At 36.1% G+C, this 144,179-nt stretch overlaps 1 long non-coding RNA gene across 1 annotated transcript; it reads right to left on the bottom strand.

The window, feature by feature from the left end:
* Positions 1-38,970: 38,970 nt before the first annotated feature.
* On the bottom strand, positions 38,971-113,908 carry LOC132342161 (uncharacterized). The gene is made up of 3 exons (XR_009490410.1): positions 113,770-113,908; positions 104,008-104,106; positions 38,971-40,597 (listed from the first exon to the last, which is right to left on the bottom strand). It is a non-coding gene; the product is annotated as an uncharacterized lncRNA (long non-coding RNA).
* Between the last annotated feature and the right edge of the window lie 30,271 nt (positions 113,909-144,179).

Genomic DNA, 144,179 nt, shown 5'->3' with positions numbered 1-144,179 from the left:
ATTTTGCTTTGTTCCTTCCATTAAGAAAAATCATCCTGAATGATAAAAAAATTTTGTTTGCAAATTCAGTTTCCTCCTATATCAAACCAAATTGATTACCATGTACCTCTATGTGGTAGCATTTTTGAGGGACACTCTTAAAGAGTGTCAAAGCATACAAACTTTGCTTTTCCAAATGAAAACTTTTTCTACTGTTATGCTAGTTAGAAATCTATAGACTTGCTATTCTGATATAATGAAGTACCTAAAAGTTTCCCAGCGATAAACTCCAGGGGTAAGATAAGATCTTTACCCTTCAGGTCGTAAAGAAGTTGGATTAGTTATACCTCTTACCATTCCCTTATCACCTAGTACTAATCATATATTACTATTTCCTGCTAGTAGATATTTACTCTTAAATGTCAATTTTCTCCATCTATTAAAGTCTTTAAAGGAAAAGATTAGATTTTGTTTGCCATAGGATACTCAAAACCAAGCACATGTGAGTCACCAGTAGCTGTTCAATGGATGAGTGAATGAATGAACGAGTTAAATATAAATCAGTGTATAGATATCTAAAAGAAGAGTATACTTTTTCTCTTTTGATCATGAATGTAAAAATACAGTTTTTTTCCTTACATTTCTTTCACTTGAGATTGTAAGCATAAAGCAAAAATCATAACTTGAGGGAAAACTGGTTTCAAAATTATAAGTAAGAAGCAAACCTGCTCATTCAGATACTACCTGGAATAAAACAGTCACAGCTCAGTGGAAGCCATGCATAAAATCACAATGGGAGAACTAAAGCAATAACAGTAATGAAACAAATAATAACAGCTGCTAATTGAATATGATGAGCTAAAACAAAAGCAAAATAAGAATTTTCATTTGAACCCAATAATTGATATTGGGTGCAGATTAAAATCAAATGCATTTTTGTGTACTGTCATGCTTCCCAACTAGGGTTTATTTGCTTCTCTATTCATTGAAGGAAGTATTGGCAATATCAGGAGACCTCTTTGATTATTACAAGTTGTTTGGTTGCTCGTGGGTCTGTTGAGTAGGGCCAAGCATGCCAGTGAAGATCTTACAATGCACAGGATAATTTCCTCTATGCCTCTGATCCCTATCAACAGAGAATTATCTAGTCCAAAATATCAATAGTGCTGAGGTTGATAAATCCTGATGTAATATGTAACAATCAATTACTCATTCAAAGCCTCCATTTGAATATTATTCTTCAAGTAAACAAATTAGATTCTAGACTTTCCACAGTTTTTAATATTTATTCAAATTTGGCTCTTCAAAAGTAATAACTGTCTTGGGTGAAATTTTACAAACTTTATTTCCTCCAGAGTATTTCTTCTGCAATTCTGGTTTTTATCATTAGAAGACTGAATTGGAAATTTGATCTTAAAGACTTGCTTATGATAAAATTCTATTCACTTGTATTTTGACTGGAAAACATATAATAAGATAAACAAATGGTGTTTGTCTAATATATTTGTGTTTAACATATATATTAGTTTTTTTTAGGAATGACAAATGGACACAAGTATTTGGAGATTTAATATATGTGTGTGCATGTGTGTTCAGTTGCTCAGTCAAGTCCAACTCTTTGTGACCCCAGAGACTGTAGCTGACCAGGCCCCTCTGTCCTCAGGATTTTCCCAGCAAGAATACTGAAGTGGGTTGCCATTTCCTCCTTCAGGGAAATTTCCCTACCCAGGGGTCTAACCCACATCTCCTGCATCAGCAGGTAGATTCTTTATCACTGAGTCACCTGGAAATCCCTTAGCATATGTAAGTAATATTTTATTTATTTCAGAAGACTTCTGTATTCGTTTTTTTTTTATTTCTGTTATAACAAATTATGACAAATTTAGCATTAACATGCGTTTATTATCTCATTATTTCTACAGGTTAGAAATGAAGGTGGACTCCACTGAGTCCTCTCCCTAGGGTCTCACAGGCAGAATTCAAGGTATAGGCAAGAACAAGACCCTCACACAATGCTCTGGGCAAGAATTCATTTCCACATTTGTTCACATTAGGCATACCTATATTAATTAGAAATCTCTCTGTTTTATATGTTAAATAAATTTAATTCTACCTCCAAGTTATTTTGTCACACAAAGGAACATATTCACAAGTTCCAGCCATGAGGGTGTAGATTTTTTTTGGCAGGATGAGGAGGGGGGCGGGGTGGTATTCTGCCTGCCACAAATCCTATTTTATATTTTTTAAATGTTTTAGAAATAATGACAACAATCTTTGATATTTAATTAATATTCATATGTCCTAGATATTTTAGTTGCTTTCATACATAATGTATTTCACTCATCACTGAAGTGAATTATTTTAATGTTTCTAATACAAGCATCATTTGGGTGGATCTTATTAATAAAACAGTAGTTAAAATAGCAATTGCATTGACACATTAAAAATATCCAATGGAATATTTGATTATTTTTACTGAAACTACCTTGTTTTCCCCCAAGTAATTCACTGCTACCTGGGAATTCAATGAGAGACCAAAAACAATTTGGATCCCATTCTTAAAGGACTTTAGTGAAGAGTTTTCTTCTCAACCAAGAATAGACATCTGAGGTTCAAATTAAGGGCACCTTCCAAAGTCATGAAGCAAAACTGAGGTTCAGAATATCAGGATTGAAGCAAGAAAGACCAAAAAACCTAGGAAAGAGATAACAGACGTGTGTAACCAAGACATAATGTCATATATACAGTTAGAAAGTAATAAAATACAACACAAAGGAATATATTAAAAAAATATCATTGTTGATTTCTTCATGACTGCTAATTAAATTTCCTTGCTCTTTTAAGCCAATTGGCTCATAGAAAATCTACTTTTAATTTATATCCTGGAAAATTTCATAAATAGGTAATTATTTCAAAAGCAAGCATTCACAGAAGTTAAAAAGAAAAACCATAAAAATAGACTAAATAAATAACTTTTAGTGGCGCAGACAGTAAAGAATCTACCTGTAATGTGGGAGACCTGGGTTTAATCCCTGGGTTGGGAAGATCCCCTGGAGGAGGTCATGGCAAACAACTCTAGTATTCTTGCATTGAGAATCCCCATGGACAGAGGAGCCTGGAGGGCTATAGTTCATGGGGTTGAAAAGAGTTGGACATGACTGAGTGACTAAGCACACAAAGTAGCTTTAAGTTTTAAAATAGATCACTAAAAATCTATAAAATTTTACCTTTAATTTTTAAAAAGAACAAAGTAAATGTCATTACCATAGAACTGTGTTTTTAAAATGCCTATCTATTCAGTTTTAGTCTATATCATTACATTGCTAAGAGGAAAGATTGTTAGAAATGCTTGTCAATCAGACCAAATAAAAATCAAAATGAAAATCTGACAAACTGCAGGAAATATTTAGAGTAACGTTCCATTCAGTTCAGTTCAGTCACTCAGTCATGTCCGACTCTTTGCGACCCCATGTCGCAGCACGCCAGGCCTCCCTGTCCATCACCAACACCCGGAGTTCACTCAGACTCACATCCGAGTCAGAGATGCCATCCAGCCATCTCATCCTCTGTCATCCCCTTCTCCTCCTGCCCCCAATCCCTCCCAGCATCAGAGTCTTTTCCAATGAGTCAAATCTTCGCATGAGGTGGCCAAAGTACTAGAGTTTCAGCTTCAGCATCATTCCTTCCAAAGAAATCCCAGGGCTGATCTCCTTCAGAATGGACTGGCTGGATCTCCTTGCAGTCCAAGGGACTCTTAAGAGTCTTCTCCAACACCACAGTTCAAAAGCATCAGCTCTTCGGCGCTCAGCCTTCTTCACAGTCCAACTTTCACATCCATACATGACCACTGGAAATACCATAGCCTTGACTAGACAAACTTTTGTTGGCAAAGTAATGTCTCTGCTTTTCAATATGCTATCTAGGTTGGTCGTAACTTTTCTTCCAAGGAGTAAGCATCTTTTAATTTCATGGCTGCAGTCACCATCTGCAGTGATTTTGGAGCCCAAAAAAAATAGTCTGACACTGTTTCCACTGTTTCCCCATCTATTTCCCATGAAGTGATGGGACCGGATGCCATGATCTTCATTTTCTGAATGTTGAGCTTTAAGCCAACTTTTTCACTGTCCACTTTCACTTTCATCAAGAGGCTTTTGAGTTCCTCTTCCCTTTCTGCCATAAGGGTGGTGTCATCTGCATATCTGAGGTTATTGATATTTCTCCCGGCAATCTTGATTCCAGCTTGTGTTTCTTCCAGTCCAGCGTTTCTCATGATGTACTCTGCATATAAGTTAAATAAACAGAGTGACAATATACAGCCTTGACGAACTCCTGTTCCTATTTGGAACCAGTCTGTTTTTCCATGTCCAGTTCTAACTGTTGCTTCCTGACCTGCATACAAATTTCTCAAGAGGCAGATCAGGTGGTCTGGTATTCCCATCTCTTGGAGAATTTTCCACAGTTTGTTGTGATCCACACAGTCAAAGGCTTTGGCATAGTCAATAAAGCAGAAATAGTTGTTTTTCTGGAACTCTCTTGCTTTTTCCATGATCCAGCGGATGTTGGCAATTTGATCTCTGGTTCCTCTGCCTTTTGTAAAACCAGCTTGAACATCAGGAAGTTCATGGTTCATGTATTGCTGAAGCCTGGCTTGGAGAATTTTGAGCATTACTTTACTAGCATGTGAGATGAGTGCAATTGTGCAGTAGTTTGAGCATTCTTTGGCATTGCCTTTCTTTGGGATTGGAATGAAAACTGACCTTTTCCAGTGGGTTCAAAATGATAACCCTCCTCACTGAAGTCCTTTGAGAACAGAGTGTCTATATGCCAGAGATAACATAAGCACTGGAATTAAAGAAGTGAGAAAAGCATCTGTAAGGAGTGCAAGTCTATCTTTATTATGGCTTTACAAAGTATAGAAGAAGTAATTATTGTTGTTCAATCACTAAGTCATGTCTGACTCTTTGTGACTCCATGAACTGCAGCACTCCATGCTTCCCTGTCCTTCACTATCTCCTGGAGTTTGCTCAAACTCATGTCCATTGAGTCAATGATATCATCCAACCATCTCATCCTCTGTTGGCCCCTTCTACTCCTGCCCTCAATCTTTCCCAGTATCAGGGTTTTTTTCCAATGAGTCAGCTCTTCACATCAGGTGACCAAAATATTAGAGCTTCAGCATCAGTCCTCCCAATGAATATTCATGGTTGATTTCCTTTAGCATTGATATAGGTTACTTTTTTTTTTTTTTTTTTTGCATTTTGTTAGATCAAAGAAAAGGATATCTGGAACAGTATAGACAATATTTGAAGGAACTTCCTTTCAGAAATTAAATTAAAAGATATTTTTAACTGAATATCAAAATAGCATTAGAAAACAAAACTGTAATCAAAGAAAAACTAAAAAAGGAAGAAAATAAAAAGATTATGCTTAGCATTTTATCAAATGTTCATTTGATTAAAAGACAACATGCAAAAAACTCAAGGAGAAACAGTAAATTGCAAAACCACATCAGAGGAGGTAAAAACAGGTGAGTTGCAACTGTTAACTTTACTAGCTAAAAAGACATTACACATCCAATGCCCAGGAGATAGAGTTTTGCAACTTCTTTAGTTGATAATATTGTTTTTATGATACCGTGATACCCTCTTGTATTGAATCCATATATATAAAATTCTTAAATCTATCAATCAAATTTAAAAGTCTGGCCAAAAATCCCATGGGCTCAACGTTAAATTTCCCCACATTTGTCAAACTGGCTTATATTGAATTTCCACTTACATCAACCTATTAGTTCCCTAGCAATGCTGTGTTTTTATAGGGCTTTATACCACTTCCTGGAGCTGCAGAGAAGAGGCAGAACAAGAGATTGACACTACCAATGTGCCTTTCTACAAATATTGAATTGCTTTGTTTTATCGAAATTTCTGTCTGATCTCTGAAAATTAGATATACAGTAAAGTCGCTTTACTTTCTACAGAGTTAGAACACAGTTGACTGAAATTGTTAAGATACCAAACGTTGATGAAATATTTACCTGCTTCTTTCTGTCTTGTCCTAATATTGAAGATTATTATCTTAAAAAATCTCTACAAACATTTCAGGACACTTTTCCTATTGTACGAAAAGACAGTGGATGAATGTATTTCCCTTTTAGATTATAAAATGTGTTTTAATTTATGGAGCATAAACTGCATAACATCTGTCTTGGGGCTATGTTTGGCACTTAAGACTTTAGAGTAGCTGTAAAAGACAGGATCTTTTAAAACATGAATATTTATTTCACAATATTATTTTTGTTGTTTAATCATTTTAGGTTAGGCACACACATTTTACTTTATTACACTTAAGAAAAATTCTTGTTGTTGCATTTTGCCTGAAATTAGAAAATCTTTTTTTAAAAGTTTCTTAACAGACATGTTGTAACTTTCATATTCAGGGGAAACATTTGAAACTAGATTGATTTCTTTGATCAGAGACCAAATTGCCAATATCCGCTGGATCATTGAAAAAGCAAGAGAGTTCCAGAAAAACATCTGTTTCTGCTTTATTGACTATGCCAAAGCCTTTGACTGTGTGGATCACAACAAACTGTGGGAAATTCTGAAAGAGATGGGAATACCAGACCACCTGACCTGCCTCTTGAGAAATCTGTATGCAGTTCAGGAAGCAACAGTCAGAACTGGACAAGGAACAGACTGGTTCCAAATAGGAACAGGAGTTCGTCAAGGCTGTATATTGTCACTCTGTTTATTTAACTTATATGCAGAGTACATCATGAGAAACGCTGGACTGGAAGAAACACAAGCTGGAATCAAGATTGCCGGGAGAAATATCAATAACCTCAGATATGCAGATGACACCACCCTTATGGCAGAAAGGGAAGAGGAACTCAAAAGCCTCTTGATGAAAGTGAAAGTGGACAGTGAAAAAGTTGGCTTAAAGCTCAACATTCAGAAAATGAAGATCATGATGGGATCATCCGGTCCCATCACTTCATGGGAAATAGATGAGGAAACAGTGTCAGACTTTATTTTTTTGGGCTCCAAAATCACTGCAGATGGTGACTGCAGCCATGAAATTAAAAGACGCTTACTCCTTGGAAGGAAAGTTATGACCAACCTAGATAGCATATTCAAAAGCAGAGACATTACTTTGCCAACAAAGGTTCGTCTAGTCAAGGCTATGGTTTTTCCAGTGGTCATGTATGGATGTGAGAGTTGGACTGTGAAGAAGGCTGAGCACCAAGGAATTGATGCTTTTGAACTGTGGTGTTGTAGAAGACTCTTAAGGGTCCCTTGGACTGCAAGGAGATCCAACCAGTCCATTCTGAAGGAGATCAACCCTGGGTATTCTTTGGAAGGAATGATGCTAAAGTTGAAACTCCAGCACTTTGGCCACCTCATGTAAAGAGTTGACTCATTGGAAAAGACTCTGATGCTGGGAGGGATTGGGGGCAGGAGGAGAAGGGGATGACAGAGGATGAGATGGCTGGATGGCATCACTGACTCGATGGACGTGAGTCTGAGTGAATTCTGGGAGTTGGTGATGGACAGGGAGGCCTGGCGTGCTGCAATTCATGAAGTCGCAAAGAGTCGGACAGGACTGAGCAACTGAACTGAACTGAATGTGCATTTTAATTTAATTTGCATAAACCCTGCCATTGAAAATATGTTTTAGGGGTAAATAACCCACTCCAGTGTTCTTGCCTGGAGAATCCCAGGGACGGGAGGGCCTGATAGGCTGCCGTCTATGGGGTCACACAGAGTCGGACATGACTGAAGCGACTTAGCAGCAGCAGCAGCAGCAAGCTGAAAAATAATGTATTATATAAAGAGTTATCTACTTCTTTTAAATAAATAAGTTTAGGAAATGAAGATCCAAATTTATTCCAAATGGTAAGTATCTGACAAAAGATGAAGAATAAAATAATTTAAGGACAAAAAAAGTGCCTGCTTATATAAAACATTTTGTAAACTGTGTTTTATGAGATATTAGTGCTTCACGGGAGGAGGGCATGGTGACCCACTCCAGTAGTCTTGCCTGGAGAATTCCCATGGACAAAGGAGCCTTGCTGGCTATTCCATGAGGTCACAAAGGGCGACTGAGTGACTAAGCATAGCACAGTGTTTCCTTGGGAGAAGACTTCTGAATTGTTTACATACTAAAATGGATATGTGCATCATAAAAATAAAAAATTGAGCAATATCCTTAACTATTAACTTTAATGACCCCACTGAACATAATTCATTACTAATGAAATTATTTTCATAATTATAATTTTGTTTATCAAGATATGTTCATGGTAAATTCTTTATATTTCATCATTTAGTGGGAAATGTTTGTTACCATGATTGACTTCTCAAATTTTCTGATACAAATTGTACTCCTAGTAAAGATCTTCCAAATTTTTTAACTCAGCTTTGAAAATGTTAATTAATAGTATGACAAATCTCATGAATGGATAAATATGATGATTTTCATGTTCATTGTTTAAGTACTGCTCCTAAGTTTATTGATTCATAATGATGTACAAGACATCTGTGAAGTGCCAACTATGTCTGCAATGGAACATAGTGCGGTAATGGGAAAATAAGAATAAATAAAGTACAATGCTGTACATGTGGCATTTTATAGCATACAAGAGTGATTAACATATAAATTATATTTTGATTCAAGATATCAGAAGAAATGTATGAATTACCATGTAAGCAATAAAAAAAGATAGCCTTTTTATGATTAAAGGAACAATGTTCTCTTACAGAAATCAGAGCCAACCTCACTCCTATCACATGGTTAACCTTTTTTCTTTTTAATTTATTTTTTATTGAAGGATAATTGCTTTACAAAATTTTGTTTTTTGTCAAATGTCAACATGAATCAACCATAGGTATACATACATCTGCTCCCTTTTGAACCTCCCTCCCATCTCCCTCCCCATCCCACCCCTCTAGGTTGATATAGAGCCCCTGTTTGAGGTTCCTGAGTCACACAACAAATTCCCATTGGCTATCTACTTTATATATGGTAATGTAAATTTCCATGTTACTCTTTCCATACATCCACCCTCTCCTCCCCTCTCCCCATGTCCATATGTCTGTTTCTCCATTGCTGCCCTGTAAATAAATTCTTCTGTACCATTTTACTAGATTCTGTATATATGCATTAGAATATGATATTTATCTTTCTCTTTCTGACTTACTTCACTCGGTATAATAGGTTCTAGATTCATCCACCTCATTAGAACTGACTCAAATGCAGTCTTTTTTATGGCTGAGTAATAGTCCATTTTGCATATGTACCACAATTTTATCCGTTCATCTGTCAATGGACATCTAGGTTGCTTCCATGTTCTAGATATTGTAAAAAGTGCCGCAATGAACAATGGGATACAGGTATTTTTTTTTTCAATTTTGGTTTCCTCAGGGAGAAGGCAATGGCAACCCACTCCAGTACTCTTGCCTGGAAAATCCCATGGACGGAGGAGCCTGGTAGGCTGCAATCCATGGGGTCGCCAAGAGTCGGACACAAGTGAGCGACTTCACTTTCACTTTCATGCATTGGAGAAAGAAATGGCAAACCACTCCAGTGTTCTTGCCTGGAGAATCCCAGGGATGGTGGATCCTAGTGGGCTGCCATCTATGGGGTCGCACAGAGTCGGACACGACTGAAGCGATTTAGCAGCAGCAGCAGGGTATATGCCTAGGAGTGGGATTGCTGGGTCATATAGTGGTTTTATCCCTACATTTTTAAAGAATATCCATACTGTCTTCCATAGTGGCTGTATCAATTTACATTCCCACCAACAGTGCAAGAGTGTTCTCTTTTCTCCACACCCTCTCTAGCGATTATTGTTTGTAGACTTTTTGATGATGACGGTTCTGACTGGTGAGAGGTGATATCTCATTGTAGTTTTGATTTCCAGTTCTCTAATAATGAGCAATGTTGAGCATCTTTTCCATGTTAGCCATCTGAATATCTTCTTTGGAGAAATGTCTGTTTAGGTTTTTTTTCTCACTTTTTGATTGGGTTGTTTGTTTTTCTGGCATTGAGCTGTATAAGCTGCTTGTATATTTTGGAAATTAATCCTTTGTCAGTTGTTTCATTTGCTCTTATTTTCTCCTATTCTGAGGGTTGTCTTTTCACTTTGCTTGAGAGTCCCTTGGACTGCAAGGAGATCCAACCAGTCCATTCTAAAGGAGATCAGCCCTGGGTGTTCATTGGAAGGACTGATGCTAAAGCTGAAACTCCAGTACTTTGGCCACCTCATGAGAAGAGTTAACTCACTGGAAAAGACTCTGATGCTGGGAGGGATTGGGGGCAGGAGGAAGAGGGGACAACAGAGGATGAGATGGCTGGATGGCATCACCGACTCAATGGATATGAGTTTGGGTGAACTCCGGGAGTTGGTGATGGACAGGGAGGCCTGGCATGCTTCGATTCATGGGATGGCAAAGAGTCGGACATGACTGAGCAACTGAACTGAACTGAACTGATAGTTTCCTTTGCAAAAGCTCTTAAGTTTAACCATGTCCTACTTGTTTATTCTTGTTTTTATTTCTGTTACTCTGGAGGTGGGTCATAGAGGATCTTGCTTTGATTTATGTCATCTAGTGTTCTGCTTATGTTTTCCTCTAAGAGTTTTATAGTCTCTGGTCTTACATTTACGTCTTAAATCCATTTTGAGTTTATCTTTTTGTATGGTGTTAGGAAGTGTTCTAATTTCATTCTTGTACATGTAGATACCTCGTTTTCCCAGCACCATTTATTGGGGAGGCTGTCTTTGTCCCATTGTATATTCTTGCCTCCTTGTCAAAAATAAGGTACCTATAGAAGCATGGGTTTATTTCTGGGCTTTCTATCTTTTTCCACTGGTCTATATTTCTGTTTTTGTGCCAGTACCATGCATACTGTCTTGATGACTGTAGCTTTATAGTATAGTCTGAAGTCAGGAAGGTTGACTCCTACAGCTCCATTTTTCTTTCTCAAGACTGCTTTGGCTATTCGGGGTCTTTTGCGTTTCCATATGAATTGTGAATTTTTTTGTTCTAGTTCTGTCAAGAATGCCATTGGTAATGTGACAGGGATCACATTGAATCTGTAGATTGCATTTGGTATTATATCATTTTCACAATAATGATTCTTCAGGAATATGGAATATTTCCCCATCTGTATATGTCATCTTTGATTTCTTTCATCAGTGTCTTATAATTTTCTGTGTACAGTTCTTTTTTCTCCTTAGGTAAGTTTATTCCAAAATATTTAATTCTTTTGGTTGCAGTGGTGAATGGGATTGATTCCTTAATTTCTCTTTCTGATTTTTAATTGCTAATATATAGACATGCAAATGATTTCTGTGTATTGATTTTGTATCCTGCAACTTTTCTAAATTCACTGATCAGCTCTAGTAATTTTCTGATACTATCTTTAGAGTATTCTATATACAGTATCATGTTATCTGCAAACAGTGAGTGCTTTACTTCTTTTCCAATCTGAATTCCTTTTTTTTTTTTTCCTTTTTCTTCTCTGATTGCTGTAGCTGGGACTTTCAGAACTACATTGAAAAATAATGGTGAAAGTGGACACTCTTGTCTTGTTCCTGATCTTAGGGGGGAATGCTTTCAGTTTTTCAACATTGAAATAATGTTTGCGGTAGGCTTATCATATATGGCTTTTACTATGTTGAGGTAGGTTCCTTCTATGCCCATTTTTTGAAGAGTTTTAATCATAAATAGGTGCTGAATTTCGTCAAAGCCTTTTTCTGCATCTACTAAGATGATCATATGGTCTTTATCTTTCAATTTATTAGGTGTATCACATTGACTTGCATATATTGAAGAATCCTTGCATTCCTGGAATAAATACAAATTGATCATGGTATGTGAGCTTTTCAGTGTGTTGCTGAATTCTGTTTGCTAAAATTTTGTTGAGGATTTTGTTATCTATGTTAATCTGTGATATTGGCCTGTAGTTTTCTTTTTTTGTGTTGTCTTTGTCTGGTTTTGGTATCACGGTGATAGTGGCCTCATAGAATTCGTTTGGAAGTGGTCTTTCCTCTGTAATTCTTTGGAAGAGTTTTAGAAGGATAAGCATTAGCTCTTCTCTAAATGTTTGATAGAATTCTCCCAGGTTGCCATCTGGTCCTGGGCTTTATTTTTTGGGAGGTTTTTTTTTTTTTTTTTTTTTAATCACAGCTTCAATTTCAGTGTTTGTAATTGGGTTGTTCATAATTTCTATTTCTTCCTGGTTCAGTCTTGGAAGATTGAACTTTTCTAAGAATCTGTCCATTTCTTCCAGGTTATCCATTTTGTTACCATATTGTTGTTCATAATAGTCTCTTATAATCCTTTGTATTTCTGCATTGTCTGTTGTAACCTCTCCTTTTTCATTTCTAAATTTGTTGATTTGATTCTTCTCTCTTTTTTCTTGATGAGTCTGGCTAACGGTTTGTCAAGTTTGTTTATCTTCTCAAAGAACCAGCTTTGCATTTAATTTATCTTTACTATTGTTTCTTTCATTTATTTCTGCTTGGATCTTTATGATTTTTTTCCTTCTACCAATTTTAGGTTTTATATTCTTCTTTTTCCGGTTGTTTTATTTGAAAAGTTAGGTTTTCTATTTGATGTTTTTCTTGTTTCTTGAGGTAGAATTGTATTGCTGTAAACGTCCCTCTTAGAACTGCTTTCACTGCATCCTATAGGTTTTGAGTTGTCATGTTTTCATTGTCATTTGTTTCTAGAATTTTTTGATTTCCCATTGATTTCTTCAGCAACCTGTTGGTTATTTAGAAACATGTTATTTAATCTTCATATGTTTCTATTTCTTACAGGTTTTTTTCTTGTAATTGATATCTAGTCTAATAGCATTGTGGTTGGAGAAGATGCTTGATACGATTTAAATTTTCTTAAATTTACTGAGATTTGATTTGTGACCCAAGTTATGGTCCATCCAGGAAAATGTTCTAGTGCACTTGAGAAGAAGGTGTATTCTTCTGCATCTGGGTGGAATGTCCTGAAGATATCAATGATCCATCTCATCTAATGTATCATTTAAGATTTGTGTTTCCTTTTAAATTTTTTGTTTTGATGATCTGTCCATTGGTGTGAGTGGGGTGTTAAAGTCTGCCACTCTTATTGTATTACCGTCAATTTCTCTTTTTATGTATGTGTTTGTCTTATGTATTGGGGTGTTCCTATGTTGGGTGCATAGATATTTACAATTGTCATGTCTTCCTATTGGCTTGATCTCTTGATCATTATGTAGTGTCCTTCCTTATCTCTTGTAATCTTTATTTTAAGGTCTATTTTGTCTGATATGAGGATTGCTACTCCAGCTTTGTTTTGCTTGCCATTTGTATGGAACATGTTTTTCCATTCTCTCATTTTCAGTCTATATGTGTCTTGAAGTCTGAGTGGGTTTCTTGTAGACAGCATATATATGGGTCTTGTTTTTGTATCCATTCAGCCAGTCTGTGTCTTTTGGTTGGAGCATTTAATCCATTTACATTGAAAGTAATTATTGATATATATATATATGTTCTTATTGCCATTTTCTTAATTGTTTGGGATTGATTTCATAGATATTTTTTCTTCTTTTATATTTCTTGACTATATAAGTCTCTTTAACATTTGTTGTAAAGAGGTTTGGTGGTACTAAATTCTCTTAACTTTTGCTTGTATGGAAAGTTTTTTATTTCTCCATCAATTTTGAGTGAGATTCTTGCTGGGTAGAGTAATTTTGGTTGTAGATTTTTCCCTTCCAGTAATTTAATTATATTCTGCCATTCCCTTCTGGCCTTCAGAGTTTCTGCTTAAGATCAGCTGTTAAGTGTATGGGGTTTCCCTTGTATATTGTTGCTTCTCCCTTCCTGCTTTTAATATTCTTTCATTGTGTTTAGTCTTTGTTAGTTTGAGTAATATGTGTCTGGGCATGTTTCTCCTTGGGTTTATCCTGTATGGGACTCTGTGCCTCTTGGGCTTGATTGACTGTTTCCTTTTCCATGTTGGGGAAATTTTCAGCTATAAAGTCTTTAAAATTTTTCTCATACCCCTTTTTTTTCTCTTCTTCTTCTGTTAGTTAGTTAGTTCAGTCACTCAGTCATGTCCGACTCTTTGTGACCCCATGAATTGCAGCACACCAGGCCTCCCTGTCCATAACCAACTCCCGGAGTTCACCCAAACTCATGTCCATTGAGTCAGTGATGCCATCCAACCATCTCGTCCTCTGTTGTCCCCTTCTTCTCCTGCCCCCAATCCCTCCCAGCATCAGAGTCTTTTCCAGTGAGTCAACTCTTCGCATGAGGTGGCCAAAGTACTGGAGTTTCAGCTTTAGCATCAGTCCTTCCAATGAACACCCAGGGCTGATCTCCTTCAGAATGGACTGGTTGGATCTCCTTGCAGTCCAAGGGACTCTCAAGAGTCTTCTCCAACACCACAATTCAAAAGCATCAATTCTTCGGCGCTCAGCTTTCTTTATAGTCCAACTCTCACATGCATACATGACCACTGGAAAAACCATAGCCTTGACTAGATGGACCTTTGTTGGCAAAGTAATGGGACCTCTATAATTCCAATGTTTGATATTGTCCCAGATGTGTCTTAGACTATCCTTGGCTCTTTTCATTCTTTTTACTTCATTCTGCTCTTCAGAATTTATTTCTACCATTTTATCTTCCAGCTAACTGATGCATTCTTCTGCTTCAGATATTCTGCTATTGCTTTTAATAGCAGAATTACAAGCAATTGCTTGTAATTGCTTTGTCTCTGTATGTTTATTATTTAATTCTTCTAGGTCTTTGTTATTGATTCTTGCATTTTCTCCATTTTGTTTTCAAGATTTTTGATCATCTTTACTACCATTTTTCTGAATTCTTTTTCATGTAGTTTGCCGATTTCCTCTTCATTTATTTGGATTTCTGTATTTCTAGTTTGTTCCTTCATTTGTGTATTTCTCTGCCTTTTCATTATTTCTTTTTCTAACTTATTGTGTTTGAGGTCTCCCTTTCCCAGGCTTCAAGGTTGAATTCTTTCTTCCTTTTGGTTTCTGCCCTCCTAAGGTTGGTCCAGTGGTTTGTGTAAGCTTCTTATAGGGTGATATTTGTGCTGAGATTTGTTTGTTTGTTTGTTTGTTTTTCCTCTAATGGGCAAGGCTGAGTGAGGTGGTAATCCTTTCTGCTGATGATTGGGTTTGTATTTTTGTTTTGTTTGTTGTTTAGAATGAGGCATCCTGTAGGGGTACTACTGGTGGTTGGGTGATGCTGGGTCTTGTATTCAAGTGGTTTCCTTTGTGTGAGTTTTCACTATTTGGTATTCCCTAGGGCTATTTCTCTGGTAGTTTAGGGTCTTGCAGTCAGTGCTCCCATTCCAAAGGCTCAGGGCTTGATCTTGAGTTCAGCTGGAAGATGGGAGATCTGTTTTTTGGTAGATCCAGACTCCTCACGGCTTGAAAATAGTTCAATATACTTAGAAATGATTTGAATCAGAGTACTAATGATGTGCCATTCTTTCAGATGTGTCTGCTCCTTCAAAGAATCTGGGAAGCTTCTTCCAGTGATCACTGGAAAGTTCTAACACAAACTCACTCCTCCATTTGTCTCTCTCCTTGGAAAGCACACTGCCTAGAGAGAGAGCTGCTTAGCAGCCTCATGCTGGTGTATATGAAGCCATTCTTGCAGTACTTGGCCTGGGGAATGCCTTTCCTCCTGCACTCGATCATGAAGTCCACTCCTCCTTTACCCTAAAACGGGACAGAAGAGGTTGCAGTCACCTTCCTGGGGAAGCCAGGCAGGCCACCTGGGCACATCCCATGGTTAACTCTTATGTAATTTATTTCATTAATTTATTCATTTAAGAAACAATTTGTGTAACTTTTATGTGCAGGAAACACATATACTGCAATGTGGTATGATAAGTTCAAGAATATAGACAACTAATGAATTTTGCCTGATACACTAGAAAGGGAACTCAGAGAGGAAGCAAAGGTGCCCTTTGGACAGTCTCTGGAAGAAAAAAGTAATTTTCATATTAGAGGAGAGGATGAGAAAGTGTCCTGGGCAAACAGGGAACACAATGTGTAAAGAAACAATGTGAAAGATCAAGTGTTTAAGAAAAATTTTGTAATTTTAAAAATGACATTATTTTTGAGGAAGACTTGCCTAAGCAAAGTATGTAATCTCCTGGTTCCTGTCCAAGGTATAAATCCAAAATACAATATATACCAGTAATTCATTATAAGCATAGTGACTTATTTGTCATGAAATATGCATTTAAAAATAACATAAAATGGATGGTATTTTTTAACTTTTTAATTGAAGTATAACATATAAACCATGCTAATATTGTGTTCAGTTTCATGATTCATTTTACCTATATAATCACTCATATTGCCACCAACTAGATTATGGATGCAAATTTTCAGCATTTCTTTCCCTCTTACTCCTTTTCGTGTTCACTACCTACCTACCAAGAGTAATCATTAGTCTGACTTCTATCATCCTAAATTAACTTATGCTGTTTATGAAGTCCATTTAAATACAATCATACACCATATATATTGTGTCTGGCTTCTTTCATCAAAATTATATTTTGAGATTCTTCTTCATTGTCATATGTATCAGCATTTGTTTTGTTTTCATTATTTGAGTTACATTTCACCATAATATGTTTATTCTGTTTCATGCTGTTGCACATTTAGGTTGCTTCTAGTTTGAGGCCGAATAGAATTAAATTGCTATGAATATCTTTATAATGAATGCTGGCATACATTTCTGTTGGGCATACATTTCTAATGGGTGTGTGTACATGCTGCTTCAGTCATGTCTGACTTTTTGTGACCCAGTGAACTGTAGCCTGCCAGGCTCCTCTGTCCATGGGAATTTTCAGGCAAGAACACTGGAGTGGGTTGTCATGCCCTCCTCCAGGGGATCTTCCAGACCCAAGGATCAAACTGGTATCTCTCATGTCTCCTGCATTGGCAGGCGAGTTCTTTACCAATAGGTCTTGGGAAGACCTTCTAATGGGCATATATCCTAAGTGAAATCTTGGAACATGTTTAGCGCCAGGAGGTGTTAGATAGTATTATTTTTGAATTTAAAATTTGCTTTTATATTTTCACACTGTAGAGTGTTACAGAAAAACTAATGCTGATGATGTTGTATTAGTTTCCTAGGGCTCCTATAACAAAATACCTGATTGAGCTGGCTTAAGTGAAAGAAATTTTCTCACTGTTTTAGAAGCTAGAGGTCCAAGATCAAAGCGTTGGTAGGTTGGGTTTCTTTCCAAGCCTCTCTTCATGGCTTGCAGATGGCACCCTTCTTGCTGTCTTCACATGGCCTTTTCCTTATCTGCATATAGGTGATGTCTCTCTAATCTCTTCCTATTATGTGGAGATCAGTCATATTGAAATGGGACCCACCCTAATGGCCTCACTGTAACCTAATTACTTCTTTAAAGGCTCTGTTTACAAATATACATTCTAAAGTATTAGGGGATAAGGCTTCAGCATATGAATTTTGAGAAGGAGACACAACTTGGTTATAACAGTAATTTAGTCAAACGCTCTGATTGCCACACATATTTTAACCTCTAAAAAAATCCCTTAAAAAATCCCTTGACTTGGGAAAGAATAACTCCATGAATATTAACATTTAGAACTAAACAGATGTGATATTTTTAAAAGTATTTTCAGAGAATAACTTAAAACAGTTGGTATTTGCTGTAATATTTAACTCACATTCTATGCACCAATGGGCTTACCAGGTGGCTGGCTCAGTGTCAGAAAATTCACCTCCAATGCAAAAACACACAGAAGATGTGGATTTGATCTCTGGGTCAGGAATATTGCCTGACTACTTAGGAAATGGCAATCCACTCTACTGTTCTTGCCTACAAAATTCTATGGACAAAGGAGCCTGGCAGGCTACAGTTCATGGGGTTATGGAAGAGTCAGATGCTACTGAGCACACACACTATGTACCGATAAAACAACTAGAATTTCTTAAGGTATATTCATCTATTAAAAGAAACTGCTTTCAATTATAAAGAACTTTTACTTATAGTCACATGATTATATACATGTCACTAGGCCAAAGTATCAGATCAGATAAGTCACTCAGTCATGTCCAACTCTTTGTGACCCCATGAATTGCAGCACGCCAGGCCTCCCTGTCCATCACCAACTCCTGGAATTCACTCAGACTCACGTCCATCGAGTCAGTGATGCCATCCATCCAGCCATCTCATCCCTTCTCCTCCTGCCCCCAATCCCTCCCAGCATCAGAGTCTTTTCCAATGAGTCAACTCTTCACATGAGGTGGCCAAAGTACTGGACTTTCAGCTTTAGCATCATTCCTTCCAAAGAAATCCCAGGGCTGATCTCCTTCAGAATGGACTGGTTGGATCTCCTTGCAGTCCAAGGGACTCTCAAGAGTCTTCTCCAACACCACAGTTCAAAAGCATCAATTCTTAGGCGCTCAGCCTTCTTCACAGTCCAACTCTCACATCCATACATGACCACTGGAAAAACCATAGCCTTGACTAGACGAAGCTTTGTTGGCAAAGTAATGTCTCTGCTTTTGAATATGCTATCTAGGTTGGTCATAACTTTCCTTCCAAGGAGTAAGTGCCTTTTAATTTCATGGCTAGGAATTGTTTTATTTCTTAAGAATAGAGTCAAAAAGTAATGTTTTATGGTGTCATACTTGCTTAGAAAAAATTACTCAGAAGAAAAGTAATGGAGAGCTTAAAAAACCTTATATGCAGTTTACATACATTTTATTTTTAATCCTTCTCTACACTGAGATATTATATCATCTCAAATTTACATATGTCAGAACTGGAGACTAGATATGCCAAGTGTTCCAAGTTAGGTGGCAACATCTTTGCCTTTAAGTTAAGGAATCTTTTTATAATATTTAAATTTTAATTCAAATACATGTTTTCATAGCCTCCAGTTCATAGCCAGTAGACCATATACTTATCATTCATTCATCACCACTCTCTATCCAAGCACAAAATGGGTATTCACTTACTTGTGCCTGAGACTGTGCTTGTGAAGACAGAAAAGTGAATAAGGTAGAAAAAATCCCTGTCTTTATAGAACTTACAATCTAGCATCAAGTTACATAATTTTAGAGGATGAAGTAACATATTTAGTAAGCATATACTGCAACAAATTCACTGTATTATCTTCCTATAATTAAATCAAGTTTCCAATTTGGTGGAATCATTTTCTCTGAGGATTTGTTCAGATTCTGGAGAATGCTTGGGCACCAGCTTAGACATGACAGTCAATGTCATCAACGCGGTGGTCACGGTGATGAGAAGAGAGGGTTTTCATAAAGCATCCATTCATGCTGCCACATCCTCAGTAATTTTCCTCCCAGCTCTATTTGTGTATTTCCACTAAATTTTATTCTTACCTGTTTCAAGTTATAATAGCTCTCAAAGGAACATCTATCCTGTGGTTACCTATCTGCAGAATTCTAGGACCGCAATGGAGATCTGGAGCTGTTTTAGGGTCAAATGCCTAGAAACAGCATTAAGATTTTTTTTCCTGCTTTCTCAGCATCATGTAAGGGTAAGGGAATTTAGGATTTGGCCAATTTCTTTTTTAAAAAATTTATTTTTATTAGAGTATAGCTGATTTACAATGTTGTGTTAGTTTTAGGTATACAACAAAGTGAACCAGTTATACCTATACATATATCCACTATTTTTTATGATTCTTTTCCCTTACAGGGCATTACAGAGTATTGAGTAGGGTTCCTTGTGTTAAATGGTAGGTTCTTATTAGTTATCTATTTTATATGTAGTGGAATGTATATATCAATCTCAAGTTCCCATTTTATCCCTTCTTTCCACCCTGATGCCCTGGTAACCATATGTTTCTTTTCTACATCTGTGACTCTACTTCTGTTTTGTAAATAAGTATATCTGTACCTTTATTTTTAGATGTCCCATATTAATGATATTTGTCTTTCTATGTCTGACTTACTTCACTTAGCATGACAATCCCTAGGTCCATCCATATTGCTGCAATGGTATTACTTGGTCTTTGTGTGGTTGAATAACACTCCATTGTGTGTGTGTATATATATATATATATATATATGAATGTTATTCAACAATATATATATTCAACAATATATATATATTGAATGTGTGTATATATATATATATATATATATATATAGTTGAATAACATTCCATTGTGTGTATGTGTGTGTGTGTGTGTGTGTACCTCTTCATGTACTACTTCATGGCAAATACAAGAGGAAAAGGTGGAAGTCGTGACAGATTTCTTCTTCTTGGGCTCTAAAATTATTGCAGATGGTGACTGCAGCCATGACATCAGAAGACGGTTGCTTCTCAGCAGGAAAGCTATGACAAACCTAGACAGTATGTTGAAAAGCAGAGACATCACTCTGCCGACAAGGATTAGTATAGTCATGGCTATGGTCCCCTCAGTGGTCACGTACAGTTGTGAGAACTGGACTGTAAAGAATCTGGCAGAGTGTCAAAGAATTGATGCTTTCAAACTGTGGTGCTTGAGAAGACTTCTGAGTGTCCCTTGGACTGCAAGGAGATCAAAACAGTCAATCTTAAAGGAAATCAACCCTAAATATTCATTGGAAGGACTGATGGTGAAGCTGAAGCTCCAGTAGTTTGGTCATGTGATAAGAAGCTGATTCATCAGAAAAGACTCTGATGCTGGGAAAGATTGAGGGTAGAAGGAGAAGAGGGTGTCAGAGGATGATATAGCTGGATGGCATCATTGATGTGATGGACATGAACTTGGGCAAGCCTTCAGGAGATGGTGAGGGACGGGAGACCTGGCATGCTGCAGTCCATGGGGTTGCAAAGAGTTGGTGACGGCTGGGTGACTGAACAATAACAACAGTATATGTACCACATCTTCTTTGCCCATTCCTCTGTTGATGTACATTTAAGTTGCTTGCATGTCATGGATATTGTACATAGTGTTGCAGTGAACATTTGTGTGCATGTATCTTTTCAAATTATAGGTTTCTCCAGGTATGTGCTTAAGAGTGAGAGTGCTAGGTCATATGGTAGTTCTAGTTTTAGTTTTATAAGGAACCTCCAAACTGTTGTCTTTAGTGGCTGTACCAATTTACATTTCCACAAACTGTGTAAGAATGTTCCCTTTCTCTCCACACTCTCTTCAGCATTTATTATTTGTAATTTTTTTTTAACTGATGGCCATTCTGATAGGTGTGAGGTGATATTTCACAGTAGTTTTGATTTATGTTTCTCTAATAGTTTGTGGTGTTGAGCATCTTTTCATGTGCTTTTTAGCCATCTGTATGTCTTCTTTGGATAAATGTCTATTTAGATATTCTGCCCATTTTTGATTCAATTATTTATTTATTTTATTGAGTCTACATGAGATGTTTGTGCATTTTGGAAATTAATCCCTTGTATATTGTTTCATTTGTGAATATTTTCTCCCATTCTGAGGGTTGTCTTTTTCTTTTGTTGATGGTTTCCTTTGCTGTGCAAAAACTTTTAAATTTAATTAGATCCCATTTGTTTGTTCTTGTTTTTATTTTCATTACTCTACCTACCCTGACTCTGGGACCCAAAAAGGTATAAGCTCTTTTATTCCCTCTCTGATTCCTCTTCTCCCTTTCTCTGGTTGGGAAGAGTTTTATATAGCCATGGGCAATTGAAGGGGATCCAGTGACTATTCTTTTAACTTAACATATATTTTCTGGGTGGAAAAACTCTCTTTTCCAATATATTAAAATACCACACCACCATAAAACTAATCACAAAACTTTAAGAAACATGTGTTGTAGAACAGATTGACCAGGGCTGGAGGGTTCAGAGACTGTCCAGGAAGACTCAGAGAAGCTGAACTTAGGACAGAGATCTAAAGGGCAAGCAGGGATTGACTGGCTAGAAGGACTGCATGTGTATAGGTTTGTCCATAGGAGGAAGGAAGTTGGTAACTTTGAGAGAACAAAGTGTTTCTGGGGGGCAAAAGCAGTGGGAAAAGTTGTTAACGATGAAGCTGTTGAGGAAGGCAAAGGTGACATTGTGTAGGACCCTAATAGACATGTTATGACCAAACAGACATATTTGGTCTTTGGCCTAAAAGTAAATGAAAATTGTTAATGATTTTAACTGGGAAAAGAACCTAACCACATGTGATTTTCTAAATGATCCTTAAAAGAGAATGAGTTAAGGGAGTGTAAAGAAGATGCTGTAATACCAGAGACTATTTTTAAAATTAGTTCCTTTCCAACAACAAAATCAGTACTAATTATACTGTAGATAGATGAGAGGTGGATGCTTCTCAGGTGCCAAACACTAGGTACCTTTATGTATTATCCCACTGAATCTTCACAAAATGATAAGCCTCACTTTAAAGGTGAAAAAGATGACTGAGATTAAAAAATTCAAATCTAGGCAATCTGCATCCAGATGGAAAAGGTCAGTTTTCATTCCAATCCCAAAGAAAGGCAATGCCAAAGAATGCTCAAACTACAGCACAATTGCACTCATCTCACATGCTAGTAAAGTAATGCTCAAAATTCTCCAAGCCAGGCTTCAGCAGTATGCAAACCGAGAACTTCCTTATGTTCAGCTGGTTTTAGAAAAGGCAGAGGAACCAGAGATCAAATTGCCAACATCTGCTGGATCATGGAAAAAGCAAGAGAGTTCCAGAAAAAACATCTATTTCTGCTTTATTGACTATGCCAAAGCCTTTGACTGTGTGGATCACAATCAACTGTGGGAAATTCTGAAAGAGATGGGAATACCAGACCACCTGACCTGTCTCTTGAGAAATCTGTATTCAGGTCAGGAAGCAACAGTTAGAACTGGACATGGAACAACAGACTGGTTGCAAATAGGAAAAGGAGTACATCAAGGCTGTATATTGTCACCCTGCTTATTTAACTTCTATGCAGAGTACATCATGAGAAACACTGGACTGGAAGAAGCACAAGCTGGAATCAAGATTGCCAGGAGAAATATCAATAACCTCAGATATGCAGATGACACCACCCTTATAGCAGAAAGTGAAAAGGAACTCAAAAGCCTCTTGATGAAAGTGAAAGTGGAGAATGAGAAAGTTGGCTTAAAGCTCAACACTCAGAAAACGAAGATCATGGCATCCGGTCTCATCACTTCATGAAAAATAGATGGGGAAACAGTGGAAACAGTGTCAGACTTTATTTTTCTGGGCTCCAAAATCACTGCAGATGGTGACTGCAGCCATGAAATTAAAAGACGCTTGCTCCTTGGAAGGAAAGTTATGACCAACCTAGATAGCATATTCAAAAGCAGAGACATTACTTTGCCAGCAAAGGTTCGTCTAGTCAAGGCTATGGTTTTTCCAGTGGTCATGTATGGATGTGAGAGTTGGACTGTGAAGAAGGCTGAGCGCCTAAGAATTGATGCTTTTGAACTGTGGTGTTGGAGAAGATTCTTGAGAGTCCCTTGGACTGCAAGGAGATCCAACCAGTCCATTCTGAAGGAGATCAGCCCCGGGATTTCTTTGGAAGGAATGATGCTAAAGCTGAAAGTCCAGTACTTTGGCCACCTCATGTGAAGAGTTGACTCATTGGAAAAGACTCTGATGCTGGGAGGGATTGGGGGCAGGAGGAGAAGGGGACACCAGAGGATGAGATGGCTGGATGGCATCACTGACTCGATGGACGTGAGTCTGAGTGAACTCCGGGAGTTGGTGATGGACAGGGAGGCCTGGCGTGCTGCGATTCATGGGGTCACAAGAGTCAAACACCACTGAGCCACTGATCTGATCTGAATATGCTTGGCAGGGTCATTGTGGTTTTTTTTTTTTTTTTTTCTTTTCAAGTCAAAGAAAACTCATTCCAAAAGATAACTTTATTTCCTCATGCCCTTGTAATTAATAGCAGGGATGTGAAAATGGTCATAAAGAATTAAAAATAGAAACTATAGAAAACAGTTTTTCTTCATGTAACCTTTAAAACGTCTAGAATGTAAACCTAATTAGATCTAATAGAAGATTAATGTGTAACTTGGCAAGCTTTACTTTCTTCTGCCTTATCAATTTAAAAAGAGAATACTTTATATCAGTATTAGTAATGATCTGTGTTTGTAATAGAGAGTATTTTCTCATATTTATTTCAAACTACTAAATTGAATGATTTTACATATTAATTTATCAATTTCATTATTCTTTACGTTTAGCTAATCCTTGTAGATACAATATTAAAAGATAATCATATTCCATGTTGTGTTGAACATTTACCTATCTGAAAATGAAAACATTTACTTTGTACAAAATCATTTTATATCACTATCTGTTCATTGTTTCCAATCCATTCAGTATAGGTTATAGGTATAGTTTCCTTCCAAGTTAAAACAGAATGTTAGAGGAAATCTAACATTTTGTGAGCAAAATGATTCTTCATCATAAATTCCTTATATCATAAAATATTTAAAAGTACCAGAATATACCACTTTACCATTTTAACTACAATCTATAAACACAGGATGTGAAATCTCAGAGGTGTTCTTGTTTAATATCAACAATTGAAAAGTGAACCACAACATCTGCTGTTTGGGAATTTTCTCTCCATGATGTCTATTTCAATTTTTAAACTGAGTTGTGTCAGGGCTGGGATTTTTCTTTTAAGATGTAGACTCTTTCCTCCCTTTTCATTTTGGGCTGTGTGATGCTATGAATTTATATTTGACTACTAGAAACTAGTGGAAGGAAAATGCAGATACATACATTGAGAGAAGTTAATAATAGAGTTTGGCAAAATTCTTTACTAAGAGCCAAGTATTTTTCAATTTATTTAATAGTTCTAGCAGCAATCCAACTCTATAGCATGATGACTCAATTTCTGGAAGTGTTCCTAATACAATTTTCACACACACACAAAACCATCAGATCTTCTGTTTAAAATGATACAAAAATATGTAGAAAAAATAGGATAACACAACTAAGAAAAACATTTTTGTTATAGTTGTATCTGATAATATTATATGTTTGATAGTACATCAACTACAGATAATATTATAATTATCCATGTTCCCCTTCTCCTACTCTATAAGCAATAATTATGATTAAATTTGAGGCTATTCGTGTTTTTATATTTAGTACAAACATTATCATAGCAGAGATCTACGTATGTACAATATTTATGATTTTTAATTGAAATACTATTATTTCATAACTATAAAGTATAAAGTGTTCTGCATTTGTTTTGTTTACTCAGTATTAGGTCTGTGAGTCCAATCAAAGTTGGACTCATGTATATAAAAATTGTTCTGGTGTATCTATTTTTGACAACTGTGTAATATTTCATTCCTCAGTCAGTCTCCCATTTCTCTTCTGATAGATGTTGATTTGAAATATTGCAATAAAATAGTTGTATGTCTTTAGGGCACATATAATAAATATTCTTTATAATATTTCCCCAGTATACACTGTAAATGTGAATTTTGTATCATAAGGCATATACATTTTCAAAACCAATACATAATAATACAACATTCTACAGGGTAGTTGTGGTGATTCTGCCAGCTCTCCTTTTTATGTGTCAATATCTAGTTGTTTTTTTCTTGATATTGCATTTTCCAGTTTTTTCTATTAAGCTTTTTTATATAGATGAGTCTGAAAAATATAAAAATAAAAAGTAATAAAGAATTATATTTAACTTTGTAATAAGAAATTGGATATTTATCTTTATCTAGACACACTGGGTATACTCATCCAGGGTAACTGTTTTAATACAATCTAATGTGCTTTGAATTTGGGCTTCCCTGGTGGCTCAGAGGTAAAAGAATCTGCTTGCCAATGAGGAGACCCAGGTTCGGTCCCTGGGTCGGGAAGACACCCTAGATGGTTGCCTACTCCAGTATTCTTGCTCAGGAAATCCCATGGACAGAGGAGTCTGGCAGGCTACAGTCCATAGGGTCTCAAAGAGACACTACGTAGCAGCTAAACAACAACAACAACATGCTAAGTAAGTGAAGTCACTCAGTTGAGTCCGACTCTTTGGGACCCTATGGACTGTAGCCCACCAGGCTCCTCTGTCCATGGGATTTTCCAGGCAAGAGTACTGGAGTGGGGTGCCATTTCCTTCTCCAGGGGATCTTCCTGACTCAGGGATCAATCCCGGGTCTCCATTGCGGGCAGACGCTTTACCCTCTGAGCCACCAGGGAAGCCAACAACATGCTGCTGCTGCCACTGCTGCTAAGTCGCTTCAGTCGTGTCCAACTCTGCGACCCCATAGACGGCAGCCCACCAGGCTTCCCCGTCCCTGGGATTCTCTAGGCAAGAACACTGGAGTGGGTTGCCATTTCCTTCAGTGCATGAAAGTGAAAAGTGAAAGTGAAGTTTCTCAGTCGTGTCCGACTCTAGCGACCCCATGGACTGCAGCCTACCAGGCTTCTCCGTCCATGGGATTTTCAAGGCAAAAGTACTGGAGTGGGGTGCCATTGCCTTCTCCGCTAATGACTCCTAAATTTATATCTCAACTCTAGGCTTCCAAATAAGCTCCAGACTTATATAAATAATAAACTATTGTACTATCAACCTGAACGTCTACTAGCATCTTGGACTTTATCATCCAAATATCAGACTTGTTCTCCCCAAACCCACTCCTTTCAACAGTCTTCTTCATCACAGTCAGTGAGAACCCCAACCTTCCAACCTCGGCCTTTGCTGTTATTAACTCTTCTTATTTTCTTGTATCCCACATGAAATTAATCAGCAAGCCCTGCTGTCTCTATTTTCAAAATACCATAGGTTTAATATTCAACCACATTTTATTATCTTCACCTTCACCACTGTCACAATCCACTGCTAAGGAAAACATCTCTCCCCTGATTGTTGCGATGGATTTCTAAATTATCTTGTTGCCTCCATCTTTGCCAGCTAATAGTCTATTCTCAAAATTGTGGTGGTCTACTAACACATAATTTACATTATGTTATTCATGTTCTTAGGATCCTCCAACTACCCTAGTTAAAATCCAGTCTTTGCATGGCATTCAAGATCCTATTTGATCATGACTCTATTACTTTTCAGACTTCTTCTGCTACATATTTCTCTGCCTTTCTACAGCCATATTGCCATCTTCTCTGTTTGTAAAATACAAGAAACTTCCCCTATGTATACCTTGAGGTAGTACACTTCGTCCAGACATATACAATATCTACTTTGAAGTTCAACTTAGGTCTTCCTTCAAAAGCTACTTCAGAGGTGATTTTCAGCCTTTCTATCAAAAATTTCAATAATCTTTCCGTGAAACACACCCAGAATATTCTATTTCCCTTTTCTGCAATATCTTTTCCTCCTTAACACTAATCAATAGATAATATGCAATATAACCAATGTGTTGCAGTTCATTGGTTTCAAAGAGTCAGACATGACTTAGTAACTGAACACAGCAACAACATATTTGGTTGATTCCTTAGCTCTTAGCACAGCGCCAACTACATGAAAGATACATTCAGTATTTCTTAATTTTATGAAAAATATATCTAGTGAATGTTAGTTTTAACATAAGTTATGCACTATGTCACATTGTTTAAATATATAAATTAAAAATTATTTGCCAATTATAAATGTTGAAATACTTTAAAAATGAGTTTCTGAAGAGATAGCTTTACAGTATCTCTAAAACATGATTTTTAACACAGTTTCCATTTAAGAAGTATCAGGTTGCTTTTTTGGTTACTTTTTTATCAATTTATATAGCTAGTAAAATAAAAAAGATGCCACCATCTTCCTTTTTGGATATAGTGAAAAACAAATTTTGTGTGTTAAAATAAATATTTAACTACAGAACCATTCATATCTTTTCAAAAGGCTGTTAGACAATATCCAACTCCATCAACTGTGTCTGTGACACATTAGGCAAAGGATATCTTTTACGATGTAAATAAGACATATATTATTACAATTCCTTTACTTTCTGAAGAATTCTTATTCAAATACGTATATACACATGATATACAAATCTGGCAATGTACCAACTTTTTGCTAGCCAGAAGTAATACAAAATGGACTATATGTACATATACATATATTTCAAATATTTAAATGCTTTACATAAATTTAGAACACATTACTGAGAAATAGATGCAAGTTGAATTTATTTGAGAATGAAATCACTTAAAATCCTGCTATGAGACAATCATTAGAGCATAGTAAGCTGTGGTCTTTGCTTCAGTTTTGCTCACAGTACCTAACTCATTATAAATTTATCCATATTTTCTCTAATTTAATAACATTCACTTGTCCCCATCATCTCCTACCTCTAAAATAAGTGAACCACAAACTTTTGATTGTGATCTTGCAGCCATAGAAAATTTGGAAAATATAATCACAATTTAAAATTAACTCTTTGTCTTTAGGTTGAAAAAAATGCTTTCAATTGCATACTTTTTTCTTAACCACAGGTGATATTTCATAAGTTTAAAGGACTGTTTCAAAAAAAGGAAGGTACTTTCAAATAATTTTCCATGCCTTCATTCAGCAGGTAACCCAAACCTTCATAATCCCCAAATGCTGCACTTCAAAGTTATGCTTAGGAAAAAAATATTGAAAAGAACAGCCTCTCTTTCTAGTTGATTTAAAACATCACTAGCTTATTTTCAGTACACATATGGAGTTACTTTTAAAAAGAAATCTTGGAATATTGCCAGACTACATACAGGAAAGGCTTTTCTCCAGAGAGAGCTAAAATTCATTATCTGAGCTTTGGGACACCCATGTTCCTTCAAAATTTGGACACATCTTTGTTCCTCCATGATTAGTGATAGGAGTTTGACTTAAAATAAGAGACTACTCAGTGTGTAACTAGAGTGTGCAGAAACCAAAGAATTGCTATGTTTTGAATTGAAACTGATTAATAATTATACACTTTAATAAAATATTAGTTCCATGGTGTGATAGCTTTGAAAAAAAAACTAGAGTATTTTTTATCTGAACTTGTTTACAAACATAAGACATTATGTATTTATAAGTAACAGGAAGTTGAAGTTTGGGCACTTTATGTTATTTCTCTTCTTAAATGGTTGGCTTCTTTTATTTAAATCTATCTGATTGGTTTTTTTAAGAAGAAAATCCCTAAATCCTACGAATCTAAAGACAGTATAATTATTTTGTTATTGTTGTTAAGTGGTCTTTTACAGCAATAAATGTTTAAGAAATTAGGTCTATTTGTGATCCATAAAATAAATCCAGCAAAGTGGACAACAGGGTTACAAATTAAAAGGGAAAAAAAAGCAAAGTTAACATAGTGATTTCAGTAATAATCTGTAACATTGCACCGTGAAATACTACATAGTGATAATTATTTTCTAGATTACTCATATAAGTATTTTTTCTAACACACGGGATACATTTAATTTCTTTCTTTGGTGAAATGGTAAAATAAAATCTGCATAATTGATGCTGAAGAACCAATAATACAAATCAAAATTAATATATATTAATGTAATAAAATTAATAAGCACAGACATGTTGTCTCTAAAGTACACAATACTAACCTATGCAGTGGATTCGTACAATAAAGAAGATGTTAAGAGACTATTGTTAAAATGTCAGTCTTACACATAAGAAAAAAATAAGCGAATTTTGTTGCATGCTGAATACAGAAGCTAAGGGACTTGCTTATTCCCATTTTTAGTCACTGGGAAACAAATATGCAGAATTTTAGAAACTACTTGAAGGAAGAAAAAGCTTTGGCATGCTGGAAGTTCATTTTATATCACAGTTGAGCATTACATATCAGAGGAGTTTTTAACCACTGTGATTTTGTCCACAAAGAAGGTCTGGACACTTTCTGTATCTGCATAATTTGATGGACTTAGGTATTCTGAGCTTAATGATGAATTATTTCAAATGGAACCAAGTGTAAGTTCTATTTAAAAGAGTAATGGTAGGGCTGGGCAGGATTACTTCTGTGAAATGAATTAGAACACTATGAACTGCCATATATCAGTGATAAGTCTAGCATATTTCAGTACTGCTGCTATTGGAGAAATGAGTCTGAATCACTTGAGCATCACAAATCCTAGGCCATATTTTTATTTCTAGTCGTACCCTTTGTGCTGCTTCCAAATACACAGCTCTAGCTGATTTCAAAGGCAGTAGATGAGAGATAAAGAAGAGTAAGGATTGTTCTACCTCAGCAATTCACGATCCCTCTAAGGCCACTGATTTTGAAAGAATATGGAGACCTTGGTGTCTCAGCAGAATAGAAGCAGCTACTCTTTTCTCTTCCACTCCCGTGAGGCAGCACAAACATTTATCCAGTTTACTGTAGCAAATGATTCTCCATGTCCAGAATATTACAACACTCTTCCTCTCTTCACTCCAAGGAGTCATAAAACCTAAATTAAACATAACTGTCCAAGTAATTATTTTTAGCTATGTTAACAAGTCAACAAGGGAAATAAATGGAGCCATTTGATTTGAATAATTTTATAATATGAAAAATCATAATTTGTAACATTTACACATTGCTTATTAACTTTTAAATTCTTATTTAAAAAATATTTTATGGGCCTAGTGTAGAGCTATATAGTATATTACTAAAATGTATGTTCCTCATTCTAAAATCCTTAAAACTTTCTAAGTAATACTTCTTTCATGTTTCTTATGGATTAATCCCATTTCTCCTTTGAAATTATTCTTCATTTCCATTTATATACATTTAAAAGGTGTTTAATTATAATATTTTAGTAATATGTTTCAGTGTTCAAATTACTTATAACTTATCTACATAGTTATGCTAATATTTGATGAAATGGATAAATATTTACAGTTTTATGAACTCCATTAATTAAAATATCATTTCATTGAAAAGCAGACACTAAAAGCTACTGAGAGGAATACACTTTTAGGTTAAGAAACTTTAGATATATGTACTAAAAATATCTAATATTTATTCAATACTTACCAGATTTCACTCACTATACTGTTATTATATGCATCATCTCATTTAATCATTGCACAGCCCTATGAGTTAGCATTATTTTGACCCATTTTAAAGATATTAAAACGAAGAATTACAGAAGGTAAGTAAATTGCTCCAGATGGCAGATGAGGAAGACTTGAAGTTTGGATGCAGATATCGGAATTGAGAATTCTTTTTTTGACAATGTTTTATTATTATTCTGGGCTTCCCTGATAGCTCATCTGGTAAAGACTCTACCTGCAATGCAGGAGACCTGGGTTTGATCCCTGGGTTGGGAAGATCCCTGGAGAAGGGAAAGACTACCAACTCTGGCCTAGAGATTTCCATAGACTGTATAGTCCATGGGGTGGCAAAGAGCTGGAAAGAGTCTCAAAGAGTGGGAAATATTATTCTGGTGACACATGTTCTGGGCTAGAAGAATTCCAAGATACAGTTTCTAGTTAGATTGAGTTTTAGGATTATGGTTGTTCAATAAGGGCTTGTAAATTGAATGCATAAAATATATACTATTTTGAAAACATAGAGTCTACTTTGTGTGTCAGCTATGTGTTGAGTGCAAACTAAAATAAGTAATACATGGCCCTAACCAAAAGGACCACTAAAAAACAGAGAAATACACTTTTTCTGCAAAGGGCCAGGTAGTAAGTATCTTAAACTTTGCGGGGGCCACATAGTTTCTCAAAGCTAATTCACTGTCAATTTTTAGCATGGAATTTGCTACAGAGAATATAAATGCATAAGCATTGTTATAGTCCAATGAATCTTTATTAAGAATACTGAAATTGACATTTCATATCATGTCAATAAATATTATTAATCTTATTATTATTTTCATCAATTTAAATGTAAAAATACAGCCTAGCTCATTGGATGAACTTGGCCAGTCATCCAATGAGTCACTAGCCATACATACCTACTAAGCACTAAAGTTTGCTTGTGTGTGAGTGCTCAGTAGCTTCAGTCATGTCCAACTCTTTGTAACCCTATGGACTATAGCCTGCCAGGCTCCTCTGTCCATGGGTTTCTCCAGGAAAGAATACAAAAGGGCTGTCATGCCCTCCTCCAGGGGATCCTCCCAACCCAGTGATCGAACCAGTGTCTCATGCATGTCCTGCATTACAGGCAGATTCTTTACTACTGAGACACTGAGGAAGGCCAAGCAGTTAAGTTTAAGTAACTCAAATGGAAATATACTGTAAGTGTAAAATATACACCAGATTTTAAAAAGACTTAGTATAACTTTTAAAAAATAATTTTATTTTGAAATAATAAGCTTTTGATATGATTGCATATATTACTAAAATTAAGTTCATCTGTTTTATTTTTCCCTTTTTCTTAACAGAAATTCTAGAAATTTTAAAATTACACATGTCGATCAAATTATAATTCTCTATATTACTAAAATGTTACTTTCAGTTCAGTTGCTCAGTCGTGTCCGATTCCTTGCAAACCCATGAAACAAAGCATGTCAGGCTTCCCTGTCCATCACCAACTCCCGGAGTTTACCCAAACCCATGTTCATTGAATCAGTGATGCCATCTAACCATCTCATTCCCTCAAGTCCCCTTCTCCACAGCCCTCAATCTTTCCATGAATCAGGGTCTTTTCAAATGAGTCAGCTCTTCGCATGAGGTGGCCAAAGTATTGGAGTTTCAGCTTCAACATCAGTCCTTCCAATGAACACCCAGGACTGATCTCCTTTAGGATGGACTGCTTGGACTTCCTTGCAGTCCAAGGGACTCTCAAGATTCTTCTTCAACACCACAGTTCAAAAGCATCAATTCTTCGGCACTCAGCTTTCTTTATAGTCCAAACCTCACATCCGTACATGACCACTGGAAAAACCATAGCCTTGACTAGAAGGACCTTTGTTGACAAAGTAATGTCTCTGCTTTTTAATATGCTGTCCAGGTTGGTCATAACTTTATTTCCAAGAAGTAAGGGTCTCTTAATTTCATGGCTGTAATCACCATCTGCAGTGGTTTTGGAGCCCAAAATAATAAAGTCTTACACTGTTTCCACTGTTTCCCCATCTATTTGCCATGAAGTGATGGGACCAGATGCCATGATCTTTGTTTTCTGAATGTTGAGCTTTAAGCCAACTTTTTCACTCTCCTCTTTCACTTTCACCAAGAGGCTCTTTAGTTATTCTTCACTTTCTGCCATAAGGGTGGTGTCATCTGCATATCTGAGGTTATTGATATTTCTCCTGGTAATCCTGATTCCAGCTTGTGCTTCCTCCAGCCCAGCGTTTCTCATGATGTACTCTGCATATAAGTTAAATAAACAGGGTGACAATATACAGCCTTGATGTACTCCTTTTCCTATTTGGAACCAATCTGTTGTTCCATGTCCATTTCTAACTGTTGCTTCCTAACCTGCATACAGGTTTCTCAAGAGGCAGGTCAGGTGGTCTGGTATTCCCATCACTTTCAGATTTTTCCACAGTTTATTGTGATCCACACAGTCAAAGGTTTTGGCATAGTCAATAAAGCAGAAATATATATTTTTCTGGAACTCTTTTGATTTTTTTTGATGATCCAGCAGATGTTGGCAATTTGATCTTTGTTTCCTTTGCCTTTTCTAAAACCGGCTTAGTATGTGGACGTTCGTGGTTCACGTATTGCTGACAGAATGTGGTCCACTGGAGAAGGGAATGGCAAACCACTTCAGTATTCTTGCCTTGAGAACAGTATTAAAAGGCAAAAACATAGGACACTGAAAGAGGAACTCCCCAGGTCAGTAGGTGCCCAATATGCTACTGGAGATCAGTGGAGAAATAACTCCAGAAAGAATGAAGGGATGGAGCCAAAGCAAAAACAACACCCAGTTGTGGGTGTGACTGGTGATAGAAGCAAGGTCCGATGCTGTAAAGAGCAATATTGCATAGGAACCTGGAATGTTAGGTACACGAATTAAGGCAAATTAGACATGGTCAAACAGGAGGTGACAAGAGTGAACATCGATATTTTAGGAATCAGTGAACTAAGATGGAGTGGAATGGGTGACTTTAACTCAGATGACTATTATATCTACTACTGTGGGCCAGGATCCCTTAGAAGAAATGGAGTAGCCATCATAGTCAACAAGAGAGTCCAAAATGCAGTTCAGTTCAGTTGAGTTGCTCAGTCGTGTCTGACTCTTTGAGACCCCATGAATCGCAGCACGCCAGGCCTCCTTGTCCATCACCAACTCCCAGAGTTCACTCAGACTCACGTCCATCGAGTCAGTGATGTCATCCAGCCATCTCATCCTCTGTCATCCCCTTCTTCGCCTGCCCCAAATCCCTCCCAGCATCAGAGTCTTTTCCAGTGAGTCAGCTCTTCACATGAGGTGTCCAAAGTACTGGAGTTTCAGCTTCAGCATCATTCCTTCCAAAGAAATCCCAGGGCTGATCTCTTTCAAAATGGACTGGTTGGATCTCCTTGCAGTCCAAGGTACTCTCAAGAGTCTTCTCCAACACCACAGTTCAAAAGCATCAATTCTTTGGTGCTCAGCTTTCTTCACAGTCCGACTCTCACATCCACACATGACCACAGGAAAAACCATAGCCTTGACTAGACGGACCTTTGTTGGCAAGGTAGGAGTAAGAGTCTTTAAATTTCATAGCTGCAATCACCATCTGCAGTGATTTTGGAGCCCCCCAAAATAAAGTCTGACACTGTGTCCACTGTTTCCCCATCTATTTGCCATGAAGTGATGGGACCAGATGCCACAATCTTAGTTTTCTGAATGTTGAGCTTTAAGCTAACTTTTTCAGTCTCCTCTTCCACTTTCATCAAGAGGTTTTTTAGTCCCTCTTCACTTTCTGCCATAAGGGTGGTGTCATCTGCATATCTGAGATTATTGATAGGGGCAGGGGCAGAGGGGAGCTAACCCACACCAGAGGTCAGGGGGCAGCCAATAGGAGCAACCCCATGTCCAAGGAGCAGCAGCTGCATGGGTGCAGGAGGGCCGAGAGGAGCTACTCCACATTCAAGGTCAGGAGGAGCACCATGAGGAGATACCCCTCATTCAAGGTAAGGAGCAGCAGCTTGCTTTGCTGGAATAGCCCTGAAGAGATACCTCATGTCCAACGTAAGAGAAACCCAAGCAAGATGGTAAGTGTTGCTAAAGGGCATCAGAGGGCAGACACACTGAAACCATACTCACAGAAAACTAGTCAATCTGATCACATGACCACAGCCTTGTCTAACTCAATTAAACTAAGCCATGCCATGTGGGGCAACTCAAGACAGGTGGGTCATGATGGAGAGGTCTGACAGAATGTGGTCCACCAGAGAAGGGAATTGCAAACACTTCAGTATTCTTGCCTTGAGAACCCCATGAACATTAGGAAAAGGCAAAATGATAGGATACTGAAAGAAGAGCTCCCCAGGTCGGTAGATGCCCCATATGCTTCTGGAGATCAGTGGAGAAATAACTCCAGAAAGAATGAAGGGATGGAGCCAAAGCAAAAACAATACTCAGTTGTGGGTGTGACTGGTGATAGAAGCAAGGTCCGATGCTGTAAAGAGCAATATTGCATAGGAACCTGAAATGTTAGGTCCATGAATCAAGGCAGATTGGAAGTGGTCAAACAGGAGATGGCAAGAGTGAACGTCAACATTCTAGGAATCAGAGAACTAAAATGGACTGGAATGGGTGAATTGAACTCAGATGACCATTATATCTACTACTGTGGGCAGGAATCCCTTAGAAGAAATGGAGTAGCCATCATGGTCAACAAAAGAGTCCGAAATGCAGTACTTGGATACAATCTCAAAGATGACAGAATGGTCTCTGTTCGTTTCCAAGGCAAACCATTCAATATCACAGTAATCCAATTCTATGCCCCAACCAGTAATGCTGAAGAAGCTGAAGTTGAATGGTTCTATGAAGAACTACAAGACCTTTTAGAACTAACACCCAAAATGCAGTACTTGGATGCAATCTCAAAAATGACAGAATGATCTCTGTTCGTTTCCAAGGCAAACCATTCAATATCAGGGTAATCAAGCCTATGCCCCAACCAGTAATGCTGAAGAAGCTGAAGTTGAACAGTTCTGTGAAGACCTACAAGACCTTCTAGAACTAACATTCAAAAAAGATATCCTTTTCATTATAGGGGACTGGAATGCAAAAGTAGGAAGTCAAGAAATACCTGGAGTAACAGGCAATTTTGGACTTAGACTACAGAATGAAGCAGGGCAAAGGCTAACAGAGTTCTGCCAAGAGAACGCACTGGTCATAGCAAATACCCTCTTCCAACAACACAAGAGAAGACTCTACACATGGACATCACCAGATGGTCAACACCGATATCAGATTGATTATATTATTTGCAGCCAAAGATGGAGAAGCTCTATATAGTCAGCAAAAACAAGATCAGAAGCTGACTGGCTCAGATCATGAACTCCTTATTGCCAAATTCAGACTTAAATTGAAGAAAGTAGGGAAAACAACTAGACCATTCAGGTATGACCTACATCAAATCCCTTACGATTATACAGTGAAAGTGAGAAATAGTTAAGGGACTAGATCTGATAGACAGAGTGCCTGATGAACTATGGACGAAGGTTCATGATATTGTACAGGAGACAGGGATCAAGGCCATCCCCAAGAAAAAGAAATGCAAAAAAGCAAAATGGCTGTCTGAGGAGGCCTTACAAATAGCTGTGAAAAAAAAAGGAAGCAAAAAGCAAAGGAGAAAAGGAAAGATATACCCATTTGAATGCAGAGTTCCAAAGAATAGCAAGGAGAGATAAGAAAGCCTTCCTCAGGGAGCAATGCAAAGAAAAATGGAAAACAATAGAATGGGAAAATGTTACTTGAGATGTAATAATATCTGTAGGTAAACCTCTACCTACCTCTACCTACATTTGTAGCAATTTTAGGGATTTGTTAGCTATTGAACTAGGATAAAGCGTCATTAAAGAAAATTTTTAAAAGCTCGATCATGCTTTAAAAGTAAAATCAATAGTTTCTAGACAGATAAGGAACCAAGACACTCAAGACACAGATTCCGGTACTATTAGCATAAGTCTGGGGAATTAACAGTTTGTTCATTACTACTAGAAAATAAATTATAATGTAGAAAAAAATGATGAAAGATGATGCTGCATGAGTTAACCAAGATTGGATCATGAAGGATCAGTTTGGCATGCTGAGGATCTTAAACTTTATCTAAAAATGAAGGCACTGACAAATGTTAGGCACTGGTAGGCACTCTGAAGTATTCAGGAAAAGTACTCATTTAATTAGAGGGAGGAGGTAGTCAGAGAGAAGTCTCATGCTACCTGCTAATAGCACTGGGTGAACTGAAGTGTCATCTGAAGACAAATGAAATACAGCACTAGAAAATGATGATTTCTTTAGTATGTTTGCAGGTTTATTTATCCCTTTACTTTTTTTGTGGAGATTGGTACTCAGGGGTGTTGAGACAATGAAAAAGCATTCAAGTTCAGACATATGGATACTTAGTATTTGAATGGTAGTTTTTCTGGTATATGGACATTTCAGCTTTGAAACCAACAGGACTAAGTCATAGACTCAGATATTGAAAACTGTAGGAATAGAGATCCAGACATAGGAAACAGACGTGTGGACAACAATTGGGGGCAGGGGGCATTATGCTAAGTGAAGTTAGTCTGACAGAGAAAGACAAATAACCATATGCACTGTCTTGTACGTGGAATCTTTTTTACAAAGAAAATTAAAAGAAAGAAGGGAAAATAAAAAATAACCTAATATACAGAAATAAAGATGGTTGCCTCAGGGAGAAGGTGGGGGATGTGGAAATGGGAGAAGTGGTCAAAAGATAAAAGGGAAAAAAGATGCAGTTGATGTGAAATACACATAAAATTTTGGAATCATATTCCAAATATTGAGTTCACATATATACCTTTGTTAAAAAAGAAAAAAATAGCTAACAAAAATGGTACATTTAGATTTATGAGATATGGAAATAAAGTCAGAGCCCAAGAGCTGTTATTATTTGAAAAATCCCTATAATCTTCCAAGCCTCATTCTTACAGAAGAAATAATGATATTCTTCAGTAATTATTTTTCATTAAAAAGCGAAAGAATGAAAATTGGCAGCATGTTTGAAGATAGAGGAGATGATGTGGTCAAATTTTAGTAACTGGATCCCATCATGAATCTATCACTTCTCAAAATCTGCATTAAATTCTCTGCTAACATGTAATGTGTTAATAGAATTACATTGAAAGTAAACATTTCCATGGAGACAAAGGGGGAAGAAGAGTAAGACATGCCTTTGGAGCTACAAAGATATAGCCATAAACCATGCTGCTACTCCTCAAGAAGAAGAAACAGAAGAAATACAAGAAAAAGCTTATGTTATTTTGCTCTTCTAACAACTACCTACCTAACAAGCTAACTAAATCACTATTAATGCCCCTTTATATACTTTCTTTCTGTCTTTTCTGGGGTCACTTTATTGTTTCCTAATTGTTTTCATACTCTTTAGTCTCTCCTCAACATTTATCTGATTTTTAGTCTTCCTTAGAATAAACCTTCTATTTGTCCTGAATCATGTATGGCCTTTAGGAGAGAGAGGTCTTTCCACATACACTCTCATATCCAGTGGTTTCTGTAGAAAGAATTGTTTCAAGGGCAGAGAATTGGAGAGAGAAGGAAGGAGATTCACCTATCAAGCTTTCCAACTTCAATGAATACAATTCTTCTTTCCTTTTTTGAACAAAAGTCAGATTTTATTTGATGAAATAGTTTCACTGTTTAGAAACATAGCCAAATATTTCATTCTCTCTTCCAAATACTTACCAACTTAATTGTCTTCCTCTCACCTCTCTTGCAACTTACTCCAGTATTCTGGTTTGGAGAATCCTGTGGGCAGAAAAGCCTGGCTGACTACAGTCCACAGAGTCACAAAAAATCAGGCATGACTGAAGGGACTTAGCATGCATGCACATCTCTTTCAATGAAGTTGTAACATAAGAAAATGGGAGACACTGTAGAGAAAACAAAAAAATGTAGACGGTTTGAAATGCACAATTTACTATAGGGACAAATGATGAGTTTTGCAACTGTGGGACCGTGGGTCATATCAGGAAAATAAGGAAGGATTATAGTTGGAAGAGGGCTTCCCTGGTGGCACTAGCGCTTAGGAACCCACCTGTCAATGCAGGAGACATAAGAGACAAGGATTCGATCCCTGGGTTGGAAAGATCCCCTGGAGAAGGAAATGGCAACTCCCGCCAGTATTCTCGCCTGAGAAATCTCATGGGCAGAGGAGCCTGGCAGGCTACAGTCATGGGGATGCAAAGAGTCGGACATGACTTAGTGACTAAACCACCACACCACAGTACTTGAGAGAGAGTTGTAAAGCCACATCTTTGGAGAGAAACTGACAAATGAAGCCATCACCTTCTCCAAAGTAGAGAGGGTTGAAGGCTCCACATCCTTTACCTTAAGTTCTGTGAAAGGGCATTCACAGGCCCCTGGAAAGAATCTGCTCTGGGCCCACTAAACCTAGGTGGGGCCAGGGAGAAAGGATGGTGCCTGACTCACCCTTGGGAAAGCAGTAGGCCAGAAATGGCAGCATTAATAGACCTGCACACCATCATTGTGCCCCACCTAAGAAGAGAGCCTGGGCCACACAGGGACTGCAAAGTCGTTCAGGAGTGACACTGGATTAGAGTCAAGAGGGCTTCAAATGTATCCTCTGGTGATGGACTCTGAATTTTCCACAAATGCCCTCAAAAAGGACAAAGGTCACCTTAATCAACTTCAAGGTCTGGAAGTGTGAAGTCATCTAGAAAATAAAAACTTCAGTTCTATCCCCGACCTCTCCAGCCTTCTCCTACCTCATTGCTGCCATGGGAAAGGGAGGAAATGAATAGGGAGAGTTGACATCATTGAACACACTCCTTCTAGAAAGACACCCCCAGTTACAACCTTATCATGGTTTAAAGAGGTAATAAGCTTTTAACTTGACTAAAAATAAAATGTTGATGAATATATTGGACTGGATATATTCTAATTGCTAAGTAGAGACTCTAATTTGGCACTTGAAAACACTTTAGGATTTTTATTGTTGAGGTAACAGCAATTTCAGAGAAACTTTTTATTTTAATCATAGCCCACAAGCAATGTATTTAACATATCATTTATTCAGTGGTTGCTTCAATCACACACACACACACACACACACACAGGCATTCATTCATACATCATTCACCTTTTGAAGAAAACATTATGTATTTCTATTCTTTCCACAGTTGCACTTTTTACATCTGTTTATTTTCTTCAGAGAAGACATCAAAGTTTTGCAAAGACCAGCTGTATCCTCATTTCTTATATGAAGGAAACTTAGTTCCCAGACTTAATGTCTGTGTCAATGGCATTCACCTAGAACTTGGGATGGGGCTGTATCAACACCAAGGTTACATTTAGAATTCTTAAAGGAACAGAACATGACCCTCATCCTCCAGAAGCTCACAAGCAAATGAGAGACGTTTGTGAAATACAAAAAAGAGGCCCAGGAAAGGACTGGATCTATCATTTATTTATTTATTTATTTTCATTTTCTTATTTCCCAAAAGGAAGTAGCAAAAGCTGCTTACCAAAATAAAATATACTGTATTTAACTTCAGTTCACTGTGCTCATTCTGACTGGAGTGATATTTTTCCTTCTCTCTTTCCTGGATGGATCAAAAAGAAAAAAATTTGAGCTTAATTTCTGACAAAAAATGAGGAAGGAAACAATAAACTAGGGCATTTCAAATATATCTTATAGGTCCCTATTAATATCCCAACATGAAAAATTAGATATTCCTTTGCCCCAAACAATATAGAGTTTAACTACAATAGCAATCAAAACAAGAATAATTGAAACTTTTATGGAAAATTTTCTTCAAAGGTTTGAACAATTTTAATACCCAGTGATAAGTAAAATTTAAATCTAAAAGCATTGTTACATGCTCCTTAATTTTGATTGCCTATACTTTGCAAATCTGGGTTTCCTTTTCTAATTTTGTATATATGCAAGCTATTTCCTTGTATTTTCATGTACACATCTCATTTGAATGCAGATTATTTTAGAACTCATGAGAGTGTGCTTTCCAGATTGAGAATAATAGCTCTCTGTCCAATATGATTACACATATTTATTATGACATTTTTTCTAAGCCAATTTTAATAAAAACAAACATTTGCTCACACAGAAGCAGGAGTTGAAGAAGAGATTCCTTTGGGGGTTTATCATAGATTTTTGTTTTGGTTTAAAATATGTCAGAGTCCCTTTTGCCTTTACTGAGGCTATTTGGATATCCTTTTGTTTGGGGTTTTTTGTTGTTGTTCTTGTTGTTGTTTTGGTTTTTCTTTATTTATTTTGTGTCATGCATTTTTTTTTTTTGTTTTTTAACTGACAGCAGATTAGTCCAGTCCTGCTTCTATTGCAAGGAGGAATCAGTTCAGGCGCTGAGCTACTCTGGGAAATTTTCCAACAACAAAATAATCTGAGACATCTAATTTTTCAAACCAAAAATTGTTGTTGTTTTTATGAGCTAAGTCATATCTGACTCTTTTGCAACCCCAGGGACTATAACCTGCCAGGCTCCCCTGTCCATGGGATTTCCCCAGCAGGAATACTGGAGTGGATTGCCATTCCCTTGTTTAGGGGATCTTTGCAACCCAGGGATCAAACCCATGTCTCCTACATTAGCAGGCAGATTCTTTACCACTGAGTCACCAGGGAAGTGAAAGTGTGAATCGCTCAGTCATGGCTGATTCTTTGTGACCCCATGGACTATAGACAGGCAGGCTTCTCTGTACAGGAAATCCTCTAGGCAGGAATACCAGCATGCATTGCCATTCCCTTCTCTATGGGATCTTCCTGACCCAGTTCTCCTACACTGTAGGCAGATTCTTTACTGTCCGAGCCACCAAGAAAACCAATAGCAAAGTCAATATTAGGAATTTGACCTAGAAGTATTTTAATGCTTTGTGTATTAACTGTCCCCTGAGGCTGACTCTGTGTAGTAAACTTAGAAGTGGATTCTGGTAGAGGATACGTTATTTCCAGTCTTCCTCAGAACATCAGCTTTGTAATATAATAAACATTAAACAAAAATCTTAATAGTAGTGTAATTAAAATTATAAGGAAAATAATGTTGAGTTTTGATTCCAAGGAATTTTGATAATTATCTTTATTTAAAATATTATTAGGAATGAAATTGTTTAAGATACTCTCTGGAAATGTCCTCAAGGATATTTTACAGTTTCACTCTTTTTGAGTATGGCTAATGTAAAATTATTAGAACTACCACAAAATGTGCTTTTACCCAAAAATTAGATTTTCCTTTTTAATTAATTTGAGCAGTTTTCATTTTAAAGTTTATTCTGAAAAATCATTTGTCTTTTTTCATATCACACAAACACAAAACCCCACCTACGGAAGATGTTATATCACATTTCTTGTCAGGGACTTCAAAAACATATTGAATATTACAGTAGTGTAGAGAAGATCTTTCAAAATATCAAAATAGTATTTTTTTTGAAATAGTATTATTATATTCCTTACTCTTTTAGTTCATTCACCAAATTTAAGGACCCAGTAGATGTCATCCAAATTCTAGTTATAAAGGATTTAAAGACAATATCACCTGCCCTCATGTATCTTATATTCTAGAAAAAGATTACAGTAACACTCTTGTAAGAAAGCATTAGAATTACTACACTAGAAGCACTAATTGTGCATTTTATGATCAAATTTTCTCTCTTTTTTCAGTTTTCTCAGTGTTCTTAGTATATCAAAAGTGATCAAACTTCAGTTCAGCTCAGTTCAGTCACTCAATTATGTCCGACTCTTTGTGACCTCACGAGCTGCAGCACGCCAGGCTACCCTGTCCATCACCCACTCCCAGAGCTTGCTCAAACTCATGTCCATTGAGTCGGTGATGCCATCCAACCATCTCATCCTCTGTCATCCCCTTCTCCTACTGCCTTCAGTCTTTCCCAGCATCAGAGCCCTTTCCAATGAGTCAGTTCTTTGCATCAGGTGGCCAAAGCATCAGAGTTTCAGCTTCAGCATCAGTCCTTCCAATGAATATTCAGGATTGATTTCCTTCAGGATTGACTGATTTGATCTCTTTGCAATCCAAGGGACTCTCAAGAGTCTTCTCCAATACCACAGTTTGAAAGCGTCAATTCTTCAGTGCTCAGCTTTCTTTATGGCCCAACTCTTAACATCCATACATGACAACTGGAAAAACCATAGCTTTGACTAGACGGACCTTCGTCAGCAAAGTAATATCTTTGTTCTTTAATATGCTGTCTAGGTTGGTCATATCTTTTCTTCCAAGGGGCAAACATCTTTTAATACTTTAATGTATTAATTTTTCATCTAGAATATGAAAGAAAGAACTTGGAAACAAATACATTTTCCTTTGTATACATATCCTACCTAAACCGAAAGAAAGTTTTAATACTCATTTTAAAGTACCTGAGAAGTCAGCTTTTCACAGGCTCAAAAATATATGTTGAAATACTGCTGTGCTGGTGGGCATGCCTGTAATATAATTTCTTTGACTTCTCTTTGAGAAAAAGAAGCCTTTTTTTTTTTTCCAAAGGCACTTCATGTAGCACGTTAATTCAGCATTAATTATAGAACATGTCAAACTGTATTTCAGTCAAAGGCCCCCTGTAAGTCTCCAGAGCTTTCTTAATGACAGTAATTATAGGTCATAAAAAGAGTCGTCTAAAATTAACATTTCTCTCATGTCTTAATAGGAAAATGTAAATGGCTGCACCGTACAGATGTTTTGATTAGTAAAATTTACACTTCCTTTTTTGTTTCAATGCTTGTCAAACTTCACAGTGTTAAACATAAGGTGCTGCCTTTCTCACATTCCTGAATAGACGAAGGTGCATCAGAGCAGTTGTAGGAGTTCTTCAAATGCTATGCCTTATTATTTTGTGCTGCAATTAAACAAAAATAAATCAACAGTTTCTTCTGCCATAAATGAAAGGATCCTTTAAAAGACAGAACAAACTGACTTTTTTTTTTTTGCTTTTGAAAATTTTCACGAAAAAAGATTAAAGAACTGTATTGGACACAAGCTTATAAAATGCTTTATTCCAACATGGAAAAACATCTTGCCTACTTATATATTTAAGTCTCCTGGTAAGCCATATTTTATCATATACCATCAGAAAGAATACATGAAACCTGCTCTACTCTGAACTGTCAAAATTTACTTACTAGAAAATGAGAATGGAAACATCCTGGTTTAAACAATGTTAATATCATCAAACATCCAGGGAAATATAACAAATTAAAAGAGAATCACTTCAAAGTATAAAAGGCCTACACCTTAAATAATAATAAATCTAATACTTGACATTCATCTCCCTGGAAAGTAAAATTAGATAAACTTTTGCAAGGGCATTCAGAACAGCCAATCCAGTTTATTAATAATTTCCTGTTTTCATATTGGAAGCTCATATTATCTGGTCGCAGCCACAGTAGACCTCCACAGATATTTAATAAAGCTGCCTTCAGTAATCCTCTCTGATTACCTATAACCTCCCAGCTATAACACACACTGTGCTGCAGCTTCACAGAAGGACAGCACACTGTCACCAGCTATGATGTTTGACAGCTTATTCTGCTGCATCAAGCTGGCACAAAATTACTTTTTCCAAATCCATCCCTAGTTAATAACCAAAAGTAATAATGGTATTCAGCATGCGTAATACTCTGAGAAGGCAAAATGAGGCAACAGAAGGGGGGAAAAAAGATTAAAGAGTGACTATTATGGAAGGGAGATGAAAAACGGAATCTTGTAACATACAACGTTTCAATTATAATGCCATGTGGAGAGTTCTACATATCACCCTACAAAATCCACACTGCAGGACCAAGAAACATGGAAGAGATTTCCTATTGTACTTACACTATGTGTATGATTTTTCTCGTTCATACAGAGCAACATGGAGAATTTTCTTTCTAAATTATTCTGAGGCATTCTCTTGGGAGCAAGAAATGACTTACCTTTAGTGGAAAATGTCTAGTTAATAGAATGTATTGCTTTGATCTCATCTTAAAGTTTGCAAGAGTAATAAGCTATTTTGCTTATAGAATAGAGCAGACTAACCTTAATCCAAATTTACAAGCATACCAAACCCAATTCAACCTTTCTTTCTTTTTTGAAGATGAAACACCAAATTAAAAGTCTGAACTGTCAAATGAAAAAATGGATTTGTTTCATCATCTAGGCAGAATCCAGTACATTACATTTGTCTTCATTACAGGTGGGTGAATGACCTTGGTAGAAGGTCAAATATGACAGTGACAATTAATAGGGAAAAAAAATCCTTGTCTCCTTCCTTTCTTCTTTTCTTCTTTCCTTCCATCCCTCCCACTTTCTATTTCTTTCTTTATTCTTTTTTCCATTAATTCCTCTTTCTTTGTTTTCCCTTCTTTTCCTTTGCAAATCTCCCCACTTTTCCTTCCCTTCCTTCTTCTTCCTACAATATTTTTCAGAAAAGCTTCATATACTTTTCATTTTCTAGGTGGCTAACTATACGCAGAATATAGAAATATATTTTGAATGAGCACAGATGTAATGAAGTCATAACCAAGTTAAATATTTCATCAAAAACTAAAAATATTCCCATATGTGTTTATATTTATATGCAGAGATTAAAGGTGTTTCTCACTTATATGTGTTTTTTTATATTGGATATAATTGGAATACATAATCAATATCTTTAGCATCTGTTATGGCCTTCAAAGCAGCTTTATTCCTGTGGTTGACATTCTCCTAGATAACATGAACATGTACCCAAGTGTTCGTGACAGAAATGGGACTATGATTTTTGATACTTTCCTCTTCTCCTGTCTATAACTAATTGTCCACTCAGTGCTACTGTTAAAATGTCTTTTGAATCCAACCATTTACTTCTCTATATCCTCTGGCAACATCAGCCAAAGCCAAGATCAGAGCCAAAGATTGTACCTAGTAGTAGCAGTTTAATCACCAAGTCGTATCTGACTCTTGCGACCCCATGGACTGTAGCCAGACAGGTTCCTCTGTCCCTCTGTCCATGGATTCTTCAGGCAAGAACGCTGGAGTGGGTTGCCATTTCCTTCTCCAGGGGATCTTCCCAACCCAGGAATCAAAACCAGGTCTCCTGAATTGCAGGCAGATACTGACTAAGCTATGAGGGAAGATTGTACCTAGACGTCCCCCAAAGACGTTATGCTCTTGTTTCAGTTTAGACTAAACAAGGACCTCTAAACAAAGCAATTTTTTGATCATATCCCTTCTCTTCCTTGGCTTCCCTGGTGGCTTAGATAGTAAAGAATCCGCATGCAGTGTGGGAGACCTGGGTTCTATCCTTGGGGTGGGAAGATTCCCTGGAGGAGGGCATGGCAACCCACACCAATAATCTTGCCTGGAGAATTTCCATGGATAGAGAATCATGGCTGGCCATGGTCCTTGGAGTTGAAAACAGTCAGACACATCTGAGTGACTAAGCACATGCACTTTTCCTAAAATTCTTCAGGGTTACCCATTACCTTTAGGATAAAACAGAAATTCTTAATATGCCAGAGGAAATGTATGATTTGGCACCTGCCCACCTGCCTTGCCTTATATCACACCAATGTTCACTCTACCAGGGCCATGCTGGCCTTCTGTCCTGCTCCTAAGACTTACTCTTTGTTTTCCACTTTGGAGAAATCCCCCCATCCTACTCATGTGATTTTCTCCTAGTCATTTTTAGGTTTCAGTTTCAATATTACTTCTTTAAGGAAACTTCCTCTGATAGTCCAGGCTATTTTACCCCTCTCCTATGTTTGCTTTCATAGATCCTTCATAGAAATAATTATGTATCTTCTTAAGTATATCACTCATTTAATGCTTGTATCTGTCTGTCAGTAGAATTTAGGCAGGAAGAGCTCTTGTTCTTGCCTATGTGCAAAGTTCTTACTACAGTGCTTTACACTTAGTAGTTTCTCAACAAATATACATTTAATGAATTCATTGACTATATGCATTTTCTCTCACAAAGAGATCATTCACTGGAAAATTCTAAAATAAGAAAATTATTGTACAAGAGTATTTTTGCATAAGATTGTCCTCGGATTGGATTCCCCAGAAATAGACTTAAGAAAAGGATCTGTATGCAAGTGATAAATTAAGAAGCGTTCCCAGGATAAACTAGTAAGGAACTGAGAGGAACAGAATAAAGACAGGGAGAATGAGGAAAACAAGCAAGGAAGTGATTCAGGTTGTCTTTTTCTTAGAGGCTAGCTTCAGTCTGATCTTGCAAAGGATCTCTGAAGTGCAAATTATACCTCAGTGTTGTTTGTCTTGAGGGAAGTTAGTGTGGAGTGCTGTAAACTCACACCCTCACTTCCAGGTCTCTCTGCATCCATATAGAAAGTGACTCCAGTAGAAGGAGGGAAAGTCTCTAATAAAGCATAGTCCGTGTGGGCTGTTGGGAGCAAAGACACCCAAGGCCAGGGAAATGGGGCAGAGAAATGGCAAAAGGTTTTTGAGCCATAGCAGCATCAGTAGCTATCATTGTCTATAAACAGAGTATTTTTGGACTCATTTTTTAAAAGATGTGAAGTGAGATGTTACTGTGTTGGTGAAAAGTAAATCACATAAGCTCTGCTAAACTTCCTTTAAAATATATCCCATCATCTTATCTCTTAAAATGTCTTTTCCTCTCTTGTGGAGGAAACATTCTGATTTTCTATTCTTTTTTATAAACATTTAAGTAGTATTTTAATATGACATCCCCAAAGGCTGTTATCCACAAATTAACCTTTTTTTTTTTTTTTCTTGGTTTCAAAGTTATCATCATGGTTTACAAAAAGAAAAGGAAAGAAAAAGAAAAAGCTAGTTACACATCTGAGGGATCCTAAGAAAAAGAGAAGAGAAGGAAAGGATAACCCACTCCAGTGTTCTTGTCTGGGAAATTCCACGGACAGAAGAGCCTGGCAGTCTACTGTCCATGGTGTTGGACTACAGTCCATACAGTAACATAAAGAGTCAGACATGACTTAGCAACTAAACAAAACAATAAGAGAAAATAGAGGGGAAAAATAAGACAGGAACAAGTTTGGAGAAAATTTGGTAGCCCTAAAATCCCAGTTTTCTACCCGCATCGGTCCTCTTTAAAGTGAAGAATTATATCAATTTTGTGTAAGAGGTTTTATTTCTGTTTTTTCTTTTTTTTCTCTTTAGGTTTACTTGGTGTTTTAGTTGATATGACACTTGGATGGTTTACCACATTATTATATGCAAAATTTTTTACTTACATGACAATGTTCACTATTCTAACACAAATAGTACATAAAATAAGATTCTTTAGAACAGTTATGCAAAGATATATGATATGGGATTTATACATTGGATCCCAGGATGTGATTGATTGGAGAAAATAAGTTGGATCAGGCATGTTCGCAAAAGGAACCAGAAGTATAACTGGTATACACACATAGTAAACACACAGCTGGTTTGAAGGACAACTGGAGCGTGTGTGACACTGACAGGGGTGCCTCTTTAAGAGGTGATCTTAGAGCAATGCCAGGACCTGAAAGTAATACTAAATTGTATATGATTTCACCCATCATTCAGAGCTTTGAAGAACTCTGATGTACCATGGCCCTTATGATTCTCTTAATCTAAGCAATCCACAAAGGTTCTTTAAATTTGACTCCTTCTCCCAGGGAATGCTATGGATTTGCGTTGGTTTAATGGACTATTTCTAATGGGTAAAACAATACCTCCCTAGGCCATACCATTCTGTGCCATATAGCACAAAGGAAATTTTCTCAACACAGCTAATAGATTAAGTCAGGCAAAGGAAAATTTAAAGATTCCTCATATTCCAAATTTAATTTCTAATTAATATCAGTGGGAACGTACTATAACATCTGAGAGCAGGGAACTCTAAGGGTTTTGCAAAAGTTCCAAACTTGGTAACTTTCTACATCATATTAGAGCTGCTGTATAGAAGGAGGCTGTTTTGAGGTTCTTAACTCCATTCTGCAAAAACCAAGTACAGTATCATTCTGGAATTTTATAAAATATTACTAAAACACACTGTAACTGTTTTTTGTTCATTAGATATAGAAAGCTATCTTTGTTGATAGAGGAGAGGAACTGCCTCTTATGTGTCTTCCTATAGACATCTTTTTCCAAAATAAATGTTCACAACTGAAAACTGGAAGTATGGCAGCCAATTTTGGGTTTAGTAAACTACTCAGTCCTATCTCCAGGAGAAGAGAAAAGGAAGGATGTGCTGGATAAAATTTTTGAATGGCATCCAACTTTCTGCCTTTTATTTTTAGCAGTTTCTTGGATCTTGACTGGAAACAAAGATATTAACCCATTACTTACTTTCATAGAATTTTAATTTCATACCAAACTTCAGTTTGGGGAACACAATCGACATTGATTTTGCTCTTAATACTGAGCTTGATAAATACCATGCTCAAGTCTGAAGATACAAAAATGAATAAGACATTGCCTGTCTTCAAAAAGGTCAAAGTCTTCAAAATTAGATAATTTTATATGACCCACCTCCCAGAATATTGGAAATAAAAGCAAAAATAAACAAATGGGACCTAATTAACCTTAAAAGCTTCTGCACATCAAAGGAAACTATTAGCAAGGTGAAAAGACAGCCTTCAGAATGGGAGAAAATAATAGCAAATGAAGCAACCGACAAACAACTAATCTCAAAAATATACAAGCAACTCCTACAGCTCAACTCCAGAAAAATAAACGACCCAATCAAAAAATGGGCCAAAGAACTAAATAGACATTTCTCCAAAGAAGACATACAGATGGCTAACAAACACATGAAAAGATGCTCAACATCACCCATTATCAGAGAAATGCAAATCAAAACCACTATGAGGTACCATTTCACACCAGTCAGAATGGCTGCGATCCAAAAGTCTACAAATAATAAATGCTGGAGAGGGTGAGGAGAAAAGGGAACCCTCTTACACTGTTGGTGGGAATGCAAACTAGTACAGCCACTATGGAGAACAGTGTGGAGATTCCTATAAAACGTGCTAACTTTTGTGAGATTTGTTTCTGCACAAAGAAGAGGTACATATTTCAGGAATTTAAAAATGATTTGAAAAGTTTCTAGAACCATCCATAAATTCATTCTTACCCATAAAATCTGTAAGGAAGACCAAATATGTATCACAGGTTGAATTAGCTTTGTAGACCCAAGAGGGAGTTACTCCTACCGGGATCCTTCATTAGTAATTCTAAATTTCGATAACTTTTGTTTTACTGTAAATGCTCCTCATAATCAGAAGCACAATTTATCCGGATGGCCAATTGCCTTCTGACCCTAAATAAAGTTAACAATGTGGCCCCAATCATTGATATTTTCTATTCTTCTCTTCCTCATTCTTTATCTTTTAAAGCTTCCTCTTCTTCCTTTTAGCTTCCTTTCTGTTTTATGAAGTGTTAAATTAAGTGTATTTATAACATCTAAATTGGCTTCCTTAATCATTTTTAACAAACAGTAATAACTGAACAGAAGAGAAAACAGAGGCTCAGAAAGGCTGTGATTGCTATCATCTCTTTCCTGGCCAGCACTCTTGGTAGGTGTCTGTGCCAATCCTTCCTCATACCCCGTGCACCTTTCAACACAATAAAACATGAATGCCATGTGTGGAATGCCACCAATTCTTGCATAGACTTTTTTTTTTTCCAGTCAAGGTCTTATTGTGGCCTCTGCTGCAGTAGGGAGGGAGCAAGAACAAAAGCAGGCTCCCCTGCTTGTCACCTGAGGGGAGGCAAGCTTGTTCCTTATATGAAGGGAGGGTAGGGATGTGTCCAGGAGTCAGACTGAAGGGTGGCTTAGGTAGTTTGCCCACCCATAGGTAGTGTTGTGTGCAGCATCCTGCTTTTGCTTCTCCACCCTCTATTTTTGCTTCTGGCTCTTCAAAACTGGCAGTTTTGGGTTTTTGGTCTCTTTGTGTCTTTGTCCAGAATTTGCCTTAGCTGCACATGCATGCAGTTATTTTTAGTTTCATACAGATTCTTTGTATTTTGTTGCTCAGGAGAAGTCCAGATACAAGCACTGCAGCTCTGCAACAAATGGTCCCAGGTCCCAGACTGCCTCATTCCTCTCTAAGAGACTCTGCATCCTTATTCTGTAGAGTGAAGCGGCCAAAGGTTTCTTCTGAAACACCTTCCTGCTGGACAGGGGCCACATGGCCTAGTTTGTTTATTCTTTTTGGTTGAGTTTGTGTCTTTTGGTCTCCAACAGTTGAAGTAAGGCTCATGATGCTTCTAGGAATTCAGCCCATTCCAGAGGGAAGTGCCCAGGTCCCTGTGGGTTCTTGGAACATCATCAGCAAGGGATTTCATTAAGAACTTCTACCCTCTCTTTATTACTAAATTTCCCTGTCTGCTTTATTGTCTACAGTATTTCACAATTTTGACCTCTCTCTTTCCAGGTTATTGTAGTTTAACACTCAAATGGGTCCCCTCATACCTTCAGTTTCCTTTTCCCACACTTATGTATTTATTTGCTTATTTATTCATTGATTTTTTCCTTGTTGTTCTTTTTCTAGTCTTTAAAATGAACTTTATAAGAGATTTCCCCAGGCCAGTGTCTTCTCATTCATTATACATCATTGCATGATTAATTTAATCACTTTCCATGGTTTCAATAATTATTTAATTGATGAACTGAATCACTATAGTATCTCTCTAGATATTTTTCATGGAATTGAAGTTGAGGTCTTAACCACTGACATTTAAACAAAAGAGAAAAAGAGATAAAAAGGAGATAGGGAGAGGATTCTAAGACTTACCTAAGTTGTTTGAATGAACAGCTCAATACAGTTTAAAGGAATTTATTCTAATGAGAAAATAAAAGATTAGAAGAAGGTGTGCAAATGGAGTTTATGCATTCAGTTTAATTTACTAAGTATGATGGGCTAGTAGGTCATTTTGATGCTGTTAACTAGACCTCATAAGAAATATATGGGAGGGAGATAATAGATTTGAGAGTAATTAGTAGATAGTTGCAAAGGAAAAGAAAGAATGGAGAATGGATAAGATAACTCTCAGAGAGCATATAGTCTGAGGAATAGACAATATGTGGAAAAATAGATTTGAAATATGATTATGAGTTTAATTTGGGATGTATCTATAACACCAAATATAAAGGTCCAGGAGATTAACTTCCACCCCCCTCTCCCCCCCCCCCCCCCCCCCCCACATTGGCTCCTCAGATCCCAAGTATTCCTTTTTTTTTTATTTTATTTTTTTTATTTTATTTTATTTTTAAACTTTACAATATTGTATTAGTTTTGCCAAATATCAAAATGAATCCGCCACAGGTATACATGTGCTCCCCATCCTGAACCCTCCTCCCTCCTCCCTCCCCATACCATCCCTCTGGGTCGTCCCAGTGTACTAGCCCCAAGCATCCAGTATCGTGCATCAAACCTGGACTGGCAACTCATTTCTTACATGATATTTTACATGTTTCAATGTCATTCTCCCAAGTCTTCCCACCCTCTCCCTCTCCCACAGAGTCCATAAGACTGTTCCATACATCAGTGTCTCTTTTGCTGTCTCGTACACTGGGTTATTGTTACCATCTTTCTAAATTCCATATATATGCGTTAGTATACTGTATTTATGTTTTTCCTTCTGGCTTACTTCACTCTGTATAATAGGCTCCAGTTTCATCCACCTCATTAGAACTGATTCAAATGTATTCTTTTTAATGGCTGAGTAATACTCCATTGTGTATATGTACCACTGCTTTCTTATCCATTCATCTGCTGATGGACATCTAGGTTGCTTCCATGTCTTGGCTATTATAAACAGTGCTGCAATGAACATTGGGGTACACGTGTCTCTTTCCCTTCTGGTTTCCTCAGTATGTATGCCCAGCAGTGGGATTGCTGGATCATAAGGCAATTTGATTTCTATTTCCAGTTCTATTTCCAGTTTTTTAAGGAATCTCCACACTGTTCTCCATAGTGGCTGTACTAGTTTGCATTCCCACCAACGGTGTAAGAGGGTTCCCTTTTCTCCACACCCTCTCCAGCATTTATTATTTGTAGACTTTTGGATCACAGCCATTCTGACTGGTGTGAAATGGTACCTCATAGTGGTTTTGATTTGCATTTCTCTGATAATGGGTGATGTTGAGCATCTTTTCATGTGTTTGTTAGCCATCTGTATGTCTTCTTTGGAGAAATGTCTATTTAGTTCTTTGGCCCATTTTTTGATTGGGTCGTTTATTTTTCTGGAGTTGAGCTGTAGGAGTTGCCTGTATATTTTTGAGATTAGTTGTTTGTCAGTTGCTTCATTTGCTATTATTTTCTCCCATTCTGAAGGCTGTCTTTTCACCTTGCTAATAGTTTCCTTTGATGTGCAGAAGCTTTTAAGGTTAATTAGGTCCCATTTGTTTATTTTTGATTTTATTTCCAATATTCTGGGAGGTGGGTCATAGAGGATCCTGCTGTGATGTATGTCAGAGAGTGTTTTGCCTATGTTCTCCTCTAGGAGTTTTATAGTTTCTGGTCTTACGTTTAGATCTTTAATCCATTTTGAGTTTATTTTTAGGAATCAATGTGAGTTAAAAGAAAGGCAACAAGATTTCCTTTAAATTGCAGTCTATTATACAGCTTGAGGTAAGTCAGAAAGAAAAACACCAATACAATATATTAACGCATATATATGGAATTTAGAAAGATGGTAACGGCGACCCTATATGTGAGACAGCAAAAGAGTCACAGATATAAAGAACAGACTTTTGGACTCTGTGCAAGAAGGTGAGCGTGGGGAGATTTGAGAGAATGACCAGTCCAGGTTCGATGCATGAAACATGGCACTCAAAGCTGGTACACTGGGATGATCCAGAGGGATGGGATGGGGAGGGAGGTGGGAGGGGGCTTCGGGATGGGGGACACATGTACATGTGGCTGATTCACATCAATGTATGGCAAAAACCACAGCAATATTGTAAAGTAATTAGCATACAATTAAAATTAATTAATTAATTTTGAAAAAAAAGAAAGGCAATATGGGAAGAGTTGGTGACTTTGAGACTTTGGAGCCTCACTCTCTAAATCAAAGAGACTTCATGGCAGACTATTGTATTCATTTATTTATTGCTGACATAAAGATTTGAAAACCGCTAAAGAAAACATATTTTTTAAGCTGAGAAGATTGACCCCTAAGAAAAGTTAAACCATTTAACCAAAGTCCCACAGCTTCTAAGTGGCCAAGAATAAACTTGGGTGTTTCTCCCTTATACTTTATTCTTATACTGTTTTATTCATTCAATTTATATTCAAAACATCTTTAAGTTCAATTATTTTATTTGCATCCTCACTCATACTTTGTTAATTAATACTATCTTCAGCTATCTTATAGATTATGGAAAAAATTTCCTCTAGACTTACCTAACCCCACTCGCCCCACTTGATTCTCTCTCCCTTCTCTTGTCCTTTGCACTTGTTATTTCCTCTACTTTAAACTAGATGTTCAGCTTCCATAGAAGTAATTTTTATCACCTTTCCATAATTAACTTAATTTCATTCTCTACGACACAGAGTAAATATTATCTATTTGGAGAGTGTATTAGTCACAACAAGTTGAATTTTGTAACAAACAACTTCAAAATCTCAGTGTTTAACATAATAAAGTCTATTTCTCACTAGTAAAATCCAGTGTATATGTCCCTGGATAGACACTTCTTCTGAAAGCCTTTCTTCTGAGGGGTGACTCACAGACTTGACTCACTCTAAATTGTGTCTTCTGGACAGTAGATTCTAATATATATATATATATATATGGTCTTGAAAGTGTTTACAAGTACAATAATATTATTTAAACACAAAATCATTGACTGAACTCTGAACCAAAATATCCATGAAATCTCAATACAGTTGAACAACAATTATTTTGTTGTTGTTTAGTCAGTAAGTCGTGTCCAGTTCTTTGTAACCCCATGAACTGTAGCCGGCTAGGCTCCTCTGTCGATGAGATTTCCCAGGCAAGAATACTGGAGTGGATTGCCATTTACAGGGATCTTCCCAACCCAAGGATTGAACCTACATCTCCTACATTTGCAGGAAGATTCTTTACTACTGAGATACTGGGAAAACCCTTGAACAACAACTACAAATTTTCAAATTGTTAATAATTTAGATTCCTTAGGTATCAGTTTCCATCACTATAGCCTCATAATAAAAATATATCTAATTATGGTTTTCTCTGGATACATACATGCACCCCAATATTCATTGCAGAACTCTTTGCAGTAGCCAAGACATGAAGCAACATCAACATTACTCCATCGACCAAAGGAATAATGAAAATATGCTTATGTGCAATGGGATATTATTCAGCCATAAAAAAGAACAAAATAACCATTTGCAGGAACATGGATAGACCTAGAGACTATCATACTAAGTGAAGTAAATCACACAGAGAAAGACAAGTATCATATGATATCACTCATACTGGAATCCATTTTAAAAAGTAATATCAATGAACTTATTTACAAAAAATAAACAGACTCACAGATTTCAAAAAAATTTATGATTAGCAAAGGGGAAGTAAGGGTGGGGGAGGAATAAATAAGGAGCTTGGGATTAACATAAACAAACTTTTATATGTAAGATAGATAACTAGCAAGGACCTTCTGTATAGCACAGGGAACTCTACTCAATCTTCTGTAATAACTATATGGGAAAAGAACCTGAAAAAAATGTAAAGACATGTGTAACTGAATCACTTTGCTGTACACCTGAAACTAACACAACACTGTAAATCAACTATAATTTAATAAATTTTTAAAGATAAATAAAATTTAACTCTAAATATATATATGAACTGGGGTCTCCTGCATTGCAGGTGGATTCTTTACCAGCTGAGCTACCAGGGAAGCCTGTGTAGACATAGTCACTATCTAATCTTAAGATTTATTTTCTTGAGACATTGCTTGTAATAAACAGCTTCACTATAGTTAACCTAAAATTTTTCAATAAAAACATTGTTCTTTTTTTTTTTTTCAAAATTTCCCCATAGAACTATAAGCAGAATTTCTGACTCAGTGTAAATATGTAGGATGATATTGCTTTCTATAAAAAAATTCTGCAAGTTTCTAGTCTTAAAATGATCATTAAGGCAATACATTGAAACAGATATACTACTTTAATTTGTAAATTAATACTTAATAAACAGTGAGGATGAAAATGGACTGCTTAAAATGACTTTCTGTCATGTGTCTTTCAGAAGGAACATTTACATAGGCAAAATATTTTTGATAGTAGTTGATTTTTTTAAGTAAAATGAAAAAAAGTTCTTTAAATTTACCAGCCTTAAAAAGCATTATGTTCACTGTTTTGTAACATTTTTATTAAGTAGAATACATTATTTTTTCAATAAACAATGAGTTTTTCATACTGAACTTCCAGTGATATCTGAAAAACATAATTACAGTTATGTTATCACACATATTAATTTTCATTTTTCAAAATAATGCACATAGTTCTAATAATGTTTCTTGTTAATATATGCTTTTTCTATAATGCATTAATACAATTGGCTAGCAGCTTTATCTTGGACTTTGGTTTTGTGATTTTAAAAAGGCAAATACAGCAATTAAGAGCCCAGTAGAAATCCCTCATCAAATTAAAATCGGATGGCAAATTTGGACCATAGCTAATTAACTGTGCTTCTAAGAATTTTTCTGAGAAATGAACTCAATTTAAACTTAAATTAATTAAATGAAAATATATTCTAAAATCTGATAGATCAAAACTTATTAATTTCAGTTTGGCTGGTTCAATCCAGCCAAATCGTGTCTTCTGACTCCATGCACCTCTCACCCATAACAATTATGCAGTTAGCATGACAAAGGACAAGGATTCTGCACTAAAACATGTCAGATACCATTAACTTGATCTAATAAAATTATACGTAGTGTTGTTATGACTCAAGCATGAATAAAAGTGAAAAAAACAAAGTAGTTCTTTTCTTTCTAAAGTGGTCATTAAATGGACATACAGAAAAATGTTTCTACTTTCTCCAAAACTGAAAATTGTTTTTACTCCAAGTATTCACTAAACTGGTCCCTCACATTCATGCTCTGTTGCTCAGTCTTGTCCAACTGTTCGTGATCCTGTAAACTAGCCCACCAGGCTTCTCTGACCATGAGATGTTCCAGGCAAGAATACTGGAGTGGATTGCCACTCCCTTCTCCAGGGGATCTTCTCAACCCAGGGGTTGAAACTGTGCCTCCTGCGTTTCCTGCATTGGCCTGTAAAATGGGGATTCTCTACCACTGAGCCACCTGGGAAGTCCAAATTGGCCCCTACAGCAAGTTTATCACAATATAGTCAACAAAGAATATATTGGGTCTAGGCTTTTCCCTTTATGTTATACACACACACACACTCACTTTTTGTCTGTTATTTTCCTCTCTATATACATTTTGTCTCACCACTGTCTGAAAGAAGAGGAAAAAAAAATCCATAGCAGCCTATTTTATTCAATTTTTAAAAACAGTTTTTATATGAAAGATTTTAAAAGTTCAGAAGGAACAAAACAGTCATAAAGTGTCAAACACCAAGCTTTTTTACTAACAAACTCAGAGGGAGCTAAAAGACAATGTAGGCTAATTAGTTAGAAATTTAAGCAATTATATATACGTAATTTCACACAAACAATGGTGAGATACAGTAGAAGAATAGTTATTTTACTTATGCTTCATAATAACCATTATTGGCTAGATAAATATAGGCCAGTAATTTCACAGGACAGTGCTGTTTATGTGTTACCTTAGTCAATTTAATAATTATTAAATTTGTTTGGACCTAAAATTATATAACTTCTTAATTATAAGAGTCTTTTTGTAGGATAATTGTGCCAATATTTAGAGAAGCCTGGTCAGTTGCTAGAAAATCATATATTGTAAGTTTCAAGAAAATAGGAAGAGTCATAAGATGCTCAGAAATATGAATTAAAGTAAGTATGAATGAAAGATTAGACTAGAATGAGTAGCTCTTGAAGAGTAAAGTGGGGGGGAGGGTTGCATTTATTTACACTTTTTTAAAAGTCTCTCAGTAGGCTGAATGTGTGTGTGTGTGAGTTGCTCAGTCTTGTCCAACTCTTTGCGACCCCATGGACAGTAGCCTTGCCAGGCTCCTCAGTCCATGGAATTCTCCAGGCAAGAATACCGAAGTGGATCGCCATTTCCTTTTCCAGGGATCTTCCTGCTCCAGGGATTGAAGCCAGGTCTTCTACATTGCAGGCAGATTCTTTACTGTCTGAGCCATCAGAGAAGCCAGAGATTTGAGTAACACTTCTATAGATAGAATTAGCCAGTTTCAGTAATCTAGTATAAATGGTCTCCAGAGCTAAGCTTGAAGAGAAACTAGTTCTATTGATGTTCAGTTTTACTTCACTTTTTCCATTCTTCTTTTTGTACATGTTTCATAATGAATATAATAGTATTCAATAGGTTTTAAGTAAATAAATTAGCATGTTGGAGACATGATGACAAAATCTATACCTATAGGCTAAGCAAACAAATTGATTTTGCTAAAGCACATCTATTGAATAATATATGTTGAATCTTTATTAGGCATTTTATTAGACAATATTATGGACACTAACATATTCTTATCACAGTCTACAATTTAAAAGCCTTGGAACTGTATTTTTAACATCTGGACTATATTATCACTATTAATAGTATTATGTAAAAATAAGAACCCTCTCATACAAGCTTTTTTTTTTTTTCCCCACTGTTTGTATTTGGGGTTGCACCTAATGGCTGTGCTATGCTTAGTCACTCAGTCGTGTCTGACTCTGTGATCCCATGGACTGTAGCCCCACCAGGCTCCTCTGTCCATGGGGATTCTTGAGGTAAGAATACTGGAGTGGGTGGCCATGCCCTCCTCTAGGAGATCTTCCCAACCCAGGGATCAAACCCTGATCTCCCACATTGCAGGCAGATTCTTTACCATCTGAGCCACTAGGGAAGCCCATGAATACTGGAGTGGGTAGCCTATGCTTTCTCCAGGGGTTCTTCCAGACCCAGGAATCAAACTGGGGCTGTTTATTTACAAAAAATAAACAGACTCACAGATTTGAAAAAAAAATATGATTAGCAAAGGGGAAGTAAGGGTAGGGGAGGGATAAATAAGGAGCTTGGGATTAATGTAAATAAATAGAGATAACTAGCAAGGACCTTCTGTATAGCACAGGGAACTCTACTCAATCTTCTGTAATAACTATATTGGAAAAGAATCTGAAAAAAATGTAAAGACATGTGTAACTGAATCATTTTGCTGTACACCTGAAACTAACACAATATTGTAAATCAACTATACTTTAATAATTTTTTAAATATAAATGAATAAATAAAATTTAACCCTAAATATATATATGAACCAGGGTCTCCTGCATTGCAGATGGATGCTTTACCAGCTGAGCTACCAGGGAAGTCACATTCCACCAAATAGTCTTAGTTAAAAGTTACATGAATGAAGTTTTTTATGCAACAAAGCAAATTTTGTTCCCATGATCTAGCATGAGAAAATTTAAAAGAGTAATCATTGTTCAGGATATTACCTACACAAAAAGCCATGAACAAAATAACTAAAGTTGTGTGAGTCGGTATGTAACATCACATCAGCATATGCAACAACACTGTTTTGATTTGGCATACTAGATGTTTTAAAATTAGCAATGTGGAAAACCCCACAACTTTAATTTTAAAACTTCCTGAATTCTGGCAATCTTGAATTTGAAGACAGATTATACAAACATATAGTGCACTTACTAACACATCTTTCATGATAATTTTGAAATAGATTTTCAAACTATAGTGTTTACATATGTTGACTTTCTGGCTCTCTTGATGGAGAAATTATAAATTTACAGTCCTTGTTGTATGACAGTATTTCAGTATATGAAGTTTCTATTTTTGCTGTTAGAGGAATACAAAGTGTAACTCTTGAACAATTTAACCAGAGATATACTTTTTTACTTTCAATTTATGAGGCTAAGTTTCTTCTAATACCAGCAGAATACTAGCACACAGAAGAGACACTTAAGTGCATAATAATTCATGCTCTATGGCCAATTTCATACCAGGTACTGAAAACAAAGCAAAGAAAATCACATGAAACCAAACTTAAGAACCCCTAATTTAGTGCCTACCACAGCAGGTTGGGTTTATACAATTGCAAAATTAAGACTAGGTGTGATTTTCATAGTTTGTGTAAGAATTCTTCCTGTGAAAGTGGCAAAGGCCTGAGACAAGGGCCTCTGTATGAAAACCAAGGTGATATAAGTCAAATTCTGGTGACATCATGTGACCGATCTGGTAAGCACAAGAGTCAAAATCTCCATTTTAAAGGCTGAAGAAAAATACATTTGATTTCTTTTCTTTAAAGGAAAATTGAATAAAAATACTATGAATAATTTATACCCATTTTAAACCTGTTTCATCTTTCTTTCAATAGTCTAAATGGATGAAAAGATCATAAGTACTTTGCGCAAGAAAATATAAATCCATAAAAATTCTTTGAATGATTTCAATCAGACATATTACTTATTTTAATCATAATGTGGTTATTATGACTAAAGTAGAAAAATATTAACAAATATCATATAATATAGTACTACTATAAATATATGCTTAAAGACAAAGATATTTATAGTCTGAAGGGAAAAAAATTTTTTCTAAATTTTCCTAAACTTGTTTGTGCTTTGCTATGACCAAAGCCCGTCAATATAAAATGGTTTAATCACATACTAAGAGCAAGATTGGGTGACTCTGAAGTCTATGAAATAAACACTGAGATGAATATCTGGAGACAAATTGATAAACACTAGTGTCCTGTATTCTAAGACATAAGGTTATCTAAAAAATTTATTCAAGAAAAACAAATAAGCAAAAGTGCTGCAATTGATATATATTAACAATAGTAAGGTTCAAAAATATTAAAATCTTGAAAAACATTCATCTTTGAATTGTGGGAATGTTGTACATCTTTATATGTCTACTTGGGCCTCCTCTTTTTAGAAAGTCCTTGGATATAATGCAGTGGATTTGCATAAGTAGATAGACTATCTTTTCTGGTGTGCACAATGAATTTTATGATTTATTATTTTATAATCAAGTATAGCCAAGAGATATGAGCTCCAATTCTGTCTGAATGAGTGACCTAACCTAGTAGACCTCTTGTCTCTTCTGAGTTACAGTGTTTGGTCTGCACTTAAGGAGCTGTAAAATTCTAGCCTTATCTTCACATCAGGGAGAGTGGTGGTGACAGAATTTCGGGCTAGATTTGCTCCTTTGGGGAAGAAATCAGTGTTATTTTTTTTAGGAAGTCATGGCAGACAAAGCTCTATGTCAAGTCATAACGGAACTCCTTGTGGAGGTAAGTAGTGGGCAGTGAGATTTGACAGCTGGGTTGTCAGATCCAGGAGACAGAACACAGAGAAGGAACTTGACGTAGAGGATGGTAGAAGAGTGGAGGTGCACACTCTAAGCCAAGGAAATATTCAGCTGACATAAGGGATCGGTGAATAATAACAGGATCCAAGCCACTATTTGCTGCTACTGGGAAGAGAATAGGAAGTATAATAGTATAGCCAGGACCACTGGTGAAGCTGAAATCAACCTTTAACTCTAAAATATACACTGATGGCTGATTGCTGTTGATGTTTGACAGAAAACAACAAAATTCTGTAAAGCAATTATCCTTCAGTTTAAAAAATTAACTGATTAAAAAATAAAATACTTTCACTGCACGATGGCAAGTGAAAATAAAATTTTCAGAAATTCACTCATCTGATTTTCTGATATAACTGTAAGGATATAAAAAATAACTATGTAATTTGTGATATTTCAAATAAATAAAGCAAAAAAAAAAAAAAAGATACGTTCTGTTTGGGGAAGAGAGTATAAGACAATCTTTGGGTGAAAGATTTGAATTTACCCTACCTTAAACATACACTTGCCTGGAGAAGTCTATAGACAGAGGTCATAAAGAGTTGGACACAGCAAAGACACTAATGAGTGACTAAAAGTTTCACTTTTTTTTTTTCCCCCAAATATACACTATAATGTTGCTGTGCAGAGTTAACAAGATTTTATGATTAAATCATTTCACACAATGATCAGAACACTCTAAATGCTTTTAAAATGTTTTAAATATTGTTCTCCAAAATAATCTATTAAACTGAAACCCTTACTTTATTTTAAATATAAAGTTCAAGATGCTAGACTAGGTGCAGTAGGAATTAAAGATGACTAAGTCTCTGCCACCCAAGAGTTGACAAGTTTTCGGTCAAAATTTTGCAAATGAAGTCTTGCTATGGCATGAATGCATTATTTAGCCTCTATGGAATCAAGAACTAGGAGACAGCTCCAGCATTCCAAAAGTCAAAAGGGAAATTTTTATCAGTTCTGTTCCTATTAAGGATCATTTGCTATCAAGCAACTTGTTTGCAGCTAGCAATGACTGTCTTCTCTAAACTGTTGTTTTATTTTCTAATCAAAATGAAATAATTGATGAATCCCACTACCAGCAATGTTAGGCTTGATTCTCTTGTACCAACCATCTAATAAAAACAACTAGAAAGCTTAGATTAAAAAGTAAAAAGTATGTGTGAAGTTATTGGAGATCTGCAGAGAAAGCAAAGATTTGAGGAACTAAGTTTCAAGAGAGAAGAAAACCACAGAAAGGTGAGCTCAACTTTTGATATCAAATAATTCAAAAAAGCAGAAGAATAAAACTTATGATGAGACAAATCAATACATAAATCAGAACTGACATAGATACTAGACTTTGCAGACAAGGACATTAAAAGTTATTACCATGTCCCCCATGATCAAAAAGTTAAGTAGCGACAGATACAGTGTTAAAAAAATTAAATCAAGACTCTAGAAAAGACAACTGGAGTGTCTGAGGTGAAAAATATACTAAATCTCTGTTTTAAATCACTATTTCAATAAATACACTAAATACTAATATTAAATCATTTATCAATATCTCAGCTTTAAATCTTGAAGTGAAACTAAAAAAAGAAGATCAAATGTAACTGTAAGTAATCAGAAATAGGATGAATATAAATGATAAATTATATTGATTAAATATTTAGAAAGTCTAATAAGAGAGAGTGCCAAAGAATTGATGCTTTTGAACTATGGTGTTGGAGAAGACTCTTGAGAGTCCCTAGGACTGCAAAGGAGACCCAACCAGTCCATCCTAAAGAACATCAGTCCTGAATGTTCATTGAAAGGACTGAGGCTGAAGCTGAAGTACCAATACTTTAGCCACCTGATGCAAAGAGCCGACTTATTGGAAAAGACACTGATGCTGGGAGAGATTGAAGGCAAAAGGAGAAGGGGGCAACAGAGGATGAGATGGTTGGATGGCCTTACTAACTCAATGGACATGAGTTTGAGCAAGTTCTGGGAGCTGGTGATGGGCAGGGAGGCCTAACGTGCTACAGTACATGGGGTTGCAAAGAGTCAGACATGACTAAGTGACTGAACTGAACAAGAGAAAAATCAAAACCAAAATATAGCTTTATGAGACTAATATAGTTTATAAACCTCTGGCTAGACCAAGAAAACAAAAAGAGACAAGATGCAAATTACCAATATTATTAATGACAAAAGTTGTATCTCTACAGATAGATGGATGTTAAAAGAAAAATAAATAACTGTCATTAAAAAAAGCTTTATTATGTCAAAAGCTTAGAACTTAGATGAAAGGGAAAATTTGCTGAAAGGCACCTGTGTAGCTTTATGTGTATTAAATTGAATTATTTGTTAAAACATTTGTTAAGAATCAGTCCCAAATAACTTCAGGTCCATGCAATTTTCCTCATGAAACTCACTTAAAAATCAAAAAATGAAATAATTACAAATTTCTTCTTTAAGAGAAGGAAATGTTTCCTAATTTATTTTATGAGTCTAGCATCATTCTTATTCCAAAGCTAAAAATATAACAAGTAACACAGACTACAGACAGCTGTCCTCCATGAACACTGCACAAATAACAAAAACTACAGACAGCTAACCTCCATGAACACTGCTGCAAATATTCTTAAAATTTTGGCAAAATAAATGTTTTAAATTATCGTATTTCAATGCAAAGGAGGTTTTATTATAGGGATACTAATTTAGTTTAACATTTAAAATAAATTTATATAATCCATTGCATTAACCAGCTTAAAAATATAAAGCTAATGAACATCTTATAAGATACAGAAAAAAATAAGTTAACAAAAGTTAATATCCATTTCTTCTAGAAACAGTGAAGTAGGAATTGAAATAGGTATCCTTAGGTAAAGTCATCTAAAAACATATAGCTAACTTCATATTTAATAGTAAAAGATAGAATGCTTTTACAGTTTTAGGAAAAAGTCTAAGACATCTATTCTCACCATTTGTCTTCAACATTGCACTAAAGGTCTTTGAGAGTATAATATGCAGGGAAAAAGATGTATTCAAAGTTGTGAAAATCAACAAAGAGAAATTTCACTAAAATGGATTGAAGCAGGAACTCTCATGAAGTGCCACTCAGTGTCAATTATAGTACGAATTATCAATTATAGACCCTAACAGAAGAACTATCAATAGGGGGAAAAAATCATCAGTTATAGGCCCCAACAAGACAATATGTACTTTGCATCTTCTACAAGAAATTACAAGTTACTCTAGTAACTCAACCAATGAAAAACTGTCATCATCCTGAACCCTTACTTTCCTCTGGTGGACTTTTGTTCAAAACAGCCCATTCTAAACTCCTCTTCTTTATAAATTAATGTTTTTCTCCAGTGTTTGTTTGACTTGCCTATGACTTTTGCTATAGCTTGCTTGTCCTGAATTGCCATTCCTCTGCTATTCCTGAATAAATTCCATTTTTTGCTGGTAAAATAATTGACTGTTTTATTTTTAAAGTCAATAAAGTTTAAAAGGAAAAAAGCAAAACAATTTAATAACAATATGGTCATCTATGTAAATGCAATTCAAGGACAAAACACACACACACACCTTTCTAGAATGTATAAGAAAGTATATCAAGTATACAAGCAAATATTTATAAAATCTAGTGTAAGGAAATGGCAACCCACTCCAGTGTTCTTGCCGGGAGAATCCCAGGGATGGCAGAGCCTGGTGGGCTGCCGTCTATGGGGTCGCACAGAGTCAGACACGACTGAAGCGACTTAGCAGCAGCAGCAGCAGCAGTGTACTTTTATATATTAGCGAAAATCAAAATTGAGATTTTTAAAATATTAAATACTTATATACTTAGAAATAAATCTGATTAAGTTTAAACACAAGTCAATAAAACTTATGAAGAACTTTTTGGTTGACATTAACAAGTTGTTTCTAAAATATATAAAATATATAGGGGACTCCAAAGAATTTAAGATAGTTAAAACAATTTTAAAAAAGAATAAAGTCAAAGTGCCAAAAGTATCCTATGTCAAGAATTATTATAAAACCTCCAAAATCAAGACTTTGTGATACTGGCATAAAGACATATTAATAGACTAAGCAAAACACACACGCAGTCAAATGTTTGACAAGGCTACAAAGGCAACTGGGTGAAGAAAGGATCGTCTTTACCAAAACACAGTGCTAGAATAAGTGCTTCTTCACTGTGTGTGTAAGTCACTCCAGTCATGTCCGACTCTGTGACCCTACGGACTGTAGCCCGCCAGGCTCCTCTGTCCATGGGATTCTCCAGGCAAGAATACTGGAGTTGATTCATTAGGAAACAAAAATAAAAACAAATTGTCATGTCAAAAATTGATTAAAATATATAGTAGGTTGAAAAGTAAAATCTAAAACTATAAAATTTCTAAATGAAAATATATGAGAAATATTGTTATATCCTTAGTTTTGGCAAAGATGTTTCAGATGTGACACCAAAAGCATAATGGGTAGAAGAAAAAAAATACACTAGACTTCACCAAAATTATAGACTTCTTCTTTTCAAAATACTGTAGTATATACTTTTTTGTGTGGCTTTGAGGAGAAGAAAGGATAGAAGATAAAAAGGACTGTTAGACAATAAAACCGTACTACCAGAAAATGACTTAGAAACAGATTAAAAAAAACTGTTAACCATGTTTTCCAAGAAAAAGATAAAAACCATTTGAATTAAATGGTTTGAATCAAACTATTTGATAGCAAAAATCAGAATTAGAAAAATTCAGAAATAAGATATGAGGACTTAGGAAATGATTACATATTAGAGGGGAAAAATAGTATCAGCAATGAAGACTGAACTAAAAGAAACCGAGAGTAAATAAGCATAACTGATAACACTTTAAAATTCATTAAAAATGAAAAAGAAGATTCTAAAATTTATGAGAAATGGAGAAAAAGATGAAGTGTTTGAGGGAAACTGACTAATACTGAAGATAAACAAAGATGATCCAACAACAGATAACAGAATTTCTTAAGAAAATCAAAGCAAGGGAAGGGAGCAAATAATAAAATTGTATTTCATGAAAAGTATTCTAACATGCAGAAATAAGCACTAATTGATTTAATGCATTATATCACTAAAAAAAGTGATCCACAGAGACCAACACCAAAATCTTGTACGAAATTACTATAATGTAGAGAAAAATCAAATATTCTTTTGATGTTTATTAACAAATAGCAAATGTTTCATAAGACAAGAAATTGATTAGCGTCAGTAATTTTGACATCCTAAGCCAGAAAAAGATATATTTAAGACATACAAGGATTTAAAATGTGAACTAAAGACTATTTCTAAACAAGTAGACTTTCAAATATATTAAAAAAATAGACTTATCAGCAAACAACAATGTAAGAAATACTCTTTATATAAGTCTCTCTTGATGATTAATCCACTAGAGGATAAACTTCAAGCATTCAAAATTGCTAAAGATATGAAACTAAATATAAACTGTGTGATAAATATATAATTAATTGTATGATTAAGACCAAATCAAGGCTAAAGATGAGAATATTATATATAATAGTTATATGCCCTGACAACATAGATATAGTGCATCTATAAAAACATAGGAGAAAGTGGACAGCACATGAAAATAATAAGTATAGTAATTGTATTTGTGGTAGTATAATATTATTAGTCTTAGACTGATGCCTGTGTAAAACAGCTAATAATAGAATGCCCTAATGCTACTCTCCTCTCTATCTATATTACCAAGATTCACAGTGTGAAAGGAAGATGACATTGTTATAGTATAAGAGATGTTATATAATCTTTTTAGTGTTGAACAGGAAATATCTATATAAATCCATGATGATTATATACACATACATATATTTATGTATATATATAATGTAATATATTTTATATCTAAATATTATTTATTTCTAAGTATAATTATATATATATATATATATATATATGTATAGTCGGGCTTCCTTGGTGGCTGAGAGGGTAAAGCGTCTGCCCACAGTACGGGAGACCCAGGTTCAATCCCTGAGTCGGGAAGATCCCCTGGAGAAGGAAATGGCAACCCACTCCAGTACTCTTGCCTTGAAAATCCCATGGATGGAGGAGCCTGGGAGGCTGCAGCCCATGGGGTCACAAAGAGTCGGACACGACTGAGCGACTTCACTTCATGTGTATAGTCACTCCATCTGGAAACATTAGGCAACTGAGAAGTTATGATCATTCTTGGTACCTGGAGTTTCCTTTTAAAATACTATTGTTCTTATTTCCAATATTCTGGGAGGTGGGTCATAGAGGATCCTGCTGTGATGTATGTCAGAGAGTGTTTTGCCTATGTTCTCCTCTAGGAGTTTTATAGTTTCTGGTCTTACGTTGAGATCTTTAATCCATTTTGAGTTTATTTTTGTGAATGGTATTAGAAAGTGTTCTAGTTTCATTCTTTTACAAGTGGTTGACCAGTTTTCCCAGCACCACTTGTTAAAGAGATTGTCTTTAATCCATTGTATATTCTTGCGTCCTTTGTCAAAGATAAGGTGTCCATATGTGCGTGGATTTATCTCTGGGCTTTCTATTTTGTTCCATTGATCAATATTTCTGTCTGTGTGCCAGTACCATACTGTCTTGATAACTGTGGCTTTGTAATAGAGCCTGAAGTCAGGTAGGTTGATTCCTCCAGTTCCATTCTTCTTTCTCAAGATAGCTTTGGCTATTCGAGGTTTTTTGTATTTCCATACAAATTGTGAAATTATTTGTTCTAGCTCTGTGAAGAATACCGTTGGTAGCTTGATAGGGATTGCAAAATAAAAGCAAAAATAAACAAATGGGACCTAATTAAACTTAAAAGCTTCTGTACAACAAAGGAAACTATTAGCAAGGTGAAAAGACAGCCTTCAGAATGGGAGAAAATAATTGCAAATGAAGCAACTGACAAACAACTAATCTCAAAAATATACAAGCAACTCCTACAGCTCAACTCCAGAAAAATAAATGACCCAATCAAAAAATGGGCCAAAGAACTAAATAGACATTTCTCCAAAGAAGACATACAGATGGCTAACAAACACATGAAAAGATGCTCAACATCACCCATTATCAGAGAAATGCAAATCAAAACCACTACGAGGTACCATTTCACGCCAGTCAGAATGGCTGTGATCCAAAAGTCTACAAATAATAAATGCTGGAGAGGGTGTGGAGAAAAGGGAACTCTCTTACACTGTTGGTGGGAATGCAAACTAGTACAGCCACTATGGAGAACAGTGTGGAGATTCCTTAAAAAACTGGAAATAGAACTGCCTTACAATCCAGCAATCCCACTGCTGGGCATACACACTGAGGAAACCAGAAGGGAAAGAGACACGTGTACCCCAATGTTCATCGCAGCACTGTTTATAATAGCCAAGACATGGAAGCAACCTAGATGCCCACCAGCAGATGAATGGATAAGAAAGCAGTGGTACATATACACAATGGAGTATTACTCAGCCATTAAAAAGAATACATTTGAATCAGTTCTAATGAGATGGATGAAACTGGAACCTATTATACAGAGTGAAGTAAGCCAGAAAGAAAAACACCAATACAGTACACTAATGCATATAATATGGAATTTAGAAAGATGGTAACAATAACCCAGTGTACGAGACAGCAAAAGAGACACTGATGTATAGATCAGTCTTATGGACTCTGTGGGAGAGGGAGAGGGTGGGGAGATTTGGGAGAATGGCATTGAAACATATATAATAACATGTATGAAACGAGTCGCCAGTCCAGGTTCGATGCACGATACTGGATGCTTGGGGCTGGTACACTGGGATGACCCAGAGGGAGGGTATGGGGAGGGAGGAGGGAGGAGGGTTCAGGATGGGGAACACAGGTATACCTGTGGCGGATTCATTTCGATATTTGGCAAAACTAATACAATATTGTAAAGTTTAAAAATAAAATAAAATAAACAAATAAGTCAAAAAAAAATACTATTGTTCACACAATCACATACAAAAACAGAGTTCTTTGGGGAAACATCTGATTTTAGGTATTAACCATTCTGAGAGTATAACATCTTGTTATACCAAAGAGAAAGAAAGAAATTACTACTATAATCATTTCACAATGAATCCACCTATGAAGAGAGAGAAGCCAATGAACTTCAAAAAAGATATTAAGGTAGTGATGTTGTCGACACAGGCAGGGCACCAGAGTATTCCTAGACATTTCCAAGTTTAATAAAAAGTATTATAATATGAATATAGTCAAGTAACTACTTATTTCATATTTCTAGACTAAAAAATGATAAATGATAATTTTAGTTGATGAGAGCATACTGAATTCTGTAACAAATCACTATGGAAAATTTTGCTTCAAAAATAATATAGATATATTCTCAAGTAAATGAAAATATTGATTTATTCATTGTTAAAGGTTAATATTTTAATAGAAAAATGAAAAAAAAAAAAGTTGCTCCGGAGTGACCAACTCTTTGAAACCCCATGCACTCTAGCCCGCCAGGCTTCTCTGTCCATAGAATTTTCCAGGCAAGAATACTGGAGTGGATTACCATTTCCTTCTCCATCTGAGTCTCCAGGAAAACACAGAATTTTAATGTATCTTTCATTATAACTAGGAAGCACAAATATGATGGATTTTTGTGATCTTTCTACTCCTCTCTCATGTTTTATTCCCCAAAATATAGTTTTCTATTATCAACAACTGATCTGATCTGATCTGATTATCAACAACAAAAGATGCCTTAGGTTTGCATAATTTATTATGGTTACTTGACTATTAGTTACTTCACTAATACCTCTATGTATTTTTGTAATAGAAGGGGCTTCAAAATTCAAAATGAGTTGTGTTAATATATGAGCATTTTACTTATGGTAAAAAAATCTTATTAATATATCATGTGTGTGAATGTTATATATAATATTTGCCCAGTGCCATCACTGAAGTACAGATTTTAATCACAGTAGTTTATGTAAGACATTGGATGCATATTTCCTGCAGAGGAAATATAATATTTTAAAATATGCATGTGTATTTTCATGTACCCATTACAAAATATTATTTTCAGATAAATACTAAATAAAATATTTGTGAATGTTAAAAAAAAGATATTAATTACACAGATCAAAACACATCAAATAACTTAAATCCACAAATTCAAAATATTATGACACAAAGACTGATGAATAAACTCATTTGAAGTTTTGTCTAACCTTCATGTCTCCCTTTATAAGCTGAGAAGGATTAAAGACTAGGATTGCCAATAAGAGTACATGTGGTATCTTCACCTTCTTAATCTTTACACAGCAGTATTACCACAGAATAGTCCAGTTTCTTACATGACAAACATCATATGGTATACATTGCTGTAGTTTGAAAATAAATTGAATAGCTGGTAAACTCTCTTAGTTTTATCAGTTTTAGTTTTGAAAGACTGTGCGTGATTGGTATCTTGGAACTAGAATCACGTGAAGGTTGATTCACTTGCATGTCTAGTGCCTTGGTGGGGAAGACAGATTAGAATTGCTGACCATATATAGCACAGGGAGTCCAGCCTGGTGCTCTGTGATGATGTAGAGAGGTGAGATAGGGGGAGGGGAGGGAGTCTCAAGAGGAAGGTGATATATGTATAATTATGGCTGATTTGCATTGTTGTATGGGAGAAATCAACACAGCATTCTAAAACAATGTTCCTCCAATTAAAAAAAAAAAAAAAGAATTGCTGATCAGAGCACCTACAATGGCCTCTCTATGTGGTCTTACTTTCTGACAACATAGTGACTTCAAGATAATTAACTAGACTTCTTAGGTGTTGACCGGGCACTCCAAAATGAAGTGTTCCAGTAAACAGGGCAGAAATGCATACACTTTCTGCCTTAACTTTGTAAGTTATATAGTGTTTCCACAACATTGCTTTGGTTATAAGGAAATCACAAGTCCACCATGTTCAAGAGAAGAGACACAGACTCCACTTTTCACTGAAAAAAACATGACGGTCACATTGCAAATGATCATGTAGGATGGGGGATATTGTGTGGCTATCTTTGAAAAACACAGCCTGTCACAGAAAGCACACATATCACTGGTCTCCTGAAGAGAGAAGCACCACCACATATAGTTCATGCTCTGTATTTACCAAAAGTGATCAAAATCTGTCTTATCAAACATATCTCTTCATATTTCAATAGACTGAAAATGTATAGACTACCTGACCATAAAAAGTCAAATTAGAAATCAAAAACAGAGATTAAAAATTCCAAAAATTTAGAAATTTAAAACATACTACTTTAGACATTACTTGAAGTGAATGGTAATGAAGATGCATATGTGTGTGTGCTAAGTCGCTCCAGTCATGTCTCTTTGTGACCCTATGGACTGAAGACCACCAGGCTCTTCTGTCCAGGGGATTCTCTAGGGAAGAATCCTGGAGAGGGTTACCATGTTCTGCCCCCAGTGGATCTTCCCGACACAAGGATCAAACCCACATCCCCTGTGTCTCCTGCATTGTGGGTGGGTTCTTTATCACTGAGCCACCAAAGAAGCACAGTAATGAAGGTATGTCATGTCAAAAATACAAAAGGCAGTTTTTATAAGGAAATATTTGTATACTAGAAATATTCATATGCTAGGAAATACTCCAGATTTTTCTAGATACTGGCAAACAAACTCCAACATGTACATGGAAAGGCAAAATACCTAGAATTTAGAGTAGGAAAGGAAATCTTCAAAAGAACAAAAGTAGAGGATTTGTTAACCATAAAATTTATTTCCAAACTGCAGCGATTTATACAGTATGGTGTTTGTATGAAGATAAATATTTCAATGGCAGGGAGTTACAGATTCCAGAAACAGACCCACATGTATATAGTAACCTGATTTATGACAAAGCCACCTCCACAATTCAGTGGGGGAAACGATTGTCTTTTCAATAAATGGTGGTGGGTCAATTGAATATCCATATGGAAAAAAATGGACCCTGACCCTATACAAACCATACACAAAAATTAATTCCAGATGTATCATAGAAATAAATGCAAAATCTAAAACAATAAAGCTTAAAAAGAAAACATAGGAGGAAATTTTCATGAACTTAGAGTTAATATTAAACAGTATAACATCACTAACAACAAAATTTTTTTAATGTGCTTCATGAATATTTAGAACTTATTTTCATCAAATACACAATAAGAGGGGAAAGTCAAGTCACAGAGTTAGTAAAGATATTTGCAATACATGTATTCAACTAATGATTCATTCCAGATTATATAATAGGTCTTACAAATCAAAACTAAAAGTATAAAAAAGAACAAAATGTGGAAAATGTCACTAATGTGCACTTTACAAAAGATATATAAATGGTAATAATCACATGAAAAGTTGTTTAAAATATTAGTTATCAAGGAAATAGAAGCATAACCACAATGTATTATCATGACCATCCTGTGAGAATTGCAACAGGATTTCAAATATCATGGAGGATGTGGAGCAATTGAAACCCTCAGAAATTTCTAGTAAGAAAGTAAGTTGGTAATCCACATTGGAAAGTGGTGTGGAGGGTATCTACTATAGCTAAAAATGTATTACCTTGTGACCTAGTAATTTCACTCTTAAGAATAGCCTGAACAGAAATAAGTGCATGTGTTCATTCTATGGAAATAATAACAAAAAAACAGAAATAATTCAAATACACTTGAGACGTACGATGGATAAATAAGTAATGGAGTATTCATATAATAGATATTTAAGAGCAATGGGGTGGGGAGGAAGAGCTGAAGTTGCATGCAGGACAATCATGAATCTTATAATTTTTAGGAAAAGAGGCTAGACATCAAAAGGACATATTGATATACATGAAATTACAGAACATGAATATAGAATAATAGAACTCAGAACTGTGTTCCTAGGGATGGTAGGTAATAATGGCCTTCTGAGATTGGAACCATTATGTGTCTTGATTTGGATGGTGGTTAATGAAGTGTATATACTTTAAATGAGCTGTACTCTTAGCATTTGTTCACTTTGTTCGATATAACAGGCACATATACTAGAAAAATTTTGCATGTGTTCATTAAGAAAAGTATACTAGAATGTTCAAAGCAGCCTTAAATATTTATCAACAGAAAAATAACTAAATTGTCACATTTTTACATGTGCCATGAACACAAAAATAAAGAAATTAGAGTTATGCATAATGAAAATTATAATTATGGACTCCAAAAGATGCAAGAGTGAGGGTTGTAGAAGAATACTTGTACTATGATACACTTGTGGTACCACTTACTTTATAAAAATTAGAACCATGCAATACACAATTACATACTCATATAGCAAAATTATAAAGCAATAAATAGTGATGAGATCAGATCAACATTTTGGAAAAGCTATTTTGTAGAAATTTAGAGTATGGCTGGATAAGAGATATTACCAAAAGATAACTGAAGAAGAGATATTGATTAAGAGGCTATTCCACTGGAAAAAGTTGATGAGAAGGAGATTAATAAGAACATATTCAATGGGAATGGAAAAAGAGGAAAGACATAAAATATTTCAACAGGAGATCAATAGAATCTGTTAATCCATTTGAAATGGGAGGCAAGAAAAGAGGTAATGTATATTTATGAAATATATGTGCTTTATATGCCCAGCCATTAAGCCAGGTGTTTTACATAAGCTGTAACTTTTAATCCTGATAATAGCCTTGTGTGATACACATATTTATTTCTATTTTAAAAATGAAAAAAAAAATGATTCTCTTGCAGGTTATTTAATTTGCCCAAGGTCAAATGGCAAGGAAATGGAGATGTCCTATTTGAAGCCAGGTGTGTTTGATTCAAAGGTCATGCTCTTTTCATTTCAAAATGAATCCTAATTCATCACATAGCATTTGAACATTGTTGCCTTGGCAAATGGTGATCCCATGAATTGAAACAAGGAATTCAAAAAAGTAGCTTGTTCTATAATACACAGAAGGGGAATCTGATTGTTGGACACATTTTAATTTTTCAAACTGAATGTAAGTTAAAAATAGTCCTAGATCTGTGCTATCTAATACTGTACAGTAGTCCCTGGTCACATGTGGTTATTTAAATTTACATTAATTAAAATTAAGGAAAATTAAACATTTCAGCTCCTCTTTCACAGTAGCCACATTGCAAACATTTTGCAAGTTACATGTGGATAATGGCTGCCATATTGAATGCCAGAATTGTACATGTTCATCATAGCAGAAAAGTGTATTGAATAATTCTTGGATCTATAGTGCTCAAAGAGCTTGGATCCAGCAGTCATCATTATGTTAGATTAGAATATATCACTATGAACACTAATGATTATAATAATATTTCCCATTTATTAATTAAAGCTTTTGTGTGCTCATCAGCTCAATCATGTTCTACTCTTTGCAACCCCATGGACTGTAACCCAGCAGGCTCCTCTGCCCTCTTATAATTCTCCAGGCAAGAATACTGGAGTAGACTTGGCATGTGTCAATAATTTTGCATACACTATATTACTTGATCTTCACTACAACTCTTTGAACTCAACACACAAATCATTATATGTGGAGAATGTGAGAGAGACATAAGGTAACACACGCTTTTAAGAAAAGAATTTAGAAAGAATAGCCTATATGATCAATTTAAATAAATAGTTAAAAGAGAATATTGGGTTTTCCTGGTGGATCAGTGGTATAAAACCCACCTACCAATGCAGGAGATGTGGGTTTGAACCCTGGGTCGGGAAGATCATCTGAATAAGGAAATGGCAACCCAGTCCCGTATTTTTGTCTGGAGAATTCCATAGACAGATAAGCCTGGCAGACTATAGTCTATGGTGTGAAAAATGAGTTGGACACTACTTTGTGACTAAAAAACAATAACAAAAGAGGATATTATAGATGAAGCTAAAGGAAAAGTTATTTTTTTTCCAGGAGGACTGTTCCTCAAAGTCAAATATTGTACAGATATTAAGTATTCAAGTAGGCTTTAGATAGAGAAGTTGTTGGATTAAGCATTAAGGAATCTCTATTGATGTATAGAATGTATTTCAGTAGAATCTTGAGCAAGCTTATAGGTCAAGAAGTTTTCCTATGAGTACAAAAGAGAAGTGGCTAAAGTAAAGGGAAGGTTGGAAAACAGTTGCTGTTTTAATGCATGGAAATCATAGAACATAGCTGTAGTTGGAAGGACACAGAGTTAGTGGACAATGAGAGAATTAACTATTCAATAAGGAAGTGATAATTAATGATATAAGACCTTGGGGGAAGTAAAAGCTGCAACAAGGGACCAGCTGGGTTTAGAACAGAATGTATCTGTCTTCCCATAAGAAAGAACGGGAAATGACAAATGAAAGTGTGAGTTCATTGAAAAGAAAAATGGTTTCCTTTTTATGAATATTATTTTTACACACACAAAAAGTCTTTATTCAAAGTTTAGGAACTGTCGTTCCATTGTGTAATCTCCTCTGAGAAACCGTCCCTGTTTTCTCCCAAAACAACATTCACACTTCTGGTTATTTCTATGGCATTCCAATATGTCCAGTTGTATGGATAACACCCCAGTGACCCTCATTATGCCCAGGAATGTCTTATTTTAATGAAGGAATGAATGAGTCCTCATGGGGATGGAATGACCATTATTATTGTTGTCACTGCCATGAGGGTAAAGCAGAGTTAGAGATTAATAATTAATACATTAGGTCTATTTAACCTTCCTAGATGTTGTTGTTCAAAGTAGATGTGAAAAAGAGAAAATATGGATTATGAATTGGAAATTTTCAAAGGATAAAATTCATTTCTATCTCACTTGATCATTCAGAATGAACATTTAGATAATTTTGTGTTTTGGCCTAAAAACACACATATGCATGCACAGACACTGTGTCATTACAAAATGAGATTTGGTGTTTGGATTCATAACGCTGAGTCAATTTTCTAGTAGATAAAGAATAACAAATAAATGTGAGTATATGTAATTACCATATGAAAACCTTACCTTAAGGACATAGAGCTCCATAGTATCTCAGAGAAAAAATGATTATAAAGTATGTTACATCATTTTATTTCATAAATGAGGCATAAGATGTAGAGAAGTTTGTAACCTGTTGAAGAATCATACAGATAGTGGTTAATTTTTAAGCCTGGGTCGCTGTGTGACATATTTAAGCAGAGTTCCAACATAAAATAAGGAAAAGTATTGAGTAAAAGCTGTCTTCTGGAACAGGAATTTGCTGGACTATTTATTTTGTTATTGTTGATAATAAGTATTATATTTTATTCTTCTAATGTGGTCAAAATATGCACTAACTAAAGATGAATAATCTATTTTTCTCAGAATATTTCTTGATTTAATTGAAATTCTTTTTTTCCGTTAAAGCATGATATATTTACACTGGAGGACAAGATGGCAGAGGAGTAGGTGGACGTGGAGTACATCTCTCTTCACGGATACATCAGGAATGCACCATCAGACACAGAACGCATGCAGAACACCAGCTGAGAGCAAACAGGGCTACCTGACCAGTGGAAAAGAATATATAGAACCACGCAAAACTCAGTAGGATGAAGGAGCTAGGGGGAAAAACAGGAGTAGGAGTGGACCTACCTTCAGTGGGTGGGGGAACTGAAGCGCGGTCAGATCCCCATAGTGGGGCAATTATCTGAGTCAGAGGAGAAACATTTAAGGCTGAGAGTGAAACAGCTGATCTGTGGCAGCCTAAGTGGAATGAGAATCAGACAGTCCTTGTCAAAGCCATACATATGCCTGGTAGGAACGTGGGTCTCCTGGAAGGGGCAGCAGCTGGGAACTGAAGTTCAGGGATTGTGGAGCAAACCCACTGTGAGGGCTGCTGTTGATTGTAGACAGAGGGATCGAGGGGATGTGAGGGAGGAGATTGTGATGGGAAATGCCTGTGGAGGAAAGCCAGGCAGCCATAAAGCAAGGCAATACTGCTGAGTCATGTGTAGAGGGTGGAGCCATCACCAAGCCTCTCTCTCCCCAAACGGCAGCATCACAGCTGAACAATAGACAGGCTGGCCCATCAAATGCCTGACTGCTTGAGGCACTAAACTGCAGAGTAGGACCCCTCCCAGGGTACTCCTTTCAGTGACTGATGCACTGATCTACAGAGTAGGACCCCAGCCAAAGGGGCCTCTCTACGTGCCTGACATGCTGAACAATAGAGAAGGGCCCCAGGCAAGGGATTCCTATAAGTGCTTGAATAGGCAGAGCTAAGGAGAAAGTCTGGCCAAAGAGACCTCTGACTGCCAGCTACAAGAGGCTTGAAAAAAGGCTCTGATAGGGCCCTAAGTCCTGCCACGGAGGCGTCTGTGTCCCTGAACACTTGGCACCACCAGGGTCCCTGCGTGCCAAGCAACTGCACTACTTTTATGCTCAACTCTCACTGGGGCAGAGCTGTCACAGGCGGAAAAAAAAAAAAAAAAAAAGTCTTGTGTTTATGTGTGCAGGGTCACTTTGGTCCTGTCCAACTCTGCAACCTTGTAGATGGTGGCCTGCCAGGTTTCTCTGTCAGAGAGGGGGTTCTCCAGGCAAGAATACTGGCACATATTGGCTAATACTGGTTGCCATCCCTTCTAGAGCACTATATTTCCTGCTGCCCTAGCCACCAACCCCCCTGAATAGCTGATGCTCCCAGAACCCCTGCGACCCAAGCAGCTGCGCCACTTCCACACCTGGCCCTCACAGGGGCAAACCCAAGCCCTCCAGGGCAGCCTCAGGAGCTAAGCCCCAGTGGACGACCCACACATAGAGGTGGAAATAAAATCACAATGGAAACCCAGGGACAGTGTGGTTAAGCAAAAAGACCCAAAACTTTCCCAATAGCTGTACAAGCTGCAGATTAAATCCACCCAATCAACTAAACAGACTCTGTGCCTATGGAATACATAAAAAGCCATTAAGAGCTCCCACAAAAGAAAACACACTAGCTCTGATAGCTGTGGACATTGGAGGCAAGAACACACAGGAGTAGAACCAGATTAGAATCTGACCTGCCCCCATGGCAGGTCCAGAGATCAGTACAGTGTTGGAGGGCATCCCAGGGAGGTAAGGTGGACTGTGATTCCCATTGTGGGAAAGGACTCTGACAGCAGTGACTCAAGAAAAACATTTATTATTCTTATTTTTTGACTTGCTGTAGATTCTTTCAGATTTTTTTTCTTTTCCCCCCTCTGTTGTAATTGTCTATTTTATTGATACTAAGAATTTCAATTAAGCTTCTGAGGTTGTTTTATTCTTTTTTTCTTTTACCTCAGTCACATTTTTTATTGCTGTCACAAACCTCTGCCTCTATATTTGGGCTTCTGCAGGTCTGTGTTTTTCTCTTTTTTTTTTCTTTTATCTCTTCTTTAATTTTAATTTTTTAAATCTATTACTATTTTTTCTACATTTGTTCCTTTGTTTGCTTCTCATACTGTTCTTTTCCTCTTGCAGTTAATCTTTAATGTATATAAATATTCTTTGTCTACCTCTATTTAACTTTGCATATCTATTCTTTCTTTTCTTTCTCTCCTTTCCTCTCAACAAATGTGTTACTTTTATTTTCATTGCTTTATTCCCCAATTGGCACCTTGCTTTAGTTTTGTTTTCCAGTTTGTGCTTTAGTTAGTTTTGTTCTGGTAGATACAATTTCTGGTTTCCTTTGTTCACCAGGTCAATCTATTGTATCTAGGCTCTGTTGAACTGTTTTGATTTTGCTTGTGTGTGTATATATAAATGTGTATATTCAATCACAGTTTCTATTGTTGTTATCAACCTCTGCCTTTACATTGGGCTTTTGCAGTTCTGTGGAATTTTCTTTTTTTTCCCTTTTTCTTTCTTCTTCTGTTTTTTATTTTCTCTTTGCTCTTTTTTTATAATTTGAATTTTTAATTTTGTTAAACCTATTATATTTTTTTCTACATTGGTTCCTTCATTTGTCTTTCTTACTGTTTTTTCCCTTTGCAGTTAATCTTTAATGTATATAAATCTTCTTTATCTACCTCTATTTAACTTTCATATCTATACTTTCTTTTCTTTCTTTCCTTTCCTCTCAACATATTTGTTAGTTTTGCTTTCATTGCTTTATTTGACACTTGGCCCTTGCTTTATTTTGATTTCCAGTTTGTGCTTAAATTAGTTTTGTTTATAACTGGCAAATATAATTTTTTATTTCCTTTGCTCGCCTAATCAATCTGCTATACTTTATTTTTGTTGGACTATTTTCACTTTGCTCATGGGTGTATATGTATATGTGTATATCCCATTGTTTTAATTATTATTTGCCTGATTTTGCAGCTGCCATTTGTCTGAGGTTCATCTTTGGTTTCTCATTTTCGGATATCTGTTTTACTCTCCCTTAATGCCACAACAAACCACTTGTGGAATCTTCACTCCTGACCAGAGATCAAACCCTGAGCCTTTGCAGTGGGAGTACTGACTCCAACATTCTAGACTACCAGAGAACTAAACTAAGGAGTTATCAAATAGTGAGAACTCACACAAAGGAAATCACTTGAATACAAGACCCAGAATCACCCAACCACCAGTAGCACCCTGTGCAGAACACCTCATCTAAGCAACAAACAAAGCAAAAATATAAACCCAGTCATCAGCAGACAGGAGTACCACCTCACTCAGCCTTGCCCATCAGAGGAAAAACTAACAAACAAAAACTCAGCACAAAGCTCACCCTATACGAAACTCACATAAACCACTGGACCAAACTTAGGAGGGCAGAAACCCTTCAAGGAAAGAATTCAACTTTACTTGAAGCTTGGGAAAAGGATACAAACACAATAACTTTAAAAAAAATGAAAAAGCAGAGAAATATTGCACAAATGAATGAACAAACTAGAAACACAGAAGTTCAAATAAATGAAGAGGAAATAGGAAAATTAACTTAAAAAGAATTCAGAGTAGCGATAGTAAAGATGATCAGAAACCTTGAAGACAAAATGGAGAAAACACAAGAATCAATTAACAAAGACCTAGAAGAATTAAAGCAAAAGCCTACAAAACAAATAGCACCATTACTGAAGTTAAAAATACTCTAGATGGAATCAGTAGCAGAATATCTGAAGCAGAAGAATGAATTGGTGAGGTGGAAGATAAAATGGTAGAAATAACTTCTGAAGAACAGAAAAAGTGAAAAGAATGAAAAGAGCTGAGGAGAGTATCAGAGACCACTGGGACAATATCAAATGCACTTGCATTGAAATTATAGGGGTCCTAGAAGAAGAAGAGAAAAAGAAAGGTATGAGAAAATTTTTAAAGAGCTTATAGGTGAAAATTTCCCAACATGGAAAAGGAAATAGCCAATCAAGTCCAAGAGGCACAAAGAGTCCCATACAGGATAAACCCAAGGAGAAACATGTCAAGAAACATATTAATCAAATTAACAAAGACTAAATACAATGAAAGAATATTAAAAGCAGCAAGGGAGAAGAAATAAATAACATGCAAGGGAAACCCCATGAGCTTTACAGCTGATCTTTCAGCAGAAACTCTGCAGGCCAGAAGGGAATGGCAGGATATAATTAAAGTACTGAAAGGGAAAAATCTACAACCAAGATTACTCTCCCAGCAAGGATCTCATTCAAAATTGATGGAGAAATAAAAAGCTTTTCAAAAGGGCAAAAGTCAAGAGAATTCAGTACCAGCAAACCAGCCTTACAACAAATGTTAAAGGGACTTATATAGTTAAGAAATAAAACAGAAGAAAAGAGATCTACAAAATGAACCCCAAATAATTAGAAAATTGCAATAAGAACATAAATATCAATAATTACTTTCAATTTAAATGGATTAAATGCTCCAACAAAAAGACACAGACTAGCTGAATGTATACAAAAATGCTACTGCTGCTGCTGCTAAGTCACTTCAGTTGTGTCCAACTCTGTGCGACCCCATAGTTGGCAGCCCACCAGGCTCCCCTGTCCCTGGGATTCTCCAGGCAAGAACACTGGAGTGGGTTGCCATTTCCTTCTCCAATGCATGAAAGTGAAAAGTGAAAGTAAAGTCGCTCAGTCGTGACCCCACGTACTGCAGCCTACCAGGCTCCTCCGTCCATGGGATTTTCCAGGCAAGAGTACTGGAGTGGGGTGCCATTGCCTTCTCCGATACAAAAATGAGGCCCATATATATGCTGTCTACAAGAAATTCAAGGAATTAGATCTGAAAGAGTGCCTGATGAACTATGGATGGAGGTTCGTGACATTGTACAGGAGACAAGGAGCAAAACCATCCCCAAGAAAAAGAAATGTAAAAAGGCAAAATGGCTGTCTGAGGAGGCCTTACAAATAGCTGTGAAAAGAAGAGAAGCAAAAAGCAAAGGAGAAAAGGAAAGATATACCCATTTGAATGCAGAGTTCCAAAGAATAGCAAGGAGAGATAAGAAAGCCTTCCTCAGTGATCAGTGCAAAGAAATAGAGGAAAACAACAGAATGGGAAAGATTAGATATCTCTTAGAGAAAATTAAAGATACCAAAGGAAGATTTCATGCAAACATAGGCTCAATAAAGGAGGGAAATGGTATGGATGTAACAGAAGCAGAGGATATTAAGAAGGGGTGGCAAGAATACACAGAAGAACTATACAAACAAGATCTTCATGACACAGATAATCATGATGGTGTGATCACTGACCTAGAGCCAGACATCCTGGAATGTGAAGTCAAGTGGGTCTTAGAAAGCATCACTGTGAACAAAGCTAGTGGAGGTGATGGAATTCCAGTTGAGCTATTTCAAATCCTGAAAGATGATGCTGTGAAAGTGCTGCACTCAATATGCCAGAAAATTTGGAAAACTCAGCAGTGGCCACAGGACTGGAAAAGGTGTTTTAATTCCAATCCCAAAGAAAGGCAATGCCAAAGAATGCTCAAACTACTGCTCAATTGCAATCGTCTCACATACTAATAAAGTATTGCTCAAAATTCTGAAAGCCAGTCTTCAACAGTACATGTGATGTGAACTTCCAGACGTTCAAGCTGGTTTTAGAAAAGGCAGAGGAACCAGAGATCAAATTGCCAACATCCACTGGATCATCAAAAAAGCAAGAGAGCTCCAGAAAAACATCTATTTCTGGTTTATTGAATATGCCAAAACCTTTGACTATATGGATCACAACAAACTGTGGAAAATTCTTCAAGAGATGGGAATACCAGACCATCTGACCTGCCTCTTGAAAAATCTGTGTGCAGGTCAGGAAGCAAAAGTTAGAACTGGACATGGAAAAACAGACTGGTTCCAAATAGGGAAAGGAGTATGTCAAGGCTGTATATCGTTACCCTGTTTATTTAACCTATATGCAGAGTACATCATGAGAAACACTGGGCTGGAAGAAGCACAAGCTGGAATCAAGATTGCCAGGAGAAATATCAATAACCTGAGATATTCTGATGACACCACCCTTATGGCAGAAAGTGAAGAACAACTAAAGAGCCTCTTGATGAAAGTAAAAAAGGAGAGTGAAAAAGTTGGGCAAACAGTGGAAACAATGAGAGACTTTATTATTTGGGACTTCGAAATTACTGCAGAAGCAGACTGCAGCCATGAAATTAAAAGATGCTTACTTCTTGGAAGAAAAGCTATGAACAACCTAGACAGCATATTAAAAAGCAGAGACATTTCTTTGCCAACAAAGTTTCATCTAGTCAAGGATATGGTTTTTCTAGTAGTCATGTATGGATGTAAGAGCTGGACTATAACGAAAGCTGAGCATCAAAAAATTTATGCTTTTGAACTGTGGTGTTGGAGAAGACTCTTGAGAGTCCCTTGGACTGCAAGAACATCCAACCGGTCCATTCTAAAGGAGATCAGTTGTGAATATTCTTTGGTAGGACTGATGCTGAAGCTGAAACTCCAATACTTTGGCCACCTTATGCGAAGAACTGACTCTTGGGAAAAGACCCTGATGCTGGGAAAGATTGAAGGCAGGAGGAGAAGGTGACAACAGAGCACGAATTGGTTGGATGGCATCACTGACTCAATGCATATGAGTTTTAGTAAACTTTGGGAGATGGTGATGGAAAGGGAGGCCTGGCATGCGGCAGTACATGGAGTCGCAAAGAGTCAGACACAAAGAGCAACTAAACTGAACTGAACTGAACAAGAAACCCACTTCAGACCTCAAGACACATATTGACTGAAAGTGAGAGGATAGAAAAATATATTCCACGCACATGGGAAGTTAAAAAAGGTTGGAGCAGCAGCCTTCATATCAGACAAAACAGACCTTGAAATGAAGAAGATTACAAGGGATAAGGAAGGATACTACATAATGATCAAGGGATCAATCCAAGAGGAAGAAATAACAATTGTAAATATCTACGCACCCAACATAGGAGCATCGCAATACATAACACAGACACTAACAGACATAAAGGGAGAAATTGACAGTAACACACTAATAGTAGGAGACTTTAACACCCCACTCACACCAATGGACAGGCCATAAAAACAGAAAGTTAGAAAGGAAACACATCTTAAATGATATATTAGATGAGATGAATTCCATTGATATCTTCAGGACTTTCCATCCAAATGCAAAAGTATACACCTTCTTTTCAAGTGCACATGGAACATTCTCCAGGATAGACCACATCTTGAGTCTTAAATCAAACCTCAGTAAATTTAAGAAAATTGAAATCATATAAAGCATCTTCTCTGACCACAATGCCATGAAACTAGATATGAATTACAAGAAAAAAACTGTAAGAAACACAAACACATAGAGATTAAACAGCACATTTCTAAATAGCCAACAGGTTACTGAAGGCATCAAAAGGGAGATCAAAAAATTTCTAGAAATGAATGACAATGAACACACGACAAGTCTAAACCTATGGTATGCAGCAAAAGCAGTTCTAAGAGGAAAGTTTATAGCAATACAATCCTATTTCAAGAAACAGAAAAACATTGAATAGACAACCTAACATTACAGCTAAAGCAACTGGGAAAACAGCAAGTAAAAAACCCACAATTAGTAGAAAGAAAGAAATCATAAAGATCCGAGCGTAAGTAAATGAAAAAAAATGAAAGAAATAATAGTAAAGATTAATAAAACTAAAAGCTGTTTCTTTGAGAAGATAAACAAAGTTGACAAACCTTTAGCCAGACTAATCAAGTGAAAAAAAAAGAGAGAAGAATCAAAACAACAAAATTAGAAATGAAAAAGGAGAGGTTACAGCAGACAATGCAGAAATACAAAGGGTTATAAGAGGCTATTATGAACAACTTACGGTAATAGAATAGATAACCTGGAAGAAATGGACAGATTCTTAGAAAAGTTCACTCTTCCAAGACTGAACCAGGAAGAAGTAGAAATTATGAACAACCCAATTACAAGCACTGAAATTGAAGCTGTGATCATAAATGTCCCAAAAAACAAAAGCCCAGGACCAGATGGCTTCACAGGAGAATTCTATTAAACATTTAGAGAAGAGCTAATGTGTATCCTTTTAAAACTCTTTCAAAAAATTACAGAGGGAAAAAAAAAATTACAGAGGAAGAAACACTTCCAAATTCATTCTACAAGGCCACCATCACCATGATACCAAAACCAGACAAAGACAACACACAAAAAGAAAACTACAGTCCAATATTACAGATGAATATAGATGCAAAAATCCTCAACAAAATTTTAGATAACAGAATTCAGTAACACATCAAAAAGCTCATACAAGATGATCAAGTTGGGTTTATTCCAGGGATGCAGGAATTCTTTCACATATATCGAAATCAATCAATGTGATACACCATATTAAGAAATTGAAAGATAAAAACCATATGATCATCTTGATGCAGAAAAAAACTTTGACGAAATTCAGCACCTATTTACTATTAAAACTCCAGAAAATGGGCATAGAAGGAACCTACCTCAACACAGTAAATGCCATGTATGATAAGCCTTCAGCAAACATTATTTCAATATTGAAAAACTGAAAGCATTCCCCCCCTAAGATCAGGAACAAGACAAGGGTATCCACTTTCACCACTATTATTTAACATAGTTCTGGAAGTTTTAGCTAAAGCAATCAAAGAAGAAAAAGAAAGAAAAGGAATCCAGATTGGTAAAGAAGAAGTAAAGTTCTCACTGTTTGCAGATGACAGGATACTGTTCATAGAATACCCTAAAGATAGAAACAGAAAATTACTAGAGCTAATCAGTGAATTTAGCAAAGTTGCAGGATATAAAATCAATACACAGAAATCATTTGCATTTCTATATACTAACAATGAAAAATCAGAAAGAGAAATTAAGGAATCAATCCCATTCACCATTGCAACAAAAAGAATTGAATATCTAGGAATAAACTTACCTAAGGAGAAGAAAGAACTCTACACAGAAAATTATAAGACACTAATGAAAGAAATCAAAGATGTCATAAACAGATGGAAAGCTACTCCATGTTCCTGGGTAGGAAGAATCAATATTGTGAAAATGACTATGCTACCAAATGCAATAGACAGATTCAATGCCATCCCTATCAAATTACCAATGGCATTCTTAAGAGAACTAGAACAAAAAATTCACAATTCATATGGAAACACAAAAAACCCGGAATAGCCAAAGCAGTCCTGAAAAAGAAGAATGGAGCTGGAGGAATCAAGCTTCCTGACTTCAGGTTATGCTACAAAGTTACAGTCATTAAGGCAGTATGGTACTGGCACAAAAACAGAAATATAGACCAATGGAACAAGATAGAAAGCCCAGAACTAAACCCATGAATTTATGGGTACCTTATTTTGACAAAGGAATCAAGAATATACAATGGGGCAAAGACAGCCTGTATAGTAAATGGTGCTGGGAAAACTGGACAGCTACATGTAAAAGAATGAAATTAGGACACTTACTCACACTATACACAAAGATAAACTCAAAACGAATTAAAGACCTAAATATAAGACCAGAAACTGTAAAACTCTTAGAGGAAAACATAGGCAGAACACTCGATAACATAAATCAAAGCAAGAGCCTCTATGACCCACCTCCTAGAGTTACGGAAATAAAAACGAATGTAAACAAGTGGGACATGATTAAAGTTAAAAGCTTTTGCACAACAAAGGAAGCTCTAAGCAACGTGAAAAGACAACCCTCAGAGTGGGAGAAAATAATAGCAAATGAAACAACCGACAAAGAATTGATTTCCAAAATATACAAGCAGCTCATACAACTCAAAGCCAGAAAAATAAAAACCCAAACAGAAAGTGGGAAAAAAACCTAAACAGACATTTCTCCAAAGAAGACATACAGATGGCTAACAAACACATGAAAATATGCTCAACATTGCTCATTATTAGAGAAATGCAAATCAAAACTACAATGAGATATCATCTCATACCCAGTCAGAATGGCTCTCATCAAAAAATCTACAAACAATAAATGCTGGAAAGGGTGTGAAGAAAAAGGAACACTCTTGCACTGTTGATGGGAATGTAAATTGATACAGACACTATGGAAGACACTATGGAGATTCCTTAAAAAACTAAGGATAAAACCACCATATGATCCAGCAATCCCACTCCTAGGCATATACCCTGAGGAAACCAAAATTGAAAGAGACACATGTATCCCATTGTTCATTGCAGCACTGTTTACAATAGTTAGTACATAGAAGCAACCTAGATGTCCATTGACAGATGAATGGATAAAGAAGCTGTGATATACATACACAATGAAATATTACTCAGCCATTAAAAGGAATGCATTTGAGTCAGTTCTAATGAGGTGGATGAACCTAGAACCTATTATACAGAGTGAAGTGAATCAGAAAGAGAAAGATAAATACTGTATTCTAACACATATATATGGAATCTAGAAAAATGGTACTGAAACATTTATTTACATGGCAGCAATTGAGAAACAGACATAAAGAATAGACTTACGGACATGTGGAGAGGGGAGGAGAGGGTGAGATGTATGGGAAGAGTAACATGGAAGCTTACCTTTACATATTTTACCATATGTAAAATGGATAGCCAATGGGAATTTGCTATATGGCTCCAGAAATTCAAACAGGGCCTCTGTATAAACCTAGAGGGGTGGGATGGGGAGGGAGATGATAGGGAGGTTCAAAAGGGAGGTGACATATATATACCTATGGCTGATTCATGTTGACATTTGACAGAAAACAACAAAATTCTGTAAGGCAATTATCCTTCAATAAAAAATAAATTAATTAAAAAATAAAAGCATGAGATATTTACTTTAATTCCCATGGTTTCTCCTAAATAATCTTGGCATACTAATCATTGCACCTATATTTTTAAATTAAGAAAAAACCATTAGTTTTACCTTAAAGTACTTTAAATTCACTGCTGGTATAGTTTACACTTATGTAGTGATTACAACCAAAAGAAAATAAATAGAAACCAATGTCATATAATTCTCTATTCACCTAAATTAAAGAAAGATATTGGCATAACTTTGTGTTTCCATAATCTTCATATACTCTTCAATCACAGCATTAGCACATGACCTCCTAAAAGTCCATCTAACCCTCTCCTCCCTAGTCCCTTCCATCTCACCCTCTCCTCCCCTCTCCACATGTCCATAAGTCTATTCTCTATGTCTGTTTCTTCATTGCTGCCCTGTAAATAAATGTTTCAGTACCATTTTTCTAGATTCCATATATATGTGTTAGAATACAGTATTTATCTTTCTCTTTCTGATTCACTTCACTCTGTATAATAGGTTCTAGGTTCATCCACCTCATTAGAACTGACTCAAATGCATTCCCATGGGAGACCTGGGTTCATTCCGTGGGTTGGGAAGATCCCCAGGAGAAAGAAATGACAACCCACTCCAGTACTCTTGCCTGGAGAATTCCATGCCTAGAGGAGCCTGGTGGGGCTACAGTCCATGGGGTCTCAAAGAACTGAACACAATTGAGTGACTTTCACTTTTTCTAAATTATGTCCATAATGTGGCTTACAAATATTTTTTAATTTTTCTGTAATTAAAAAAAAAATCATCAAGAAGGCTATAAAGAAATTATTCTATTGATAAGAGTTTTTATTCTTCATTTAAATTCCTCACTATTAAAAATAAAACTGTAAATGATAATTTGTATGTAAAAAGATTTTTTACATACTTCCTAAATATAAACAGTGATAAACCAATACTGTTCAAATCATGTAAGATATGCCATCATAAGCCTGATAAAATGCCTTATTAAAAACAATTTCAATTTTTACACTTACATTTTCATGAACATTTAAAAGTTTGTCACCTCATCTATTCAATGACAATAAAATCCAAGAAATAAATTTAATTAATAGTTTCTGATATTTATATTTATATTATGCAGCTTAATAAGAGCTATATTTTTCCATCAACATCTTTTCATCTTTTATTAATGACTCTTTAGAGGAGACACTCCTCTGAATTGCAATATCCTGAAACATGTTAGTATTTACTGTTACAAATTTTGAAATTGCAAAGACATAGAAATCAACTCATCAACTCATAAAGCTGCTACCTTTATCCATTTTTTGTTGTTGTTTCGTTTTGTTTTTGGAATAAATTGTGGAAAGGTTAGTTAACTAGCAGTTGAAACAGCAGTAATTTTCTCTGTAGGCAAGGAAGCAAGAACCCAAGTTGAGTGCTGTGGGTGGAGATAGAGAAAATAGCAAAGCTTTTGGCATTTTTAGAATTAAAAAAAAAAAAAAGCCTCAGTGCCTGAAGAGTTTAAAGTTAATAGTTTGATTTACCATTAAAACAGTTGTCCAAATGCTGAACCTGTGGGGAATGGTAGGTTAAAGTCTAAGCCAAAAACCCTTGAAAAGCGGAGCAGGTTTTGTAACATTCTCAAAATGCTGAGAATGGAGCTTTAAAGTTCAAGTCACACTGGTAGAGGGGCTTTGGTGAAAACAATAGGCATTCAACTGAATTCCCTGGAGATTTATGCCTCAAAAATAAGGCAAACAAAAGGTACCATACCTACAGCATGGTCCAGTTTTGAATCAAGGCAATCTTGGATTTGATTAAGCTGATAGCTCCCACGTGTATCTGCCTTCTAGAGGAAAAGATGTCTTCTCTCAGGAGGAAGTTAATATTACTGGGAGCTACACTCTTTAATGGAGAAGGCAATGGCACCCCACTCCAGTACTCTTGCCTGGAAAATCCCATGGACGGAGGAGCCTGGTGGGCTGCAGACCATGGGGTCGCGAAGAGTCGGACACGACTGAGTGACTTCACTTTCACTTTTCCCTTTCATGCATTGGAGAAGGAAATGGCAACTCACTCCAGTGTTCTTGACTGGAGAATCCCAGGGATGGGGAGCCTGGTGGGCTGCCGTCTATGGGGTAGCACAGAGTCAGACACGACTGAAGCGACTTAGCAGCAGCAGCAGCACACTCTTAAAAATAAATAAACACATAAAATATATGCCATTAAGTGAAAATTGCAAGTCATTTGCAAGTCTTATCATTCAATACAAATGACAAAAAAAAAGATGAGACCAAATGACCAAAGACTAAAGGACATAATAAGAGATGAAGTTATTGGGGTTATCTGAAAGGATTTTAAAATAATAATTCATATATTCAAAAATAGCTGTAATGAGACAGAAAAAAAATGTTTTGATGGAAATTTTCATCAAATTAGAGGAATCTATAAAATAACCCTAAAACTTAAAATCAGACTAAGAAATTTGAAACCTCAGTATATCTGTTTAAGAGCAATTAGAGTAAAACAGAAGTCAGGATTGATAGATTTGAAGATGGGTCAATAAAAATATGCAAACTGAAAATAAAGAGAAAAAATAAAAAGTACAGATGGGAACATAATACCTATAAATGGTTCAGTCAATTATTCTAGCTTGCATGTTGATGATGTCTCAGAAAGTGAGGAAGAAGAATGAACAAAATCAGTATTTGAAAAATTGATCTAAGATTTTTCAATACTGAGAAAAGGTATATAGTCATAGATAAGCAAGATAAATACAAAGAACATCATATCTACCAAAGTCAAATTATGAAAAATAAAGACAAAATAAGAAAAAAGGTCAAAGAAAAATGAGAAATAATAAGACAGAGATTTGACCTCTCACCAAAAATGATGGAAGCTTGGGGAAAAAAAAAAAAAAGGTCTATTTAAAGTATTGAATCAAACAACTACCAATATAGTATTATATATCCAGAGAAAGTAGTTTTAAAATTAGGGCAAAATAAAGTGTTCAGATAAATCACAGCTAAGAGAAATTACCAGTAGTTCTTTTTTAAAAGAAATAGCAAAAGAAATTCTCTGGGCCAAACAACAATGTTCTCTAAGGAAAATACTACACTCTGTGAGGCATCATAAACATTAACTATACAAAACAATAATCATACTACCTCCTAGAATTTCAAATATATGAGAAAACAAAAAGCAAAACCAAACAAACAAAGAACTGTGTTCTCAGTAATGCAAAACACAAAATGGAAGTTAGCAAAGTTAAAGAATTTTTGGCAAAGCAATAAAAATGATATTTTGAAAGCTCCATGAGTTGCAAATGCATGTTTTAATATTTAGGATAAACATTAAAGTAATAATAAAGAATTAGGTAATGAACTTGTTAGTAGAGGAAAGCAAAAATGTTATATTATCTTGTGTTACACAAATGAAGACAAGGAACAAGATAAGAAATAGAGTAAAGTAGATGGGAAAAACAAAACAAATAGTAGAATGACTGATATAAATGATCATTGGTAAATGGATTAAATGCTCCAAATAAAAGACAAACTTTGTCATAATAGATAAAGTAAAACCCAACAATTTAATGCTTATAAAAGACATGTTAATTATAAAGGTACAAATTGAGTGAGTGACAAGATGGAAAAAAACATCAAACACTAGTAAACAGAACATTTAGAGTCATTTCAGAAAAAGAAAACTTAGAAAAAGGCAGAATATAGATAAAAAAGGATATTTCATAATGATTTATAATCCTCCGTGAAGAGATCAAAAATTTAAATTTGTATACTTTCAATGGCATATACATGATGATCATTTCAAGCTAAGCTCAAAACCTGGAGTATAATAATTATTCAATAAATGGTACCTGATTTTGAAATTCACTGATAAAAGATGGTCATTATTACTCTGTTAGCCCACATTTCGTTTTATTCATGTATCTGCTCATTTATTTATTCACCAGATAGTAACTGATTGTATACCAACTCCCAAGTGCTGTGCACTGGGTGGACAACAGACATGAATTTTGTATTCACATAAATTACAGTCAGAGCAGGAGATGGATGTTTAAAAAACACAGATGAATTAAATATCATGAACTCTATAATTTATAGGCAAATATTATAAAAGAAAATATTGGCAAATATCTATTAACCCTATCATGTAAAGTCTCATTGTAAAGTCAGGTATGTTGCAGTTGGCCAATTATAATTATTGTGATATTTAAAATTTATTAACATTTTTCAATGTTCAATAAACAGCACAATTTTTACACAGACTTTTTTTTCTTGTTTACATACTAATTGTAAATATACCACAAAGCTCCCATTACATTCCATGTATATAAAATATGGGAACACAGAAATATTCTCCAGTAGAACTTCCACAGGGTGTGTTTACATTTAATTAATGACATTAACAATAATTTAAAATTCAGAATTCTGAAGTTTTTCTAATTTAATATATGGTAAAATTGATCATTTTAAGTATTTATATGGTTGTTTTGATTTTTTTTAATGAATTTGCTCACCCTATCAAAAAGCAGATATGAATCAAAAGGTTCACCTTTCCTTTTCTATGGAAAGAAAGGGAAGGATTGAAAAGTCATTTTGTGTAATTTCTAAACTGTGATATTATGCAGTTTATTTTTTAATATCTAAAATTTTGTCAGGATGTGAAACAAAAAATCTCGAACAAACCCCACACAAAAGAAATGTGTGCTCTAGCAGTGCACAAAATACTACTGAAAGTTACACAATTCTTGGCTTGCAAACCAAACCATTATTTATTTTTCTTTTAATTTAAAAAGACTCTATGGTGAAGATTTAAATTATTTTTATATATGCTTTTATCACAAATGTGTTTTTCCTTTGCAAAACAAACCACAAGTGAAAATTGGTCATTTTCTTTTGTGTCTGTCTCTTCTGTTTGATATAGGCTTCCCTGGAGGCTCAGATGGTAAAGAATCTGCCTGCAATGCAAGAGACCTGGGTTCGATCACTGGGTCAGGAAGATCCCCCGGAGAATGGAATGGAAACCCACTCCAGTATATTTCTGCCTGGAGAATTCTTTGAACAGAAGAGGCTAGCAGGCTACAGTCCATGGGATCACAAAGAGTTGGACACGACTGAGTGACTTTCACACATACCCATCAGGAAAGGAATTGTTTTGTCTGCTTGATTTCCTGTCATAATTCTCAAGGATTTTAAAAGGTACCTGGCACACTGCCATATCAATAGATATTTGCTCAGTAACAAAATGAGTCAATGAATAATGGAATATTAAACATATAATAATTTATTTTGATACCACATAAATATAAATATATGTATTTGAAAATTACAGTCCAAAACCATAGTATGAGTGAAAAGAGACCTATGAGGAAAGTAACAGATTCAGAAATATTTGTGGTTCTAAGTGAATGGTGACTATTATGTCTGGTTTCTTAAAAATAGAGTGCACTATTTATATAAGGAAACATAATATAAACAAAACACCCTACATAACCATGAAGAATGCTATTTTAAGAGCCTATCTGTTACTCATGTATATGTTTTTGTTCTTTATTTGAATAGTGTATTATAGTTTCTTTCATGGATGTCATCAACACTGCATATACATATATATGAATGGATGTATATATACATATATATATATATACATGTATTGTATGTGTGTGTGTGTATATATATATATATATATAGAATTAGCTCTGGTGGCTCAGAGGTTAAAGCGTCTGCCTCCAATGCGGGAGATCTGGGTTCAATCCCTGGGTCAGGAAGATCCCCTGAGAAAGAAATGGCAACCCACTCCAGTATTCTTGCCTGGAGAATCCCAGGACGGAGAAGCCTGGTAGGCTACAGTCCACAGGGTCGCAAAGAGTCAGACACAACTGAGCGACTTCACTGTATATATATATATATATATATATATATATAAATATATATATATGCAGATAAACAGATACAACAGTACTTATATCAGTAACATCTGTGAGAGGAAAATTTTGTGATTGAGCTGCTTTTAAGGATATATATGATTTCTCTGAATTTACAGGAAAAAAATCAGTCTCCACACACCACCAGTAAGATTTTTCACTGTTGTTCAAAAACATGGAATTCATCTGCACCTAGCAGTTGGACTATAAAGAAAGCTGAGCACCAAAGAATTGATGGTTTTGAACTGTGGTGTTGGAGAAGACTCTTGAGAGTCCCTTGGACAGCAAGGAGATCCAACCAGTCCATCCTAAAGGAGATCAGTCCTGAATATTCATTGGAAGGATTGATGTTGAACATGAAACTCCAATACTTTGGCCACCTGATGTGAAGAACTGATTCATTGGAAAAGACGCTGATGCTGGGAAAGATTGAAGGTAGGAGGAGAAGCGGACGACAGAAGATGAAAGGTTGGATGGCATCACTGACGTGATGGACATGAGTTTGAGTAGGGTCCAGGAGTTGGTGATGGACAGGGAAGCCTGGTGTGCTGCAGTCCATGGGATCACAAAGAGTCGGACACAACTGAGGGACTGACCTGAATGGAACTGAACTGAAAATAATATTATAGAGGATTCAAAGTAAAGATTATCTTGTCAATTATTGCCTGAGAGTTTTCTTTGTAAAAGTTATTGTGAATTTTAGTTTTCTAATTTTCCATTTTATATACTGCAATACACAGAAAACCACACTATATAGAATAGTACAGTACAAAGAACAAACACGTTTTATTATCACAGCAATGGCACCCTACTCCAGTACTCTTGCCTGGAAAATCCCATGGACAGAGGAGCCTGGTAGGCTACAGTCCATGGGGTTGCTAAGAGTCGGACACGACTGAGCGACTTCACTTTCACTTTTCACTTTCATGCATTAGAGAAGGAAATGGCAACCCATTCCAGTGTTCTTGCCTGGAGAATCCCAGGGACGGAGGAGCCTGATGGGCTGCCGTCTATGGGGTCGCACAGAGTTGGACACGACTGAAGTAACTTAGCAGCAGCAGCAGCAACAAGTTTTACTGTAGCTTTATTAATACTGTCTTAATCTCCAAATATAAAGAAAGAAGTATGATATTGTATCATGATCATAGGAATATTTTTATGGTTAATCTTATTTTTTCTTAGAGGAAATCCAATATATTTTGCCAAAAAATTTCCTGGTGTAATAGTGAAAAAGAAAAAAAGAAACCTAACACATTAAAATAAGACAGAAGCAGGAAACCTTGCAATAGATTGAATGAGTATTTCTATTTCTGGGAAACTTAGACGTGTTCTGTGGGGACAACAATCTGAGGTATGGCATATATTTGGTTTAAGGAATGATTTCTGTCTGTCTGAGTCAACACTTATTGGATGTCCACTCATGCAGAACACTGTGCTAGATGCTGAGAATATACAGAGGGGCAGAAGACCTGCTCCCTGCCCTTCGACGAGCTTACTAATAATTGGATCATTGTTTTCAACCACTGAACAGGGAGAAAACCAAGACTAATGAAGAAAATACATTTTTTCCAAAATCCTATTAAATCTTATAGTGTTATGAGTCAAGTATAGTATAACTGAATAAAATGTTGGCCTTGACATTAGAGGTCCTAGATTTAAAATTCTAACCTGCAGCTTATCAGTTAAGTGACCTCAACAGAGTTAAATCATATCTCTGAATTCTTCTGCTCACTTGTAAAATAATCACATTGAGACTGTATTTCTGATGTATGAAAGTTTCCAGTAACATTCTGGTAGATCATGTTAGCAACTTATTTTAATAAATGTTTAGTGCTTGCATGTTTAGTATATTATCAATGAATCTAGAATTATAATAAATTAGATCAAATTTCACAAGAGAGAACTTGACAAGATGAGCTTGAACAGTTTTGCTTTCTGTAATCTTTTGGTTAATGATTTGGTTGGGAAGGAGGATTTGTCTATCCTACTAAATGTTGCAGAAAGGTTTTCTTGTGCTAAGCAGAAGAAGTAATTAGGCAAGTTGCTAATTAAAGATTTGGTGTCTAGAGAGAAGAAACAGAAGATCAAAACTTCAACCATGTGCACCAAGCTCAAATATACAGATTCTTCCAAAAGTTTAATCTCTCAAAACCTCCTAATTCCAATACATGATGGGAGTATTGTTAAATTGGGCTTCCTTAGTGGCTCAGTGGTAAAGAATCCACCTGCCAATGCAGGAGATATGGGTTCAATTCGTGGGTCAGGAAGATCCCCTGGAGAAGGAAATGGCAACCCACTTCAGTGTTCTTGCCTGAGAAATTCCATGGACAGAGGAGCCTGGAGGATTATAGTCTGACATGACTTAATGACTAAACAACAACAACATTGCTAAATTTGGTATCACTGTGATGATTTTCTACAGAATAAAATGACATTGCAACAAAACTTTAATTCATAATTTTAACCTGGAGAAAGGGGATATTACTTTGTATTTAGCTTCTGCATCTGAAAAATTTGCGCTAACTTGTATCTCATTGACTATAGTGTTTCATGGATGTTAATTTAATTACTACTCATAGTGATATTTTAGTAGTTAAACTTAATAGAGCAGTAAGTTGAAGCCTAAATTGTTCAAAATCTCTGTTTATACATCTGGACAAAATATTCTAACTATTTAGCCCAAGATCCAGTGAAAGGAGCAAATTAAGTTTAAAGCCAAAGTAAGTGCTTAAATCATTCAACCACTTATTATTAGATGACAAATATCACACATCATATGGAGACAATAATCTTGACCTATCTCAGGAAATTGTGAGGACAAGTCTAAAACATATAACCACATGCTTATACAATATGAAGCAGCTATGCTGCCATATGTATATATCCAGTGCTATGTATCTGTATATATATATGCATATATATCCAGTACTATGTATCTGTGAAACCTTCAATTTCCAAGTCTACACTTCCTGGACTCTGAGATGATTGGCCTAAAATGTAGGCTCAGACTCAGAAAATAGTACAGCAGTGTAGGGTAGCGCAATTAGGTTGTAAAAGTGGAACCATGTTCCGAATAGGAAGCAGATGCATTCTCTGAGAAAAACAAAAAGAATGTGAACTCTTGTCAGCAGCAAATTAATCAATCTCTTTCTTCTTTACAGGGGCTATGTTAAAACTATATCTAAAATAGTTAACAAAATACTAAATTTAGGAGACTGCAAGTTTAAAGAGAATAGTTCTAGACAATTCTAAGAGAACCAGATTTTTCTTTTTTCTAATGAGGTTAATAATATTGCAAATATGATGCTGCTGAGTTGTGGAGGAAAAACCTTTGTTTTCTTGAGAGGTGATACTAGTCAATAACCAAAAAACCCTTATTTAGGGGTTGCCAAAGGCTACTTTATATCCGTTTAAGTAAGGGCAATATCCTTTAAATACATTAATCTGTTTAATCTTGTATCCATCATGGCTCCATGCAGAGGTTAATGGTGGAGTTTTGCTGTTAGAAAATGTATAACATGTTGTATCTTATGAAAAAGAACCTTTATTTCTAGTTTGATAATGTCTACCAGTAATTGAGAATCATGACTATGTCAAGCACAGTGCATGCCCCCTATAAAATTGTCTATTTTCCTGTAACATCCCTATGAGGAAAATATTATCTCCAAGTTAAAGCTGAAAATATTGAATCCTAAAAGTAAAGTAATTGAGGAACATCCCTGGTGGTGCAATGGTTAAGACTCTGAGTTTCCACTGCAGGGGATGCAGTTTCAGTTGGAAAACTAAGATCCCAGATGTGTTGTGGGACATGGCCAAAATAAATAACTAAATAAAGTAATTGGTTCAAACTGGTTATAGCTTAAAAGGATTCGAATTCAGGTGTATCTGAACTCTATTATCCATTATGAGATGCTGCTCTAGTCTTGGAGGTCTCATTCTATTATTTTTAAAGAAAAAAAATAATTCATTCAACACATTAAAATATTTTTTTAATTTTATAAAATTTATTTTTAATTGAAGGATAATTACTTTACAATGTTGGTTTTATTTCTGTGAAATATTTTTTATAAACCAAGCTGAATTTTGTGTGGCATTAACCATACATGTTGCTTACAATTATTTCCAGTAAAAATCTTTGAAGAATCACTCCTGTATTACTATTGAAATGAATGTATTTGTTCACCTTATAACAACTTCCTCTGTGAGCAATTGAGGACTCTGTTCCTTTATCTGCAACAGTCAAATCCAGCTAAAAACATTTGAGGCAAGACATCTCAAACTTTCTCTAGTGTCAAGCAACATTTCTCTTTAGCCCAGTCAGGTTCAGCTTTGAGCATTACTGTGTAATTTTAATGACTTATTATTTTTAAAGGTGGGGAAGGGGATGGAGATTGACTATGTGACACAACTTACCTGAAGAAGTTTCATTTCAGAAAAAAACAAATATGTCTTTGGATAAATGTATCGCCATTAATAAGTGTTTTTATACTACTGGGTGATTTTGATTCCTCAAGGTCATTTATTAATTATAAGAAGAAAAATAATACACTACATTTTACCTAAGTGAAATTTATTTCTTGCATAAGCAAAAATTTACTTTAACCTCAAGTGCAGAATATCATATTTGAAATACTCACCTAAGGCTAAGAATTATTTTGTACTTCACATTCTTACTGCTTATCTACTGAATTTCAACTCTCAGACTCAGTCTAAGCCATATGAGGAGGAGATAGAGTCCTTTGGTAAAGACATTTTTATAATGGTCAGATTTCATTTAATGGAGCTCCAAATTAGAAGATTATTGACACTTGTCAGAAAATCAGTGTTCTGGTCTCAGATCCTGCACAAGACAGGGAGTAGCTCACAGACTTTGTCTATATGCCTTTGCGTGTGTGTTCAGTCTCTCAGTCATGTCCGATTCTTTGCAGGCCCACGAACTGTAGCCCACCAGGATCCTTCTGTCCACAGAATTTTTCAGACAAGATTACTGGAGTAGGTTGCCATTTCCTTCTCTAGTTCTCTTTGTTATTTCTCCATAATTAAAAAAAAAATGGGATGGACTATCCTGCAAACCTCCATGCTTAATATATGTATTAATTTTCTACTGAGATAATATAAATTAAAATTCTAGCATATAGATGAGGCTAAAATACACTGAAAGTTCAAGTTGACATGTTTCTTTTATTTTTTCAATCTTGTTCTTTTCTTCTTTTTGTGCCTATACATTTCCTAAATGCTAGTATAAGTTCTCTTTAACCACAGGCATGGCACTGTGGTACCTTTGCTTGTCTAAGCACACAGCTGAATTTAAAAGTAGAGTTATAGGCAACTCTGCATAATACTCCTAAGAATCTAAAATAGAGTCGATATATGTATATGTATAACTTTGTATATGATTCACTTTGCTGCGCACCCGAAACTAACATAGCATTGCAAATCAACTATACTTCCACAAAATTTTTAAAAGTGGGGAAGAGGACTTCTCTAGTGGTACAGTGGTTAAGAATCCCCTTGCCAAAGCAGATTTGATCCCTCATCCGGGAAGATCCCACATGATGCAGAGCAACAAAATGTGTGTGCCGCAACTACTGAGCCGTCGCTCTAGAGCCCTGCTCCACAACCAGAGAAGCCAGCACAATGAGAAGCCTGTGCATGACAAGGAAGAGTAAGCCCTGCTTACCACAACTAGGAAAAGCCCACAGGCAGCAATAAGACCCAGATCAGTCATAAACAAATTAATAATTTTTATTAAAGTAGACTGAGACTTCCAGATTCATCAGGGGAAAAAAATGAAAGCTATTCCATAGAAAGTAGTATGCTCCTAAAGTATCTTCACTTGTTACAGAAGCTAACTTCTGTGCTCACTGAGCACAAAGCATCTTGAAGGTGAGAGAGCAGGGGAGGGGTCCTAATAATCAGTTCATTCCTATGAAGGCAGGGGCAAGGTTTCACAAATTCCTTTTTGTTGAAAAGAAAAAAAAATGTTTTACAATAAGACAATAGACCAGAAAGCCTGACTAATTTGTTAGGAGGAAAGTAAATCTAGGCAAAGCAATGTATATTTATTCAAGTGCGTAACTTGAAAATAAGAGCAAATTTTCCTGAAAAGTCTTTTACACAAGCAAACAAACTCAGCCTTGTTAAGTCATAATGACAGCACAGCACTACCTGGACTTCAAAAAAAAAAAATAAAGCCCTGCCTACTTGTTTCTCAAAAATACCAACAGCTGATGATTTGACAGCATTTTTTTGGCCTTTAAAATTCACCTTTGGTCCATTTTGGAGTTATGTGGAGTTAAGTGGAGTTACAATCCTTTCCACAAACAGTTTGTGGTCCCATTGCAACCTCAAATGTGTCAGGTTTTTTCAGCATAGTGGGACAGGGTGAATCTCCCTTATTTTTTCCTTCCCATTTCAATATTTTAAGTTTGCCCCAGGTGTCTTGTCTCAAGTAAAACTGCAGCATCAGACATACTGGATTTTAGGCCAAGTATTAATTTATTGAAGTCAGATGCACAAATGTAGTGATTTTCATAGCTAGACACTTCCTACAATCTTTACACTTTGTTCTTTTTGTTGTGTCGTTTGTCATTTATTTTGATTGGAGAAAAAAAAAAAGAGCTTTAATTTCATCTTTCCAAATCTTTTCTTGGACTTAATAAACAAATGCATCAATATATATTTTATATTTTGATAATATATTTGTGAACGTCATTTTACACCTTAAGAAATTTAAAATTCACTGGAGGGTGAATATTCAGAATTTTTCTCAAAGTATCCTAGAGTCTTAGCTCTGTTAAATGTCTACCAAGTATACATGGAACTCCATTTCCAGGGTGTTAGTCATTCAGTTGTGTCTGACTCTTTGTGACCCCATAGACCGCAACCCACCAGGCTCCTCTGTTCATGGGATTGTCTAGGCAAGAATACTAGAGTGAGTTGCCATTTCCTATGCCAGGGGATTTTCTGACTCAGGGATTGAAGTTGCATCTCCAGAGTCTCCTGCATTAACAGGCAGATTCTTTACCATTGAGCTACATGGGAAGCACAAGCAATAGGTACATTGGCAACTGAAAGCATGGCTCAATTAGATAGGTTAGGAACAATGTCATAGAAACATTTGCTGTTGACTGTGACAGTAAAGTCTAAACCCTTTCTAAGTTCCATATTTATCATTTGTCATTCTTTGACATTAAATTATTTGATATTAAATTAATTGGTTAATGAATAGATTCTCTGTGCTCTCTTGAGATATTTAGTCAGCCTTGGTTTATCTGTTGTCTTAATCCAAATCAAGAATAATCCAGACAAAGAGCAGTCACCACTAGTTTGAATCCATCTTTGATCAAGTGTTTTATGTATGGACTATGGAGAAGACTGGTTGGATCTCCTTGCGGTCCAAGGGACTCTCAAGAGTCTTCTCCAACACCACAGTTCAAAAGCATCAATTCTTTGGCACTCAGCTTTATTCACAGTCCAACTCCCACATCCATACATGACCACTGGAAAAACCATAGCCTTGACTAGATGGACCTTTGTTGGCAAAGTAAGACTGCCCGGAGATCCAACCAGTCCATTCTAAAAGAGATCAGTCCTGGGTGTTCTTTGGAAGGAATGATGCCAAAGCTGAAACTCCAGTACTTTGGCCACCACATGCAAAGAGTTGACTCATTGGAAAAGACTGTGATGCTGGGAGGGATTGGGGGCAGGAGGAGAAGGGGACGACAGAGGATGAGATGGCTGGATGGCATCACTGACTCGATGGACGTGAGTCTGAGTGAACTCCAGGAGTTGGTGATGGACAGGGAGGCCTGGCGTGCTGCGATTCGTGGGGTCGCAAAGAGTCGGACGTGACTGAGTGACTGAACTGAACTGATGGAGAAGACAGCTCAGGCTTCCAGGAGAGTAGAGATTCAATGCCCAAAATGATAAAAATAGAATAATTCCAACATGAAAATTAAAATAACTTTACTGGGAGCAGAAGAAGCACAGGGGAGAGAGAATCCTTAATACTTCTGTGCTATAGTCCACAGGTTCTTACACTTTAGATTCATCTCTGTAAGTGAATCCATGAGATCAACAGTAAAGAGGATGGCGAAAAGAAGAAAAATTTAGATTTTAGAGTTGCATCAAAATAAAAAAATACAAGATGTTTCCAAATAAAAGCGAAAATGTGATTTGAGTATGTATTGTAATGGTATGTCAATCATTGTCATAAAGTTTTCATGGCTTTTATTATAAAGAAATATTAAAATATTCTCTTTTCTAGTCTTCAGAAGGAATGCAAATCATAAAATCCAAAGACATGGATTTCTGAGGAAAAAATATTCCCAGAACTGGAGGATGCTATGCCATTCAAGCACTTTCACATCCCTAATAACAAAGTCTTTTTTAATATAACAAAGAAAATTATATATAACGACCTATTGTATAGCGCAGGGAACTATACTCAACACTATGTAATAACCTATATGGAAAAGAATCTTAAAAAGTGTATATATACACATATTTATTTATAAAATATATATATATAACTGAATCACTTTGCTGTGCACCAGAAACTAACACAACTGTATTTCAATAAGAGTTTAAAAAGATCAAAAAAGAGATATTTATAAAACCCAAAAAAGATACAGTCCCCATTGTATAATTTTATTGAACATTTTTTTTCTTTTTTTGTTATCTGACTCCCTTATAGAATGTAACCTTTTTGAGGGCAAGGATTGTTATTGTGTTCACCGTTTAAACATAAGAGCAGTGTTAGAGGCAAAGCTGGATCTAAGGAAATAATTGTTGAACAAGCTAATTTGGTATTTTCAAATTCACTTTAGCTCAGTTAATCCTTGCCCCTCAATATCTTATGAGTCTAATTTACCTTCAGCACATACACATTAGTATATGCTGCCTTCTCATTTTCCACTCAATTCTCAATGGTTTGAGTCATTTTTGACAGTCCTGTTTACAGTCCTCTAAACCCCTGCTATATTCATTCTGTCAGATGACTTTATTTCAAAAGCTACTCTCATTTTCCTGCCATCTGTACCCATCATTCACTCATATCTTCTCTCAGATGTAAAAGATATCCTTGTAAGTGTCTATCTTTACACTTCGTAAATGTCTACTCTATGTTCTGAATACTTGCCCCATCAATGACTCACTTTCCGTCTTGTATCTTCCTTGTCCATGTTTTCTTTATCTTTCGTCTATCGTCAAATTCAAGTCAATGTTGCATGAGGACTTAGTCCTTCCTCACTCCTTTTAATCAGCTACTCTACTTTTTCTCTCTTTTCTTTTCTTTCTCCCCACCTGTCTTAGTGACTTTGAGCTATTATAACAAACACCATAAACTCAATGGATTATAAAGGGCAGAAATTTATTTCTCAGAGTTTTAGAGGCTAGGAAATCAGAGATGGAGTCACTGGCAGATTTCATGCTTTGTGAAAGCCTGCTTCTCGCTTCACACATGACTGCCTTTTTCTTATGTCTTCACAGGATAGAAGGGGCAAGGGACCTTTCTCAGGGCTCTTTTATAAGAACACTAATTCTATTCATGAAGGTTGTACCCCTATAACATAATCACCCAAAGACCTCACTTATTAATACCACCACTCTTTGGATTAGTATTTAAACTTGAGAATTTGAGGGAACACACACATAGAGACCATAGCATCACCAAATATTTAAAGCAATAATGCAGGTACCTCTGGCTTACTATACATTTCTGTGTCAATTTGTTGCAATTTACCAACTCTCATCTATGTCAATAAAGCTTCCATTTTTCAAATCCATTTCTCTCAAACTTGAATAAATTGTCTGACCATATCTCAGCCAAGGGCTAATATTGTTACTACACTTAGATAAAAAATCAAGTCTTCTTTTGATATTTGCAATACATGCTAGAAGTCAGGACAGCAATTCTGAATGTTTTACTAGGAGATGGATGATATATTGAACCAGGCACATAGCTAAGTTCATTCCTTTCATTAAGTACTAGTTTACCAAAAATTAGTTAAAAGAGTGCAGTGCCTATCATGGTCCAGGAAGGTAGCAATGAACACAGAGCTAGCCATTGGGGTAAATGGGCCTTACCATTACAATAATAGGTAAAATAAGGGAAATGCTTACTATAGTAGTGTATGCATTAGGTCCCATAGAGAATGTGAAATATTTAACATAATTCAGTTTGGAATGAGTGAAGAGGCAGTCATAGGGAGGAGGTGACCTAGATACCAATATTTAAGGATGAATAGAAATTAGCTAGTTGAAATATTAAGAGAAAATGGTGAGAGATTCAGCCCATTGCTTCTCTAACATTAGTGCGATTATATGCCCTTGACTATTATAACTCTTGAAAATCTCCCCATTACTTCTAAGCAAATTATAAATTCCCAGAAGGGTCATGGAGACTATCTACAATGTGGTTTCAATCTGCCTTTCTATACATCCAACTATTCTCTATAAAATAAAATCACTTACCATTTTCTAGGCCAAAAATACACTTTCTCATTGTGTTTTTGCTTCTCAATCTTTTTGTCCATGTAAACATCTCATCCAGCTCAGCGGTAAAGAATTCACCTGCCAGTGCAAGAGACACAGATTCAATCCCCAGGTCAGGAAGATCCCCTGGAGAAGGAAATGGCGACCCATTCCAGTATTCTTGGTTGAGATATCTCATGGACAGAGGAGCCTGGTGGGCTGCAGTCCATGGAGTCGCAAAGAATTGGACATGACTGAGTGACTAAACAACAACAACAAAACATCCCATCAAATATTTACACAATTTGAAAAGATAGTTGCCAACTATTGCCCCTTTAATTAATTACCCCTTCTGAGACAATTATTTCAATACTATGATAATTTTCTTTTCAATATAAAGGACAAATCACGCATTACCTAGGTTTGTGAATGTTTTTTATCATGTCAGTTCAGTTCAGTCGTTCAGTTGTGTCCGACTCATTGTGACCCCATGAATCACAGCACGCCAGGCCTCCCTGTCCATCACCAACTCCCGGAGTTCACTCAGACTCATGTCCATCAAGTCAGTGATGCCATCCAGCCATCTCATCCTCTGTTGTCCCCTTCTCCTCTTGCCCCCAATCCCTCCCAGCACCAGAGTCTTTTCCAATGAGTCAACTCTTCACGTGAGATGGCCAAAGGACTGGAGTTTCAGCTTTAGCATCATTCCTTCCAAAGAAATCCCAGGGCTGATCTCCTTCAGAATGGACTGGTTAGATCTCCTTGCAGTCCAAGGGACTCTTAAGAGTCTTCTCCTCCTTAGCTTATGAATGTGTGTGTGTGTTATTCAGTCAGTCGTGTTCAACTCTTTGAGACCCATGGACTGCAGCCCACCCCTTCAGGGTAAAAAACCCTACCTTAGCTGTTTTTTGTGTTCCTCACAACCCAAAGAAACAGTGCCTTTAAAACATTAGCTTTTCAATAACTGTGAGCCAATATATAGTTTGATCAATAAATTTTCCTAAGAAATACAGTTCTGATCATTTTGTTTTAGTTAAAAAAGTAATTCAAAAATTTTGCCCTAGACCTCCGTGATTTTATAAAATTCTTAGTTAGTTACCTCATTATTAGTCCAACATAGCATTAGCTTGAAAACAAACTGGAAATGTTAGATTCACTACAAAAGCCAAAGACCTGCAATGAATCTCGGTATAATTACCTCATATAATTTTTGTAACAGAATACAAAATGTGTCATGGTGGAAAATATTACTTATTACTCTGGAAAAACAAAGTTCTATATTACTCAAGATGAGTACTTTCTCTCAAAGGGGTCCCAAATATTTGAAATGAAGAAGTGAGGCACAAAATGTTTACCAATTTACATTCTACTAGGTACATTAAGGAATTAAGGAGCAGATCCGTATGATCATAGCTAAGAAAAACTATGTTAAAAGTTTTGGAGAGGGAAGTAGTGTGTTTTCAATCCTAGTCATTAATTTTAAACAACGTCTAATCTGTACAATAGAGAGAAGAAGCCTGTATTTGTAGTGTTTTGCTTTTGACCTCTGCCCCTTTTGTACAACCCAGAACTTCCAATAATATGAAAGGATTTTGATACTGTGCTTTAGTTTTAGCTTTTATAGGGGCATCGAGTTACCTCTCTTTGATTTGGCTTTTCCCTAAATGCTGATTCTATGCCTAAGTGTCCACCAGAGGCCAGGCAGTGGGTTTCTCTGAAAATGCGATGCACCTAAAAGATGATAGCTGAGTTAATAAAAATTTCAAGTTAGAAACATCACAACGAGCATGTGTTCCCATTCATAAAGTATGTCTTAAACACACACAAACTATTTTTTGTCATCTGGTTTTGTCCCATTTTGAAATTATTCTCTGCTGTTAATTAGAAGTGACTACAATTTGATTAATCTCAAACATGTGTCACGTATAAACAATGTGGAAAACTGAATTCAATTTTTTTTTCACTTGGAGTATGCAGGGTGTTCACAGAAAGGAGACACATATATTTTCCAAATAATCTGAAATCTGATATTATCACACTAACGGGATATTATCAATGTAACATATTCTCAAATATAAATACATCATGTTTATTTGATGCATTAAATCCACAGGAGAACTTAATTATAAGCAGGTTTAGACTGAAAATGTAAAAATTAAGACTTCTTTCTCATTTGTTATACTTCTAAAGCTTTAGATTTGGGAATCTGTTTCTTAACCTTGAGAATTCACCTGATCTTGGTCTCTGGTTTTTGATTTACTTCTTTTGTCAATAACGTCTCAGTGCTTGCAAACTCAGACAAGTATACATGGATTTTGCTTAAAGAAAGAGAAGTTTCAATTAACAAGGAAAAAATGTCTCTTTGGCTTAATTTGAATTATAATTATTGTTATAGGATATATACTAAAACAGTCATTTTTCAATGTGCTAATTAAATTTCCATAAATGCACTCAGCCTTTAACCAGATTATAAAAGAAAAATCTTATGATAAAGTAGTTGTGATTTAAGAAACAATGATTCCAGTTAGGATTTTCAGTTCAACTTTCTAACCAAAAAAATGGTTTTCTTTCTTATTACACAGCCTGCAGTAATAAGTGAAATATAATCCTAATTAATTTTTCCTACAGCTATATATAAATCAATAGTTGCAACATCCCAAAGGAAACACACACTACAGTCCTCCAGGTTCCTAATGAATGCAAATAGAATGACCTTTTTCTGACAACTATGAATATTGTTCCATAGTTTTACCATTAAAATTGCTGCTATCAGCAATTCATACAGCAAACATGGAGACTACAATAGTTGTAAATAACCATTCATTATGGCAAGAAAGGAATGGGAAAAACTAAGCCTAAGTTATGCAACTTTTAAGCCTCAGCCTGATTTTTATATTTCATTTTTCTTATTTTTTCCCACATTTGATCACAGTATTTATTATTACTTCTGACTTACATTAGAATTTATTTTTAGTTCTTTAATTTAATTTTTACTTTATATTGGAGTATAGTTGACTTAAAATGTTCTATTAGTTTCAGGTGTACAACAATGTGATTCATTTATACATATACTTATGTCCTTTCTTTTTCAGATTTTTTCCCCATATAGGTTATTATAAAATATTGAATAGAGTTCTCTGTGCTATACAGTAGGTCATTCTTGATTATTTTATATTCAGTAGTGTGTAAATGCTAATCATTTTGATGTTGAAATTCTGTCTGTAACCACTCATTTAGATTCTTTCTTCTCTATTCCAGATGAAAAGACATTAAAATAATTCAATGTTTTATATTATTTACTTGAGAAGTTCAGTATTGAAATGTTTTTGCAAATGAAGTAAAATCACCAGTCAATAATATTATAAGGCTCTAAATACTATAGTCAGACTACTAGGAGACTGTGATGTTATTCCACAGACATATCTGTACAGAAAACCCTATTGGTGTACTTAACGGATCAAGACACATATCATTCATGTAATGAGCATGTGGATGAATTCAGAAGCTATGAAAACAGATAATGACATAAGAATGACACCTATGGGAACCTGAAGAAAAGGTAAGAAGCAATTCAATTGCGTTATTGAAGAACCACTTTATTCCAAAATGCAGTAACACTGTGTGTATTTATGCTAGTGCATTTAGTTTCCCATGAAACTTCATTATAGCCATGACAATGTCTCATTAAGTGTAGAAGTTAAATTCAAGTTGTATGAGAAGAGTAGTTGCTGCTGCTGCTAAGTCGCTTCAGTCGTGTCTGACTCTGTGCGACCCCATAGACGGCAGCCCACCAGGCTCCCCCATCCCTGGGATTCTCCAGGCAAGAACACTGGAGTGGGTTGCCATTTCCTTCTCCAATAAGAAGAGTAGTTAAGTTTGTTAAACTTAATTCTGTCACTCATAGATCTATATACTGGAAATTCCAATTGTTCTCTACCGTCAAGAATATAATTAGCCAATAGAATTTAAATACTCATGAAAAATAAGACTGCCCAAATTGCAGCAAGTTTTAAAAGAAACTCACAACAATAGTACATTTTCACAAAATTCCAAAAAATATTTCTTCCTTCCCTTATTCTATGATTAATTTATATACTTTTGTACAAGACTGGAGACCACTATCATATAATTATTTGATATCTCAAATATGTATTAGTGACACAAGTTTACATAGACTTTATTTATAGAGATATATTAACTGTCTTTGGTAAGTAGTTGTACCACTATTTTAGTATAAAGTCAACCTACTCCACTTTCAAGTTGAGAGCTGTTTTAAACTTCATTCAATTTCTTGAAACAGTTAAGAGAGCATTTCTGTGAGTGTGGTTTGGGAACATCAGGCATAGATGGCATTTTTTAACTGTATTAAACAATCTCCTCTTGATGGCATCTCTCCTGAAGATGACTATACTCTCACACCTGTAATGCTTTCATGTTCAAAATGAATCCCTGCTACATCTCACTCAATATTGATCTTTAAGGCATTTCTCCCAATCCTTTTCCCAGTGTGGTCACTGAACAGTATCAGAGTTCAATAGGAAGATCAGCTGCTCATCCACTTTTTGCTAAAGCAATTTGTATTATGGATTTATTTTAGCAGTCTACAGTGGCAGTTGCTGTTTTTACTATTTAAATGCTTTGATTATCTGACCTTGCTTACTTTATCTTTCTAAGTGCTATGCATGGGCTTTAAAATTGATCAATAAGTGGGGATTCCTCTACAGGATTATGCTGAAATCAATCTCAATTCAGACTTTTCGTATTTTATGTTTATTACTAGATCCATCTTAATTGCATTCCTTATTTTGGTAAATAATTTTAAAACACCTAGTTGATTACAGAGGTAAGAGTCTTTCAAGATCCATGTATATTATAAAATAACTTGTATTCTTTATATGTTATTCTGTCCATTCTTTCAATGTGAAGTAGGAAAGAATTAGCCATAGATATTTTATTCAAATATCGTTGCATTATAAATGAAGATCTATTCTATTAGAAGAAAAAACACAGCTTTGTATATATATATATATAAGTAACTGAAAAATCTAGACACACATTAATGTGCTATATTAATTGTGATAACTGTGAAGCTTCAACCAGCACAGTCTATATATATATATATATATATATATATATATTTGCACATAAAAGTGTTTATAAGACTTTTAACAGGATAAATTAATACTCCCTGTAAGAAAAATCAAAGCAAATTCTCAATATTTGTATTTCTGAAATTCAATAGGAAAAAAGCCATAAGCTTGCTGAATATCAAAAAAAAAGGAATATTCAGTATGAGAAAAAATTTTGTTTCACACTCTCACTATTAAGATAGGAGATTTTACTCGTTTCTTTGGACTGAAATAGAAGTAAATTAGAACCTTAAAATGCCTCTCAACTCAAATTATGAATTTCATAACCAAAATCCCATATTAATAATTCATGAATTTTAATAAAGATAAAATTCCTAAATAAACTATGTGAGACACAAACATTAAGGAATATGAATTATCTTGCATAACTATTAAAGCTTGTGCTAAATTTTTGGTCTAATTTAGTTATATTTCATGACTCTGGGTGGTCACATGAAGCTCCTGAATTTTGTCTTTGGATCAATTTATACTTACATTAGATTTTTCAAAGTCATAAATAAAAGAAATGCAGATATGAGTTAAAAAAAGAAATTGATGTCATCTTTCTTAATCTCATTTTAAAATCCAATCTAATGTCTAAATATCTCTGTCATCAACTCTTACATAAAATTGCAGTGAAATATTTCCATGTATGTAAATGAGAGTATAAAATCTGCAATTTCAGAGGCCAAATATGCAAGCAGAAAAGAACCTGAGGTAAATAAATATATGACTATATACAGAAGAAAATATTGCAATATTTTTACCCGTGCAAATACAATCTTTTACTGTTCAAATAATTTTAAAAACTCTCATAGGACTAGAGAAATAGCACATATGTCCAATAGGTCTATACTCACATATTCATACTTTGGAATTATTGGCCAAAATGATTTAGTATGTAACAGCTTTCATTTTAGACTAAATTCTAGCCTATTATTACAATAATTTTTTTTCTGTGGCTTACATTAAATGAGACGTAAAGTACATGTGAATGAAAGCAAAGCCATCACAAGATATTTCATTTTAATAGTTACATGTATGGAGTTAGGCTAGGAAAATTAAGATTCCCGAATACGAAAAAAATGAGGAAAATAAGAATTTTAATTCTAAGTAGTTGTCATCATGGTATTTCTAAAAACTGTTACAACCAGTTACTTCCTTTCTACTGTTTGTAGTGGAATAGCACTTGAGATAAATCATTTTTCCAGAAAGTTTTGCATCTCTGTAGATCACAGCCCTGGCAAGACATGTCCATACTTTCATACTTTTTTCCTCAAGTGGGTAAATGTTAAGAGAGAAGAATCCAAGTTTCATGATGCAGCAACACAAAGCTGGGAAGTGAAAATTATGTTGCAGTGGAGTCTTGAAAATATGACTGTAAAAGTTAATCAATAAAATGTCTATTCCTGTCTATTCACTGGAGGCCCCAGCTGCATAGCTTCACTCAATCGATACTACAAATTATTACGATTTCCAGGTTCCCACTGGACATTCAGAACAAATCTTTCAAGTGTAACAGTCTTATACTGAGTATATGGTGTGTGTTCTCTACATTTATTTCAAAAAGAGAAGGGGAAAAATAAAATCTAAATCCTATGTGTTCTTTAAAACTTCAGCTCTATGGAAAATAACTTACGAGTTACCTTTTAATGTTAAAAACATCTTCCGTTTGATTGCCAAGTTTTGTGCACATTTCTTTTTTAACTGTTTCACATTTAGTTAAGAAATGACTTACTCTAATAATAGATGTAGGTGATATAGCAACCTGATTGACTCTGAATGTTTCCCAGAATAAATGAATGAAAGAAATACCTTTAGGATAACTTATCATACAGCCACTTGAATACATTATCACTGTTAGAGAGATACATATAGGACCCTGACTGACAAATGTTTCAAATTGTAGCAGATCCCTTAAAATACACATTCTAGTTGTTTTTATGACTTATCCCAACACATTTTAAAAAATCATGTTTGAGGTATTCAATTTTTTCTAAAATAAAAAATTATAATTTCAAAAATGAGTTGCTGTTTTTCTAAATAAAAATCCCAGAATGTTTTGTTCTAAGTGAGATTATCTGCTCTCTGCAGAAAGATTCTACATTGATTATAAACTCTAGAAGCTACTCAAGACCTTAAATTTACCCTCCACACATTTTGTTCCTGTATCTGCTAGTCAAAATTCAAAGAGTTTTCCAGATAAAGGGATGACAGGTTAAGGGAACTAACTATAATACTTTCATGCCTTATGACACCTAACATGGTCTTTCTTTCTTCTGACTGGCGAAACCTATGGTGTCTGGCACTGCCCCAAACCAAATCAATTGGTAAATTTGATCAATTCATGCCACCTGTCGATTGAGTGGGAAAAAAAAAAAAACAAAACTAATAAACAGAATATTTTGTTTGCTAAGCCAAAACGGTTTTGATTTTTATTTGACATTTAAACAATAGTGTATTTTTCCATGTACATTGGAAAACATATAGACACATATATCTAACATGTACTCATATCCTGTGACAATCTATGTTGAAGCTCTATTTGAAAAGAAAGATAAATGTGTTCCTCCTAAGAAATCACTGTTTTGATTATGATCATTTATCAATCCCTTTAAACTTTAATAACATTTTCTTATGTCTTAATAATATTTCTAATTTTATGATTTTTAAGGTATTTAATTGCTAAAAACCATTTCAAATAGTTAGATTTGAAATCATGCAGTTACAATTTTAAATACTCTCTTAGATGATATCTGTATACCTTGCCAGCAGTTTCACATTAAGAGAGAATATCATACTTAATTTCATGATGAATCTATGTTAGAAATTAAAGTAGATAAATATAGATCAAACATATAGAACTTAAGTTTGATTTTTCATTATATTTTAACTAGATGAATCACTGTATAGTCTATTTACTTATAAAATTCAAGATTGAAAGCAGATCACTGCATGTCAGTTTTCAGATCAAAAATTATGTTTTTGTGGGCATACTGAATAATGTGCCTTTATAGTACTATTTAACTGTAGAAAAAATGTTGGCATTATTTTAATAGCAATATGCTAACATCAAATACTATCATTAGTTTTATATGAGTTCACAACCATTTTTATATATTTCTTATTTTATAAACATATCTTAGGCATATTATTCCCCTAATATAATTTTGCTTTTTTAAGACACCATGATATTTATAACAATAGTACATAACTATTAACAATAGTTAATAACATATAACAATATATGCATTCCCAAACAAACTTTGCTCTATATGCTTTTAATTCTTGGTACCAATTTCTACCTTTTAATATTTGTTAAATGTGTCTTTTTTTGTTGTTGTGTGTGTCCTGGCATCTGACTAAAGGTACATGAATGGCAAACAGGGTTTATTATAGGATTTGATTTTATTTGGAAGCACACAAAATGTTATCCTAGATTTTATAATTGTTTTGGTGCCTTGTAATATTAAATCATTGAATTAAAACATAAATAAATTGCTCATGAATAAATTTCAAAAAATGTGTTTTTATATTTTATGTGCACTATACACTACAAATCAAGAAAGAAATGTTTACTATATATATTATTTTGAAATCCTTTTGATAGGTATATCAAGATATGCATTAAGGAGTATAAGTTTAGAATTTGACTTCCAAAGAGCAGTTAAGATCAAATAAAATAGGCCAAATTTACTTCTGGCTGTAGGACTTTGTTCAAAGGTATGAGTGACAGGGGAAAAAACTTCAGGTGTGAATGCTTCATCTAACTGCAATTACTCGATTCAAGCAAGTTCAGCGAGTAAAGTTCAATTCTTTACAAACAGAAAGAGAGAGACAGAGAAGTTCATCTGAGCTATGCTACTTTCAATTTGTTTTTTGAAAACAGACTAAGAGAATGAATACAGGAAAAAAAAACACAAAGATGATAGAATACTTAATTATCAGAACACCAAAATAAAAAAGAAACTAATATTTATTTGAATTGCCAATGATAAAATCTGAAAACATTGCAGAGATATAAAGTAATTGCATTAAGATTTAGATAATAAAAACAGAAATTAAATACTAGAGGCTTCACTAAGGACAGTTTTCATGAATGTTTCAGAACAACATAAGTCTTTATTACTTTTCAGAGTTTCTTCCATGCCTCAATGGTCTGATCAAAAATTTTCCACTCTCAATGTCTCCCAATTTAATAGTGTCTTGCTTAGAGCTGCTACTTTAACAAAAAAGAAAAGCAACAAGAGCCATATGTAACCTTTGGACTCTGAAAGGAGAAAGATGAGAATGCCATTGGCAGATAGGTGTTACAGAAACACAGTGTACTCTTTCCCTTGAATCCTACCTTCAACATTTCTTGATAGTTAACAAGAAAGTTGACTGCCACATCATTATTCAGAATCTGGAATAAGACAGTTACCGTTTTCAACATGTGCCATTTCAGTTAAGAAATGTTGCAGACTGGAAGTTTATCTATTTTGGAAAGAACAATATATTGAACAAGCTAGAATATTTACACATAACCTTTTGCAAGCAGAGAGAATTAAACATTTAGCAACTGAAGTCAAAAGGACTGACTTGATTTCACTTTCTAAAGTAAAACTTTCTGAAAAACTGAAAAACAACTCACTTGTAATCATTTTTTTCTTCTTCAGAAGCAATAATCCCTTCTGTCACTGTCTTCGGCTCTGCCTGGGGTTTTCTACTGTTCTGTTCTTGGCGAACTGTTTCTGCTATTTGCTCAGTTAGCTGCTCTTGAGTAGCCTTAAAGCTGGATTCCATTAGAAGAAGTTTTTCATCTTGACTGGCAAGTTCTTGGGCTGAAAGATAAAACAAGAACATTGCCTTTTAAAAAACCAAGCTAATCTGTTTTTTTTTTTCTTTTGTTTTTGGTTTAAATTTTATGCAATGCCACTTTGAGAAAGATTTAAACAGATCCTTCTTGTCCAAATACAAATTCGTGTATTCACATTTTCAGATTCCTTTATTTAAAGCACAAGTAAACAAAGGTATGTATGAAGAAATACAAGATGCTTGTCAGTAATCTTGAATTTATAAAACATTTGAATGAAAAACTTAAATGTCTTCATCAAACAACTCCCCAAGATAATTTGTAAGACCTTTGCTACAATGTAAGTGTATTATAAAATAACATTAATGTATAGTACTCTTGTTCTTTCTTTAGCATAGGCCTTGGGTATATGTATATATATTCACATAGACAAAGACGGACACATTATAAATTATGCCAAAATGATGACTCTCCACTGATTAATTTTCATGTATAATATTTATGAAGTTTAAACACTTTTTCAAGGTCATCCAATAGATGGCACTCTTTCATTAGACCAAAGCAGACAGGCGGTATGCTTCAAGCTCTCAAAAAATAAGTGATTTAAGACAAAGACATTTTTCCTTTGTTCTTTGTTGACTGTATTCTTAGAGATATATATCTGCATATTTTATTTGACTATCCCCCCTTTATAAAAATGTTTATCTGTTTTTTTTTCTTTTCAACTGGCTTAAATACATATCATCAATTGCAAATGTTACCAGGTTTTAAATTTTATTTTTAATCATATGTTTAGATTTATTTATTTGCTTTATTTTAAAAGTATCTTTTTAGAAGTATTCTTAAATATAACTGGATTTATAATCCATTGCATTAAAGATCATGATATTTTACGAAAATTAGTAATTTCAGTCTTGCAGTCCAACTGAAGAAGAAAAAAGAAATGCTTTTTAGTATCTCCAAATCAATAAAAATAGAAATGGAAATAGAAAAGATCAGATTTTTATAAAAAGAGCATCTTCCCTTTTAATGATTCTCATGTTATGTCCAAAAATGGTGTTTATTTTAAGCTTCAATAAAGTTGGAAACCACGGTATTACAGTCTTACATCAGAGGTATCTTTTACAGTCAACCTCATAAAGAAGAAACTCATATAAATATTCTGCATTTATCACTCATCTTTGAAGTTGAATGATGTCTCCTTTATAAATTAGATCTAAGAATATCTGATTCTTGGTTTCTCATTTATAGATTTTTTTAAGATTCTAGATTATATATAAACCACTGTGTGCTTATATTTTAATAAATATATACACACATTTGCTTTGTTTTCTTGCAAATATTCAAAATGACCAGTTTACCACAGAAGAAATTATGGCATCTACTATTTTTATAGCTTAAACCTGCTCTATATTAACAGTTTAAATTTGTGCCTCAGGAAACCACAGAGCTAACACAAACAGCTAAATATTTAACAAGGAAGAATGCATCACCCAGAGCTCATCTTTATTAAATTTCAAATACCTTGAAATCTCTCTGAACAAATGAGCTAAATGTTTAATAATTTCAACATATGTTAAAGCATGGGGAAAAAAATCCAATAAAGAACTTACAAGCTTGATTTCAAAATTTTTAAAAAATCCATCAAGCTTAAAATATATATAAATGTACTTTAGCTTTCCTTGATCTTGACCAATAAAAAACTATAAACAAGTTATCAAGTGAAAATAATCAGTGTTTTTATAGTGATAGATTTTTAACATTGTACATGTAGTTCCATAAATAAAGTATGATATTTCATTTTATACTCTTTTTCACCTTTTACAATATACATATCTCTTATCAAAAAAAAAAAAACTGCACCAAAACTTTTTAGATAATTTTAAGGAGAATTTTCTGATATTGAAATTGAGAGGTTGATGGCCATGATTTTGAGCAACCAAGCTATGTACAAAATATTGTAGATATAACATTGTTTCAGGAAGTTTCTTGTTTGAAGAACCTACTTGTACCAATAGATTGACTTCTAGACTACTAGAGTCAACTTGTGGCATATGTGCAAAAAAGACCTTTTATCAACTATGTATGTTGTGAATTTCCTATGAAGTTTGCCATTTCAAAATGACTAAGAGATTTATGCTTCACGGTTCTCCTAAGAGTCTATTCTAATTCATTATATGCTGGTTAAAAAGGGGTAAATTATTTTAAGTTTACCTATGCCTTGGACTTGAGCTGGAGTTGATCCCAAGCCAGAGGCACTCGCAGCTGCATGCTTTATTTACAATCCCTTTGTCAGACTTACAACTGCCCCAGGCTATAACATAGTGTACCTAATGTTCAAACTGGCAGGTAATCTTATGTCAAACATACTTCTTTGATTTAAAGTGATCAATAGATTCTTGTAAAGAGGTAATTTCTCTGATGTTTCCACCTTGCCTTTTTTACAGGTGATTCACACAAAAGCCTGCTTATATGATGTACGAACAATAAACAGAAAGCTATAATCATGTTTTTTCAGATGTTTCCGGTGCACAACGATTTTGGATCGATACACTGTGTAATACAATTATCTGCAATGATCTGGTTGTATTGAAAAAGAATTTGCAGGAGACCTCTAGGGGGTTTTATCCAGAAACATGTATTTGGAAACGTTGTGAATAGTAGAAGGAAAAATTAAGGGGTTGATGATGACTGTCTATTAGGTACCCGATGACTTCATTCATATTCTAGTTCATAAAAGTATTACACCACAAACTTTAGTCAAACAACAGCTCACAGGTAATAATAATAATTCTCATAGCTTCATACTATTTACTTATATGGAAACAAAAACACCTAGCAAACATATAGACTTTTAACTATAGAGATTCAATGTTGTGTGAATATTATGTGTCATAGATTACAAGTAATACCAATGATTTGTTTTTGCTACAAAATAAATTATCTTATTTCTATCTTATCTAAGTTATGTAAATTCTAGTGCCTATGAAATTCTTTGATGTCTCTTCAACTACTTTTTTTTGTTGTTAGAATAGTAAGATTCTAGACATAATATCAATTTGAACTGCTTCAGAGTACTATATAATAAAACCTTTATTTCAAGTTTTGTATTCCCAAATGAAGATTTTTGCAACATCAAGGGGGAAAGCTAAGATAAAAAGTATGTATTCAAAAGACATACATTTTCTGCAAAGATTTCTGTGTATGGAAACAACTCAGTTTTATTTTTATGGTTCTCCGGAAGATGCTGACTCTTCGCAGCATCTTCTTCAAAGCCTGAAAAGATCCACATTTTCTATTTCTAGCCTTAATCATATACCTGGAACAGGAAATTCTCTTTTGTCAGGCTGAACAGATTTCCATTCTGGTGAAGCTCACAATTTGGGGTACATTGGTTTCTCTCACAAAGCCCTGCTCTCTGCAGACTCTGCATGTCCCCACGTGGCTGCTGCAGACCTGCTCTGACGAGGAAGATTGATCTTGCTAAGACTTCCCTCCTTGTAGATTCTGGATTTTCTTTCAGTTTCTTGACCACACTGTCCAGGCGCCTCCCCATCACCCACTTTGACTTTGATGGCTTCGTGAGCTTGCGGAGACCAGCTTCTGACTTTCTTACAAAGTCTTATTTTTTTTTTTTTACGTATTGCCTTTTATGATGGACTTTTTACACTGCCATCCTGCTATTTTGAGCTATAGGATACTAGAGATTATTCAACCCCTCATTAGCAACTGGGTCAAGTATCTACTTCTTTTCTAGGATCAAAACCTTAAAGGGACTTCCAAACAAGGAAAATAAAAGGAAAAAAAATGTAAAAAGTCAATTGGGGAGAAGATTCACCCATCATTATCCTAAATGAAGTGTTAATACATAAACATTCCAAGACTAAAGAATAATATTTCCCACGATTCTTAGGGAATTAAAAAGGAGACTTGTTAGATCAAAATGAATTCTTTCTCTTTAAACTATAAAGAAGAATTTAATGAACACAGAAAGTGTATTTAATTTCTTGTAGTTAACACCTATATGGCTTTTTCATTTAGCTCTAAAGCAAACTACACTAATGTAACACACAGGGAAATTCCTTCACCATAAAGATAATTATGATACCCTCCTAATGACTTCTCCACATCACTTAAACTAATTAGCTGTAGAAGAACACAATGTTTGTCACTTTCTTTTTCAATTTTATTATCTTTCTAACACACCAGGTCTCAGCTTTAAATTTGAGTGAAGAAAGGCATAAAAAGTAATCTAAGATGAAAATGATGTGCTTCCTTAAAAGAAAATTCACCAACCTTTACTTGTGCTGTTTTCATATCCATCAATATGGTATTCCTGGCTGTGTCTCTCTCTTTTTTTTTTTTTTGGCTCTCCGCCACACCTTGACTTTCTATCATGCTCCATCATGCTTCTTTTAATCTGAATATTTAGTGTTCTTTCATGTCTTAATTACAGCAAATTGCGGCACAGTTGGCACCATTTCTTGAAATTAATCCCAGAGTACTTTGTTTCTGTCAAACAGTCAAAGCCTTGGAGAATAATAGTAAATGTTATTGCAGATCTAAATTTAAATGACTGTCTATGTATTTAACTTAAGCCTTTAATTATTCGTGCCAAACTGTTTTTGGTTCAAATGTTAAACATTATTCACTGAGAATGTAGAATTACACTAGACAGCTTAAAACCTACACACGTTTGGCTATATTTTTAACATAACAATTATTTATATTAACATTTTCTCAGGTGTACAAAACTTAGTAAATTGCATATGATATCTTCGTATGGATATGTATTTCATTGTTCTATTACTTCCGTTATTATTAATAAAAGGTGTGGGTTCGGTCTATTCGATTCTACATGGCTTTTCCCTAACCAACTGTTAAATTGTAAGTTCAATGCAAGAATGATTTGGTATTACTATAGCTAATAGTCTTTAAATAATTCACCATAATGAAGTACTTCAACAGTTGTTACAAATCTAAGAATTATATTGTTTTGTTTGTTTTCTATGGGAAATTTCAAAGTCCTAGATCTCTCAGTGGCCATTTCTTCCATATCCTTATTCTGAGCAGGCTGTGCAAATATCCAGATTAAAAAAAACAAAAACCCCAAAACACTGCATTATAAAAGTTATATAGTAACACCAGCTTTAAAAGAACTAGGAAGTAGAACTCATTTATCCATGTTTTATGCATGTGTGCTTAAAATTTAGAAATTGAAAAATTCTGAAATGTAGAGATTACGTATTTGTTGATTAGATTTCAGATAATTGATTTTCGTGCTAATTTTTAAAAAAGGAAACCTACTCTTAATGAATAATAAAAATTGCATACTTAGTAAAGTGAACTTGCATACTTTTTAATGAACATAATAGCAGCCTGTGTACCACATAGTAGTCCACTCAATGAACTCCCATCAGGAAATAAGCTCCATGTAGATCAGGACTTTGTCCTATTTGCCTATCTGTGTGTTGCCAGCATCTAGCCCAGAGTCCTATATTTAGCTCTCTATACAATAAGCGCTTAGTCAATTGAATTGGATAGATGGTGTTAATTTCACCTGTCAGACACATGTCATTTTCCCCACCAGGAAAAGTGTGTCGTTTGCTTTGCCTCTGAAATACAAAGAGAATAGGGAAGGATTTACACTTACAGTTTTGGCAGATTTATCTTCAAGCCATCTTCAGGCATAAGTTAATAAATACTGCATTTTTATTTCATTTTAATTTCTATCTAAATGAAACCTGATGGCATTTCTATTACCAGCACTTGCGGTATATATTGAATTTAGAGACAAACAACAAGAGAAAGATGGATTCACAAAATTTATGGCAAAATAGATACTTCTCAATAATTCAGAAAAAATGAACAAAGTAGTATGTTTCCAGTTCCCTCTCCTTATCAATAGCAATGTGATTTTTTTAACAGATATCTGCTTCCCCATGTCTCACAATCTCAAGGGTGTAGCTGATCTTTCTAACTACAAAGTTTCCTGGCAGCTGTAAAGTCGCTTTCAAGCTGTGTTATCTGCTGTTCTAGCTGAGCAAGTTCCACTTTGTGTTTCTGTTGGTTAGCTATTACATCCAAATGCAGTGACTGCAAGGTCTTTTGTAGCTTTTCAATGGTAAGAACCGCTTTCTCCCCCACACGTGACCCCAGATACAAGTATATTGGTCAAGTATATTAGCCCTTTCAGTTTTCTCTTCCTCTGTGATCGACTCACATTCTTAAACACAGTTGTTTTTATTGCATTTAAAAATTGTGGTTAAAATGAGAAATTAATGTGCATGATATGAGATATATTCTGTCCATTGTATTCTCTAAACATTATTATAGGTCTACTTTGAAAAAAATAAACAAGCCTGCCTCTTTGTTAGTACAGCTAATGTAAATGTAGAAACTGAGCAATATAAAAGCGAAACCAATTATCTCAGAGGTAGTTTCATATCTACTGTTTAGACATCTTAGGGAATCAAGGAGCTATCTATAAATAGGACTTCTACACACTTGTTTTGTGTAATTTAGATATTTCTCCTTTCATAAGAATCATTCCAATATGTTTAGTCAATTTGATGTCCTATTTTTACAATTAATTACCAGATAGTTATCTGAGTTAAAACTACGATAGAATTTTATAAAAGTGTTTCATATGACTTTCTTATTTTGTCCTTCTTATAAATTTGTAAAGTATTATCACTCCATTTTAGAAACTAAACTTCAAGTCCCTTCGTCTTTCTACTATCAGATCAGATCAGATCAGATCAATCACTCAGTCGTGTCCGACTCTTTGCGACCCCATGAATCCCAGCACTCCAGGCCTCCCCTGTCCCTCACCAACTCCCGGAGTTCACTCAGACTCACGTCCATCGAGTCAGTGATGCCATCCAGCCATCTCATCCTCTGTCATCCCCTTCTCCTCCTGCCCCCAATCCCTCCCAGCATCAGAGTCTTCTCCAATGAGTCAACTCTTCGCATGAGGTGGCCAAAGTACTGGAGTTTCAGCTTTAGCATCATTCCTTCCAAAGAAATCCCAGGGCTGATCTCCTTTAGAATGGACTGGTTGGATCTCCTTGCAGTCCAAGGGACTCTCAAGAGTCTTCTCCAACATCACAGTTCAAAAGCATCAATTCTTCGGTGCTCAGCCTTCTTCACACTCCAACTCTCACATCCATACATGATCACTGGAAAAACCATAGCCTTGACTAGACGAACCTTTGTTGGCAAAGTAACGTCTCTGCTTTTGTATATGCTATCTAGGTTGGTCATAACTTTCCTTCCAAGGAGTAAGCGTCTTTTAATTTCATGGCTGCAGTCACTATCTGCAGTGATTTTGGAGCCCAGAAAAATAAAGTCTGACACTGTTTCCACTGTTTCCCCATCTATTTCCCATGAAGTGGTGGGACCGGATGCCATGATCTTCATTTTATGAATGTTGAGCTTTAAGCCAACTTTTTCACTCTCCACTTTCACTTTCTACTATACCATGCTATTATTTTTCTTGAGAGATCAGTTTCATGATACTCATTAATCGATTAACAAAATGATTTTTAATTAAAATATGTTTATATATTTTAATAATCATAATATAACATTGAGAATGATAACATTGGCCCCAACATACATCACAAATCCATTATCAATCATGTATCTAAAGGAGTCCTCTCTAAAATTTTGGCATTGTGATTTGAGCTCTACCATGTACTTATTTTAAATAGTAACTATAATCTCCACTTAGCAATAGAAAATAAATCTCTCTGTTTCTTGTTTTTTAATGGGGCTATATTTTTACTATTTGCATGGTGGAGGATTTCCTTGAAACCAGAAATACAATCCTTATCAAAAGCTAGATAACACCATTAGCTACAAATATTTAGTTTGACCATATTGTAACTGGGATGTTGGTCAGAAGATAAGTAAAGATAGAAACATGGTTAAGAATAACAGAATAATTCAAAGTCCTGAAGAACTGGGGATATGACCCTGACAGCAGTTGGCACTGTGTTTCACAAAGTATAATCAGAAAAAGTAGTCTATAGGCAGTTAGTAAAAAATCCTGTGGTGGAATAATAGACTGCAAGACATCGAAGATTATAAGTTAAAATCAATAGATATTAGGCTGTAGGCAGAGAGTACCCAGTGAGGTAAGTACAGAGCAGAGTTAGTATTTCCTCTAAATCTCATTTTACAAAGGGCCCTAAATGAAAATTGCTGCGCTTAATGTGTAATAAAATCTGAAAATTCTAATTCTAGCCAGTTACATTATTAGGAGCTTAACTAATCACTTTTGAAATTCAAAAATGAACTTCTGTAATTGCTACTCTATACAGTGTACTAAATTTAAGTCTAAATTTGGCAATAAAGAAATCATGGTCTGAGCCACAGTCAACTCCTGGTCTTGTTTTTGCTGACTGTATAGAGCTTCTCCATCTTTGGCTACAAAGAATATAATCAATCTGATTTCGATGTTGACCATCTGGTGATGTCCATGTATAGAGTCTTCTCTTGTGTTGTTGGAAGAGGGTGTTTGTTATGACCAGTGCATTTTCTTGGCAAAACTCTATCAGTATTTGCCCTGCTTCATTCCATATTCCAAGGCCAAATTTGCCTGTCACTACAGGTGTTTCTTGACTTCCTACTTTGCATTCCAGTCCCCTATAATGAAAAGGACATCTTTTTTGGGTGTTAGTCCTAAAAGGTCTTGTAGGTCTTTATAGAACCATTCAACTTCAGCTTCTTCAGCATTACTGCTTGGGGCATAGACTTGGATTACTGTGATATTGAATGGTTTGCCTTGGAAACAAACAGAGACCATTCTGTTGTTTTTGAGATTGCATCCAAGTACTGCATTTAGGACTCTTTTGTTGACCATGATGGCTACTCCATTTCTTCTGAGGGATTCCTGCCCACAGTAGTAGATATAATGGTCATCTGAGTTAAATTCACCCATTCCAGTCCATTTCAGTTCTCTGATTCCTAGAATGTTGACATTCACTCTTGCCATCTCTTGTTTGACCACTTCCAATTTGCCTTGATTCATGGACCTGACATTCCAGGTTCCTATGCAATATTGCTCTTTACAGCATCGGACCTTGCTTCTGTCACCAGTCACATCCACAGCTGGGTATTGTTTTTACTTTGGTTCCATGCCTTCATTCTTTCTGGAGTTATTTCTCCACTGATCTCCAGTAGCATATTGGGTACCTACTGACCTGGGGAGTTTCTCTTTCAGTGTCTTATCATTACTAGACCATTCAGCATGACCTAAATCAAATCCCTTATGATTATACAGTGGAAGTGAGAAATAGATTTAAGGGCCTAGATCTTAGATAGAGTGCCTGATGAGCTATGGAATGAGGTTCGTGACATTGTACAGGAGACAGGGATCAAGACCATCGCTATGGAAAAGAAATGCAAAAAAGCAAAATGGCTTTCTGTGGAAGGCTTACAAATAGCTGTGAAAAGAAGAGCAGCGAAAAGCAAAGGAGAAAAGGAAAGATATAAACATCTGAATGCAGAGTTCCAAAGAATAGCAAGAAGAGATAAGAGAGCCTTCCTCAGCGATCAATGCAAAGAAATAGAGGAAAACAACAGAATGGGAAAGACTAGCGACCTCTTCAAGAAAATCAGAGATACCAAAGGAACATTCCATGCAAAGATGGGCTCAATAAAGGACAGAAATGGTATGGACCTAACAGAAGCAGAAGATATTAAGAAGAGATGGCAAGAATACACAGAAGAACTGTACAAAAAAGATCTTCACGACCCAGATAATCACAATGGTGTGATCACTGACCTAGAGCCAGACATCCTGAAATGTGAAGTCAAGTGGACCTTAGAAAGCATCACTATGAACAAAGCTAGTGGAGGTGATGGAATTCCAGTTGAGCTATTCCAAATCGTGAAAGATGATGCTTTGAAAGTGCTGCACTCAACATGCCAGCAAATTTGGAAAACTCAGCAGTGGCCACAGGACTTGAAAAGGTCAATTTTCATTCCAATCCCAAAGAAAGGCAATGCCAAAGAATGCTCAAACTACTGCACCATTGCACTCATCTCACACGCTAGTAAAGTAATGCTCAAAATTCTCCAAGCCAGGCTTCAGCAATATGTGAACTGTGAACTTCCTGGTGTTCAAGCTGGTTTTAGAAAAGGCGGAGGAACCAGAGACCAAATTGCCAACATCCGCTGGATCATGGAAAAAGCAAGAGAGTGCCAGAAAAACATCTATTTCTGCTTTATTGACTATGCCAAAGCCTTTGACTGTGTGGATCACAATCAACTGTGGAAAATTCTGAAAGAGAGGGGAATACCAGACCACCTGACCTGCCTCTTGAGAAATTTGTATGCAGGTCAGGAAGCAACAGTTAGAACTGGACATAGAACAACAGACTGGTTCCAAATAGGTAAAGGAGTATGTCAAGGCTGTATATTGTCACCCTGTTTATTTAACCTGTATGCAGAGTACATCATGAGAAACACTAGACTGGAAGAAGCACAAGCTGGAATCAAGATTGCCGGGAGAAATATCAATAACCTCAGATATGCCGATGACACCACCCTTATGGCAGAAAGTGAAGAGGAACTTCAGTTCTAATGAGGTGGATGAACTGGAGCCTATTATACAGAGTGAAGTAAGCCAGAAGGAAAAACACCAATACAGTATAATAACGCATATATATGGAATTTAGAAAGATGATAACAATAACCCTGTATATGAGACAGCAAAAGAGACAGTCTTATGGACTCTGTGGGAGAGGGAGAGGGTGGGAAGATTTGGGAGAATGGCACTGAAACATGTAAAATATCATGTATGAAACGAGATGCCAGTCCAGGTTCAATGCACGATACTGGATGCTTGGGGCTAGTGCACTGGGATGACCCAGAGGGATGGTATGGGGAGGGAGGAGGGAGGAGGGTTCAGGATGGGGAACACATGTATACCTGTGATGGATTCATTTTGATATTTGGCAAAACTAATACAATCATGTAAAGTTTAAAAATAAAATAAAATTAAAAAAAAAACTAAAAAAAAAAAAAAGCCTCTTGATGAAGGTGAAAGTGGAGAGTGAAAAAGTTGGCTTAAAGCTCAACATTCAGAAAACAAAGATCATGGCATCTGGTCCCATCACTTCATGGGAAATAGATGGGGAAATAATGTCAGACTTTATTTTTCTGGTCTCCAAAATCACTGCAGATGGTGACTGCAGCCATGAAATTAAAAGACACTTACTCCTTGGAAGGAAAGTTATGACCAACCTAGATAGCATACTGAAAAGCAGAGACATTACTTTGCCAAAAAATGTTCATCTAGTCAAGGCTATGGTTTTTCCTGTGGTCATGTATGGATGTGAGAGTTGGACTGTGAAGAAGGCTGAGCGCTGAAGAATTGATGCTTTTGAACTGTGGTGTTGGAGAAGACTCCTGAGAGTCCCTTGGACTGCAAGGAGATCCAACCAGTCCATTCTGAAGGAGATCAGCCCTGGGATTTCTTTGGGAGGAATGATGCTAAAGCTGAAACTCCAGTAGTTGGCCACCTCATGCGAAGAGTTGACTCATTGGAAAAGACTCTCATGCTGGGAGGGACTGGGGGCAAGAGGAGAAGGGGACGACAGAGGATGAGATGGCTGGATGGCATCACTGACTCGATGGACGTGAGTCTGAGTGAACTCCGGGAGTTGGTGATGGACAGGCAAGCTTGGTGTGCTGTGATTCATGGGGTCACAAAGAGTTGGACACGACTGAGCGACTGATCTGATCTGATCTGACAGTGTACTATGCTGTGCTGAGTCACTCAGTCATGTCTGACTCTTCGTGACCCCCATGGACTATAACCCATTCCAGGCTCCTCTGCCCATGGGGATTCTCCGGGCAAAAATACTGGAGTGGGTTGCATGCCCTCCTCCAGGGGATCTTCCCAACCCATGGACAGAACCCAGGTCTCCTGCAATGCAGGCAAATTCTTTACCATCTGAGCCAGTGTACTAGAATTAGGCCTTTATTGAGGGTAGGAACTGTGTTGTTTTTCATTCATCAGCCCTTGCTTTGGTTTTGGCACATGGAAATTGCTCAAAGACCTGTTGGAGTGAACTGAAGTTTTCAGCAGCAACAATAAATGTGATAGTGACCTGGTAAATGTACACCCAATCACTATGTAGGGAGGATAATATCCACAAAGAGACAGTATTATATAACTGATAAATTCACTAATTTGGAATTTTATGTAATAAAAATTATGCAATAAATAAGTCATAGTTTCCAAAATCTGGAAAATGAACAGGTAGTGAGTAATTGTAGTTAGACTTATAACCTATAATATTCTCTCATAAGCATACAATGAATTTGTGAAAATAAATGTCTAATTCTGAGGAATAACCATGAAGATTATATTTATCACAAAGAACATATAAGTCTTTTAAAAGCAAAATTTAGGGGAAAAAAAAACAAAAAAAAAAACCTCATAGCCAGTCTTGTTTAGAGATACAAAAGTGACAGTCTTCATGTGTTTTCAAAAAATGGTCTTTGTTATTTAAATACAGGGTATGTGACTGTCAGAGCTATACTGATTCTCACTGAAATTTCTGTCTCAGTGTTGTTTTTTTTATTTTAATTGTAATTTAAAAGTAGCCAAAATCAATATATTATGCTATTGAACTGGAATCCAGAACAGAGTTTCCAATCAGACTTGTTTCCATCAAAGCTTCACTACTTATTAACATGTAAGCTTAATTAAGCCATTAAGCCTCCCTGAATCCCAACTTGCTCACCTTAAAGCGAAGCTATAATATTTATATCATAGAGATGCTAAGATAAAAAAAGAAAAATAGTAATATATCTGGTACATTTCTGACACTGTAGGCACATAATAAAAGTCTGTTAATATTATCATAGAGTGATCTTTTACATTAAAAGTTCATTTCAACTAAAGAGTTTAAAAATTATTATAGAGCCGCCATGTATAAAAATTACTCTATTTTTAATCTCATTTTTGAAAAGTGACTTTCTCCTTAGCTTCTTATATCAGTATCTTTCGAAAGATTTCCCCACGATAATGTGTTTAAGTATCTCCTTGATATGTTTTTATAATATAAAATAAATATATCAAAGGAAGTCTATGGAATTTTTAAAAACAATGTGATGTTAGGTTAAGAAATAAGTCATAATTCAATAAAAAAAATTGCCTTTAACAGAACAACGCACCATTATTATTTTTTGCTTATTTTCAAATGGAAGAGTCTGGCGCTTTTTCTCAGAGTTGGCAGTATAACTCTGGTTAGTAAATGTTAACCCTACATGATTTAATCTAGAGGGCAAATATTAAGGAATATATGTGTGTTTGCTCAGTCGTTAAGTCATGTCCAACTCTTTGCTAATCCATGGGCTGCAGCCTGCCAGGCTCCTCTGTCCATGGAATTTCCCAGACAAGGGTACTGGAGTGGGTGGCCATTTTCTCCTCCAGGGGATCTTCCAAACCAAAGAACTGAACTCCCATCTCTCGCATCTTTTTCACTGGCAAGCAGATTTTTATACCACTCTTATACCACAGTTGGTACAGACAAATAAAACCATCAGGTCAGAATTTGGTTTTCAAGTCAGATATAAAAACATAGAGGCTATGATATTGGCTAGAAGAGAGGGGGAAAGATTCTATGCAAGTATATGAGTACAACTGTGATGGGATCCTGAAGGGAAAATAATTTGTGTCAGTGAGAATGAGATTAAGATGTGAAAAGGGCAGAATATCCACAAAGGAATAGGTGCCAGCAGCTAGCTTCTCTTTTAACTGTGGCCAGTAGGCGACATTTCAGTGATCTGCCTACCCTACTCTCTCGATAAAGAATTCTTGGATAAACTAATATTATTTACAACCAAGCAAAAATAAACATCTTGTTGTTTCACAGATTGGTTCATGAACTTTTTTGGTTGTTTCTATTAAGTTGAGTTTGCCTCTCTGCCATGTACAACTCTGGGATATACGCAGAAGTTTTCATTCAGTACAGTTCAGTTCAATTTAGTCGCTCAGTCATGTCCGACTCTTTGCAGCCCCATGGATGGCAGCATGCCAGGCCTCCCTGTCCATCACCAACTCCCAGAGTTTACTCAAACTCACGTCCATTGCTCTTTGGAAGGAAAGTTATAACCAACCTAGATAGCATATTGAAAAGAAGAGACATTACTTTGCCAACAAAGGTCCGTCTGGTCAAGGCTATGGTTTTTCCAGTGGTCATGTATGGATGTGAGAGTTGGACTGTGAAGAAGGCTGAGTGCCAAAGAATCGATGCTTTTGAACTGTGGTGTTGGAGAATACTCTTGAGAGTCCCTTGGACTGCAAGGAGATCCAACCAGTCCATTCTAAAGGAGATCAGCCCTGGGATTTCTTTAGAAGGAATGATATTAAAGCTGAAACTCCAGTACTTTGGCCACCTCATGTGAAGAGTTGACTCATTGGAAAAGACTCTGATGCTGGGAGGGATTGGGGGCAGGAGGAGAAGGGGACGACAGAGGATGAGATGGCTGCATGGCATCACTGACTCGATGAATGCGAGTCTGAGTGAACTCCGGGAGTTGGTGAGGGACAGGGGAGGCCTGGAGTGCTGCGATTCATGGGGTCACAAAGACTTGGACACGACTGAGTGACTGAACAGAACTGAACTGAATGTCCATTGAGCTGGTGATGCCATCCAACCATCTCATCCTCTGTCGTCCCCTTCTCCTCCTGCCCTCAATCTTTCCCAGCATCAGGGTATTTTCAAATGAGTCAGTTATTCACATCAGGTGGCCAAAGTATTCAAGTTTCAGCTTCAACATCAGTCCATCCAATGAATATTCAGGACTGATCTCCTTTAGGATGGACTGGTTCGATCTCCTTGCAGTCCAAGGGACTCTCAAGAGTCTTCTCCAACACCACAGCTCAAAACCATCAATTCTTCATGGCAGTGCACATAAATCAGTCCCAATCTCTCAATTCAACCCCTCCGCACCCTGCATCTACATGTCCATTCTCTACGTCTGTATCTCTATTCCTGCCCTGAAAATAGATTCATCAGTACCATTTTTCTAGATTTCCACTAGAGTCTGTCATACAGAGTGAATAAGTCAGGAAGAGAAAAATAAATATCATATATTATGCAGCAGTGTTTTGAATGCAAAAGCATTATGATCAAACCATTGGTTCCTGTTAGTGCTTTTCAAAGCCTCTTCTTTCTTTCAGGAAACACAGGTGGATGACAGGGTGATTCTTAGTTCTTAGTGATTCCCAAGGATAGCAGTTATCATCAGTTTCCTCTGTTACAGGGGCAGCTACTGACAACAAATATTCCAAGTGACTTCTATCTTCCTTATCAATTTATTGCCCATTTTCTGGAGAACATTTCAATCAATCATTACTTTTTCAACACCTTATCTACAGGACTTTTTCCAGTATGCTTCTAATTTTCTTAGTTAAATGAAATCAATAAAATTATACTTAGAATAATCCTTGACACATAACTGCAAGGAAATGCATTCATTTAAGGTAGTACCTATGGTTTGGGCTTCCCAGATGGTGGCAGGGGTAAAGAGCCTGCCTGCCAATGCAGGAGACCTAAGAGACACAGGGTTCAATCTCTGGGTTGGAAAGATCCCCTGTAGGAGGGCATGGTAATCCTCTCTAGTATTCTTGCCTGGAGAATCTCCATGGACAGAGCAGCCTGGCAAGCTACAGTCTATAGGATCACAAAGAGTCGGACGTGACTGAAGGGACTTAGCATGCATGCATGCAACTTTTTTTAAAGTTCACCTGTGATGTCCTAGGGAAGCAAGCTTGAATAACACTACTTACTGATTGTAGTCATGTTTCCATCAGCTGTATGCCCACAGATAGCCCTGTCTGGAGAGTAAGAGCAGAAATGTATTTGCTTTCCAAGCTCAAATTGATTGTTATGTATTCTAACCTTTTCAAGTGGTTGCAATGGAAATTTCTCTAGTACTGTGTTAATTTATTTAATATTCCTAAAGTTTATTTTTATGTATATCTCCTGATGCTACTTCTCCTCACCTATCAGTAAAAGGCTCATGAATACTTGCATAAACTGGGGTTTATGTGGAAAATTCTTAAAGAGATGGGAATGCCAGAAACCTGACCTGCCTCCTGAGAAATCTGTATGTAGGTCAAGAAGCAACTGTTAGAACTGGACATGGAACAATGGACTGGTTCCAAATCAGGAAAGGAGTATGTCAAGGCTATATATTGTCACCCTGCTTATTTAACTTATAGGCAGAGTACATCATGAGAAAGGCTGGACTGGATGAAGCACAAGCTGGAATCAAAATTGCTGGGAGAAATATCAAAACCTCAGATATGCAGAAGACACCACCCTAATGGCAGAAAGCAAAGAAGACCTAAAAAGCCTCTTAATGAAAGTGAAAGAGGAGAGTGAAAAAGTTGTCTTAAAACTCAACATTCAGAAAACTAAGATCATGCCATCTGGCCCCATCAGTTCAGTTCAGTTCAGTCTCTCAGTCATGTCCGACACCATGAACTGTAGCATGCCAGGCCTCCCTGTCTGTCACCAACTCCCGGAATTTACCCAAACTCATGTCCATTGAGTCGTGATGCCATCCAACCATCTCATACTCTGTTGTCCTCTTCTCCTCCTGCCCTCAATCTTTCCAGCATCAGGGTCTTTTCCAATGAGTCAACTCTTCACATCAGGTGGCCAAAGTACTGAAGTTTCAACTTCAACATCAGTCCTTACAATGAACACCCAAGACCGATCTCCTTTAGGATGGACAGGTTGGATCTCCTTGCAGTCCAAGGGGCTCTCAAGAGCCTTCTCCAACACCACAGTTCAAAAACATCGATTCTTCTGCACTCAGGTTTCTTTATAGTCTGACTCACACCCATGCATGACTACTCCAAAAAACATAGCCTTGACTACATGGATCTTTGCTGGAGGAGTAATGTCTCTGCTTTTAATATGCTGTCTAGGTTGGTCATCGGAGAAGGCAATGGCACCCCACTCCAGTACTCTTGCCTGGAAAATCCCATGGACGAAGGAGACTGGTGGGCTGCAGTCCATGGGGTCGTGAAGAGTCGGACACGACTGAGCAACTTCACTTTCCCTTTTCACTTTGATGCATTGGAGAAGGAAATGGAAACCCATTCCAGTGTTCTTGCCTGGAGAATCCCAGGGATGGGGGAGCCTGGTGGGCTGCCATCTATGGGGTCACACAGAGTCAGACACGACTGAAACGACTTAGCAGCAGCAGCAGCAGGTTGGTCATAGCTTTTCTTCCAAGGAGCAAGCGTCTTTTAATTTCATGGCTGCAGTCACCATCTGCAGTGATTTTGGAGCCCCCAAAATAAAGTCTTTCACTGTTTCCACTGTTTCCCCATGTATTTGCCATGAAGTGATGGGAAAGTGAAGTCACTCAGTCATGTCCAACTCTTTGTGACCCCATGGACTGCAGCCTACCAGGCTCCTCTGTCCATGGGATTTTCCAGGTAGGAATACTGGAGTGGGTTGCCATTTCCTTCTCCAGGGGATCTTCCTCACCCAGGGATTGAATCCAGGTCTCCCGCATTGTAGGCAGATGCTTTACTGTCTGAGCCACCAGGAAGTGATGGGACTGGATGTCAAACCGATAGCTAGTAGGCACCTACTGTATAGAACAGAGAGATTCGCATGGTGCTCATTGATGACCTGGATGGGATGTAGGGGGCAGGGAGGTCCAAGAGGGAGGGTATATATGTATGTATGTAGCTAATTCACTTCTTTGTACAACAGAAACTAACACAACATCATAAAGCAACTATACCCCAATTAAAAACAAACAAATAGTAACAACAAAACACTGCAGCTCCATGTTGATCATACATATAGTTTAAAATTTAAAATGAACTGTGTGACTCAGGCTCCATTTATCTCAAAAATGTCATTTTCCCATATTACACACTAAAATCTCAGTTGTGCTGGTTTTCTTTTAGTTCTTAGAATGTCCCCAAATTCCTTTCTTTCCACATCAGGCCCTGGTGCATGGTGTCCCTTTATTTTCAACGCTCTTCCTTCACCCTTCCCTGCTCCTATCAACAGTAAGCCTGTTATCTCCCTCATTTTTAAATATCTTAAATCACAGCTTCTCAGGAAACCCTGCCTACCCGATCCACTAGATGAAGTAAGGCTCCTCTGACATACCATCTCCTTGATCTTATATATTTTCATTAGGATCTTAAATAATTGTAAAATTTTAAAAATGTCTCATTATGTGTCCAATGCCATTTTCTCCCATGAAATTTTATGTTCTCTGCATGTATAAAAGTCTAACATGGGCAATTTTAACATGCACTGTGTTCCCACTACCTAGCTTAGTACTTGGCAAAGGCTTGCAATCATTTGCCTAGTATCTATTATGTGAACAACTAACAAACTGAGTACTTACATACATAAACAAAATTAATCCCACTGAAAAAACCACCATTGGAATGGAACTGTGTTAGGCTGCTAAATCCATATGTGATTCAACTATGGCATACAAATGAAAGTTTACAGTTATTATTTTCCTTTCTCTTTGGAGAACTTCTTATAACCATTCTTTAAAGGTAAGTAGGCTGATGACAAATTCTTAGTTTTCTTTCTTCTGAGAGTGCATTTATTTCTAAGAATATTTTTGCTATATATAGAATCTGAGGTTGATATTTCTTTTCTTGAAAAACAAATTGCACTTCCTTCTGAAGCCATAGCTTCAGATCAGAAATATCCTGTCACTCAAACCATTGTTCCTGTATAGGAAATGGATCATTTCTATTTTGCTGTATTTAGGCTTTTTTCTGTCTTTAGTTTTCAGAAGTTTGATCATGATGCATCTCAACCTGGACTTTTTCTATTTTTTCACTTATTAAAAGAGTTCATAATTGTTCATGAAAAAGTAGATGATTTATTACTGTTGTTCAGTTGCTAAGTCATATCCAACTTTTGCAGCCCTATGGACTGCAGCAAGTAGATGATTACTTTTTTCAAATACTAGTCAGATAATTCTAATAGTTGAATTATCTCAGTGTTAGCATCTATAGATTATCTTTCATCATTCAAGTTGTGATTATTCTGGTTCTTGGATTGGTGTGTGACTTTGGATTGTATTTTGGACTTCTAGGATATGTTGTGAGATTCTGGATTCACAATTTAATCTGTTTTAGTGAAGAGTCACCCTGTCTAGTGATGGTAGAGATAGGGTGGAAGTGGGGGTTCAGATGCTCACTGGGCTCTACTGACACTGCCCTTGAAAGGGCAGAGCATGGCATTCTACTGCATTGCTACTGGTGGACAGGGGTAGAAACTCAGCCCTTTATGATCTCCACCAGTACTATCCTATGAGCAAAAGCAGAATGTCACTCAGTGCTGCCTCCCACCATTTTGTGCTTCCTCAGTGCTGACAGCAAGGCGGAGAACAGTGAGGGTGGAGGTTCATCACTCCACTGAGCTTCACGGATACTGGCGCAGATGCCAGGGTGCTGGATAACACCAACGAGCACTGCTTTATTCCACAGTTTTGCTGCCTAATAGGGTCAAAGTTTCGCTCTTTGCTTAGCTCAAACAAGAACAATCTGGTGTGATAATCAGAGCACCATATGTTGCTATCTATTGTTGGTATGGATGAGGGGAGAATGTGTGGAACTTTGGCCCAGTGCTCAGCTGCCCTGACACCAAGAAAGGGGAGAGGAAAAATTTTCCACTGGTATTTAGATAAAATACAGTGGGTATCGTCAACAATTTTACCACTCTGTTAAGCTACCATTTTCCTTCTTCTTTGGCTAAGTAGAGCAGGCTTCTCTTAGGGGTTTTGTCTACCTCTTTTGATAGTTTCAGGTTGCAGGCCCCTGTGCCTCATCCTGGCTATATAAAAGTTGAAAATGACAGCCAGGAAGCTCACTGTATTTTCATTCATCAAATCTCATTGTCCTTAGTCAGCTCCACATTTTCTTTCCAATCAGTCAGAATCTTCCTATGTTTGCTTGTTGTATTATGTTCAAGTTTTTAAGTTGCGTCAGCAAGGAAAATTTTTTTTCTACTTTCATAGTTTTTTAACTCATCTAATAATTAGATTGACATAAGACAGATTAACAGGAGAAAAACAAAATTAAGTTCATGTGTACAGGAACCTCCCATAGACATAAGAGGTTCTCAGGCACTCAGGCAATTGAGACTTATTTTGAGCACACAGGTAAGTATGTCATCCTTAACTAAGGAGAAGAAGGTAGGGGTCTGGGTCCTCAAATGATGACAAATCACAGCAAGATGGAAAGAGCAAATGTTTGGCAAACAAGTGTTTTCCATGCCAAGCACAGACAATGGGACAGAGAGGAGTTTGAACAGACCCTGCTGAGCACCCCCAGCTTATCACATGTAACCCATACTCGTCATAGTTATCTCTGGTGATAGTTTCTTCCTAGAACAGACCCTTTATTTCAATTATTTTAGGTAGTTAAGGTGAAGGCAAAAAAGTTTTTTTTTAAATCTGCTCTATCTTGATTGCCTGTCACTCAAAACAATCCACATGCCAATACGGCACCTTCTGAGGCAGTGTTTTGTATCTTCCTTTCCCGGGTGGTGCTGGTGGTAAAGAACTTGCTTGCCAATGCAGGAAATATAAAGCAATGTTGGTTTGACCTCTGGATCCGGAAGATCCCCTGTAGGAGGGCAAGGAAACCCACTCCAGTATTCTTGCCTGGATAATCCTCATGGACAGAGAAGCCTGGTGGGCTACAGTCCATGAGGTCACAAAAGAGTCGGACATAACTTAGTGATAAAACATGCAAACAAAGGGGCTTCCCTGGTGACTGAGATAATAAAGAATCTGCCTGCAATATAGGACATCCAGGTTTGATCCCTGGGTTGGGAACATCCCCTGGACAAGGGAACAGCAACCCACTCCAGTATTCTTGCCTGGAGAATCCCATGGAGAGAGGAGCCTGTCAGGCTACAGTCCATAGGATCACAAAAAGTCAGACCCACTGAAGTGACTAAACACACACAGATTCTACTCTTCAGTTGATAGCCCACCATGCTACTCTGTCCGTGGGATTTTCCAGGCAAGAGTACTAGAGTGGGTTGCCATTTCCTTCTCCAGAGGATCTTCCCAACCCAGGGATAGAACCCAGGTCTCCCGCATTGTAAGCAAGATGCTTTACCTTCTGAGACACCAGGGAAGTCTGTTTCACAACTTGAAATTACATCTTCAATGAAAACTGTACATATACATATATATATCCATATATTTGTTTATATATAAAGCTATATATATATCTGTCTATATATATCTGGATGGATAGATATATATTTAGATAGTATATCTCTATATATGCAGTGTATGTATAGTGACATTATATATTTTTATACACCTATATAGAATGTGCCAGTACCTATGAGTTATATCTATAAGGATTTTTATTAAAAACACAAAAAAACCTGTGTTCCTGTAAGTAGCAAACCATTAGTTGTTTTTGTTGATGTTTTGAAAAGTGGAATAAAGTAGAAATTTTATTTAGCAAGTTTATTTTCTATTAGCAGCATTCCATATTGCATAATGAAGCTAAGTTTGTGCTAGGAATCAGCAATATGATTATTAATTATTTCACTACCACTCATGACTCTAGGCAAGTTATAGAATCTCCCTGAGTGTCACATTTCTCATTTGGAAATGGATTTTGTGGGTATGTGATAGAATATATTATCTTGACAATCCTTCCTAGCTCTCAAGTTTTTTTTTAATTTTTTAAAACATAAAATTTAAAATTTGCATACTTGTTCTTTAGATATACTAGGAACAGAATGTTACTCAAGTCTTTAGTCAAAAGCAAGCTGCATTGTATATTGAATAGAAAGGATGAGTGTTTAACACTATCACACCCAGTAAATTTTGCTTTTCTTAGAGACAGCCTCATTTATAATAAAATTTTCCTTGGTCCAATCGTTCTATGACAGCCACAGCTGTGCCTTCTCTGAGCCCTCTCCACTCTGGTGGGTGGCCTGCTGTTTTACTTTAGGAAGCCTCAGATATGCTCTTGCTAATGCTTAAGACCTATCTCTCAAACTTGAGCCTTATCTCTCTAATGAATGCCTGTTCACCCTCAGAGCCAAGTGCCCAGGGAGAACCAAACCTCTTGATCCTTGCTTTATGAACATTTACTTACTGGATCTCAGGGTCAGAAGCTCTGTGATGTAGTCACTCTGGTATTGTACTCTCTCCAGGAATCTAGGGTTCAAACAGCCCCTGCAGCTGCTAACCACTATGGCGATAGATGGCCTCAAGCTGGTTTGACTGTTCCAGACTTCAGGTGTATGAATCCCTGTATGTCTGGACTTGCTACTGCCCTGCTCTCAAGCCGTAGTATTCCTTCTGCTCTCTCTGGGCAGCCTATCTTTAATGAGGTGCTTTCCCAACACCTTGGTTCCCATCTTATCCCAGTGTCTTTATGCCAGTCCAGGCAAGACCCAGAGCGAACAACCTTATTTTTAATGGCCTTCTGCAGCACCTATTCTAGTCTCATTCCTTCTTTCAATAAGAAGAGAAAATGCAGATAAAAGCCATGCATTATACTCATTTCTTATTATACCATGATATACTTTGATACAAGGCTGTGGTATTTTTCTCCCAATCAAGATAGACATTTACCTCCATTAGTAAGATAATCAGATGATGTCTATTGCCCTCAGAAAAGAATCTGAATGTACAGCTTATCCTAAAAGCCTTTTTAGGACTTCTGTGAGAGTAGAACTTTAAGGAATTTCAAGGAAATGGTTAGATAATAGCTTTATAGAAAGAGAGATGGATAAACATAAGAGACTGATATAAGAGAGGGGGGGAGAAAAGAGAGATGCAGAAAGTTGTTAATCACTACTCTAGGTGTACTAGTTTAATAATTGGCCTTTTTGGTTTGCTTATTCTTAAAATTTGAAAATGTTGCATTTAAATATCATATTGGTGTTTTGTTTATTTTGAATGCAAAACTATCAATGTATACATTGCATTTAATGCAAAACTACTGCTATATATCTAATTAGTTAAATACTAAAGTTGCATACTAAAGTAAATAGTGTACAAACGAAAGCCCTAACAATTAATTATGCTCCAAGGAAACTTCTGCCCCTTCACACAAATACAAAACAAATCTGAGATGAAATATAGGGATGGAATGCAAAGGAAAATAGGACACTTGGACATTTCTGAGTTTTTAAAGAAGAAATGGAGAATGAGTCATCCACTATGAAGTCATTTATAAAGAATAACAATGATTCAAGTCACCTAAGAGTTACCTGGACATTAGGCACTCTGTGAGCACAAATAAAAAAGCATCAAATGTTACCAAATATTGTTTAGATGATTTAATGTTGCAGATGTTGGTGCTAAAGCAGTCAAGTTCAAGGAGATAACAGAATAGGTACATACATGGAATAAGTCTCAGTCTTAATGGGTAATTAAGACTGGGTAATATTACCCATGCTTCTGGGTAATATTTGGTAGGTTTTATTTAATATTTCTGTAAATGGGTGTCATGGGTGAGATTAGTTTGGAGTTCTCTTTATTTTTCTTCATCTTTTTGAAAGTGTAGGGGCTATGTAGAAGATAGATTATATATATTTTTTTATTACTGTTCTGTGTTAATACTTTTCCACCTTGGTAAAAAAGATTTGGAAGCTCTTTTTGTGCTTCAAAGGATTTTAAATAGCTTAGAATTAACTGTTTTTAATGAACTGCTCTGGGAAACAGTCTGTTTTTTTTGTTGTTTTTTTCTTTAGTATATCGCTTTGGCAAATCTGTTTTGTAGTTCACATTACTCAGTTCAGACTATCTGTCTGTTCTGTGATTGGTGGTGGCATTTTACACTTTCCTAAAAAAAAATTTTTAAAAAGATGCATACACACACATACACACACACATATATATGCACATATAATTTAAGTTTGTAAATGCATAGGCAAAGAATGGAGAAAATTAGTCTTTTGTGATTTAGTTAACAACCCCTATATCTGTGATTATTCTCTTATTAGTCTGTATGTCATATATGTGTGTGATGTCGATCTTCCTTGTTTGATTTAGAATATGACATATATTTTCTTAATTTTCCCCCAAGATAGGTCATTTGTTTATTAATTTATTTATCATAATTCATTTATTTCTGTATATTTATAGTTTATTTTCAGTTTTTCTTATGTGAATTTTTGTAATTTCAAATTTGTTGAGTTGAATGATTAACTCACCTGTTTTTCACTTTTTTGTTTTCCATTAACTAAATATGTTAGGTCATCAGTTTTCTCCCCCAGAAGCTTTAGTTTTATTTCATTAATTGATAAAAAAGATTTTAATTATTTTCTATGCATTATTTACATATAATTGTTAAACATAATATATACCTATATGTAACATTGTATGTAATGTATACATAATACTTTATCTTTCATACTATATAATATTCAAGACTATATATATATATATGTATACAAAATGAGCAAAAGATTTTAATAGACATTTTACCAAAGATGTAGAAATGGACAGTGTTCATGCATGCTAAGTCACAACAGTCGTGTCCCACTCTTTGAGACGCTATGGATCATAGCTTGCCTGGCTTGTCTGTCCATGAGATTCTCCAGGCCAGAATGCTGGAGTGGCTTGCCAAGCCCTCCTCCAGGGGATCTTCCTGACCCAGGGATCCATCTTGCATTTTTTAAGCATTTTGCATTGGCAGGTGGGTTCTTTACCACTAGCACCACCTGGAAACCCAAATAATGTAGTCCTGTGGTTTATAATAAGAAATACAGATTTGGTCTTTCTCCAGTTCCTGGCTCAGAGCTTCTAAAACTTTTAGAATTCCCTAAGCAAGGAAAACATTAAGGGCTTCTTTTGTTATGTTAGTGAGGTGACTTTGGAGAGCCCCTAGGTAACAGAGGGTGAGATCTGGTTGCCAAGGGAGCCCATTCTGTGTTTAGTTGGTTGGTCTTTCAGTCCCATCCCACCAGCCCCTCACCTCTGGGGAAGGGAAAAGGGTGGAAATCGAGTTCCGTCACCAAGGGCAATGACTTAATCAACCATCAGTCATTTCAGTTTAGTCATACAGTCATGTCTGACTCTTTGTGACCCCATGGACTGCAGCACACCAGGGCTCCCTGTCTATCACCAACTCCTGGACCTTGCTCAAACTCATGTCTATCTAGTCAGTAATGCCATCCAACCATCTCATCCTCTGTTGTCCCCTTCTCCTGCCTTCAATCTTTCCCAGCAAAAGGGTCTTTTCCAATGAGTCAGCTTTTTGCATGAGGTGGTCAAAGTATTGGAGCTTCAGTTTGAGAATCAGTGCTTCCAACAAATATTTAGGACTGATTTCCTTTAGGATGGACTGGTTGGAACTCCTTGTTGTCCAAGGTACTCTCAAGAGTCTTCTTCAACACCACAGTTCAAAAGCATCAATTCTTTAGTGCTCAGCTTTCCTTATGGTCCAACTCTCACATTCATAAATGACTACTAGAAAAATCATAGCTTTGACTAGACGGACCTTTGTCAGCAAAGTAATGTCTCTGCTTTTTAATATGCTGTCTAGATGCTCCTAACTTTTCTTCCAAGAAGCAAGCGTCTTTTAATTTCATGGCTGAAGTCACCATCTGCAGTGATTTTGGAGCTCAAAAAAAATAAAGTCTGTCACTGTTTCCATTGTTTCCCCATCTATTTGCCATGAAGTGATGGGACAAGAAGCCATGATTTTCATTTTTTGAATCTTGAGTTTTAAGCCAGATTTTCACTCTCCTCTTTCACTTTCATCAAGAAGTTCTTTAGTTCCTCTTCACTTTCTGCAATAAGGGTGGTGTCATCTGAATATCTGAGGTTATTGATATTTCTGCTGGCAATCTTGATTCCAACTTTTACTTCATCCAGCCCAGCATTTCGCATAGTGTACTCTGCATGTAAGTTAAATAAGCAGGGTGACAATATACAGCCTTGACATACTCCTTTCCCAATTTGGAACCTATCTTTTGTTCCATGTCCAGTTCTAACTGTTGCTTCTTGACCTGCATACAGTTTTCTTAGAAGGCAGGTAAGGTGGTATGGTATGCCCATCTCTTGAAGAATTTTCCACAGTTTCTTGATATTCACACACTCAAAGGCTTTAGCATAGTCAATGAAGCAGAAGTGGATGTTTTTCTGGAACTCTCTTGCTTTTTCTATGATCCAACAGATGATGGGAATTTAAAATATGGGTCCTCTGCCTTTTTAAATGCAGCTTGAACATCTAGAGTTCTCAGTTCACATACTGTTGAAGCCTAGCTTGGAAAATTTTGAGCATTATTTTGCTGGTGTATGAGATGAGTGCAATTGTGCAGTAATTTGAACATTCTTTGGCATTATTTTTGTGATTGGAATGAAAATTGACCTTTTCCAGTCCTGTGGCCACTGTTGAGTTTTCCAAATTTGCTGTTGTATTGAGTGCGGAATTTTCACAGCATCATCTTTTAGGATTTGAAATAACTCAGCTGCATTCCCTCATCTATAGTACCTTTGTTTGTAGTGATGCTTCCTAAGGCTCACTTGACTTCATATTCCAGGTAGTCTGGCATTAGGTGACTGTTCACACCATCATGATTAATGGGTCATTAATATCTTTTTTAATGATCTTAATTAAGATCTTTTTTTTTTTAAAGCCTTTGACTGTGTGGATCACAATAAACTGTGGAAAATTCTGAAAGAGATGGGAATACCAGACCACTTGATCTGCCTCTTGAAAAACCTATATGCAGGTCAGGAAGCAACAGTTAGAACTGGACATGGAACAACAGACTGGTTCCAAATAGGAAAAGGAGTACGTCAAGGCTGTATATTGTCACCCTGTTTATTTAACTTATATGCAGAGTACATCATGAGAAACGCTGGGCTGGAGGAAACACAAGCTGGAATCAAGATTGCCGGGAGAAATATCAATAACCTCAGATATGCAGATGACACCACCCTTATGGCAGAAAGTGAAGAGGAACTAAAGAACTTCTTGATGAAAGTGAAAGAGGAGAGTGAAAAAGTTGGCTTAAAGCTCAACATTCATAAAACAAAGATCATGGCATCCGGTCTCATCACTTCATGGGAAATAGATAGGGAAACAGTGGAAACAGTGTCAGACTTTATTTTTTGGGGCTCCAAAATCACTGCAGATGGTGACTGCAGCCATGAAATTAAAAGATGCTTACTCCTTGGAAGGAAAGTTATGACCAACCTAGATAGCATATTGAAAAGCAGAGACATTACTTTGCAACAAAGGTTCGTCTAGTCAAGGCTATGGTTTTTCCCGTGGTCATGTATGGATGTGAGAGTTGGACTGTAAAGACAGCTGAGCGCCGAAGAATTGATGCTTTTGAACTGTGGTATTGGAGAAGACTCTTCAGAGTCCCTTGGACTGCAAGGAGATCCAACCAGTCCATTCTGAAGGAGATCAGTCCTGGGATTTCTTTGGAAGGAATGATGCTAAAGCTGAAACTCCAGTACTTTGGCCACCTCATGCGAAGAGTTGACTCACTGGAAAAGACTCTGATGCTGGGAGGGATTGAGGGCAGGAGGAGAAGGGGACGACAGAGGATGAGATGGCTGGATGGCATCACTGACTCGATGGACATGAGTCTGAGTGAACTCCAGGAGTTGGTGATGGACAGGGAGGCCTGGCATGCTGCAGTTCATTGGGTTGCAAAAAGTCGGACACGACTGAACGACTGAACTGAATTGAAGATCTGTTTTGTATGGTTCTTCTGTGTATTCTTGCTACCTCTTAATATCTTCTGCTTCTGTTAGGTCTATACTGTTTCTGTCCTTTATTGTGCCCATCTTTTCATGAAATATTCCCTTGGTATCTCTAATTTTCTAGAAGAGATCTCTATCCTTTCTCATTCTATTGTTTTTCTCTATTTCTTTGCAATGATTATTTAGGAAGACTTTCTTATCTCTCCTTGCCCTTCTTTGGAACTCTACATTCTGATGGTCATATCTTTCCTTTTCTCTTTTGCCTTTCACTTCTCTTCATTTCTCAGCTATTTGTAAGACCTCCTCAGATAACCATTTTGCTTTTTGCATTTCTTGGGGATGGTTTCGATCACTGCCTCCTGTACAATGTTATGAACCTCAGTCCATAGTTCATCACTTACACTATCAGATCTAATCCCTTGAATCTCTTTGTCACTTCCACTGTATAATCATAAGGGATTTGATTTAAATCACACCTGAATGGTCTAGTGGTTTTCCCTACTTTTTTTCAGTTTCAGTCTAAATTTGGGAATAAGAAGTTCATGATCTGAGCCACAGTCAGTATTTTTGCTGACCATATATTAGCTGCAAAGAATATAATCAATCTGATTTCAGTATTGAACATCTGGTGATGTCCATGTGTAGAGTCATCTCTTGTGTTATTGGAAGAGGGTGTTTGCTATGACCAGTGTTTTCTCTTGGCAAAGCTCTGTTAGTCTTTGCACTGCTTCATTTTGTACTCCAAATCCAAACTTGCCTGTTACTCCAGGTATGTCTTGATCTCTTACTTTTGCATTCCAGTCTCCTCTGATGAAAAAGACATCTTAATTAGATGTTAGTTCTAGAGGGTCTTGCTAATCAACCATACCGATATAATGAAGCCATCTTAGACACCTGAAAAGGACAGGATTTTGAGAGCTTTCAATGAAACTCCTCCCACAAAGTCCTAAGCTATATACTTTTATAAAATAATCATATGTAAAATGTTTCTCTAAATCCTGTGAACTACTGTAACATTTTAACAGAACCCAAGGCTGAGTGAATAAAGAATATGCCTACATGCAAATCAGGAGACACAGGAGGTACGCATTCGATCTCTGGGTTAGGAAGTTCCCCTGGAGAAGGAAATGGCAACCACTCCAGTATTCTTGCCTTAAAAATTCCATGGACAGAGGAGCCTGGTGGGCTACAGTCCAAAGGGTCATAAAGAGGGTGATACAACTGAATGACAAATCAGAAGAAGAAAGTTATGGGACCCTCTTATCTATAGCTGTTTGGTCAGAAGCACAAGCAGCAATCCAGCGTGTGTTTGGTCTCTGAAATTTGTGCATTTGAGTGGGGTGGGGGGCAGTCTTATATTACTTAACCCTTTACCTGTGCAATCTCATGCTATCTCCAGATAGATGGTGTCAGGATTAAGCTAATTGCTTGGTGGCCTTGAAAAAAACACATCAGAATTCATAAGTACAAGTTCATAATTAGAGAAATATAAATTAAAACCACATGAAATATTTTATATCCACTAGATCAGCTATACAAAATAAGACTAACAATAACTAACAGTGGTGACAATGTGGAGAAATTTCATACAATTTATGGGAGAAAATGAGATGGTACAGCTACTTTGGAAAGCAGTTTGAAAGTTTCTTATAAATTACTGTAGAGTCTAACACACTTAAGTCTATAACCAGGTTATATAACAAAACATGTCCACACAAAGACTTGCACATGAATATTCACAGCAGCATTATTCACAATAACTAAAAAATGGAAATAACCTAAATGTCCATCAATTGATAAATAAATAAATAAAGTGTGGAATATCATACAATAGAATCAGTTCAGTTCAGTCGCTCAGTCGTGTCCGACTCTTTCCGACCCCATGAATTGCAGCACGCCAGGCCTCCCTGTCCATCACCAACTCCCGGAGTTCACTCAGACTCACGTCCATCGAGTCAGTGATGCCATGCAGCCATCTCATCCTCTGTCATCCCCTTCTCCTCCTGCCCTCAATCCCTCCCAGCATCAGAGTCTTTTCCAATGAGTCAACTCTTCGCATGAGGTGGCCAAAGTACTGGAGTTTCAGCTTTAGCATCAGTGCTTCCAAAGAAATCCCAGGGCTGATCTCCTTCAGAATGGACTGGTTGGATCTCCTTGCAGTCCAAGGGACTCTGAAGAGTCTTCTCCAACACCACAGTTCAAAAGCATCAATTCTTCAGCGCTCAGCCTTCTTCACAGTCCAACTCTCACATCCATACATGACCACAGGAAAAACCATAGCCTTGACTAGACGAATCTTTGTTACAAAGTAGTGTCTCTGCTTTTCAATATGCTATCTAGGTTGGTCATAACTTTCCTTCCAAGGAGTAAGTGTCTTTTAATTTCATGGCTTCAGTCACCATCTGCAGTGATTTTGGAGCCCAGAAAAATGAAGTCTGACACTGTTTCCACTGTTTCCCCATCTATTTCCCATGAAGTGATGGGACCGGATGCCATGATATTCA

The sequence above is a fragment of the Bos taurus genome, chromosome 14, assembly GCF_002263795.3.
Source record: "Bos taurus isolate L1 Dominette 01449 registration number 42190680 breed Hereford chromosome 14, ARS-UCD2.0, whole genome shotgun sequence".
NCBI classification, from domain to species: domain Eukaryota; kingdom Metazoa; phylum Chordata; class Mammalia; order Artiodactyla; family Bovidae; genus Bos; species Bos taurus.
This window is presented reverse-complemented; position numbering and strand designations above follow the sequence as displayed.